The sequence below is a fragment of the Oncorhynchus keta genome, chromosome 20 (genome assembly GCF_023373465.1).
Source record: "Oncorhynchus keta strain PuntledgeMale-10-30-2019 chromosome 20, Oket_V2, whole genome shotgun sequence".
Taxonomy (NCBI): Eukaryota; Metazoa; Chordata; class Actinopteri; order Salmoniformes; family Salmonidae; genus Oncorhynchus; species Oncorhynchus keta.
Genome location: NC_068440.1, coordinates 17,914,910 through 18,034,909, shown reverse-complemented (window position 1 = coordinate 18,034,909; position 120,000 = coordinate 17,914,910). Strand labels below are relative to the sequence as shown.

The window sequence follows — 120,000 nt, the reverse complement described above, 5'->3', positions numbered from 1 at the left end:
AGAATTACTTTCTAAAATGTGTCCAAAAGATCCCAATTGTGGTGAGTTGACCATTTTATTCCTTTGTTAACCTGAAATATATGCCTAATATATGGGCACTATGAAGTAGGACTATTTTGTGTGTGTGTGACTTGGTGTGTTTTACACCTGATTACTTGTTCTGTTCCCCGGCCTTTTATCCTATTGTTACCTCACGTTTAGTCTGCAGTGTCTACCAGGGGGAATTGTCTCATTGATTGGGATAGCATTGGTAGCCTGTAAACGTCTTATTTTTCTAGATTGTCTTTTCATCCTCCCTATCGCAATTGAGATGGTGAGAAATAGTCAGATTTGTAGAAGTGACACTTCACTCAACTTTTTGGATTCCTTTCAAGGTTATTCTATCTGGTTTTATAATATAATATAATAATAATATATGCCATTTAGCGGACGCTTTTATCCAAAGCGACTTACAGTCATGTGTGCATATATTCTACGTATGGGTGGTCCCGGGAATCGAACCCACTACCCTGGCGTTACAAGCGCCATGCTCTACCAACTGAGCTACAGAACTTTAAACTTACCAATATTGAGAGGGCACTACAAAGTTATAACAACGCACCAGTAATAATGTGCCATAGCCTTGTAGCCTATGAGAACAGGCCCTCCCCCTCTCACACAAGGCAACACAACCCCTCTGTTGACGTGCATATTCATTATCTGTATCCGTCAGCGATTCTGAGGGAATTCGATGGAAACCTATTTCACCGTCTTTCACAGACCGTGCACCCCCAACACGAATAACAAGCAAGTTATGGTGAATTATAAGAGCAACATTCACGGGAGGGTTGTGTGGAACTAGTATCTCAACCGATAGGTGTTTATTTATTTCCTTTGTTTACAGCGTGTAGTCGATAGTAAATCCTAAACACGTATGACAGTATCAAAATATGTTAGCTCAAAATTGTTTCAAACGAAATGACAAAGGGGAATGCATGTAGCCTGCCTATCCTGGATATTTCTACAAGATCAGCTACTTTAGATAAGATCTTCTATTTTTTCCTGCTCACTGCTACATGTATTTTCCTGATATTAACCTATTCTTTGGTTTATAGATTATTTTAATGTGACTTTTTTAGTGTATTCATGTGTGAATGCAACAAACAGACACAGAACAGCTGGATTTAGATGTCCTTGGTTTTTGATGGTGTGGAATGTGGAAGGGCAAGGTTTAATTTGAATGGTTTCCGTGAAACCATGCACCTGAGTGACTCATTATCCGCATATTCAAATGCTCCAGGCACTGTGGGGGTTGTGGCTCTCTCCTGTCCCGGAAGTGGAGGGGGTCGCACGGGGTGTGAGTCCCCCAAGGCCCCGCTGCTAACATCTAGGTGGTCTTCGCCGCTGATTGGTCGCTCGGCGAATTTGGGCCCTATCACCGTGGAATGTCTAATTTATCAGCCAGAAGATTGCAATTGAGCATCACGTGGTGGCCTGGATCGAAAAGGTGGGGGTTAATATTAGAGGTATAGGAGGGTCAGAGTGGGCTCCCTTCCATATTGTGCAAGAGACCAGGAGAAGGAAAATACACTATTTTCCAAAGAGGGATTACCGAAAAACGTGCACGGATGTTGACGATTCAACCAGAGTTTATTGCCTGATTCTTCTGGAGTTGTAGGAGGGCCAGGAACCCCCCAAACCATGGCAGAAGGTACATGCAATGGTTCCACAGGTTCTTTGAAGATCTTTGAGGGGATTCGATGGAAAGATCTCTTTATGAGAAGAGACAAAAAGAGGGCGGGTTGGGTTTCCTTGTATTGTCTTTCAGATTTGGGGATTCTTTTGAGAAATGATTCCCAGCAGTTTTACACCACCGGTTGTCAGGGCGAAAGTATCTCCAACACTCTTTGTTTGTTTCCATTTCTGTTATGTTCCTCTTCTGCGCCTTTGTTAAACTGTATTCGGGAAAGTGGTATTGTGTAGAGTGAAGGAGGGTTGAAGGTGGACAGGGCAGGGCAGGGGGATTGGGGAGAGGAGGACACGGTAACCCTGGATTAAAATATACCCGGGAAAGGGATGGTCTCTTTTTCTGAACAGCAGTTTACAGGTAGATCGGTCATTAGTGTTTAGATTAGGAACGTTTTCCGAAAGCAACAGCACACGTTTGCCTGAGAATGTTGTTGTAATGATTTATTCTTCGATTTGGGACCTACAATCTATTTTCATGGAAGAATGGTTTTCAGTGCTGCGTTGACATTTTGGGATAAATTATGACTATAGGTGATGCATTTTGCTTTATACTTTTCATTGGTAACTGAATCTTCAAGTTTAATATTTTCTATATTTTTTTCTTCAACTATTCAAAAATATTGTGTTATCGGTTTTCGTTGCTCCCCATGGGAAGAAAATGCAAACTTTTATTAGGCTACATTATCAGAGTCAATCTCTTACGTGCTTGGGAATTATTTAGGCATGTATAGTGTAAATCAACACGTTAGAAGCTATACTATTGTAATGGTAGATACATTCAAAACGTGTACATTCATTCAAATGATTCATTTGACGTTATTATTTCGATTAGCTTATATTTATTACGCATATTATTATTTATAAGAATGCATCATTATTATCGTATTTTTATATATAATTAGGCTAGTATGCTTAGACCTATTATTATTATCACCATTAGCGTATTGTTTCCATTTCAAAACAACTTGAAAAAGAGTCCGTTTAATATCTTAGTTTAAAAAAAGTGTATTCCTATGGATAATATATCGACATTGTTTCGAATAGCAACATTGTTTACACCCATGTGTTCCAAGCTTGCTGCGCTGCTCTCGAGTTCTTTACCATTACGCAACCCATTAAATGCCTTTTTCATGTCGAACCAAAGAACTGACGCTGAAAAACATCCGAGTAAGAGCCTCCCCAACTCGTTTTCCTGTCACAATTGTTGACAAGACATGCCATATTTCAAACATCTATATTTTCTAAACTGACTGAGTGACATTATTTTATCTCGAAAGGGGGCTGTGCAAAGACGGAAGAGGAGGAAGCCACGGGCTCAGAGGAGGATCTGGGTTCGTCTCGTGGCAGCGGCGTGTGTAAATGGTTCAACGTCCGGATGGGTTTCGGGTTCCTGTCGATGACCAACCGAGATGGGACACCGCTCGAGGAGACTGTCGATGTATTCGTTCATCAGGTGAGGTCTGCTGTGGGACTAGGACTCGAAGAGTGTGGTGTTGATGTTTGTCAAGGCCTGTCTCGAGCTCCAAACAGGTCCGAATGGTTCTATTGGCGCGTTTTTGTGCGAGTGCATGTCTTATTTATCAACAATGTAAATATCCCACTTTTGTGATGTTTTCGTTAAGGTAGGTCATTATTATTTACCTGCCTTGGTTTAGCGTTTTTAGGCATTTGAATTTATCGATCATGCAATTATATAGGCCTATCACTCATTGTTTATAGTGCTTGAAAACCACTTTGCTGCACTCATACAAAACGAATTTATAGCTTGTATGTTTTCATAGCTTGGGCAAGAGGCAATAGGATTTAAAAAATCTCTTTTAAACATTTGACAACATTGTCTTGAAATTGTCAGCTGATTCACGTTTTAGAAATTAAAATATGTAGGCCTATTTCTCAGCAGTGCATGTGGTTTATAATGTTATTCTTACAGGCTGAACAACTCTTATTAGGCCTACATTAGTTTATTACTCAGTTAAAACGTATTGTGTAGCTAATATTACCAAATCGAAACAAGCATGAAAAATAAAATAATGTAGCTTTAAAACTAAAAACAAGATTTAGTTTATTTTATGTTCAGATGATATGCCATCAATGCTATAACTGGAATCAGAGGCCCATCATCTTTGTAGTTTGCATGAGAAAGTTAATGTTGTTGTAAAGAAGTGACATGTAAAAGAACCTCTCTAAAGTAAGATATAAGCCAGCCAAGAACAAAAGATTTTGGTTAATTGATCAGTTGTTACATCTGATTAGGCTTCTGATTAGGTGTTGCAAGCAGGGTAATGGTAGCCTTTAGGGAAATTGATTATCATATTGCCCTAAAACTAGCTAATGAATGAAACATTTACAGACAAAAATATAACATTTTCATAATAATAGATTGTTTGTATTTGGTGTTTCAATAAACCTACCAGAAAATAAAATGAATTGAATGTGAATATTGGTTTTGAAATACAAAAGGATGGGTTCAATATAAAAAATCTATTGGCACATTTTTACCTAACAATCTTTTAGAGTTTTACAAAGGCAGATAATGAATGACAATAAATGTTGGGGAATAAGTGTTATGTAAAATGTTGGAATTGGGAGTAATGTAAAACCAAATTAGTAAAACCAGAGGGGAAATCTAGTTTGTTTCAAATGGAATGGAACGCGAAGCATCCTGAAAGACAGCCTAATGACTCCAGGATTGTTTTGTCAAATTAACCTGGAGATTATCAACATGCCCGAGAATCAATCAATCAAATGTATTTATAAGGCCCTTTTTACATCAGCTAATGTCACAAAGTGCAGAAACCCAGACTAAAACCCCAAACAGCAAGCAATGCAGATGTAGAAGCATGGTAGCTAGGAAAAAACTCCCTGGAAAGGCAGGAACCTAGGAAGAAACCTAGAGAGGAACCAGGCTCTAAGGGGTGGCCAGTCCTCTTCTGGCTGTGCTAGGTGGAGATTATAACAGTACATGGCCAAGATGTTCAAACATTCATAGATGACCAGCAGGGTCAAATAATAATAATCACAGTGGTTGTAGAGGGTGCAACAGGTCAGCACCTCAGGAGTAAATGTCAGTTGGCTTTTCATAGCCGATCATTCAGTGTTAGAGACAGCAGGTGCGGTAGAGAGAGAGTTATGAGTACCATCATGTCCGAGGCTGTCTTCTCCACCGTCCTTCCTGAGTTAAGGTAGAGGTCTGAGGGACTTCAAAGTAGAGTTTGGGCATAACATTTAAAATATGCTAAACAGGGGAGATTGATTGACAATAGGGATTTGGTCCGAAAGTGCTAATATTGGCAATTGGACTTAAAAAAAAGAGTAGACAGAGAGACAGGGGTTAGTCGAAGCAGAGATAACAAGGCTCATTCCTCTCGGTCCCCAACGAACCCTGCTTCCTGTTATAAAGTCCTTCAAACGTCAGGGGAGTTGGCATCTCATGTGACAGCCCACCCACCCCAGACTAGCCATACCCTGACTCCCACCCAGACCCTCTGCCCGTAGCCCCAACCCAACCACCTTCCCCAGCCATCCACCATCAGCTCTCCACACTCTGTAAACCTGGATGCTAAAGACCAAAGTCCTCTCCTCAAATTTCTCTGCTCCATGTTCCTGTAAACTGCTTAATCAAAGGAAGAAAAATGAGTGATTCACCCATAAAAAGGTTATCAAACACCCCCATTACCAGTCCCCTAATCCACCTCTGCCCTCATACAGGCCTGGAGGGACTGCTGGACAATGGCTGCTATTGTCAACGTAACAGAGAGGAAATCCTGCTGGCTGTGATCTTGTACTATCTGTGAATGAAGAGTGGGTGGTGGGGAAGTTGTGTGTGTGTGTGTGTGTGTGTGTGTGTGTGTGTGTGTGTGTGTGTGTGTGTGTGTGTGTGTGTGTGTGTGTGTGTGTGTGTGTGTGTGTGTGTGGCGGTGGGGGGGTTATGAGTGTGTGTGTGTGGATAATATTGTGTATTTGTGTGTGAGAGAGAATGAGATTGACAGAAACGGAGAGAGAAAGAGAGAGCTTTAGAGCTGTGTTCATTCACAAGAAAGCAGTCAAGGGAGGGAGAGTTGGGGTGGGGGTGATTGAAGGAGGAGAGGTCAGCGGGGTCAGGGGATAGTTCCGGCCCGTTCACCTCCTGAAGGGGAAGGAATGCTGAAGTTTGTCAGGCCATCATGACTTGGATTCCTTTCCCACCATTATCACTTCAAACCCCCCAGAAGAGACCTCACAGTCTGGGTTAAGACTGATGCTATGCAAGGGCCATAAACTGCCCCTCCACATCACAGCCCTCTCACCATCATCATAAAATTCTGCTCCACAACATTTTAAGATGGGCTTTAAAAAAAATATATGAGCATAGTATAATCTGGTAAACCAGCCCAGTATCATAGAATAGACGTCATATAGTAAATGTAAATTCGGGACACTCAAATTAGGATAATATGTTACTTTTGGTATGGTTACAGACGGCAGAAGGTTGATTAAGGCAAAAACAGAGCATTACGCATGATTCTTTATGTAAATCCGAGAAAATCCATTTAGTATGATATGTTATGTATTCATTTTTGGATGTTCAGCATACAATTCGTATTGTTATGAATTTGCAAAACATACAATACCGTACGAATTCTTAAAATGTATGATACGTCCATGAATTCCAACTTTTTGTGGCTAACGCTAACATTTGCAAGCTGGCTAACGTTAGCTAGGTTAGGGTTTAAGGTTATACACCCCAACGTATAGCAACCCAAAGGTTGCGTGTTTGAAATTTCATCACGGACAACTTTAGTATTTTAGCTAATTAGCAACTTTTCAACTACTTACTACTTTTTAAGTAGCCTGTCAGCCTGTTAGCTAACCCTTCCCCTAACCCTAACCTTAACTCTTTTAGTTAATTCTTCCCCTAATCCTTAACCCTTTAACCTAACTCCTAACCTTATCCTCTAATCCAGCTAACGTTAGCCAGCTAGCTAATGTTAGCCACAACAAATTGGACTTCTTAGCATATCATACATTTAGCTAATTCTTAAAATATTGTACTTTTGGAAAATCATAATATATTGTACATTTTGCAAATTCGTAAAATATCATACGAATTGTAATTCGTAACATGTCATACAAAATGGCTGATGGACATCCACAAATTAATATATACCAGATGAAATTTAACATATCATACTAAAGAGAGTGTCTCAGATATACAGTGCCTTCGGAAAGTATTCAGGCTCCTTGACTTTTTTTCTTTTTTTTTTAGATTACAGCCATTCTAAAATGGATGAAATTGTATTTTTCCCTCATCAATCTACACACAATACCCAATAATGACAAAGCAAAAACAGGTTTCAGAAATGTTTTTGTAATTTATTTAAAAAAAAACGGAAATATTACATTTACATAAGTATTCGGACCCTTTCCTCAGTACTTTGTTGAAGCACCTTTGGCAGAGATTACAGCCTTGAGTCTTCTTGGCTATGATGCTACAAGCTTGGCACACCTGTATTTGGGGAGTTTCTCCCATTCTTCTCTGCAGATGAGGAGCAACGCTACACAGCTATTTTCAGGTCTCTCCAGAGATGTTCGATCGGGTTGAAGTCCTGGCTCTGGCTGGGCCACTCAAAGACATTCAGAGACTTGTCGTGCGTGATGCCACTCCTGCGTTTTCTTGGTTGTCTGCTTAGGGTCGTTGTCCTGTTGGAAGGTGAACCTTCGCCCCAGTCTGAGGTCCTGAGCGCTCTGGAGCAGGTTTTCATCAAGGATCTCTCTGTACTTTGCTTCGTCCATCTTTGCCTCAAACCTGACTAGTCTCCCAGTCCCTGCCGCTGAAAAACATGTATGTAAAGAATAATACGAACCAGGTTGGGGAAACAGATCAGGGTTACTTTCTGTGTCTCTGGTAGGTCTTGAACAAGGCATGATTCTTCACCTTGAGCTCAATGGTATGAAATTAGTGTCATACCTACCGCTGTTCAGGCAGCTGCACATGAGACAAAGCACATGAGGACGATAGAACTAGGTGGCCACGAAATCCAAGCTTCTTTTTCCAGAGGCCCTGGACTAAGGTTGACAATGGCAAGGAAATGTCTTTCTCAAGGTGGACACATACATTCTTGAACCCATTATTTATGTGCCTTTTGGGCAGCTATCCCAAGAATGCACACCTTTCCCCTCCTCCCTTCTTTTCCCAACATCCTTAGCAGTGGTCAGTCTGGGACTTGACCAGATAAAGTTATTTTGGAGAGTCTATTGGCTGTTCTGTGTGGTGGTGGAGAGGAAGGGGAGGGGGAGCTTGGAGCTTGGAATGCTGTGACTAGCTTGGGGGAGGGGGTAACGTTGTCCACGCAGACACACACACACAAACACACACACACATTCTGAAGTGGGAAGGGTGTAGTGAGCAAGCAGTTATTGTTGTTTTAATAGGGCTGTCAATGGGACTGGAATCTGGAGGGTTGGGGGTTGGCCCCTGAGAAAGTGCGAGAGTGCATGGATGTTTCCATTGATGTATTAAAACCTATGCAGAACGTTAATGTATGCATGTAGGATCCCAATTAAGGAACAGCTCTTAGCTGTAAGCACACCAGAAGACAACATGTGAAGGGGACCAGCTATATGCACAAACAATGGCAGAGTCAAATTAATTTAAACTCTTTTTGTCTCTGCTTCCTGACCAGGCTGGGAATTGGGCTGGGGAACAAATGCACCCTTGTAGACACAGGAAGGGCATCATATCTGGCATTAGAACTGTTTTCCACAGTTCTTCACAGGCTTAGAACCATTTTAATATCTTCTCAACAGTTCCCTGGCCAAATAACCTTTCTCCAACTCTGACTACTCATTCCCCATTCCCTCACAGGGTAACGCTTCCGCTCTACCCTCACCTAGAACAGTTCTCATGCTGTTCTAAACTATTCCACAGACCCCACTCATGCTCCCTCTCCCCTACACAGAGCAAGCTGCACATGGAGGGCTTCCGTAGCCTGAAGGAGGGCGAGGCGGTGGAGTTTACCTTCAAGAAGTCGTCTAAAGGCCTAGAGTCTGTCACGGTGACGGGGCCAGGGGGAGCACAGTGTGTGGGCTGTGAGAAGACACCTAAGGGGCAACAGAAACGACGCTCCAAGGGGGACAGGTGAGACAGTTCAATCAATATCTTTAAATGGCACATAGCCGAACCATGCATCACTTAACATCCCCACTTACTCAAAATAATTCCATGATATGGAAACACTGTAACACTCTGCTTATAGTATTAACTATGAACATCGCTGCAATATTAACAACAAGTTTATCTGTGGCATGGTTGTTAACAAATAATTTGAGGGTGTTGAAAATATCTGGTGTCATCATCATGAAAGTTGCCAAGTTTACCGTTTTAGCCACAATGGTCTGACATCAAACAGATTTATTTATCCTCTTTGGTGGAAATTCAGGACCTAGTTACGCCAGCATAAACGCAACTTGATTCCCTTTTTATGCATTTCTCTCTCTACGCATATTCTGACCTTAAATTTAAGCATGGGGGAAACATCAACGCCAGCGAGGTACGCGTTTGGGGTGGAGATAAAATAAATGTGGCGGAGGTGTGTCTACAGATTCTGACAAATAATTCCACCACCTTTACATGTGAGGAAACCATGAGTAAGGTCAAGTGTACCTGCCTGTTCCAAGTAGAAAGAGCATCCATATTTTTTGCAATATAAATAACAGCGTTCTCCATACACTGTAATTTAGCCTGCAGGGATTCAATAAAAAGGCAAAGAGTCACGCAAAATGTAACCTTTGTCCTCACTAGAACGGTTTAATCATACAGTATGCCCCGACATTTCCTGTTTCCTTCAATTAGTAGGCTAAAGCCTAAGTTATTATTAGTCACTATCAGTAGGGACGGTAAGTAATAACCATGTATAGCTTATATCAGTGGAGGCTGGTGGGAGGAACTATTGGAGGACCAGCTCATTGTAATGGCTGGAATGGAATGGTATCAAACACATCAAACAAACGGAAATGACATGTTTGACTCAGTTCCAATTTTTTGTCCATATATATATATATAGACAGTGCGACTCCTTATTTATTTGTATAGCTTGCAGTTCATTCACTGTTAGTCACCACCTCCACACAAAATACTTTCTCTGGGTGTGCTCCAGCTATGCTTTTTATTAGCCTATTGAGTCTTATGACCTCAAACACCACATAGATGTGAGTTTATTTAACACTGTCTCTGTCTCTTTCGCCGACTCACAAACATAACAGTGGAATGCAGAAGTAAAAAGGGAAAAGGATCCTATCCATTTAAACTCACTGACTCCCAAACATGAAAGTGGGAATAGGGGATGCAGAAAAGGGAAAAGGATCCTATCCATTTAAACTCACTGACTCCCAAACATGAAAGTGGGAATAGGGGATGCAGAAAAGGGAAAAGGATCCTATCCATTTAAACTCACTGACTCCCAAACATGAAAGTGGGAATAGTAGGGGATGCAGAAAAGGGAAAAGGATCCTATCCATTTAAACTCACTGACTCCCAAACATGAAAGTGGGAATAGGGGATGCAGAAAAGGGAAAAGGATCCATTTAATTGATACCAGATGTAGGTACCCTGAGAGAGGTCATAGGTCATGGCAGCCATGGCAACAGTGGGGTGTGTTGTGTAAATTAGGTGGGGGAAAGGCAGATCCAGAGAGAAAAGGCTAGGGGTCAGGGGTTAGAGGTCAGGGTGCAGTATTGAAACAAAGAGCCCCCTCTGCTCTCCTCTCCCACCCTGGTGCCCACACTGATCAATAATCAACGGCATCCTAGAAGAGGAGAGGGTGTGTGTATGTGTATGGTAGGGGGTTGGGATGCAAAGGGCAGAGGACAGAAGAAGGAGGGAAGTGGTAGTAAGCTTGGGGAGGCTCTGATGCTCCATCTGCGTTGGAGTTAATGCAATCACAAAATTCCCCATTGTTATTATACTCACATCTACTGATTTGAGATTGTGTGAAATGTATGTGTTGAGGCATTGGTTTTAATTCACTATACACCTCCTAAAATTTTCATACACAAGTATGCAGTAAATAAACTGTGCATACATAAGAGGCAGTCATACTAATAATGCTGATACGTTCTCAAGATTTACTTAATCTTATCATAGATGAGATCTGAGGAAATTCAAGAATCTGAAACTATATGTGGGAGAACACTGCACTCTGGTGGAAGAAGGTGTTAACTGTCTGAAATCATTGTATTAGTGCGAGTCCCCTTCTCCCATTGTGTTCTAGATGCTACAACTGTGGAGGACCTGACCACCATGCCAAAGAATGCCAGCTACCTCCTCAGCCCAAGAAGTGCCATTGCTGCCAGAGCATCAGCCACATGGTGGCCAACTGTCCAATCAAAGCACAGCAGTCCTCCCCTGGCTCTCAGGGAATAGCATCATCATTGAGGGATGAGAAAGAGGAGCAGGGCCACGCCCCCTTACTCCCCAGGGAGAGCTCTGATTGATCCATTCAAGGATTCAGCCAATCACAAGGTTTCATTGTAATGCTGCTGTTGGAACTACATCAGGCTGTCTTTATTTATCGAACGAACAGCAAGAAAATTGTTTTTTTATTGATGCGATAGTTGAAATTGAGAGTTAGCTCTGTGTTTTAATGCACAGAGAGACACATCTATCCACCTTCTTTGCAACTCAAATACTTTTAGTAATTCCTTTTTTTTGTCTATGAAGGTATTCGTTCTGCATTAGATAATGAAGTGTCTTAGCTTCACACTGAAACAATCAAAACTCACTGTGTTTACAAACTGCAATAAGCCTTGTATTGTCAGTTTTTACCACTGTACCTATGTGCACTGATTATTTTATTTCCCCTGCTGCAGCTAAATCAGAGCTAGCCTACGTGGATTTTACTGGAGATGATCGTGAGTGTTTTCCCCAAAAGCTTTTGTTAGAAAAAGGTAAAGAAAATACAATCATCCAAGTGAATATACAGAAGTAGATTGTTTCTTGGTCAAAAAGGAGTGTGTCTTTCTGCTTATTGAAATCTTCATTGGGTATTATAAGTCATTGTGCATTTCTTCGGCCAAGTGAATGTTTGAACCCTTTCTGCTGTATGAATGTTGGTACACCATGGATGCCGATAGGACTGTACAATACAGCTTGTCATAAGTGCCATAGCCTGGCCATTTGTCTCATGGGTGGTTGGATGTTGCCTCCTCCCATGCATTTCACAAAGCTTTGACTCAAGGCTAATTGCTAGACCAGCGTTGATTGTATGACAGACTGTGTCTTTCTGTCTGTCCCATAGCTTTTACTTTGGATGTAGACATGGCTTTCTAACATATTCTACATATTAGGGGTGTTCTCATACCCTACCCAATACATTACCTGTTTATCATTGTCTCATTGTACTTGGAAACTATTTAGAAAAAATGTGCTTTCTTGGATGGGTGTTTTTTCTTCAATGACATATGTTCATGATTGAGTGAAATGATAAAGGGACTCAAGTGTTGAATAAGATGGTTCTAAGTGTAGTCTTCATTCCTCTTTTACAGAGGTGACTGGAATACTTTACACCACTTAAATGGATATAGATATTGTTTTCTTTTTATATTTATTATTTATTCATTGTCTTAATTCTCTAAGCCTCTAATTGATCCAGTATTACAATTTCTAGCTCATTTCTGTTTAAACTGAAACTGGCTTTGGTTGTGGGCTCTTTAGAGCTTCATGGTCATATTTAGGGGCTTTGTTTTCAGTTGACTTCATAATATGTTGTGCGTAAACCATTGCAACAATACTCTGCACTAATCATGTATGGAGTATGAGTATGGGCATTTCTTAAAGATACTTAATAACTCATTGATCCTTATGATTGTAGCTAGGGTTTAGTTTCTCTGAAATCCTCATGTTGAACTCAGGGAAACCCATTTAAAGAGGAGCTACTTTGGAAGGAGGGGTAAAGTGTATTATGTGTGTACCTATAGCCTATAGGCTGGGTTGCCGGAAAACCCATGCAGAACATTGATTGCCAAAAGAGCCAAAAGGGCAATGCACTATTTACACGTTGCTATGACGTTACAGTAGTACAGCTAGCTATATTTAATGTTATATCCTAGTTTTGCTCTCTTTTTCTGATTGAATTGGTGATCAAGTTGTAAGACAGCGTAGGTATTAGAGAATAATGATATTTCCTTAGACACCCTGAGTTACTTCTCTGGTCTCTCTCTGGAGGTGGCATAAGACCAGTCTGAAGCACCAAACCATCTACCTCCCCACTTTCAGTGGTTATTGTAAATATACAGCTTCGTCACAATATTAATATAATGTTGTTTAGTCCCGTGTTTACTTTGCATGGTAGTCAGTCAGTAGTTAGAATAGAGTAGACTTGCCTCTCCATGTAGGAACTACAGAATGGGCCCCTTTGTAGACAAAGCATTTTGATGACCAGGGTTGGACTGGCCGGTCCATTTTTAGCCCAGTGGGCCTGTCTAACTTGGGTTTTTTGGGCAAAATTACCATTATCCAGTGATTTTTTTTACCTTTATTTAACTAGGCAAGTCAGTTAAGAACAAATTCTTATTTTCAATGACGGCCTAGGAACAGTGGGTTAACTGCCTGTTCAGGGGCAGAACGACAGATTTGTACCTTGTCAGCTCGGGGGTTTGAACTTGCAACCTTCCGGTTACTAGTCCAACACTCTAACCACTAGGCTACGCTGCCGCCTTGAGCGAATAAATAGGCCGGAGTGGGGGTTCAAGAAAATTAATGACCTTGTCTATGACCTTTTAAGAGCTTGTGTTGATGGGTAATGACATTTGCCATTTGATGTCACACAGTCATATGGGTTTGAGCCTAGTATTTTATCCCTTAATTTATTTAGGCTGTAAAGTCCAGACAATGGGTTTAATCTTTTTATTTTATTTAGAGTGGGTCATGTTTTTTATATTACAATGTTCTTACTATATGAAAACAAGACAGAAATGCCTTGTCAAGAATCTATACAAGTCTACCTCAGGATGTTTTTGAAAATGGACAATGACAGAGTTTTTTAAAATCAAGATGAAATTGTCCATGAATTTTGTGAGATTTTTTTGAATTTTTCCTTTTATGTGAATGATTTATTTGTTTCAGTTTGCAATGCGATGTGTTCTACCTCCCACAGAAATGCTGTTGAATGATTGTTTACTGCTTTTATTTTTTGTGATTAAGCATTGTCTGCACCAATACATCACAGACATTCTTGAATTATTCTCTGCATTGATATTATTTTGTGTATGTATAACATGATAATACTGAACTCAAAGCAAGAGGGGTATATTACTCTGCATGTAGGTGACAACAGTGCCTCTTGAACAAATCACCTTATCTATACTTACCAGGACAGGCAAACGCCCTAACAACTTCAAGCAGCCTCAATAAACCTCTGACATCTCTGTTGTGTTTCTGCAGACGTGTGACACTAGGCCTAAAGCATCAAATATAAACATATTCAGCATAGGCTGTGGGAAAAAACAGTATTTACTGTCAGAAACACATTTGTTAAATTTTGTGACAAATCTGCCACTGATCTTTTGATACATTGTAATGAGTTTGTGTAAGTTATGCTTTTGCATATGTTTATTTCTTATATGAGTTGAAAGTATGGTTAAAAAATATTCTGAATCATTCCTCACAAAATGAATACCCACCTCTTTCCCTCATCTATTCTTTCTTGTCACTATCTCAATTAGGCCTATATGTCAGTCTTCAATGCAGAGGTAATACACAGTGCCTTCAGAAAGTATTCACATCCGTTCACTGTTTCAGCATTTTGTGTTACAGCGGATTATATTTAGATGTTGCATTACTGGCCTACACAAAATACCCCATAATGTCAAAGTGGAATTATGTTTTTAGAAATGTTGGAAATCAAAAGCTGAAATGTATTGAGTCAATAAGTATTCAAACCCTTTCTTATGGAAATCATAAATAAGTTCAGGAGTAAAAATGTGCTTAACAAGTTGCAAGGACTCACTCTGTGTGCAATAATAGTGTTTAACATCATTTTTGAATGACTACCTCATCTCTGTACCCAACACATACAATTATTGCACAGTGAATTTCAAACACAGATTCAAACACAATGACCAGGAAGGTTTTCTAATGTCTCTCAAAGAATGGCTGCTATTGGTAGATTGGTTTTAAAGAAACAGACATTGAATATCCCTTTGAGCATGCTGAAGCTATTAATTACACTTTGGATGGTGTATCAATACACTCAGTCACTACAAAGATACAGGCGTCCTTCCTAACTAAGTTTCCGGAGAGGAAGGAAACCGCTCAGGAATTTCACCATGAGGCCAATGGTGACTTTAAAACAGTTACACGGTTTAATGGCTATGATAGGAGAAAACTGAGGATGGATCAACAACATTGTGGTTACTCCCCAATACTAACCTAAATGACAGAGTGAAAATAAGGAAGCCTGTACAGAATAAAAATATTCCAAAACATGCATCCTGTTTGCATTAAGGCACTAAAGTAAAACTGCAAAGAATGTGGCAAAGAAATACACTTTTAGTCCTGAATACAAAGCATTTTGTTTTGGGGCAATCCAACACATCACTGTGTCCCACTCTTAATATTTTTAAGCATGGTGGTGGCTACATCATGTTATGGGTATGCTTGTCATCTGCAATGACTAGGGAGTTTTGGGGGGATAAAAAGAAACGGAATAGAGCTAAGCACAGGCATAATCCTAGAGGAATACCTGGTTCAGTCTGCTTTCCAACAGACACTGGGAGAAAAATGTATCTTTCAGCAGGATAATAATCTAAAATACAAGGCCAAATATACACTGGAATTGCTTACCAAGACAATATTGAATGTTCCTGAGTGGCTTAGTTACAGTTTGGACTTAAATCGGCTTGAAATTCTATAGCAAGACTCGAAAATGGCTGTCTAGCAATGAAAACAACCAATATGTCAGAGCTTGAAGAATTTTCCAAATTATAAATTGCAAATATTGTACAATTCAGGAGTGCAAAGCTCTTAAGAGACTTAACCAGAAAGATTCACAGCTGTAATTGATAAATGTGCAAAGAAATTCTAAAACCATGTTTTCACTTTGTCATTATGCGGTATTGTGTGTAGATGGGTGAGATTAAAAAAATATATTTAAGCAATTTTGAATTCAGGCTTTAACTCAAAATGTGAATAAGACAATGGGTATGAATACTTCCTGAAAGCACTGTATGATGCACAAAACAAACTATAGGCCTCATATTGTGTGTTACTTGATTTCTCTGCTCTGCAGTTTATTAGACCAAAGAATGTAGCTATGTTGACTGTTATCACCAACCACAGTATGTGGTATAGTAGGCCTATAGCTCACTTTGACAAATCATGTATCAAGCTGTATTACAAACTGAGTTGCGAACCAGACATAGTAGTGTTAACACATGCATCATTGACTAGCCTGTTAATAAAAATATATCAATATGATACACAGTGGTGGGTCTCTTTTTAGCCCTATGTCACATCATCTTTTTGTTATTCTTTAACTTAGGCAGCAGTTTCTGACACACTGAACATGTGATGCATTGTTGGGCCTATAATTGATGAATGGGTTGGTAGTCTAGTGCCTAGAGACTTTAAAGTTGTTTTACCAAGTAACAAAACAACTTTTCAAGAGACAATGTTTATAATAACCGATTTATGAATACTTTGTTGCGACATTGTGCTCGTCTCTTCCAGTATGGTGCTGTCCCTTTTAAGAGCATGTTCCAAACAGGTACTGTGATAGGGGAGTTACATGTTCTGCAAACCGTTTTGATTAAGATATAATTCATAATCTAGTTCTTATTGATACTGCCTACTGTATAAAATTATGGTTGAGATAAAGGTCTCTTTCAGTGTGTCATTTCATTCAAGATCATTGACTTAGTCGCCTGTGTTGTGTCAAATATAATCTTACATCCTGCATGGTATCACTTTGGCGCAAACTAAATGTGGCATTCAGCGGGGTTTCCGGGAAAAACAATAAAATTTTACAAACATTAAATGTCACGATACCTTAAGAATTAAGTTATTGCCATAGATTTGTATTCAAAATGTTTCAATAAATATTAAAATGATTTTACTTAAACATTTTTTAAACTAGGCAAGTCAGTTAAGAACAAATTATTATTTTACAATGAAGGCCTACCCCGGCCAAACCCTACCCTAACCCTAATCCTCATTTTACTGGTGTAATTAAGCTTTTCGGTAGAATATGGGAGGGAGTTGCAAGGGCAAGAATCCATGGGCATGGTCTGACACAGGAAGTTGGTGGCACCTTAATTGGGGAAGACGGGCTCGTGGTAACGGTTGGAGCGGAATCAGTGGAATGGTATCAAATACATCAAACACATGGTTTCATTTTTTTTTATCCATTCCATGCGCTCTGTTCCAGTCATTATTATAAGCCGTCCTCCCCTCAGCAGCCTCCACTAATTTAAAGCTATGCAATGAACGGGGGAACACTTATTTCCCCTTTCAGCTAGCTGGAAGCTTGCACAAAAGGCTCAACAAAAAAAGTGAAAGGAAGGGGGCAGTATTTCCCACGGCTGCTGCTGTAGAGCACCCTGGCTGTGTTGTTTTGGGAGCGAGCAAGCGGGCGCGCGCTGTTGACGGGGTACTTGAGCTGCAGGTTTGCGATCTCTCATCACGGACCTTGTTTTGTCTGCCAGAGAAAGTCAACAACAAATGAATCGTTGAGGGAAGACGAAAACAGGTAAATGTGTAGCTTGCTAGAGTTATAGTTAGCTACTTTGTTTCCTTTCCTCGTCTTCAGAAGAAGCCAGCTCTTTTGTCTGCCCGTGCGACATGGTGCTTGGTCGTGTGCGCAGGTGTGTGGGACTGCGTTACGTTAGCTAGCCGAATTGTGCGGAGCCAGAACAAGCTGGCGCAGAAGGACAATAAAGGTGTCGAGCTAACTAGTTAGGTAGTTTACTTTACGTAAGACCGGGTCATCCCCCGGGTTCACGTTTAGGTTTTTGCCCAATCTGATTCAAAATAACAAACTCATCAGGCCGTCATTGTAAATAATAATTTGTTTTCTTAACTGACTTGCCTAGTTAACAACAAAAAATCACCAGGCTTTGATTTATTTAATGTAACGCCAGGGCAAAAACCTGCAGCTAGCGGGCGGGGGACCCAGGACCGAGTTTGGGGAAACCCTGACATAAGGTACTGAACTAGCTAGCTAACTTGTCTACATTCCCCTGTGGCAACATAGTAATATATCATTTACATGTATATAGCTAGCTAACGGTAGTTATGATTCTAACAAACTATTCATGTATTTTTAGCCAGCAGTTTCTTCCTTTGCTTGCTAGCTAGCTAACGTTAACTAAAAACAGTTTCGCTTCCGTGTTTAGCTAGCAAGCTAATTCTAGAGTTTAGCTAATTACACTGAACTTACTCTTTGATAATGTTTATTCATTCTTGCATATTTGGGCAGTAGGCTGACATGTCAGGAAATGGCATAGCTAACTTTAACTTTCCCCTCAAATGCTGTAGCTGTCAGCAATGCGTTTAGTGCGCAAATAACAGGTCAAATCTGTGAGGGGGAAATGTTGATTTGTTTACATGTCGCATGCTTTGGCCTCTGAGGTGTTCACATTTCCACATTTGCTCTCTTGCGGGTAGTCTAATAGGTAATCTTTTGGAGCCTACCATTACTCGTTAAGGTCCAAGGACTTTATGTGATATCGTCAGAGGTAGACTGGCTCAGGCAGCCAAAAACTCAATCTAAACGTGAATTGATTCCTAAATTGCGATACGGTTCAACACTGAACAAAAATATAAACGCAACATGTAAAGTGTTGGTCCGATGTTTCATGAGTTTTAAATAAAATATCCCAGAAATGTACAATATAAACAAAAAGCTTAAGCTCAAATTTGGTGCACAAATTTGTTTACATTCCTGTGAGTGAGCATGTATCCTTTGACCTGACTTTCACCTGACAGGTGTGGCATAACAAGAAGCTGATTACACAGCATGGTCATTACACAGATGCACCTTGTGCTGGGGACAGCAATAGGCCACTTTAAAATGTGCAGTTTTGTCACACAACACAATGTCACAGATGTCTCAAGTTTAGGGAGTGTGCAATTGGCATGCTGACTGCAAGAATGTCCGCAAGAGCTGTTGCCAGAGAATGTAATGTTAATTTCTCTACCATGAGCTGCCTCCAATGTTGTTTTAGAGGAGTATTACTGTCTGTAATGAAGCCTTTTGTGAGGGAAACACTCATTCTGATTGGTTTAGCCGGGCTCCCCATGGTTGCATCCCTGTCCAGTGATGCGAAATCTATAGATTTATGGCCTAATGAACATATTTCCTTATGAATTGTGAATTATGACTCAGTAAAATCTTTGAAATTGTTGAATTGGTGTTTTTGTTCAGTATAGAAACATAAAGCTTGTTATTTTTAGTATCACATCAAATAATTTCACAAATGCAAAATATACATTTACTGTACACTGTTTTAACTGGGTTTATCATCAACAGTATTTTTCAGTGATCAAACGTTTCTTGTGGCCGCCTTTTGTTACACACAGGTGTTCTGGGCATGCTAGATAGCTAATTGTCACCCTAACCCTCTATGGCCGGGTGGGCACCCTAACCCTCTATGGCCGGGTGGGCACCCTAACCCTCTATGGCCGGGTGGGCACCCTAACCCTCTATGGCCGGGTGGGCACCCTAACCCTCTGGCCGGGTGGGCACCCTAACCCTCTATGGCCGGGTGGGCACCCTAACCCTCTATGGCCGGGTGGGCACCCTAACCCTCTGGCCGGGTGGGCACCCTAACCCTCTATGGCCGGGTGGGCACCCTAACCCTCTATGGCCGGGTGGGCACCCTAACCCTCTATGGCCGGGTGGGCACCCTAACCCTCTATGGCCGGGTGGGCACCCTAACCCTCTATGGCCGGGTGGGCACCCTAACCCTCTATGGCCGGGTGGGCACCCTAACCCTCTGGCCGGGTGGGCACCCTAACCCTCTGGCCGGGTGGGCACCCTAACCCTCTGGCCGGGTGGGCACCCTAACCCTCTGGCCGGGTGGGCACCCTAACCCTCTGGCCGGGTGGGCACCCTAACCCTCTATGGCCGGGTGGGCACCCTAACCCTCTATGGCCGGGTGGGCACCCTAACCCTCTATGGCCGGGTGGGCACCCTAACCCTCTATGGCCGGGTGGGCACCCTAGCCCTCTATGGCCGGGTGGGCACCCTAGCCCTCTATGGCCGGGTGGGCACCCTAGCCCTCTATGGCCGGGTGGGCACCCTAGCCCTCTATGGCCGGGTGGGCACCCTAGCCCTCTATGGCCGGGTGGGCACCCTAGCCCTCTATGGCCGGGTGGGCACCCTAGCCCTCTATGGCCGGGTGGGCACCCTAGCCCTCTATGGCCGGGTATCAATGAGAACTGTTGTAATAAGTATGATTTCTTGCTGATATGGAAGATAACGTCTTTATGCTTCCGAGTGTTAGCTCTCTTAACAAAACTCCCCAGTACAGAATACGCCTTCCTTCAATGACTCTTATGTGTAACTTAATGGACTGGGAGTCATGATCAAGTGCTATCTTGCGGATAGAAAGCCAACTGTCCTAATTTTACTTGCTAAAACTTAAACACTGTTAAACAACATTTTTGTCATCCATCTGACAGTGTGTCACTTGGCTAGTTCATTTTCCTGAGATAAAACTAATCAGACTACATCTAGACTAGGCCTATAGCTGGGTTTTGATGTGGTCAGGAGCAGGGGGCTGTCATGTCAACTCACAGATATGTTTTTCTTAATTTAGTATGACGGATAAACTCACCTTGTTGGGATATTATTCAGTAACTGAGGGTCATCAAGGTTACATTCTCAGTTTGTTCTGCTGACCACCTAGCTCACAAACAACAATCAGTGGTACCCCATTAACCCCCCCCACACACAGTGAGGAAGAGGATGGTGAGCAGCCAGCCGAAGTATGAGCTGATCCAGGAGGTAGGACGTGGCAGCTACGGCGTGGTGTACGAGGCGCTGGTGAAACGCACCGGGGCCCGGATGGCCGTGAAGAAGATCCGCTGCCACAGCCCAGAGAATGTAGAGCTGGCCCTCAGGGAATTCTGGGCCCTGAGCAGTATCCAGAGCCAGCACCCCAACGTCATCCACCTGGAGGAGTGTGTCCTGCAGAGAGATGACCTGGCTCAGAGGATGAGCCACGGGTCCAGCTCCCCACTGTACCTAGAGGTAATACATTTTATATGGATGGATAGCTAGAAAGATTTATAAATAACAGGCTTGCTGTAGTAAAATGCAGATAGACCTGTCCAGAGGATGAACCACAGATCCAGCTCCCTGCTATACCTGAATGTATTGATAATAGACTTAAAACAAAATGTACAGATACCACCTTTTACACATGAAGCACAGGGATTCACAATGAGTACAAACAATAGATGAGTAAATAATTAAAATGTAATACATTAGAACTGTAGTAAAAGCAATGTATTGCATCAAATGTATAGAAAGTGGAGGAGGCAAAAACAACTGGGGGAGATGGGAGGGCTACTATGGTTCAGGTTTCCCTTTGTCAATGTGACAGGGTTGTTCATATGAAAGGACTCTTCTAGCGGACAGGAGAGGGTTATATATGATGTCTTCAAATAGGCTCCAGGAGGGTAGGCTTGGGCGGTATCTAGTATACTGGAGTATTTTGAAATAGCCACGGGCTAAAATAAATGTTTTTATACCTCAAACTATTTTTTTGAAGTTGAAGTACGTTTGAATATTTGTTGGTACTTTTTAAGAAAATGCCTGCATCAACTTGTGCAATATGTCACCTGTCACATACTTTTCCATTATGAAACTTACCGGTAGTCCCCAGTCATGTGGTGTTTGTTTACAAGCACATAAAGATGAGAGACTGGAGCCTTGTGAGTCACTCACTGTTGTTCAGCACGGGTCAGGTGATTTAGTTGCAGTATGGTATTCACAACTGTTTATCTGCTAGATATCTTAACTGTCTAAAATGTGCTAAAATGCTCTGCAGTTGTGAGTTTTGTTTGCTAATTTAGTTGCTAGTTAAGTGGTTAGCTTGCTCGAAAATCAGGCTTCGCTTGGTAACAGCAGAGAATGCCCCACCTGGATGAAGAGCCTTGGATATCCCGGTATGGCACAATGTAAGTATGAGAATCTGGATACCCCCAAGCCTACAAGTGGGTTTATGTGTCGGTTTTAAGGATGGGCCTAGTTTTTGAATCCCCCCACCAAATATCGAACTTTATGTAGCCTACTTAACATATCAGATATTTATGAGTAAGGTTAGGCCCTAGTTCAAATGCATTGTAAGCACATGGAAGAGTACAAATTCAGACCAGAGGAATCACATCTTGAGCATATCTGTTGAAAGACCACAGCCACAGAAGAACCTCACACATGGATCTGTGCTGGCAGGGCGGAACTTACCATTCAACCTCAAGGTTCTGTCTCGCATATGCTGAGAAGCAACTTGGCAGCTGAAGAGGATGTGGTCAGAGCAGAGGTGAAGGAATCTGTTTATGTTGATGGGTAGAATGTTAGTGGAGAAGCTTCTTTTTGAATTCCTAAACTCAATTCACCAAAGGGCAATTATAGAAGTGGTAGAAAACACAACACCAGGATAGCCTAAATACATTTACCATAACACAACTTAATGTAACAAACATACCATAACGATTGAATTATGTAGAACAAGACAGGACCGATGCACACACTCCGTAGATCCCAATGTTGGCTATAGGATGATGTATGGGACATTGAGCACAGTCACGCTACTTGATAAAGGGAGTGTTGGATTGTTTTCCCTTCTGGCTGTTCTACATATTGTTGCCAGCCACAAGTGGCAGAGTACACTGCTGTACCGACGGACACAGAGGTGACCGAAATGGGTAGTCCAGGGTTTGCTAGTAATTCAAGGCGTTAGCTAGTGTGGTCCTTCTGTAGCTCAGTTGGTAGAGCATGGCGCTTGTAACGCCAGGGTAGTGGGTTCGATTCCCGGGACCACCCATACGTAGAATGTATGCACACATGACTGTAAGTCGCTTTGGATAAAAGCGTCTGCTAAATGGCTTATTATTATTATTATTGTTGCTTCCAGTGTTTTGGCCTCTCATTCAGCCTGTTGCATGCCTCTACAGAGTGTTCATACTGTGACTAGTTAGCTCAGAAGACTGTTCTGTTTAGCTAGTCATCCTTGTGGCTCTGTGTTGTCAGGTGGTGCCTTGAACACTGGTTTTTAAGGGGGTATCTCATGTCCTCATTGAGCACTGTGTTTTAAAGGGACTCCTCTCCCCAGTCAACCTGTCTAGTCTGTTACCAACAACATGTTCCTCCCTCTTGGCTTACTGAGGGTTTAAAGGGCCTGGCAACAACTGATTGTAGCCTCTCAGCGGCACGTGGGCCATTGTCACACTCACATACATTGTCCGACCCGCTCTACGAGCTTGTTAAACACTGCAGCATGTTGGGCTTGGCCGCTTTCCCAGAATCCTTTGTTCCGAACGAGTCTTCTTTTCTTGTTCTACTGCTGCTTATAGAGGGAGAACATTTTGATAATGGGACAGGATTACCATGTGGGGGAGGAACCATCATTATAATAGATCAGAGGCCAGGGACTGTATTATCTGACTGGCAATGATGGTGAATTATTTAAATCTATTAAGTTACGGATGGCTTGGCTCACTGACCAATTTTGTGTACAGACTGGTTTTCCCTAAGTGGCAGGACTGACAATGTGTTGTTTTGTACCATAAAGATTGTCAGGCATTTGATTCGTCTGTAATTCAAAACCCAAATAGTTGTGCTGCTGGTGTGTGCATGTCAAAAACCTGCAGCACATTTTCTATGGGAGAGGATCGGTTTTAAGATCTGGTCAGCTGTCAAAAGGAGACGTGTGCTTGATTAACCCAGTTCCCAACAGCAGAAGTCTTTCTAAGATCAGAGGAGTCACAATGAGTTTAGATTAAAAAAAAAAAAACACAAGGAGCCAGCGAGACAGAAAAAACGACAACACACACACCCCTCCATTTGACGGCTCACAGAGGAGGCTGGCAGTCACGCTGTGAATTCAAAGCCAATGGCACGAGACAAGGCAGTTTTTTGCTTGTTTGTTAAATCCCCCCCCCCCTCAAGGAATTTAATAGAAGTGTTTTTCTTGGCTTATCAATAATCAGGACTGCCACTGTGTTTTAGATTACATAATCAATTTCCCTGTTTCCCTGTCAGGTAGGTACCGCTGCTAGAAATAGCATTTTGTTCTGTTTTCATAGTAATTTTCCTCCAGTTAGCATTTCCTCTGAAACGTGATGGGAATTGACACAGAGAGCCCGTCGGCTTGCTCCCAGCAGCCTTTTTGAACAATTTCTTTTTGATCTGTTCAGCAGTCAGTTCAGCGTTCATCTTATTGGTGACATTTTCTGAAGCGAGCCAAGTGTTCCAGAATACAGAGCATTACAGTCATTGGTTAGAGCATGGTGCTGGCAACCCCACGGGTTTGGGCAAAATTCCTGCATGGGCACATACTGAATGCCTGTATATACAGTGTCTGTTTTGGATTGTCTGGCTGTCTGCTGAATTACTATATGATGTACTATTAATACTAATGGCCTTTCTGTTCTATCTCCAGCTGGTGGAGACATCTCTGAAGGGAGAGATAACCTTCGACCCGTGCTGTGCCTACTATCTGTGGTTCGTCATGGACTTCTGTGACGGAGGAGATATGAACGCTTACTTGCTGTCCCGTAAACCCAGCCGCAAGACCAACACCAGCTTCATGCTGCAGTTAGGAAGTGCCCTGGCCTTCCTGCACCGAAACCAGATCATCCACCGAGATCTGAAGCCTGACAACATCCTCATCTCCCAGGGAAGGACCTTTGCGGGAACCCCCGAGCCCACACTGAAGGTGGCAGACTTCGGGCTGTCAAAGGTCTGCTCCACTTCGGGCCTCAACCCTGAGGAACCAGCCTCCGTCAACAAGTGTTTCCTCTCCACAGCGTGCGGCACGGACTTCTACATGGCTCCAGAGGTGTGGGAGGGCCACTACACGGCTAAAGCAGACATCTTTGCCCTGGGTATCATCATCTGGGCCATGGTGGAGCGGATCACGTTCGTTGACGTGGAAACCCAGAAGGAGCTCCTGGGAAGCTACGTGCAGCAGGGGGAGGAGATCGTGCCCCTTGGGGAGGCGCTCCTGGAGAACCCCAAGATGGAGCTGCTGATCCCGGCCAGGATGAAGAGCATGAACGCGGGCATGAAACAGCTGATCCGGGAGATGCTGTCGTTCAACCCTCAGGAGAGACCTGACGCCTTTGAACTGGAGCTCCGACTGGTCAGGATCGCCTGCAGGGAGCTCGACTGGGACACGTGATAATTGATGTGGATAGGAGGAGAGCGGACCATGGGACTAGTAGTCACAACATCAAGCACTTGTATCTAGTCCTAATTCACCACTGTTAGCTCTGGTGGTTGAGGCCACACAATGGGAGGCTTTAAAAAATAAAAAATAAATGTTTTAAGAGAACAATTCAAACGTTGCAAAGATTTTGGCTTTGCAGTTGGATATTGGTTTAGATGTAGGACTACTGGTAAACCTAGCTCAACGGGTTGATAGCCAGGCTGTAAAAATGTTTGTTTTGAATGTTAACAGAGCAAGGCTGTCCATAAGCACATTCAGCTGTTTGTCTCTCAGAAGGAGAGGTGTTGCTAGCCACCCCAGTGGTTTAGGCTAACCTGTTAACTTTAACTCTATCTCTCTTTAGTTGTTTGCCTACAAATTTCACCCCAGTCTCGGTGCTAATAATCGTACTTCGGATGCAATTTATGAAACGGGGAGACCGCATCCCGTGTAGATATGATGCAATTAAATTCCAATTTAGACACGCCTCAGTGATCGTAAACTGTGCACGGCTGGTTTTAACAGTATTCTGTGACCACACCCTGCTCCTCCCCATCAACACACACACACACACTTCCCACTGCTCAGGTAAAATCGAAGATATACTGTTGGTTGCGATTTGTAGACAACCAGCTGTTTGAAGAGACATATCACACAGGACAGTTCTGAGCTGGCCCTGAGCCAACTATGGGATCAGGCTAAGTCTTGGTATGCCAGCCCAGCCCAGACATAACCTAGTATAACCCCCAGCCCAGACATAACCTAGCATAACCCCCAGCCCAGACATAACCTAGCATAACCACCAGCCCAGACATAACCCCCAGCCCAGACATAACCTAGCATAACCACCAGCCCAGACATAACCTAGCATAACCACCAGCCCAGACATAACCTAGCATAACCCCCAGCCCAGACATAACCTAGCATAACCCCAGCCCAGACATAACCTAGCATAACCCCCAGCCCAGACATAACCTAGCATAACCCCCAGCCCAGACATAACCTAGCATAACCCCCAGCCCAGACATAACCTAGCATAATCCCCAGCCCAGACATAACCTAGCATAACCCCCAGCCCAGACATAACCTAGCATAACCCCCAGCCCAGACATAACCTAGCATAACCCCCAGCCCAGACATAACCTAGCATAACCCCCAGCCCAGACATAACCTAGCATAACCCCCAGCCCAGACATAACCTAGCATAACCCCAGCCCAGACATAACCTAGCATAACCCCCAGCCCAGACATAACCTAGCATAACCCCCAGCCCAGACATAACCTAGCATAACCCCCAGCCCAGACATAACCTAGCATAACCCCCAGCCCAGACATAACCTAGCATAACCCCCAGCCCAGACATAACCTACTATAACCCCCAGCCCAGACATAACCTACTATAACCCCCAGCCCAGACATAACCTACTATAACTCCCAGCCCAGACATAACCTACTATAACTCCCAGCCCAGACATAACCTACTATAACCCCCAGCCCAGACATAACCTAGCATAACGCCCAGCCCAGACATAACCTAGCATAACGCCCAGCCCAGACATAACCTAGCATAACGCCCAGCCCAGACATAACCTAGCATAACCTCAGTCAGCCAGTGTCATAATTGTCCTGGAATGTGTCATGATTGCCCCATAATGAAAATAATTTTGAGGAATGGAGTGATTGGAATGTAATTAACTTGAGTCACCATAATTTAAAGTCCAGAGATAGCAAGCTGCTTATTCAAAACACATAAAGGAATGTGTTGTTGCCCCAAACTAACGTTGATGTATTTAACTGAAGAGCCAATGTTCTGCTTGTATTATTAAAATATAGTGCTTTAATTTAGACTTAAATTCTCACAACTGAAGGCCAGCGGAGTTCCAAATGAAACCTGTGTGAACAGAATGGTTAGGGGTATGACTTCACTGGCAATCACTTGGTGAAAAAATGCACTTTTATTTAGTTATTTTCCTTTTCATAACTTACCATGCTATTATCTATCACCTTGAGAAACAGTGTTTACTTGGGGCCTGGGAAGATATATTGTCAAACAGCAAACAAGAAGTCTCTCTTACACACACACACCGGTGTATTGTCAGCACACAGAACGTCTACTTATGCATGCAATGCCTCTCCCCTTCAGAGAGGAGATGGAGGCAGCCACAGCACACAGTTGTCCCTGAGCCCAGAGGATCTATTTAAAAAAATACAATTTTGTGTTTTAACCTGATCTCCTCTCACTGTCAATTTTCACCTGGGTTTCCCCAGGACAGACACACACCTCTGTTTCCCCTGGGTCCTGCTGGATTTAACGGTAATCCCTTTCTCCACGTTTCCTTCCGACAGACTCCTACTAAGCCTATTACGTTTGGTGTAGGTGGCAGAGGTAAAGGAAGGCACTCTGGGGACCCAGGCCTATTGCCTTGCAGGTCATAATTTGTGCGCTTCTAACAGTTGTGAAAATGAAAAAATTATCAATATCTGAAAAATTTTGGTTTTAGTGTGTCATTCAAACCGTGGCATAAGTTTTAAAATATATTTCATACGAGCAGACTGTCGCCAACATTAACCTGCATTATTGCCTTTTTTAAATGTCTTTCATTGCCAAAATCCTCTTGTCTTTCATGATATTAACATACTTTATGCCTTATTTTAATATCTCCACACACTAGCACCTAGCACTACATTGTGTGATTGTTGTGGTGGCCAGGCACATTTTGACCCGAGTTTTGGCTATTGGGTTTTTATCTCTGCTGTTTTACCCCCTTCAATATTAGCACTGATTGCCCCTTTAATAACATGTCTAAAGCACAATCAGCAGTTGCTATATTTAACAAAAATATAAACTTAACAATTTCAATGATTTTACTGAGATACAGTTCATAAAAAAATAAAATCCAGTCAATTAAAATACATTGATTAGGCCCTAGTTTATGAATTTCACATGACTGAGCAGGGGTGCAGCCATAGGCTTGGGAGCCAGGCTGAACCAATCAGAAGGAGTTTTTGCCCCACAAAAGGGCATTATTACAGACAGAAATCCTTCTCAGTTTCATCAGCCAGTGGGCTGTCTCAGATGATCCCGCAGGTGAAGAAGCCAGACGTGGAGGTTCTGGGCTGGCGTGGTTACACGTGGTCTGCGGTTGTGAGGTCGGTTGGAGGTACTGCCAAATGATCTAAAATGACGTTGGAGGCAGCTTATGGTAGAAAAATGAACATTCAATTTTCTGGCAACAGCTCTGGTGGCATTCCTGCAGTCAGCATGTCAATTGCACACTCCCTCAAAATTGAGACAACTGTGGCACTGTGTTGTGACGAAACCACATTTTAGTGGCCTTTTATTGTCCCCAGCACAAGGTGCATCTGTGTAATGACCATGCTGTTTAATCAACTTCTTGATATGCCACACCTGTTGGGTGGATCAATTATTTTGTCAAAGGAGAAATGCTCACTAACAGGGATGTGCACACAATTTGAGAGAAATAAGGTTTTTGTGCATATGGAACATTTCTGGGATATTTTTTCTGCTCATAAAACATGGGACCAACACTTTACATGCTGCGTTTTATATTTTTGTTCAGTATACATCAATTTTTGGACTTTTAATGATATGTACTCATTGATTCATGAATATACACTGTATAAAACAATAGGAACACCTTCCTAATATTGAGTTGCATCCCCTTTTGCTCTCAGAACAGCCTCAATTCATCTGGGCATGGACTCCACAAGGTGTTGAAAGCATTCCACAGGGATGCTGGCCAATGTTGTTTCCAATGGTTCCCACAGTTGTGTCAAGTTGGCTGGATGTCCTTTTGGGTGTGAAAAACCCAGCCAGCATTGCAGTTCTTGACACTCACTGGTGCGCCCTCCACATACAACCATACCCCGCTCAAAGGCACTTAAATATTTTGTATTGCCCGTTCACCCTCTGAGTGGCACACATAAACCAGTGGAGGCTGCTGAGGGGAGGACGGCTCATAATATCTGGAAAGGAGCGAACAGAATGGCATCAAACACATGGAACCCAAGTGTTTCATGTATTTGATACTATTCCACTCCATCCATGACTATGATGCTGTCCTCCCCAATTAAGGTATGAACCTCCTGTGATATTCTCAATTGTCTTAAATCCTTCTTTAACCTGTCTCCCCTTCATCTACACTGATTGAAGTGGATTTAACAAGTGACATCAATAACAGATCATAGCTTTCACCTAGTCAGTCTGTCGTGGAAAGAGCAGATGTTCCTAATGTTTTGTACACCTTGTGTATATGAGCTACTACAGAGGCTGAAGGAGGAGTTTATGGACATGTGACTGTGAATTATTACGAGCGCCTTGACATTGTTTGAGTTGTATGTTTGCTGTGATGGTTGATCCTTTTTCAACAGTTACTTCAGCTTCCCATATGTTCTGTCATTGATACAGAAGTGGTTTTAGAGTTGGATACTGTGTTGGTGTGCTAGTGGTGATAATTATGTCTTCATTGGCCCAACTTTGGTTGGTCATTGATGTGTTTGTGTGTGTATTGATCGTGTACACACACAACTGGGGTCACCTACTCAAAAACGTCTTTGCTGCTTCTGATGAACTTGATAAGGAGATAAAAATAGCTCGTTGCCTGAAATATAATCCTACCAGACTCAGATGTCACCTTTGGTGAAATCTGCATCCAAAATGGCACCCTATTGCCCATATAATGCACTACTTTGGACCAGAGGCCCTGGTCCAAAGTAGTGATGTGATATATATGGTGCCATTGGGAACACAAATCGTAAGTGCCCTATTCAGAACAGGACCCATTGCAACGACAAACCTCATCAGTTGAAGATAAACACCATGCATCATCAGTGTACATTATAACCAGGTGTATGAGGGGCTCAAACTTTTCTATGAACAATATTTCCTTTGTATGTCGTAAGATATTTTGAAGAGATTCAGTGAAATGTATCAACAAATGCTGTAAAATGTCATTCATTGTTGAATTGATGGCGTTCTAATTAAATAAAAAAAATAAAACATGGATTAAAAAATATATATTTGATTTCATATCATAGTAAATGTTTTAGTGAGAATGAACTTGTCTGCAAGTTTTCAGTTTATTTAGCTGCTGATTGAGTGGGAGATGCCCTTTGTTGATTGCTGAGGTTATATGGTTGCTACACTTTGGTCTCTGATTGGTTAATTGGATAATTGGCTAACGTTTTTTTTGCTAGTGAGCTGAAATGTGGTGATCTGTCAAGTGTTGCACCTTTCAGTCTTATGGGATAGTTGTAATGATCAAATCTAACTAAAATCCCTCTTCCAACTACAAGTGGGGTCAAGGTGAGTTTTGAAGGGACCTGCAACTAAGATGTCACACATGAATTTAACTAGCATTTTAAAGTTTTAGTTACTCATTGTACCTGCTTTCAGTAGATGTGTTGTGCAGTTCAATGTGTTTTTACAAAGTATACAACAGGGGCTCATATATGGGAAGTGGATACAGGTACAATCAGTCCACAGGTGGATTTACCACCTTCCAGTCAGGACAGAAGACAACCAAGGTGTTTCTTTTAACCCCTATGTCGTCACAACGTAACCCATAACTGAACAAGGACAATGTTGTCTTGGAATGCATTGAACTAGCATTCTTATATTTATAAAATGGACAAGCTTCAGTGGACCAAAATATGACGCTTTCATTGCCCTGCTGTGACAGTGGTCAGTACTTCAGATGATGCCGTGCACTGTGTCCCAACTGCTGTCTGCCACGGCTGTCGGGGAAGTCTTCAGAGTTGGTGACATTGAGGTCAACCAGGTGAGTGTTTCTGTTCCACCAGGTGAGGGTCCCTGTTGGTAGAGAAACCTAGAGCTTGTTCCCAGTAGGTCCTGTATCATGTTTATCCACTTTATTCACCGCAAACCAGAAAAACACTTCTGGCAGCGCCGCATTGATTCAACATCTACACCTGTCCTTGTATTTGTTTTCTGGATGAAGGTATCTGTGCTGGGTATCGTCAGGAGAACGGTTCCCTCAGTAAACAATGTCTTGTACTCCGTGGACGACATGACTGGACCACCATTAGGTGTGAAGCTCTGGGTGAACACTGCAGTAAGTGGATAGGTCCTTCTGTAGCTCAGTTGGTAGAGCATGGCGCTTGTAACGCCAGGGTAGTGGGTTCGATCCCCGGGACCAACCATACGTAGAATGTATGCACACATGACTGTAAGTCGCTTTGGATAAAAGCGTCTGCTAAATGGCATATATTATTATATTATTATTATTTAATTATAGGTCTTCGTCCAGAAATGTTTAAAATTAACTAGGTCGGGGAGAAATAGGGCATTGGCAACTTTTTAAAAGCATTTTTAGTTTCTCCTATAGCAGATAATATACTGAATCCTTACAGGATCCTGGTGTGGACAGTACTTTTGTGTCGCCAGGGACTTATGTCAAGGTCTCTGGAAGCCTGCGTATCATTCAGGTAAATGTATTTGGTTTAGTACTTTAAGTCTAGTATTTCTCTACATGAGTATGGTACATTTCTGTACCCCTTCATATACTTCCTGCCAGGGCCAAAGATCATTGGTGGCTTTCAACCTCTGTTGCCTTGAGGACCTGAATGAGATCACCTCTCACATGCTGGAGGTAGTGCAGGCCCACATGCAGCACAACAGGAACCTTTGTGGTGGTGGTAATCCTGGAGATGGAGATGCATCAACCTACGGGCTGAGTGCCAGTCAGAGCCAGGTCAGTTCTCTAGTCCTGCAGCACATGTAACGCCTAGACCCTAGCTTCTAATGCCTGACTCGGATTATAGGGCTGAACCGTATTATGTTGGTTTAGATATTTTCTTTTCACATTGTCCTTTTGTCACGAGAGTTTTCAATCCCAATGATAATAACAATAGCTTTGGCCAATCCCCAAGGTTTGTAAGACCATGGGTTTAATAATTATTAGTCTAAGACTGAGCTTATGCGAAAGGCTAGTACAGTTTATTCGGAGAACGTTCTAAAGTCAAGAATACAAAAACATCAATTTTATAGCTGCGCACATAATTCCACACAAACAGTATGTATCCTACGCACATACATACACACAAACAGTAGGTGAGTTTTATCCTTCTCCATAGTTCTCACCACTGTGTATCACTACCCAGTCGACAGTTCCATTCCCCCGAAATTAGGGAGACCTTGAGAAGTACTCCCTGTCCTCTCCCAAGTCTCTGAGGCCTAGCCAGGTCGGTCCAAACACAGTTTTAATTGTACTTCGATATTTTACTAGGCACACACGCACACAAACAAGTTAAAATCCTAAACTACGCCTTGCTCAGACAGTCTGTGTTTTTCCACTATACAGATACATTGTTTAACCTAATTCAGACAAACTACACACATCAGATTCTAATCAATTTTATACAGTTAAAATAATTCCACTCTGAAACCTTATCATTCTCTTTCAACATTTTAAATTATTTTATCACCTTTCCAGCACAGTTCCAGCAACTAGTGCAACTGCGAAGCCAGCACCGCTAAGCATAGCTAGGTTTGTCTAAGTAGTGTGAAAAGGGTTTGTGTCTTGGGACAGGGGGTAGGGGTTGTTTCTGGTCTCAGTTTACAGTTTTGAAAGCAACGTGACAATGGATTTGTCTGTGTAATAATAACTATATATTAGGCCTTCTATGATATCATGGTGGTCCGCAAACAATTGTTTAAGTGCATGCTGCCACCTACTGTGGTGGGCTGTACGATAAATCATGATCTGCCCAATTCTGTACTACCATGAAAATAAAATTCAAAATAAATAAATCCTTAACTTCTACCACACCCTCCCCAACCCCATTAAACTTTATCATGCTGAAACACTCCACCCTTAGGATTGTTCAGCATGTCAAAATAACCATTTTAACAGTAACATATTACCACCAATATTTCTTGCCGTCTCCACAATAACCTTCAACCTGGCATTTCTGCTTTCCTCAACCCGAGTCGTATTGATAACCTTACCAATAAAAGCTATGAAGTCAAATTCATTATCAAAGTCCTTTGACAAAGCACATTCACGAGCACAAGATTTCTGAACTGGGCCTCCACACTGCCAGGACCATTAGAAGCACCAGCCCAGACAGTAGGTCCACTTACTACAGGTATGTCCATGTAAGATTCATCAGTCCACACTGTAGTTCTATCAATCTATTTTATGGCCTCTACACAATACATCATGACTGATCCTATATCTCTGAGCCTCTCTAGCCTCTCTCTGTACCTGGCATCTACCAAATGCTGCGCGGGACCCTCTGCACACATTAACAACAGTCACCCACGAAGCATCTTTACCCATCGCTCCACAAAAGCCGTGGCCCTTGCAGAGCAAGGGGAACCACTACTTACTTCAAGGTCTCAGAGCAAGTGATGTCACCGATTTGAAACACTATTTAGCGTGCACCACCGCTAACTAGCTAGCCGTTACACTGAGTTGGAATAGGTGTTGTCGTGCCCTCTTCACGACTGTCTTGGTGTGTTTGGAACATTCTAGTTTGGCATGTAGGTTAAGGCTACATTTACACAGACAGTCCAATTCTGATATTTATTTCACAATCAGATCAGTTCTGAAAAAGATCTGATGTGTAATGTGATTTGGTCAAAAGACCAATGGCTTTATTTCTCCTCCTGTAAGGTGTTGAACCTGATCCGGAGTTGCTCAGACTCCAAGCCCAGGGGCATCAGTCTAGAGGAGCTAGACATTAAGCTGGGGTACCTCAGCATGACTGCCATCAGGTAACAGATACTCTTTTTTTGGGGGGTTCAGTAGGGAGAACTTTAAAAATAAATCTTAGTGAAAAGAGACTCTGGTCTAATGCTCCATTTCCCATTTACTCCATGCAGCCAGACCTTGGAGTTTCTTATCAGAGAAGGCCACATCTTCTCCACCATCGACGACAAGCATTTCAGGTCCACTACTGGCTAGGCCCCCAAACTCAACTCTGGACCTTGAAGCCAGTCCACTGCATGTTTTCATTGTTCCCCTCTAATCAGTTACTGATTAGGTGTGAGTGCAATTACCAGGTAGAACAGAACCAGCAGGTTGCGGACCTCATAGGGTAAGAGTTGTTACCCCTGGGCTAGAGAATGTCTTCTGTTGTTTAAGGTCATCTTACATCAATGGCTATAGGAAGTTTTTAAATAAAAGACAGAACATTTTGGTTTATCAACATGCATGTCTGTTACTTTTTATGATTTGTTATTTATATTATTTACTCTCAAATATGGTGACTCTGTGGCCTAATTTTATTTTATATAGTTTTGTTTTGAGGTCCTCTGGTATGTGACAGCTGATGTACAGTGTAAAATGTTGATTGGATAAATTATTGTTTGGTGAAATGTCATTATGCAATGAAAATAATGAATAGTCAAAATTGTATTGTCTTGATTTGCCAAACAACAAAATATGTTGAAACGAACCTCCACAATCGTGGGAAACTTGTTATAAATCTACCCCAAACAATTTGATCTCCAACGTATATAGCATATTTAAACCAGGGGAATTAAAGTAGGTTTATCTTTCATAATAAACTACGATTCCCAGCTTTCTACAGACTTCCCTGTAGTCCTCACATTCCCAGCATTCACTACTAGTGCACGGTGTAAGATGGCAGCAAACCCAAGCACAAACACACCTCTTTTTGACTGCCCGTCATGGTAAGACCAGCGACGATGTCTAATGCATAATTTTGACTGTCCAAAATCAAAAGCATGCAGTAGAGTGTTGTAAGGTCCATGTCGGTGAAGTTGATTAGATTGTCGCATCGAAATAGGATGTAGTTTGCTTGCGAGAAACATGAGCTAACTAGCTAGCTATCTGGTTAACTTCGCTATGATATTGGAGTGCTCAGTCACAGTAGTATGCTAGCTGTTTGAATGCTCTAACGTTAGCTTGTCAGTGAAATCCAGCAGCAGGGTTTGCTAAAGCTGTATGGTGTGCCAGAATGCTTACTGTTATGCAGCATTTGCAAGCGTGTTCCTTTCTCAAGACAAGAATAACAGTATTGCTTGTGCAGTTCACACATGCAAAACATTTGAAGAAATGGTATTGCAAATCCGTAGTCTTGATCAACTAGTTATGCAGCAAGGCGGCAAAACAGCCTCCATTTGAATAAAAGCATAATTACAACATGCAATTGACATTCACTTTGTTTTGTCAGGGCAGGGAAACCTCCCCCTGGACTCCATCTAGATGTGGTGAAGGGAGACAAGCTAGTAGAGGTAAGTCTACTATGTCTGACCCTGTAAAACACCACATTTCACTGCACCTATCATACTACTATGTCTGACCCTGTAAAACACCACATTTCACTGCACCTATCCGGTGTATGTTACAGAACTGTTTCTATAGAAAACCATTGCAATACCAGTACCTTAGATAGGCAACTCTGTTGACATTTTTTTCTCATTTGGTAGAAGCTAATCATTGATGAAAAGAAATACTACTTGTTTGGGCGGAACCCAGACTTGTGTGACTTCACGATAGACCACCAGTCGTGTTCTCGTATCCACTCAGCCCTGGTCTACCACAGACACCTCAAGAGGGTTTTCCTGATCGACCTCAACAGCAGTGAGTATCTAGTACTGCTTAGTATCCTGCAGTATTTCTTTGTTGTCTGGCAGTCAGTTGTCAAGGTTTTGTTTCAGTGTAAATGTTCAAGAAAGAGAACCGTAGCTTGCTGGCCCCTGGTACAAAAAGGATTGGGTCATGCCATGTCATTGTAGATGCCAAATAGAAGATATGTGAACTTCAACATGAAGTTAAATTTTGAAAGGACAATCCATGTTACTCTGTCCCCCTAGCACATGGTACATTCCTGGGTCATATCCGTCTGGAGCCCCACAAGCCCCAGCAGGTGCCCATCGACTCCACCATGTCGTTCGGGGCATCCACACGGGTCTACACCCTGAGAGAGAAGCCCCAGACTCAGACTAACACCATACCTGGAGGGGAGGTGAAGGCAGGGGAGGACGAGGAGCTCAAAGGACTGCTGGGTCTACCTGAGGAGGAGACTGAGCTGGAGGTGTGTGTTTGTGTGGGGCAGGGGACTGCTTGAGTTCTTGTGACATATATTTGTTTTGTTCAAGCAGCTAATGTAGAATTTTCTGGTTTCTCCATCTGTTTGATGAACCTGACTGCATCCATCCTCTTGTTTCACCTGTTCCAGAACCTGACAGAGTTCAACACGGCCCACAACAAGCGTATCTCCACCCTGACCATTGAGGATGGCAATCTGGACATTGTGAGGCCCAAGAGGAAGAGGAGGAGTAGCAGGGTCTCCTTCAGTGAGGAGGAGGTCATCATCAACCCAGGTGTGTTAGTTAGGGTTGATGACCCACGTGCCCGTAGACACACAAGCTTGCACACAGACATGCAAGAACACACACCCGTGGACAAATGCAGATGCGTGCGTGCGCACACATTTCAAAATGTAATCCTGTGTGTCTTCTTGTTTTTACAGAGGACGTCGACCCATCAGTAGGGCGCTTCAGGAACATGGTACAGACTGCTGTTGTCCCAATCAAGGTAAACTTCTTCACGTCTATCTCTTACTTTATGCTGCGGATGATTCTTGAGAAAAATGGCAAAAGTTGTGTTGACCAAGGTTGTTGTTGTTATAATAATGAAAACAAATCAAGAAAAAAACGATTTAGTGAACAAAATCAAATCAAAACTGTTTAAAAAACAAAAACTATACCGAAAACAATATCTTTGACTCCAAAACAAACTTAAATAAAAACCATCATGAATTATGTTTTTTTTAACATTCTTTTTCTTAACCATTACATTTTTGCCCAATGTTTTAAAGCTACTGAAGCTGGTGTGTAAATGCAGCTAGCTTTTGATTTATTTCTGCCTCTTAACTTATTCACGATTCGTTCATGATTATCCCAAATTATGGTAGCATCCACATTAATGTAGAGGTTAAAACCTCTTAAGGATCTGCCTCTTTTTTACATTTTCTCCTAAAATGACATACCCAAATCTAACTGCCTGTAACTCAGGACCTGAAGCAAGGATATGCATATTCTTGATACCATTTGAAAGGAAACACTGAAGTTTGTGGAAATGTGAAATAAATTTAGGAGAATATAACACATTAGATCTGGTAAAAGATAAAACAAAGAAAAAAACATGTATTTTTTTGTATCATCTTTTATATGCAAGAGAAAGGCCATAACGTATTATTCCAGCCCAGGCGCAATGTAGATTTTGGCAGCTAGATGTCAGCAGTGTATGCGCAACGTTTTGGACTGATCCAATGAACCATTGCATTTATGTTCCCAATTTTGTTTCAAGACTGTCCAAATGTGCCGATTTTGGTTTGTTAATAATTTTTCATAACTGTGCACTCCCCTCAAACAATAGCATGATATTATTTCACTGTAATAGCTACTGTAAATTGGACAGTGCAGTTAGACATATTAAATTCTTGTTAATCTATGTCCTGGGTAATTTTCTTGTTACTTACAACCCCATGCTAATCACATTAGCCTACGTTAGCTCAACCGTCCTGCGGGGGACCCACCGATCATGTAGACGTTTTAAGAAACATTATATTCTTATTTACAATAAAAGTGACTCAAATTACACAATACATTATTTACCATTAATTTCTATTGGGCACAACTTAATCTGAAACACGACCTCTACATTCTTTTGGGGGACTACTTTAATACACAAGTGTATTTGTCCAAATACTTTTACACCTTCAAATGGGGGGACGAGATGCATAAATTGAATTAATTTCTAAATGGTAAAACAGATACCGTATGTATGAAAAAACACTCCAATAAAAGGGTAATTCTGGACTGTCGCCTCATATGGAACATTTGATCTAAAATGCTGGAGTATAGAGCCAAATTAAACGTTTTTCTTCACTGTCCAAATAAATACATAGGTAGCTGACTCAATTCTTTTGAACATATTTTTTTGCACCAGTTTCGGTGCTTTTCCTTTTAAATCCAAGTCTCATTGAGATTGACTTAATAATTTAAACCTAACCTTTCCTATGACCTTACCCATCACCTTATTTATTACTGCCCCCCACTTGAAAGAAATGACATGCTCAAAAACACCCAAAAAAACTATATAGCACATGTCTCCAAGCCTCCTTCTGTTCCTAATTCTAAAACTGAATCAAAATAATATAAAAACTAAATATTTGTATACAACTAAAACTAAATAAAAACTGAACTAACTGACACTAAACTAATAGAAATATAAAAACACAACTATAATTACCTTCGTGTTGATCCATCTCCAATCAATTCATGCTAAAAGTTGATGTTGACAAATTGAGGTCAATCAATCACATTTTATTTATAAATCCATTTTCAGACTATTTGTCAGAGAGTACTTCACAGTGCTTTACAGTTGACGCTACTATATTGCCATCTTCAATCTTCTCATTCCCCCCTAAACCCTGCTACCCAATCAGAAGAGGAAGATGGAGGGTCACGCTACACTAGGTCTGGAGGACTCTGTGGCCAGACGCATGCAGAACTTCCCTTTCAGTGGAGGGCTCTATGGAGACCTCCCACCCACCATTGGAGAGGCCGGCTCCCTCCCCGCCATGGCCCAGGGTGGAGCTACTATCCTGGGGGGCCTGCCGCTGGTCTTCCCTAACCCTGCTCCCGAGGTGGACGTCTCCCCCACCTCAGCCTCAGCACAGCCCTTCGTCACCCCCAGCCCTGCTGTTATCCTCGCCCCCGGACCCTACACCACCGAGGCTCTCAACGAACCACGCAAGAAGAAATATGCCAAGGAGGCGTGGCCAGGGAAGAAGCCCACCCCTTCTCTTCTAATATAGGTCATTTTCAAAATGGCAACCTATTTCCCTTAGTGCACTACTGGCTAAAGGTAATGCACTATATAGGATACCATTTCAAATTTGCACATAGCACCTCCCTGGACAATATAATGGGAGGGGTTAGTATTAGTTAGGAGAGTGGTCACATCTCTGGACAACCAATCAATCAAGACTTCCTGTACTATACAAGCTGTGACAAAGGGATATAGGGATCCCTGATATAGGGAAATGTTTGTGAGAATAATAATATATTATTTTGGTTTGGATGTTTTTTTTTGTCTGCTTCATACGTATATTGTTTTATTTTTATTGCTCAACTCACTTAAACTGACAAAGTAATGTCTGACTGACCTCAGATTAGCGTATTGTAACTAACACAGATTGGTCCATTTGAACCATTGTTTTACAGCTTTATTTATTCATTATTTTAAACAAAATGAAACATTGCTCTGTTGCAGAAAAATGTCTTATAAACTCGCTATTCACTCTCTGACTGTTTGATTCACAGTATGATTTTGCCTTTGTGGATATTTTTAGTGCTGTTGGTTTCACTGAAAAGCATGTTTCTGTCAATACAGAGGGTAACATTAACCAGACAAGGCCTGCTAGATGTTTTAATAATCCACTCAGACAAGGCTATGAACTGTGGGTACAGAAAGAAAAGAAACTATGAAGAAACAGCAGTTTTTGTGTGTGAGACAGTTGTATTATAATTTTTTGCTATTTTTATATGAGAATTGGGGGGTTGGTTGAAATGGAACCCATTATTGTCAGATATGTATGAAATTCAGTTTAGAAAATAAATAAAGTTTAAACAAAGTGACATGCAGGTTATTAGAATTCATATCTTTGATATTTGTATAATAAACAGTAATAATCCATACTCCTCTCTCTCCACTGTGTGAGATGATGGTGGGAGAGGAGGATTAGTTTAGTCCCTAGAGAAATCTCCCACTGGGTCTCTGCTGTTGCTTTCATGTCGCCTTTTTACTTCACATGATGCCATCTACTGAGGAAGCTCCTGGGATGGCTAAGGGATTGTTCAGCTAAATGAATGTGATTGTCTGTTCTGGGAACATGTCAAATGTGTCCGTTACTTCCTCAAGGTGATGAGTTTGACGTAGGTCTCATCTAATTTAAACCTCAAATTTCATCCATTGTTTTTTGTTTGAGTATTACTTGTGGGTTTGTTAAAGCAAACATTGTTTGAAAAGGAATCTGTCCTCAAAACCATTCTGAGGTTTTACAGGAGTAAAATTAAGAAATAAATTGTTGTAATCCCATTGATGGCAGTGATTAGCAATCATTGCTACTTGCTGCATCACGAAGGGTATTTATCCTTCATAATATCTATTTGATGCACAAGCTGCAGACAATGTTAAAAAAATCTACAGTGTGGCTCATTTTGAATGGCTGTATTTCCATGGTCAATGCCATGTCCGGTTCAATCAACATATGTGGCTCATTTGAAATGGTTGTGTTCTTATAGTTGTTCTCTTTTCCACCAGAGGGCAACATGTGTACTGTGCTCTGCTCTCTTTGTGGAATCGAGAAACAACCCAGGATGTCTACCTCAGTGGATCACTAAACTCATACTCGTTGTGTCACAAATGTTCTCCATCTAGGAATGAAAATTAAACCATTATTAGGAAGACATCCATATTGGAGATACTGATATTGTTAGTATTCTGTATAAATGAATAGGTAATAGCAGACACAGGGTTCATGATTAACATTGTGAATAGGACTGATCATTGTTGATTTTGAACGAACCGTGATAACGGCCAATCAAAGACTCATCCTGTCCCAATTTCGAGGGCCAGTAGTAAAGCTGTCCGTGTTTTGCCTTTTGGCTGGTGCTATATATTTTAGTAACATCTTAATGCTTGTGATAGTCTGCTGTAAGGGAATGTTGTCAATACCATAGTCAGGCTGTGCTCAATGAGGTGATCTTACTTAGAGAAACTCTGTGGAGTGGGTTTGGAAAGAGAATATGCAGCTGCACAATTTCACCTGTAGGGGTCTCTGGGGCTCTTTTGCTGGCCCTGCTTTGCTGTCTGTTTTTTTATGTCTCAAATGGCACCCTATTCCCTTTATAGTGTACTACTTTCAACCAGAGCTCTATGCACTAGATAGGGAATAGGGTGTCATTTGGGTTGCTATCTGTCTCCCCAGTGCAGATAAACCACCAGCAACTCCTTAATCAAATTTGCATGAGTGCGCTCAGGTTGCCATGGCAATAATTATCAGCGCTGCCTAATTAACTTTCTCAATTGCTTAATGAGATACGACCCTCTGAACTCTTTTTTCTTCTTTCTAATCCATGTTTTCTTTTTTTATTCTCTCCATCTTCCCTTCTCTCTCGCCTCAGTGTTAACCTGTGACCACTGAGATAATATAAATAAATTCTGCCTCACATGGTTTAACACAAGAGTGTATACGGCAGAGAACAATAAAATATATTTCCTGATAGTTTCACACATGGAATGCTAAATATACTACCTGTAATACTGGTATATTATCCATCAGTATATATTATTATATTGAGTATGCAACTCACATGTTGTGATGTAGTGGCCCCTGAAGGCTTCAGGGGCCACAGGTGACCTGCTGAGACAGTTGAGTGAAGGAGGGGTGGAGAGAGCCCGCCGGCCCTGATCACCCCAATCGCCTGTCGCACACAGTGAAGCGGAACTCTCAAGACGTTAGAGAGACAGGGGGGAGACAGGGAGGAAACCACTTGGTGACATCCTCACAAAGCCTCCTACCCCTCTGTCACCTTGTCACACCCAATGTTCTACACCTCTACATTCCTACCAGGCCTCTGTTGTTCTGATTCAATTCTCTTCTCCCCTGGAGTGTGCACTTGCTCATTCAAGTATTCAAGTATTGTTCAAGTATTGGATTGGTATAGGCATGTGGTGGAGGTAGAATCCAATATATTTCCACCAGTCCATTTCTGAGGTCACAATGTGGGGTAGTGAATGAATGCTCACTTCTGCAGGCTCTCGTGTAGTTGTGCCTTGGTCCCTGGGAGTGACTTCATCATGCAGTAAGTGTGTTCCCTACTCCACCCTGTAGACAGAGCTGTGTTGGTCAGTCAGCCAGCTCAAGGACTTTCCTTCAGTGTACAGTAAGCTAGGCAGTCCAGCCAGATCCATTATGGGATCACTGCTAGGGCAGCAGACCACAGCGGCCACACCAGTTCATGGGAACTCCTGCTCCATTTTTCATAGGAGGGATATTTCAATGTCTACAGCCGGGTTGGGCCAAGTTCAGTTTAATGAATTTAAATGATTCATGAGTTGAAAATGGTCCATTGTTTAATATGAGCATTTTTTTGATTCATGAATTGACTGAATTGGTAACTGAATGGACCCCTGGTCCACAGGACTGGGTCATTTAATTTACACATTTACTGTGTATATAACACATAGTTGCTTTGCCTTTAGGGCAAACCCTGTGATTTCAGTGTGAAATAAATAGAGGTTATTCTCTATTTCCCTTCTAACCTGAATCGTCTGTTTTTATCTAGTGGTTACATCCAGTTATGTATGGCTCTGGTTACATCCAGTTATGTATGGCTCTGGTTACATCCAGTTATGTATGGCTCTGGTTACATCCAGTTATGTATGGCTCTGGTTACATCCAGTTATGTATGGCTCTGGTTACATCCAGTTATGTATGGCTCTGGTTACATCCAGTTATGTATGGCTCTGGTTACATCCAGTTATGTATGGCTCTGGTTACATCCAGTTATGTATGGCTCTGGTTACATCCAGTTATGTATGGCTCTGGTTACATCCAGTTATGTATGGCTCTGGTTACATCCAGTTATGTATGGCTCTGGTTACATCCAGTTATGTATGGCCCTGGTTACATCCAGTTATGTATGGCTCTGGTTACATCCAGTTATGCATGGCTCTGGTTACATCCAGTTATGTATGGCTCTGGTTACATCCAGTTATGTATGGCTCTGGTTACATCCAGTTATGTATGGCTCTGGTTACATCCAGTTATGTATGGCTCTGGTTACATCCAGTTATGTATGGCTCTGGTTACATCCAGTTATGTATGGCTCTGGTTACATCCAGTTATGTATGGCCCTGGTTACATCCAGTTATGTATGGCTCTGGTTACATCCAGTTATGCATGGCTCTGGTTACATCCAGTTATGTATGGCTCTGGTCACATCCAGTTATGTATGGCTCTGGTCACATCCAGTTATGTATGGCTCTGATTACATCCAGTTATGTATGGCTCTGGTTACATCCAGTTATGTATGGCCCTGGTTACATCCAGTTATGTATGGCTCTGGTTACATCCAGTTATGTATGGCTCTGGTTACATCCAGTTATGTATGGCTCTGGTTACATCCAGTTATGTATGGCTCTGGTTACATCCAGTTATGTATGGCTCTGGTTACATCCAGTTATGTATGGCTCTGGTTACATCCAGTTATGTATGGCTCTGGTTACATCCAGTTATGTATGGCTCTGGTTACATCCAGTTATGTATGGCTCTGGTTACATCCAGTTATGTATGGCTCTGGTTACATCCAGTTATGTATGGCCCTGGTTACATCCAGTTATGTATGGCTCTGGTTACATCCAGTTATGCATGGCTCTGGTTACATCCAGTTATGCATGGCTCTGGTTACATCCAGTTATGTATGGCTCTGGTTACATCCAGTTATGTATGGCTCTGGTTACATCCAATTATGTATGGCTCTGGTTACATCCAGTTATGTATGGCTCTGGTTACATCCAGTTATGTATGGCTCTGGTTACATCCAGTTATGTATGGCTCTGGTTACATCCAGTTATGTATGGCCCTGGTTACATCCAGTTATGTATGGCTCTGGTTACATCCAGTTATGCATGGCTCTGGTTACATCCAGTTATGTATGGCTCTGGTCACATCCAGTTATGTATGGCTCTGGTCACATCCAGTTATGTATGGCTCTGATTACATCCAGTTATGTATGGCTCTGGTTACATCCAGTTATGTATGGCTCTGGTTACATCCAGTTATGTATGGCTCTGGTTACATCCAGTTATGTATGGCTCTGGTTACATCCAGTTATGTATGGCTCTGGTTACATCCAGTTATGTATGGCTCTGATTACATCCAGTTATGTATGGCTCTGGTTACATCCAGCTATGTATGGCTCTGGTTACATCCAGTTATGTATGGCTCTGGTTACATCCAGTTATGTATGGCTCTGGTTACATTCAGTTATGTATGGCTCTGGTTACATTCAGTTATGTATGGCTCTGGTTACATTCAGTTATGTATGGCTCTGGTTACATCCAGTTATGTATGGCTCTGGTTACATTCAGTTATGTATGGCTCTGGTTGCATCCATCTGACTGCTGTCATTGTTTAATTGTGCCATTTCCTTTCTGTTTCCTTACAGCCAGAGGAGGAAAGTGACGGGGAAGATTATCTTCGTTGCACCTCTGCCTACACTGCATCACTGTGTATTTTCTCTCTCTCTGTGAGTGGATTTCATGGTTTGAAGGTGCAATCTGAAACAGGATTAGCGTTACAGTAGGTGTGGGAGTGTTAGCTAAACCTCTCTTATGCAGGTGTGGCAGAGGGAAGACTGTCTGTCGCACACACACACACACATACACACACACACACACGGCACAATGAACACAGGGATTCTTAAAGCGGGACAGAAGTTGACAAAGTGTTTTGGTAAAAAGCTGGGGGATGGGTCTGGAGAAATGTAACCACACTCAAATTCATAGACAAGAGGTATGGATGCCAGGACTGAGCATCCATGATATCAAAATTATCATTTTATCCATGTTCTGAAAAACAAGCTTACATTTTGGGGTCTGATGGGGTATGACAGTTGAACTAAGCTCATGAGGCATGTATAAGTTATATTCTTCAAAAATCAATGGGTACACATTGTTTATACAGTACATCCAAAAATGAATATTGCCACTGCAGATTTAAAAATATTGTTAATACCACATTGGTATTCATCAAAGCTTAGGGAGGCAGGGCCCATTCTGCGTTATGGTTTGGTTTTCAACTAGAAAAAGACAAAGAATCCAAAGCAGAAAGTGTTAGTCAAACCAGCCCACTACTGCCAGTGCCACATGAGAGTAAAATAAAATGCAGCCTTTTTGTCTTTGGGAAAGTCTACTAAAAAGTGAGAGAAGTAGAGTTGAGTGGCCTGGTCCCAGATTTATTCGTGCTAACTAACTGCTATGGTCATTGTCACACCAATGAGACACATCCTGGGATGGCCATGGGCTGTGTACTGGCTACAGACACCCAGACTTTCCACACACACATGCATACACACATCCACACACGCACGCACGCACTCACACACCACACACACAACCCCCAAGTGTCTTCACTGACATTTTCAACCTTTCCCTGACCCCGTCTGTAATATCTAAATGTTTCAAGTAGACCACCCACCATAGTTCCTGTGCCCAAGAACGCCAAGGTAACCTGCCTAAATGACTACCGACCCATAGCACTCACATCTGTAGCCATGACATGCTTTGAAAGGCTGATCCATGGCTCACTTCAATGCCATCATCCCAGAAACACTGGACCCACTTCAATTTGGATACCGCTCCAACAGATGACACAATCTCTATTGCACTCACACCGCCCTTTCCCATTTTGACAAAAGGAACACCTATGTGAGAATGCTGTTCATCGAATGCTGTTCAGCGTTCAACACCATAGTGCCTTCCAAGCTCATCACTAAGCTAAGGACCCTGGGACTGAACACCTCCCGCTGCAACTGGATCCTGGACTTCCTGACTGGCAGCCCCCAGGTGGTGAGGGTGTGCAACTACACATCCGCCTCCATCATTAAGTTTGCTGACGACACGCCAGTGGTAGGCTTGATCACCGATGACGATGAGACAGCCTATAGGAAGATCAGAGACTTGCCAAGGTGCTGCCAGGACAAGAACCTCTGTCAATGTAAGCAAGACAAAGGAGCTGATTGTGGACTACAGGAAAAGGAGTGCCAAGGACACCCCCATTCACATTGACGAGGCTGTAATGGAGTGGGTCAAGAGTTTGAAGTTCCTTGGTGTCCACATCACTAAGGACTTATCGTGTTCCAGACACACCAACACAGTCGTGAAGAGGGCACGACAATGCCTACTCCAGGAGACTGAAAAGATTTGGCATGGGACCTCAGATCCTCAAAAGGTTCGACAGCTGCACCATCGAGAGCATTCTGACTGCAACTGCTCGACAACCCTGGTGGGATAATAATGTTGATCTGAAGGTGCTACAGAGGATAATGCGTACGGCCCAGTAAATCACTGGGGCCGAGCTTCCTGCCATCCAGGACCTCTATACCAGGTGGTGTCAGAGGAAGGCCCTAAAAATTGTCAAAGACTCCAAGTCATAGACTGTTCTCTCTGCTACCGCACGGCAAGCGATACCAGAGCACCAAGTCTGGTACCAAAAGGCTCCTTAACAGCTTCCCGCTGAGCAGTTACTCAAATGGCTACCCGGACTATTTGCATTGATCCCATTATTTAATTATTATTAGTTATATTTTTTTGACACAGGCTCGATGTACACACACATATTCACATTCCTTCACACTCTTCACATACGCTGCTACTACTCTCTGTTTATTATCTATGCATAGCATCTTTGCCCCTACCTTCATGTACATATTATCTCAAATACCGGTATCCCCTGTATATCGCCTCGTTATTGTTACTTTATTGTGTTACTATTTTTCATTTATTTTATCTAGCTAATTTTTCTTACCTAAAAAACAAACAAATACTCTGCATTGTTGGTTATGGGTTTGTAAGTAAGCATTTCATGGTAAGGTCTAAACCTGTTGTATTCGCCGCACATTTTTTATTTTTTATTTGACACTATGAAACAACACCCACAGCTCTTCTTATGTAACAGCACAAGGTCGTAGAGGAGGGGTTGCTAGACAGAGGGAACATCATTGATGAACAAAAAGAGAGGCAGAAAGTGAGATTGAGAGAGAGAGGGGAAGACAGGGAGGGAGATGACTGCTGTTAAGGGGCTTTAGAGCAAAGATTGGGCTCACATTTGAGGACCTAAACAGTACAGAGCCAGAATGCAGTCTGGCTCTCAAAGTCAAATCCGGAAGGGTTTTTAAAAAGGAGAGGACAACAGGACAACCACCCTGATTTTTATGGCAAATATTGAGTGGTCCAGACTGTGTCCCATGACCTATAATTATTGTTATGTTCAGTGAACATCCCTCACCTTTTGTACAGTGTTAGTCTACTCTTCTGACATGCCTAATTAGAGCTGTAGTCAGTCAGTCTGGCGTTGTTGCTCAACACAAGGGTGGGAGTGACATCATCACCCTGTCCCAGTAAACACATCAGTAGTAACCTTGGCTGACTAGCTGTCTTAGGTAGGTAGGTTACACTATGAAAAAAATCCTGTTGTTTTAACGGTAACTTACTGGCAGCCAGTTACCTGTAAGTTACTGTAAAAAAAAAAACTTTACAGTAATCTGCTGTTAAACTAAAGTTTCTTTGGAATTTACAGTGACATAATATACCTTTATTATAGTAATGAACATGAAAACAATAATAATAATGTACATTAGGTTAGAGTAAATTCCAAAGAAACTTTGATTTAACTGTACATTACTGTAAACTTTACAGTAATGTGCTGTTAAACTAAATATCCTTTGAAATTATGGTAACATAGTGTACTTTAAGAAAAAAAGTAATTTACAGGTAACTGGCTGCCAGGAAGTTACCACAAAAACAACAGGATATTTTTTACAGTGCAACCTTTCTACCTAAGCCAGCTCGTCAGCCAGGATTACTACTGGCAGTTGATTGGTTCAAAGATCTTCTCATACTGATTTATCTCCTTTTGTTGTTATTGTTGTTGTTGTCTGACTCTGGAGCTGGAGCTTCCTTGGTTGTTTGTCAGTGCCAATGCCCAACAGCTTAGTTTGCTACGGGCCACACCAGATCAGTACACACATCGACTCAACTCAGCTCCACTCAACTGAGCTGGCAGTGGCTCAGTGTTTGCATTCCATAGGATAGGAGTCACACCGCATTCCGGTTACAACTTCACTGCGGTGCATAAAAATATCCTCTCCAGACCGCAGGGCAGGGGCCATGTGTTTTGAATTACCCCTTTGTTTCTCATTTACAGCATCTCTCCCTCATTTATCCCCCTCTCTCTCTTTCTTTCCCCATCCCCTCCTCTTCTCGCTCTCTCCTCCCCTCCTTTTTTGTTCTCCCTCTCCTTCACTCTCTTGCACTCTACTCTTCCTCCTCTTCTCGCCCTTCCCTTCTCTCACACACACCCTCTCCCTTCCTCCCTCCCTCCTTCCCCTCTCTCCCTCTTGCTCCACTCTCTCCCCCTCCTTTCATTGCCCCCCCCCACTCTCTCTCTCTTTCCCTCTGTCACCCTCTCCTTCCCTCCTCTTCTCCCACCCCTCTCTCTTTCACATCTCATGTTGTGATAGACCCGTTTAGTCACCATGAAAGCATTCCACTGTAGGAGCATTTGAGGATATGGTTTCCCCTGACAACCAAGCTGTCAATAGTGGGGGTAACATCACCACCCACCACTGGGGAATTTTCCATTGAAAAAGGGTAATGGGGTTATAGAATATATTATAGAATAGAGTATAGTAGAATATATTATAGTAGAATATAATTCAATCAAGTAGAATAGAAAATAATAAAATAGAACATAATATAATATAGTAGCAAATAATATAACTTCATATCAAACTTCAGGTGCATAACAGTCAAATAACCCTTCATTTGATAGAATAACAGTCAATGCATATGTAGAGAGACACTATTAGTTGGAAGGAGATCAGTATGGATACCCCACAACTTGAACCCAATGAGGGTTCAGCCCGCGGGCGCCAAATGAGTGTGACATTCACAATGGTCGCTTCCGCCTTTCTCTGCTGGAGGAAAACACCCGTACGGAGAAAGGATGGTATGAAATGAAACCGCGAGACAATTATTATTTCAAAGGGTATGTAATTGAGACTTTTCTGACTTTCTTGTCTGACTGCAATGCATAGGGAATCTGCGTAGGGAATATGGTAGACGTCCATGCATAAATTAATAAATATTTATTTGTAGCATTAATTAACCCGGTAATAATGACATATTATAATCATTCAATACAGTGTTGGCAGTTCATGTAACTGAACTGACATGCACAATACGGCATAGTCACTTAAATAACTTTACCTTTATGTACCTCAACTAACCGGTGCCCCCTGTATATAGTCTCGCTATTGTTATTTTACTGCTGCTCTTTAATTATTTGGTACTTTTATTTATTATTCTTATCCGTATTTTTGTAAACTGCATTGTTGGTTAGGGGCTCGTGAGTAAGCATTTCACTGTAAGGTCTACTACACATGTTGTATTCGGCGCATGTGACTAATACCGTTTGATTTGATTTGATTAAGAGGTTTATAAATGCAGCACTCTTGAGGTGAATATGTCTTGCTTATCCCAGTCTATCTCATCAACAGGTAAACATCTGACCACTGACTGACGATCACATGCAGCACATGGAAAAGCATCACAAATCGGATGGCTAAAGCACACCACGTCAACTGCTCTTTTATTTAAGCATTCTTGTTTATTCCCAAAGCAATAAACATCAATGAAACAATGCAATCACATTTATCAAGGTATTTTATGAACTGTGAATAAATATTATCTATATGGGATATCAATGTGAAACGATGTTGTATACAGAACAAAATGGATATTCCCTTTCGCTAAACCTGTAATAGAGGGAGTGAGTTGATCCAAGTCTCATATAAATATGTGTAAGCAGCACACATTTATTCAACGCTACAGTTTAGTCGCTTGATAATCAAGCCTCACTGACGGATACACACTGGTGTACCAATGTGGAAGGAATAGGGTTGGGTAATAATCAACAAATCTGACGAAATAAGGGAGGTTAATTGCATGTAATGCACTTATGGCGGGGCGTCTTCGTCGCGTGAGAGAAGGAAGACAAACATAGCATGCACCATGAGCCGATACTTTTTTCGTCTGGAATTCTGCGGGTTGTAAATGATTCATAGAGCAGGCTTATTTTTAAGCGGAGTAATTGCGCCCAGCTCGCACAGTTAGTCCGTGTGTTACTATAAGCTATGAGTGTGTGTGTAGTTTTCGGGTGAGCGCTTGCGTGTGAGTGAAAGCCGGTCACCAATCTGCAGAGGAGACGGAGAGGAGATTCCAGACGAGAGAAACAGTGAGCGTGAGCAGACTTCGTGAAAGAAAGTCAAATTAATTTGGCTTTAATTTTGGGGTTTTATCGAATATATCGTCCAGCCCTGCCAGTCCAACGGTTGGTCAAGGGAATCAACTGTTGCTGCGGCTGAATGGTTTTTAAAGGGACATTAGGCTAATCACAATTTACCAAATCCGTGTTGCTGACTCTGAATCTGGACATGGGTTTGAGAATGCATTTTTAACCATCACCTGGACCTGGTTTATTTATCGTGCTGCGCGCACCCGGCGGCCGGATGCATGTTGTTCATGGTCTGTTCTGATACTGCATAGAGAATACATGCTCTTCCAGAATGATCCTACTCCACGCCTCTCCTGGCTTTTTGATATTGGTTTATCATATTTTTCTATCAGTCAGTAGCAGTTGCTTGTAGGCAAGTAGACACATTTGGGCTATTTGAACAATTCCAAAGGCAGTTGGAGGATAATAGTGGATTTTTTGTTTCTTTGTGACCTTGCCTTTTCGGCGTTAATCCAAGAGGATAGATGCTAATGATGGAGAATAACGGCATGGACGCGCATCAGGTTGGAATCAATCCTGAATACGAGCCGGAGAGCCGGCCGCGGTCATGCACTTGGCCGCTGCCGAAGTGTCCGGAGGATTTCCCTCGGGGAGTGGATGAAGCAAATCGAGGTCTGCCCCTGGCATCTGTCAAACTGGAGCAGCTTCAGTACAACGTGTCGGCATGCCGCGGTGGAGCAGCCGAGGGAAGAGGTGGCGCACCCGCGGAGCTCAAACATCCAGCCGGCGCCCCGGTCCCCATCGCAGCCGGCGCTCCTACATGCATGTCTGGGGCTGCCCTCGACGTGGCCGGCCAGCTGCGCAAAGCCAAGTCATCCCGGAGGAACGCGTGGGGAAACCAGTCGTACGCGGACCTCATCACGCGTGCCATTGAGAGTGCCCCTGAGAAGAGACTCACTCTGTCGCAGGTTTACGATTGGATGGTGCGCTTTGTCCCTTATTTCAAGGATAAAGGCGACAGCAATAGTTCAGCTGGATGGAAGGTACAGTAACATAGCCTACTTGAAATTCCTAATAATTAGCCTCTATATGATGATGGTGTGTGTTGATAGGGGGTAGCCTATATGTCAGTCTTTCCATAAAATCAATTTTAGATCTTGATCACTTAATTTGGGTTGTGCATCTTAACCACACATGGTTGTTCAGTCTTCAGCCATAAAAATGGACAGCTCTCAACTGATGGTTAAAGCAAATGACTTGTTCCAGGTTAACGATGTATGGTTTTCGCATTTCCCCACATTCTCCATGCTACTCTCCAGTCAGTCAGTTTGTAGAAAGGGGCGGTGAGATGGGACAGGGAGGCGGAGAGAGGTTACTGGGTTCATCCTATTTTACAGTCTATAGGCTATGCATAGCAAAGCAGAACAGATCAGTACCAACATAAACGCTTTGTTTGTGCTATGGTGGAAAATACTGTTTGCGCACTTCACTGTGACGTGTCCACGTCATGATTTTATTATAAAGAGATTATCTGACTGTAGAAGTGACTGCGTGACGCCATGTTCCGTTCGAACTCAACGTTGTTTCATCTCTGGCTCCCAAGCCATATGTAGAGGAGAGGAATAACGAGTCACGCTGGGCACAGAAAGTCAGGAGTGTGTCCGGGTCAATTCTGTTCCTTGTGTTCACGCACGAGCCACTCCGCTTGGCTAGACTTTGTTAACCCTCAACGAACAAGAGCTATACCCGTCCACTTCTATTCATTGCGCGCATGGTAAAATTAGGCAAGTGCTATGCAATTTGATAATACTCCACAAAATAGGAAAATAGAGATGATCCTTTAAATTAAAATCTAGACGAGAGTATGTGTAATCTACTTTAGTTTACCGCACATTTTGTGGGGGGATTATATTGGCAAAATTATTGTGGACTGGATTATTTATTCGATAGGCCTATTTGTTCAAGTCATATAGGCCTAGTTCCGACCTCTCCAAGCCCTAATATAGATTTGAATATTTGATTAATCCCTCAATAAGGGACTATCAAAACGATCAATTCTACACAGATTGCACTCATCTATTTTATCAGGGCTTTAGGTCATGTAGTTTAGCTTTGGTTTTCTTTAGGGTGTGTTTTGAGTCAACCACCTGGTGTAATACACCCCTCCTCTTCCTAACTATCACTTTGTTCTGGTTTTCTGGGAATCAAACACACACACAGTATTGTACAACTAACCTTGTGGTACACAATTCAGTCCCTTTCAAAATCCTATTTTACATAATCTCTAGTCTTTTTATTTATTTAACTAGGCAAGACAATTAAGAACAAATTCTTATTTACAATGACAGCCTACCAGGGAACTGTGGGTTAACTACCTTGTTCAGAACAACAGATTTTTACGGATTTCTTGTCAGCTCAGGGATTCAACCCAACAACCTTTTGGTTACTGGCCAGCGCTTTAACCACTAGGCTACCTGCCACCTCAACCTTAACCCTAACATTAACCTGAAAACCTAACCCTAAAACTAACCCAAAGCCTAACCCTAAAACTAACCCAAAATCTAATTCTAACCCTAACAAATAATTAAAGAGCAGCAGTAAAATAACAATAGCGAGGCTATATACAGGGGGTACGGATACAGAGTCAGTGCTTAGGGGCACTGGTTGGTCGAGGTAATTGAGGTCATATGTACATGTAGGTAGAGTTCTTAAAGTGATTAGATAATAAACAGAGAGTAGTAGCAGCGTAAAAGAGGGGTAGTGGGGAGGGCAATGCAAATAGTCTGGGTAGCCATTTGATTAGATATTCAGGAGTCTTATTGCCTTGGGGTAGAAGCTATTTAGAAGCCACTTGGACCTAGACTTGACGCTCCGGTACCGCTTACCGTGCGGTAACAGTGAGGACAGTCTATGACTAGGGTGTCTGGAGTCTTTGAGAATTTTTAGGGCCTTCTTCTGACACCCCCTGGTATAGAGGTTCTGGATGGAAGGAAACTCGGCCCTAGTGATGTACTGGGCCGTACCCACAACCCTTTGTAGTGCCTTGCGGTCGGAGTCTGAGCAGTTGCCATACCAGGCAGTGATGCAACCAACCACCATGCTCTCGATGGTGCAGCTGTATACCTTTTGAGGATCTTAGGACCCATGCCAAATCTTTTCAGTCTCCTGAGGAGCAATAGGTTTTGTCGTGCTCTCTTCACGACTGTCTTTTTGTGACTGGACCATGTTAGTTTCTTGGTGATGTGGAAACCAAGGACCTTGAAACTCTCAACCTGCTCCACTACAGCCATGTCGATGAGAATGGGGGCGTGCTTGTTCCACCTTTTCCTGTAGTCCACAATCATCACCTTTATCTTGATCACGTTGAGGGAGAGGTTGTTGTCCTGTTACCTACCCTTACCACCTGGGGGGCGGCCCAACAAGAAGTCCAGAATCCAGTTGCAGAAGGAGGTGTTTAGTTCCAGGGTCATTAGTTTAGTGATGAGCTTTGAGGGCACTATGGATTCGAACACTGAGCTGTAGTCAATGAATAGCATTCTCACATAGGTATTGCTTTTGTCCAGATGGGAAATGGCAGTGTGGAGTGTAATAGAGATTGCATCATCTGTTGTAGTGGTATCCAAATTGGAGTGGGTTTAGGGTTTTTGGGATGATGGTGTTGATGTGAGCCATGAACGGCCTTTCAAAGCACTTCATGGCTACAGACATGAGTTCTTAGTGTTCTTGGGCACAGGGACTAGGGTGGTCTGCTTGAAACACGTTGGTATTACAGACTCAGACAGGGAGAGGTTGAAAATGTCAATGAAGACACTTGCCAGTTGGTCAGCGAATGCTCGGAGTACACGTCCTGCTAATCCATCTGGCCCTGCGGCCTTGTGAATGACCTGTTTAAAGGTCTTACTCACATCGGCTATGGGGAGCCTGATCACACAGTCGTCCGGAACAGCTGATGCTCTCATGCATGTTTCAGTGTTACTTGCCTCGAAGCAAGCATAGTTTAGCTCGTCTGGCAGGTTTGTGTCAATGGGCAGCTCTCAGCTGTGTTTCACTTTGTAGTCTGTAATAGTTTGCAAGCCCTGCCACATCCAAAGAGCGTCGGAGCCGGTGTAGTACGATTCAATCATAGTCCTGTATTGACGCTTTGCCTGTTTGATGGTTCATCGGACGGCAAAGCGGGATTTCTTATAAGCTTCCAGGTTAGAGTCCCGCTCCTTGAAAGCGGCAGCTCTACCCTTTAGCTCAGTGCGGATGTTGCCTGTAATCCATGGTTTCTGGTTGGGGTATGTACGTACAGTCACTGTGGGGACGACGTCATCAATGCACTTATTGATGAAGCCAGTGACTGATATGGTGTCCTCCTCAATGCCATCTGAAGAATCCCGGAACAAACTCCAGTCTGTGCTAGCAAAACCGTCCTGTAGTTTAGCATCTGCTTCATCTGACCACTTTTTTATTGATCAAGTTACTTGTGCTTCCTGCTTTAGTTATTGCTTGTAAGCAGGAATCAGTAGGATAGAATTATGGTCAGATTTGCCAAATTAAGGGCGAGGGAGAACTTTGTATGCGTGTATGTGGAGTAAAGGTGGTCTAGAGTTCACTCTGCTTGCACATTTAACATGCCGTTAGAAATGAGGTAAAATGGATTTAAGTTCCCTGCATTAAAGTCCCCGGCCACCAGGAGCGCCGCCTCTGGATGAGCTTTTTCCTGTTTGGTTATGGCCTTAAACAGCTCTTTGAGTGCGTTCTTCGTGCCACCATCGGTTTGTGGTGGTAAATAGACAGCTACGAAGAATATAGATGTAAACTCTCTTGGTCGATATTGTGGTCTACAGCTTATCATGAGATCCTCTACCTCAGGCTAGCAAAACCTCAAGATTCCTTAGATATCGTGCACCAGCTGTTGTTTTTCAAATATACATAGACCCTCACCCCTTGTCTTACCAGAGGCTGCTGTTCTATCCTGCCGGTACAGTGTGCAACCTGCCAGCTGTCTGTTAATCATGTCATCGTTCAGCAACGACTGGGTGAAACATAAGATATTACAATTTTTAATGTCCTGTTGGTAGGATATATGTGCTTGTAGTTCATCCACTTTATTATCCTGCGATTGTACGTTGGCCAATAGTACCGATGGCAAAGGCAGATTTGCCATTCATCTCCGGATCCTTACAAGGTACCCTGATCTCCTTCATGCGATAACTCAGTCTTTTCTCCTGCGAATGACGGGGATGATGGCCTCGTCGGGTGTCTGAAGTAAATCCCTCTCGTAGAAACTCATCAAAGAAAAATGATTAGTCCAGTTTCAGGTGAGTAATCGCTGTTCTAATGTCCAGAAGCTCTTTTCAGTGATAAAAGACGGTAGCAGCAATATTTGATTTGATGTACAAAGTAAGTTACTAACAATGCAAAAAACCAAACAAAATAGCACGGTTGGTTAAGAGACCATAAAACGGCAGCCATCCCCTCCGGCGCCGTTACACACACACACACACACACACACACACACACACACACACACACACACACACACACACACACACACACACACACACACACACACACACACACACACACACACACACACACACACACACACACACACACACACAGACACGCACAGACACGCACGTTTTCTCATCCCGCCTTCCCTGGCATCTCTCTCATTCAATATACGACAATCATAACATTCTGAGAAAGACAGCGGTATTAAGAGAAATAATTAATATAAATGAAATCACCATTTAATTTAGGTGTAAGTAAGTTCAGTGGATAGGAGTACTCCTATTGTTAGGGTTAGGTTTTAAATAGGATTTAAAATAGGCTTAATTCTCCAGGCCCTGTGAGTCTGTGTGTGTATGTGTACGTGTGTGTGCTGCCCAGGGATGCATAGCTGTATGCCAGCTCAGATTCCTCCGCAGGGCTTTGTGTGTAACAAGGGCTTTGATTGGCTGGTTTGGCATTGATCTGATAGGCTGGGAGGGCAAAAACAACTTGATTCAATCTTAATAACAGTTTTAAAAACAGGCATGCACATGATGGGCTGTAACAGTTGGCAATGGGTTTAATACGATTTTAAGCACATAAAAACGCACACTCGCACAGAAATAAACACACATTCAGATGTGAAAAAAACACACACACACACACACACACACACACACACACACACACACACACACACACACACACTGTACATTAAACATTATCATCCACATCACTAAGTTGTTGATGAGATGAATAAGAGAAGAAACGTAGATGGATGGGGGGGATGATCAAATCAGATACAGTGGTAGCTGCTGGTTATTAAAAACAGTCTGTAATAACGGTTGTGAAATGGGTCGTTCCGCTATTTCGGTGCCTTTTGAGAAGTGTAACTTGGTCCCCCCAAAAATTTGATTTCACCAAATTTGTACTTTATGTCATAAAGAGCATATGATCAACTTTAGAAAAAAAAAGTTGAGAGGTTAAATAAAATAAAAGACTATAGTACGTGCCTATTAAGTACCAAATAATGTAACAAGGTTGACCGTAACAGGGTTGACAATTTCATCTTAAATCAACCTTAAACCAGCCCCTAGCAGAGCAGAATGGAGAAGAACCCATACGGAAAAGTAACATGGCCTTATATATCATATTTAAACATGACATACATTTTAAAATATCTGATCACATATTTTCTATAGCTTATATAAACCTCACACCCCCATAACATAAATAATAATATGGATATGTATTTTCATTGTGCAAAATACATATACATTTTTTGCTTTGAAAAGAGAGGCAGAGTATTGGTGGTTACCCACTGGGCACACACTGGTTGAATCAACGTTGTTTCCACGTCATTTCAATGAATTGTTGTCTGTGCCCAGTGGGTAGCTAGCTTGGGAGATGGTGAAACCTACGGTACAGGCTTAAGCCTGATTCACACAATAGGGCCTAACCGAGCTGTACTGGCCTGGTTTTACAGACACCATAGCTGCTGGAACCATGTTGAAAAAAGGACTATGTGAAAAGAAAATATCAGAGCCAGCGTAGTACAGTTTGCTTTGGCCCTGTAGTGTGGATCTAATGGGTTGAGCAAGCCCTGGAGTGTGGATCTATTGGGTTGAGCAGGCCCTGTAGTGTGGATCTAATGGGTTGAGCAGGCCCTGTAGTGTGGATCTAATGGGTTGAGCAGGCCCTGTACTGTGGATCTAATGGGTTGAGCAGGCCCTGTAGTGTGGATCTAATGGGTTGAGCAGGCCCTGTAGTGTGGATCTAATGGGTTGAGCAGGCCCTGTAGTGTGGATCTAATGGGTTGAGCAGGCCCTGTAGTGTGGATCTAATGCTTTGAGCAGGGCCTGATCAACTCATTAGATCCACACTGCATTAGATCCATTAGATCCACATGGGTTGAGCAGGCCCTGTAGTGTGGATCTAATGGGTTGAGCAGGCCCTGTAGTGTGGATCTAATGGGTTGAGCAAGCCCTGTAGTGTGGATCTAATGGGTTGAGCAGGCCCTGTAGTGTGGATCTAAGGGGTTGAGCAGGCCCTGTACTGTGGATCTAATGGGTTGAGCAGGCCCTGTAGTGTGGATCTAATGGGTTGAGCAGGCCCTGTAGTGTGGATCTAATGGGTTGAGCAGACCCTGTAGTGTGGATCTAATGGGTTGAGCAGGCCCTGTAGTGTGGATCTAATGCTTTGAGCAGGGCCTGATCAACTCATTAGATCCACACTGCATTAGATCCATTAGATCCACATGGGTTGAGCAGGCCCTGTAGTGTGGATCTAATGGGTTGAGCAGGCCCTGTAGTGTGGATCTAATGGGTTGAGCAAGCCCTGTAGTGTGGATCTAATGGGTTGAGCAGGCCCTGTAGTGTGGATCTAAGGGGTTGAGCAGGGCCTGATCAACTCTTTAGATCCACACTACAGGGCCTGCTCAACCCATTAGATCCACACTACATTAGATCCATTAAATCCACACGGGTTGAGCAGGCCCTGTAGTGTGGATCTAATGGATTGAGCAGGCCCTGTAGTGTGGATCTAATGGGTTGAGCAGGCCCTGTAGTGTGGATCTAACGGGTTGAGCAGGCCCTATAGTGTGGATCTAAGGGGTTGAGCAGGCCCTGTAGTGTGAATGATGCCTTAGAGAGGTTCCCTGTGCTGTGCCAGCCAGGCTGGTTGGCGTGGGTTCAACAGAAAGCTCTCTGCATCACTTCCATGTTATTGTTATTATCACAGACACAGCAGAAGGAGAGAGAGCTCTCGAGTTGGCGGGCTTGGCACAGAGTCCACCACGGGGGACAGAGGGATGAATGGAGGGATGGAGGAAGGAGGAGTGGGGGGTTCTTGTCTGAGAACGGGACTCTAGAGATCCATCCTATAGTAAAGCATCACCTCATAAGTATTTTGAATGGAGGGAAATGGATGGAGAAGAAAAAGAGGAGGGAAGACAAGTGTTGGAAGGTATACACATATTTAACATATGTTATTGGTTACATACACATATTTAACATATGTTATTGGTTACATACACATATTTAACATATGTTATTGGTTACATACACATATTTAACATATGTTATTGGTTACATACACATATTTAACATATGTTATTGGTTACATACACATATTTAACATATGTTATTGGTTACATACACATATTTAACATATGTTATTGGTTACATACACATATTTAACATATGTTATTGGTTACATAAACATATTTAACATATGTTATTGGTTACATACACATATTTAACATATGTTATTGGTTACATACACATATTTAACATATGTTATTGGTTACATACACATATTTAACATATGTTATTGGTTACATACACATACTTAACATATGTTATTGGTTACATACACATATTTAACATATATTTTTGGTTACATACACATATTTAACATATATTTTTGGTTACATACACATATTTAACATATGTTTTTGGTTACATACACATATTTAACATATGTTATTGGTTACATACACATATTTAACATATATTTTTAGTTAAATACACATATTTAACATATGTTATTGGTTACATACACATATTTAACATATGTTATTGGTTACATACACATATTTAACATATGTTATTGGTTACATACACATATTTAACATATGTTATTGGTTACATACACATATTTAACATTTAACATATTTAAACCTGTTTCAGTCTTCCAGAGATTTGAGACTGGGATGGAGGTTCACCTTCCAGCAGGACAATGATCCTAAGCATACTGCTAAAGCAACACTCAAGTGGTTTAAGGGGAAACATTTAAAAATCCTCGAATGGCTTAGTCTAAGCCAAGACCTCAATCCAATTGAGAATCTGTGGTATGACTTAAAGATTGCTGTGCACCAGCAGAACACATCCAACTTGAAGGAACTGGTGAATACTTATGTAGGCTCATGTTTTCTGTTTTTTGGGGGTCTTATTTCTTGTTTGTTTCACAGTAAAAATATTGTGAAAATAGAAAAATAGAAGAAATATTTGCATTTTCAAAGTGGTAGGCATGTTGTGTAAATCAAAAGATACAAAGCATAAAATAATCAATTTTAATTCCAGGTTGTAAGGCTACAAAATAGGAAAAATACCAAGGAGGGTGAATACTTTCGCAAGCCACCGTAGTTTAATAGGATGGCATTGACTAGAATACAGTATATACATACAGTATGAAATGGGTAAAACAGTATGTAAACATTATTAAAGTGACCATGGTTCCATGTGTATGTACACAGGGCAGCACCCTCTAAGGTGCAGGGTTGATTAACCTGGTGGTAGCCAGCTAGTGACCGTGACTAAATTCAGGGCAGGGTACTGGGTGGAGGCCGGCTAGTGACCGTGACTCGGTTCAGGGCAGCGTACTGGGTGGAGGCCGGCTAGCGACAGTGAGTAAGTTCAGGGCAGGGTACTGGGTGTAGGCCGGCTAGTGATGGCTATTTAACAGTCTGATGGCCTCGGGTGACTGAGGTCGTTGATGATCTTCTTGGCCATCCTGTGACACCGGGTGGTGTAGATGTCATGAAGGGCAGGCAGTGATGCGTTGGGCCAGTGCAGTGCAGGTGCCTTACCGGGCAGTGAAGCAGCCTGATAGGATGCTGTCAATGGCATGTCTGTAAAAGTTTGTGAGGGACTTTGGGGCCAAGCCAAATTCAACCTCAGCCTCCTCAGCCTCCAGTTTGCATGGGTGTACCATTTCAGATTGTGAGTGATGTGTACGCAGAGAACCTTGAAGCTTTTCACCTTCTCCACTGTGGCCCCATCCATGTGGATGGAGGCGTTCTCCCTCTGCTGTGTCCTGAAGTCCACGACCAGCTCCTTCATTTTGTTGACGTTGAGGGAGAGGCTATTTTCCTGTAACCACGCCGCCAGGGCCTCCCTGTAGGCTGTCTCGTCGTTGTTGGTAATCAGGCCTACCACTGTTGTTTAGTCTGTAAACTTGATGACTGAGTTGGAGGCGTGTGTGGCCACACAGTCATGGGTAAACAGGTAGTACAGGAGGGGGCTGAGCACGCACCCTTGTGGGGCCCCTGTGTTGAGGATCAGCATAGTGAAGGTGTTTTTGCCTACCTTCACCACCTGGGGGCGACCCGTCAGGAAGTCCAGGACCCAGTTGCACAGGACGGGGTTCAGACCCAGGACCCCAAGCTTAGTGATGAGCTTGGGGGGTACTATGGTGTTGACGGCAGAGTTGTAGTCAATGAACAGATATGATCCTTAACCAAATTCACTAAATAGCACTGCTAGTAGCTTTATATTTTTTCTTAAAGGATTTAATCCCTTTCTACCTGGTTTTAGTTGTTTAGTTGTTTCACTTCAGACTGGAGTATTTATTTATGAGAAGGGAAAAAAAGAGAAGGGAAGAGACTAAGTGTTGGAACAACGGAAAGAAAGGTTTTTTTTTTGTGTTTGTGTGTGTGTGTGTGTGTGTGTGTGTGTGTGTGTGTGTGTGTGTGTGTGTGTGTGTGTGTGTGTGTGTGTGTGTGTGTGTGTGTGTGTGTGTGTGTGTGTGTGTGTAAATGTAAGTGCATGCATGTCTGTGTGTGTGTGGATTGCCACTAGTTGTAGACAGTACAGGATTTGATCCAGATGATCCCTTTGTCCCCTATGTTGATTAAGAGTTGATCTACTATAAAAGCTTCAGGACATTGGAGTTGGATAGAGGGAGAAGAACAGTAAGGGATTTAATCAAGGAAACATCATTCCAAACCTTTTCATTGTCAATAATTCAATTTAGCCCGTATTCATGATGAATAATGGTAAGAAACTGACTGGTTTGAGACCACAAAATCAACCAATAGTCTTATTGAGAAAAAGATACTGAAGAAATATATAAAAGCAACATGCAACCAGTTCAACAGTTTTACTGAATTACAGTTCATATAAGGAAATCAGTCCATTTAAATAAATTCATTAGGCCCGAATCTATGGATTTCATGTGACTGGGCAGGGGCGCAGCCATGAGTGGGCCACAAAAGAGCATTATTACAGACAGAAATATTCCTCAGTTTCATCAGATGTCCGGGTGTCTGGTCTCAGACGATCCAGCAGGTGAAGAAGCAGGATGTGGAGGTCCTGGGCTGGCGTGGTTACATGTGGTCTGCAGTTGTGAGGCCAGTGGGACATACTGCCAAATTCTCTAAAACGATGTTGGAGGCAGCTCATGGTAGAGAAATTAACATTAAATTCTCTGCCAACAGCTCTGCTGGACATTCCTGCAGTCAGAATGCCAATTGCACACTCCTTCAAAACCTGAGACATCTGTGGTATTGTGTTGTGTGACAAAACTGCTCATTTTAGAGTGGCCTTTTATTTTCCCCAGCATAAGATGCACCTGTGTAATGGACCATGCTGTTTAATCAGCTTCTTGATATGCCACACCTGTCAGGTGGATGGATTATCTTGACAATGGAGAAATGTGAGAGAAATAAGCTTTTTGTGCATATGAAACATTTCTGGGATCTTTTATTTCAGCTCATAAAACATTGGAACAACACTTCACATGTTGATTTACATTTTTGTTCTGTGTAGTTCAGAGATTAAATGATTAGTTTAGTGGTTTCACCTCAGACTGGAGTTTTTTTAATTGGAAAAATACTCCAGCTCAGAATCACTGCTTTACAGTGAATCATCTGTATAGACCATGTTGGTGCACTCAACGATCTCAGTGGTCACACTCAAACCAGATATAATAAGATGCTGGGTGCCATAAAGAGGATGTTGAGCAAGCCATGGAACCATAGAACGGAAATTCCACTGTGAAAATCGAGTCCAGACACAAACACACACTACACACTACACACTACACACACACACACACACACACACACACACACACACACACACACACACACACACACACACACACACACACACACACACACACACACACACACACACACACACACACACACACACACACACACACACACACACAGGCAGGGTGGGCCGATCTTGGAATTTGTGACTGTGTGTGATAAAATGTGCTGGGTCCATGCAGCACACACACAGCCTGCCTCGACGTGGTGTTCTCTCAGGGGAAAGTTTTTCCAGTGTCTTATAGAACTACAGTTGAAGAGTTTATAGTGGATTATTTTGTTTATAGTATAGTCTTTTGTTAATACATGTATCTAGGTAAACAATGAACCATAATCCCAACTCATGAAGTTACTACACTGCATGAATCTGCAGGTAGCTAACCAACCAGGTTCATTGTTAGCTAGCTAACATTAGGTTATAACTAGCAAAGCAAATGCCTCTGAGATATTAATAATAAGATCATACATGTAATGTTAACTAGCTAGCCAGCCAGCTAACGTTAACTAGCTAGCTAACTGTACACTATAACTTGAAATGAAAATGACATTCTGTCAACTAGAGATGTGTAACATTTGAAAATGTAGCTAGCTAGACTATTTAACCCGTATACATCATTGAGGGACCCTTCTCCCTGTCACAGATGCCATGGTGTTTTTGTCATCTCCTTAGCTATCATACTCTAACTCCACTGATTTCAAAACGCAGTCCTCCAGAAAGTGGAGAGCAACACTTAAGCTTTTCTACTACGTGATATATTTAAAAAGCTGCATTAGACAGGATGACCTACACATACTGACGTGCTCAAATAAACAGAAGTGTGCTATATGGCAGACCAATCCGAACTCATTTCTCGGCATGTCCAGCCCACTCACTATCTCAGCCAATCATGGCTGGCGGGAAGGTTGCTGACTTTTTCTGTAGCTAAACCAACTAGGATCTTAATTTAACAATTTTATTTATGTTTTTAAGGCACATGAAAGTTCACATGTTCCAGAAGGCATTTCTGCCCAAAAACGCATTTTGATTTAAAAAAAGTTTACATTCAAATGGCTCTCCTGTAAAGTAGTGACCTGAGACATACGCCTAGTTTCCTGAAACGAGTCACTTTTTTAAAATCAGAAATGATTGCTTATGTGTACCTTCATGTGTGTGTATAATATTACTGTTCTCAGATTTCTAATTAATAGATTTTAGATGTGTGTGATTTTTTTGTTGTTGTTGCGTAACGCTATATATCCATTATTTAGCTGGAATTGAATGTTAGTAAACTGTATATTTGACTGTGATATGTGGTTGACTCACCTAGCTATCTTAAGATGAATGCCCTAACTGACTATAAGTTGCTCTGGATAAGAGCATCTGCTAAATTATTAAAATGTCAATTGTAAATGTTTTACATACAGATCTCATATTACTTACTGTATTTAATTTGTCACAAATGTATCATTTGTGCAGTTCTTTATTAAGCCTGCAATATGTAACTTTTTGGGGCGACCCAACCAATTTCACATAGAAATATGTGTTATAGATCTGTAATTCTTATTGAAGCATATCTAAGATGTGATAGTTTTATGTGCGCTGTCTATACTTCCAGTTCTTAAGTTTTGTTTTTGCATCTTTTATTTTCGGTTTTGTACACCAGCTTCTAACAGCTGATGGAACATCGGTTTAGATGGTACAATGATTCTCTACACTAAACTTGCTTGTTTTGTCACATAAACTGAAATTAGGTGAACTACTTTAATTTTTGCAACCTGGAAATGGTGGAGCGATTTCTGCATAGTGCATATTTAAGTATGTAGCTATTTGTTACATTTGGCTGTATAAAACCTGTAACGTCTGCTTCCAACTCCCACTCTCAAACACGTAGACCCCCTGAACGCACCTCACTTTCCAGCCCACTTTCCAGCTCACACTCTCAAACACGTAGACCCCCTGAACGCAGCTCACTTTCCAGCCCACTTTCCAGCTCACACTCTCAAACACATAGATCCCCTGAACGCAGCTCACTTTCCAGCCCACTTTCCAGCCCACTTTCCAGCTCACACTCTCAAACACATAGATCCCCTAAACGCAGCTCACTTTCCAGCCCACTTTCCAGCCCACTTTCCAGCTCACACTCTCAAACACATAGATCCCCTGAATGCAGCTCACTCTCCAGATCCCAGTCACCCGAATTCTGATCACCTATTCACACACCTGTATGTCATTATCACACACTATTTAGTTCAGTTCTTTGCACCCCATCATTGTGAGGTATTGTTTGTTTTGTGACACACTTCTATTCGAAGCGCTGGGTTTCACCGTAATTAATCGTCCTGTGTATGATAGTTTTGGCTGCCTCACTTACGACGCCTTTTGCCTATTCCCTGCCTGTACTTTAGCCTATCGGATTTCCTGTTATCAACCTATTGCCTGATCTCCCGGACAACATTACTAGCCGTTTCCCTGCCTGTACTGTTGCCTTTTGGACCCCCTGTGTATGACCTTCTGCCTGCCCCTGGACCCAGCTACCTGACTCCTCCTGTGGTCCTTTACAAATAAAAAGCTGCTGCGCCCTGCGCTTGAATCCAGCTCTCTGTCTCCCATCGTGTCCAATACAAAACCTAGCAGTATTACTTATTTCTCTGAGACTGAGGCGGAGCATTTCGTAAAAAATATGATTATTTGTCTCTCTGAAATGAAACCAAGTGGTAGATATTAAACAAATACGTGTGTCATTGAACATCTTTACATTTTAGTAATTTAGTCATCATTCACTCTTATCCAGAGTGACTTACAGTAGTCCATACATATTCATACTTTTTGCATACTGGTCCACCGTGGAACTGAACCCACAAGCGTCATCCTCTACCAACTGAGCCAAACAGGACAACCCAATGCCAGGATTAGATAGTGAAAAAACACACCAATCTCGTTCATAATTTATTAAAACAATAAAAGCTAATTTAACAACATTTCTGAAATGGATATATAGTGTTTTTGAATCAAACTCTTCAGTTGTTCCAGTATCTTGTATGGCTGATTTGGGTTGGTGGGAATTGTAGGCCAGTCAAACCTGCATCATGGACAGCTGTATGGCTGATTTGGGTTGGTGGGAATTGTAGGCCAGTCAAATCTGCATCATGGACAACTGTATGGCTGATTTGGGTTGGTGGGAATTGTAGGCCAGTCAAATCTGCATCATGGACAACTGTATGGCTGATTTGGGTTGGTGGGAATTGTAGGCCAGTCAAATCTGCATCATGGACAACTGTATGGCTGATTTGGGTTGGTGGGAATTGTAGGCCAGTCAATCCTGCATCATGGACAACTGTATGGCTGATTTGGGTTGGTGGGAATTGTAGGCCAGTCAAATCTGCATCATGGACAACTGTATGGCTGATTTGGGTTGGTGGGAATTGTAGGCCAGTCAAACCTGCATCATGGACAACTATATGGCTGATTTGGGTTGGTGGGAATTGTAGGCCAGTCAATCCTGCATCATGGACAACTTTATGGCTGATTTGGGTTGGTGGGAATTGTAGGCTAGTCAAACCTGCATCATGGACAACTGTATGGCTGATTTGGGTTGGTGGGAATTGTAGGCCAGTCAATCCTGCATCATGGACAACTTTATGGCTGATTTGGGTTGGTGGGAATTGTAGGCTAGTCAAACCTGCATCATGGACAACTGTATGGCTGATTTGGGTTGGTGGGAATTGTAGGCCAGTCAATCCTGCATCATGGACAACTTTATGGCTGATTTGGGTTGGTGGGAATTGTAGGCTAGTCAAACCTGCATCATGGACAACTGTATGGCTGATTTGGGTTGGTGGGAATTGTAGGCCAGTCAAACCTGCATCATGGACAACTGTATGGCTGATTTGGGTTGGTGAGAAATGTAGGCCAGTCAAATCCGCATCATGGACAACTAGAGAACTCCTGCATTTCTATTACTGTCTGTGTTTTGCTAAGTGTTTTACACTGTGGTGTGTTTCAATGGTTTCAGGACTTGCTCATGTGTTTCTGTGAATGCATGTAAGTGTGTATTCCCATCTGCACATACAAACGACTTCCTCCATGCATCTCGATCCACTGTATCTCCTCTCTCAGCAGAGCAGATTCAGGTATTTGAGATTAGACTCATCTTAGTGGTAGCAGGTGAACAACCTATTTCTGGTGCAGTAGAGAGCCTGCGGGTATTAGAGCATATCGACTGAGAGGCTGAGGCATGTGCTTAGAGGTACTTACATTTTTAATCAGATCTTCATAAGGGCTTTCTCCCTTCGGAGGCCCTGGCTAACTAAGACTGACGGGAAGTAAGCAGTAGAGGACAGCAGCACTGTGTATGTGTGTGTCTGTGTGTGCGTGCGCGTGTGCGCTTGTATGTGTGTCTGTGTGTGCGTGCGCGTGCGCGCTTGTATGTGTGTCTGTGTGTGCGTGCGCGTGCGCGCTTGTATGTGTGTCTGTGTGTGCGTGCGCGTGCGCGCTTGTATGTGTGTCTGTGTGTGCATGCGCGTGCTCGCTTGTATGTGTGTCTGTGTGTGCGTGTGCGTGCGCGTCTGTATGTGTGTCTGTGTGTGCGTGCGCGTGCGCGCTTGTATGTGTGTGTGTGTGTGTGTGCGTGCTCGTGCTTGTCTGTCTGTCTGTGTGTGTGTGTGTGTGTGTGTGTGTGTGTGTGTGTGTGTGTGTGTGTGTGTGTGTGTGTGTGTGTGTGTGTGTGTGTGTGTGTGTGTGTGTGTGTGTGTGTGTGTATGTGTGTATGTGTGTGTGCGTGCTCGTGCTTGTCTGTGTGTGTGTGTGTGTGTGCGTGCGCGTGCTTGTCTGTGTGTGTGCGTGCGATTGTATGTGGGTGGTTAATGCTGCTCGCTAGAGGGAAGTTGGATGGCTCAGCTCTCCTGGATGTTGCAGTTGGACTACCCAGAGGCATTCTCTCTTGCTACTACAGTACCTTCTGGCTATTAAACCTCTGACCTGGGGCCACCGTACCGTACTAACCACTTAACTGCCCAAGGAGCTGTTTGACCTCTCTTCCTGTTCTCTAGCTGCTCTTTACCTGCATCCCTTTAGAACATCTGTTGGGTTGTACATCTAGGTTGTCTGAACAGGGTCTCTATAAGCGGATACTGTGGTCAGGATGGAGGAATCACAAGGCAATTCATCCAATGCTTTGATGACTGTTGTTTGTTGACATGTTTCATCGCTAAATGGTACCCTGATGACAAAATGAATTCATGTCGCTGACAAGTACGACGTTGTGAGAGCAAAATAATGGTGAGATTGTCGAGAAGAAAAACGGGACACATTACCAGAACACTTAACTCTTTTATGCCATTATTAGTCACTGTTCATGTTAATTATTCTCAATGAAGTAGCCTCGTGTTCAAGTGATGTTCTGCATCAATCAGGATACTCTCTCGTTGTCAAAGCCTACTGTTTATCCTCTTACTGATTCATTCCAGGGTTGTAATGCCACTTTGATTAGCAGTGATGGGAGAAAGAAAACCTCAATGATTGGAATTGTTTAAATAAATGATGTGCTTGTGTTAAATAGAGAAACGTGTTTGACCCCAGTCTACGTCACCATGATTAAAATTGTTGAATGTATTGACAATTTAAAAAAAGCCATGTACAGCCAAGAACAGGAAGTATTACAGCCAAGTACATGCAGTACATACTTTAAAATGTAGTACGATGCTAACATGATGACAGGTGAGGACAGGACACAGTATGCACAGTATGCAGTTGGTACATCAGATTCATTTAGCTGATCACTGCAGATCAGAATGAAAGACCCATGTTAGCATGTTAGCATACGTACTCGTCGAGATGAAGACTGCCAAATATCTAATAATACCTAGTCACGACTATTAAAACAAACCAACAAACAGATGGCTATTACACAATTAAATAGACTCTGTATGCTATTAAGGACAGTACATATGAATATACCTTATTTTAATTTAGGATGATGGTTGAATCCAACACAAATTAATGCAAAATAAGTAATTCAAGGCGCAATCTCTCATGTATCATTTAATAGTTTTTGGTTTGGCTGAACAGATTAACATTAATAACAATTCATTGATATTAATATATTAAGATACTATGTGGAGTTTTAATGAGTGTGTGTGCTTTTCAGGTTAGAAAGGTGTGGTGCACAAGGCAGACAGAGGTCATGAGCACAAGACAGCAACTCAAACTGTATTTTTGTGGTAGTTTGAGTAAAATAGGTCAGGATTCAGAGCTCGCAGAGCCTTTATCATTCTGCACATGTGATGGCTGAAAGACAACTGATAGCCTTGAATGAACCAAACCTCTCTCTGTCTTTCTCCCTCTCTCTGTCTTTCTCCCCTGTCTTTCTCTCTCTTGATCATTCTCTCTCTACCTTTCTCCCTCTCTCTCAGTCTCTCGCTCTTTCTCCCTTGCTCTTTCTCTCTCTCCCTCTCTCTCAGTCTCTCGCTCTTTCTCCCTTGCTCTTTCTCTCTCTCTCTCTCTCTCTGTCTCTCGCTCTTTCTCCCTTGCTCTTTCTCCCTCTCTCTCTCCCTCTCTCTCGGTCTCGCTCTTTCTCCCTTGCTCTTTCTCTCTCTCTCTCCCTCTCTCTCGGTCTCTCGCTCTTTCTCCCTTGCTCTTTCTCTCCCTCTCTCTCCCTCTCTCTCGGTCTCTCGCTCTTTCTCCCTTGCTCTTTCTCCCTCCCTCTCTCTCGGTCTCTCGCTCTTTCTCCCTTGCTCTTTCTCTCTCTCTCGGTCTCTCGCTCTTTCTCCCTTGCTCTTTCTCTCCCTCTCTCTCCCTCTCTCTCGGTCTCTCGCTCTTTCTCCCTTGCTCTTTCTCTCTCCCTCTCCCTCTCTCTCGGTCTCTCGCTCTTTCTCCCTTGCTCTTTCTCTCCCTCTCTCTCCCTCTCTCTCAGTCTCTCGCTCTTTCTCCCTTGCTCTTTCTCCCTCTCTCTCGGTCTCTCGCTCTTTCTCCCTTGCTCTTTCTCCCTCTCTCTCTCCCTCTCTCTTTTTCTCACTCTTACTCTCTTTTTGGACTGCCCCTTTTCACTCTACTTCTGTAGCCGGAAGACTGAAAATAAGTTATCATGTCAGTTTCACAGTTTCCTCTAAATTGCTTGTTAATTAATACAACGTGGGAACATGGTTGTATAAACCTGTTTGTCTGTGAAACAAGCCCACAAAGATGCATTCTAATCAACATAGCTCCGCTATCTTCCTCTTCTCTGTCTCTCTTAACTGTCTGTCTCTCTCTCTTTTTCTAACTCTCCTTTTCTCCTTTCCTCCCCTCTCCTCAACTGTTAGTGACTGATTTATAAGCCCACCTTAAGTCTGACTTCATCAAATCCTTGATACCGTTAGCCATATACTCAGTCTCTGATGACGGCCGTGGTGGTCGATTTAATGGAGGCATTAATCTGTCTCTTTAATGGTGTTGTTGAGTGGAAGGTGGCCACCATAAGACGACACACTAAAAGATGAGTTACAGGGACCAAGAGATGGAATAAGAGAAGGGAAAATACAAAGGAGGGAGCTAGGATGCTGAGGAGGGGAGTGGCATTATGAGAGGAGGAGGAGGAGGCTATTCTAGTATAATGGTGGCATGATCTGAACAAGTATTTAAAAGCATTTTTCATATATATTTTGTTAAGAAGAATGCATAGAACATCCAGAATATATAGTGAGGTGGAAGACAGAACCAAAGAGTACCCAATAAATAAAGAAGGAATAGTGGACAAAAGAGAAAGACAGGGAGTAGACAGATAGAAGAGAGAGGATTCATTGCTTTGATTGTGACGTGTGACAGAGCTGTGTGACAGAGCTGTGTGACAGAGCTGTGTGACAGAGCTGTGTGGCAGAGCTGTGTGACAGACCTGTCTGTGTAATGTTCTCAAGAGGGATATAAAGAGGCTCTGTGCCTCTTCCTTAGTCCTCTGCTCTGTCACCTTGCTCACGCTCTCTCCCTCTGCCTTTCCTTCTATCTCTCTTTCCCTGATTCCCTCTCTCTCTCTAGCTCTATCTCTCCACCCCCCTCTCGCTCTCTTTCCCTACCTCCCCTTTCTCTCTCCGTCTCTCTCTGTCTCTCTCTCTCGCTCGCTCAATCTCTCTCGCTCACTCGCTCTCTCTCGCTCCCTCGCTCTTTCACTCGCTCTCTCGCTCGCTCTCCCTACCTTCCCTTCCCGTCTCCTCTGTCTCTCTTCATCTCTCTCTCTCTCGCTCACCCTCTCACTAGTTCTCTCTCTCTCTCTCTCTCTCTCTCTCTCTCTCTCTCTCTCTCTCTCTCTCTCTCTCTCTCTCTTCCTCTCTCTCTCTGTGTCTCTCTCTACTAATGATGTGTTCCGCCTGCCTCTGCCTGCCTGACTAATGTCCACTGACAGCCCCACTCAGGCGGAAAGGCTGTGACCGCCCCTACACACACACACACACACACACACACACACACACACACACACACACACACACACACACACACACACACACACACACACACACACACACACACACACACACACACACACACACACACACACACACACACACACACACACACACACACACATACACACACACACACACGTTTATCCTACATATTTAAATTCATGTGATGCACACACATAGTCACATACCGAGTGCATGCCAACTCACTTCACCACCCAAGCATTGCACTGATAGATCTACAATAGACAAATCTCACCCAATCTTTCACATGTAAACAGAGATGTATACAGCAGATGACACATGCAAACATATTTTCACATACATGGCAGCACTGGTCTTCTCACACAACATCCCATATACACACACTTGTCTAATAATAAATACAATAGGATAATTTTAATTTAACCTTCATTTAACCTTTAAGAAATATTAGGAGAAAGATGAACATACTACAGAACCCAGAGCTTTGTCGAAAACCTCTCAGAGTATTTCTCACAACTTTAAGTCTGGTTACTCACACACACACGCACGCACGCACGCACGCACGCACGCACGCACGCACGCACGCACGCACGCACACACACACACACACACACACACACACACACACACACACACACACACACACACACACACACACACACACACACACACACACGCACACACGCACACACACACACACACACATACACTGTCCCGCGTGTCTCACCAGTGTCTCGGTGTCATCTCGCCAGGGGAAGAGAGGTTAAGAAGGAGGTCAGTGAGCAATGCTCTCACACAGGGCTACACCTCTGGGTTCCCCCATGGTCCCAGTACACACCACACACACACACACAATCCCACGGTCACACTCCCTCAGCTGATGGTTCCAGCCCACCCATTATTCAGTGTTACGCAAGACCTCGGTGGCCTCTCTCTGTCTCTATCTCCGTCTCTCTCTCTCTCCATCTCTGTCTCTATCTCTGTCTCCCGCTTGCTGTTTCTCTCTCTCTCTGGGGTACTGTACTGCTCTGTAGCTGTGAAAGTAGAACAACCGTTTGTAGACTTTGTGAGCAGTATGTGTGATATATACAGTTGGGAATGAAGCTGGAATGGATTTTATAACAGTATAACTAGATCAGTAGATTTTTTTGGTTGAAACAGAAACTCACATTTTTAATGAATGGAGGATACATTTCCATTTTACTTTATGGAGGATTGTATAAATTATTAGAAGCCTATCAGTGATACTACAGATATAGGATCTTAATTTGATCACCCTGTTGTTGCAAACTTGTAGTGTATAATTGAGGTTTAAAAATGTTTCTAAAATGTGTCCTTTCCACTTTAAAATTGGAGACTTGATTTGCCCAAACTAGAAATGTATCAACCCCAACAAAAATGTTCATTAATCCACACAATAATTCACATTTCCTGTTGCTGCAGCATTATTTTCCTGCTGTGAGAAACTGGTCAAATTAAGATAGGAGATCTGTATCCAGCTTATATTACTTTCAGTGACATTCTAAGGAATAGGAATATGACAGATATAACTTCTATAGCCTTTAACTAAGTTCTCTCGTCTACCCTTTGAATAGACTTGAACATTCATCTATACTCCACCCCTCTGTTACCAGTGACCCCCCAAATGACACACACACACACACACACACACACACACACACACACACACACACACACACACACACACACACACACACACACACACACACACACACACACACACACACACACACACACACACACACGCACACAAACATTCCAGCATCTCCATTAGCAATTCATGAGGCTGGTCTCATTAGACGTTCAGTTTTACCATGGGTTTGTGTGTGTGTGTGTGTGATTCTCTGAAGTATATGGCTGGAGCAACTTATTAATATTTCATAGTCTCCCATTGAGGAGCTAAAAACTAGTCGACCCGCTTCCGCTACAAAGTGACTGCTCTTCTTCTTCTTCTTCTTCTCTTTTCACCTCTTTTCTCATTAGACTCTGTATGTCTCCTCTCCTCCCATTCCCTCTCTCTCATTTTCTCTCTTCAGCTCTCTCTCCATCTCTCTTCCATTCTCTCTCTCCATCTCTCTCTCCTCAGCTGCCCCCCTCTCTCACACGGTGCCGCCACTCAGACCCTAACTCAAACTGACTTAATTGGGATGTCTTTGTTCCAGGAACTGTGGGCATCCCTTCCTCTTCCCATTCCCCTTCTCCTCGGATCCTTACCAGAGAGAGAGATTGACAAAGAGAGAGAGAGAAGTGGGTAGAGGTAGAGAATGGGTAGAGGTAGAGATGAAGGGGAGTAGGAGAGGAGGAGAAGAGAAGAGGAGGAGCTGGGTTGGGAGAGAGAGAGAGAGAGAGAAAGAGAGAGAGAGAGAGAACCCCAAGTGAACCTCACACTCTCCCAGTGCCATGCTGAGGTGTGGGGGTTGGGGGCTGTTGTCTGTGTGTGTGTATCGGGGTGGGGGAGCCGAGGGTTAAAGGGTTGGGGACAGGGGATGTCTGATTGTCAGCCTTGCAGACAGGAGCTCTGCCCCTGAAACAAACTCATGCATGAATAAGTCAATAAAGGCAGTCTGTGTGTCTGAACGAGTGGAATGAACAGACGAGAATCAGATCGGGAGAGGGGGATGAGAGGAGGGGACCATGGCAGGAGGGTAGAGGAGGGGAGAGTCTGTGAGAACGAGACAAACGCCACATTCCCTGGAAATGAGAAACAACCAGAAAGAAGAAGAGAAAGAGAGGGAGATCTTTTATGGGTTTGGTACAGTGTGTGAGCATGTTTGTGTGTGTTTGCATGTGTGCATGCAATGCTGAGTGTATGTGTGTGCTTTAGTGCGTACATGTTTGGGTATGCGTGGCGGTGGTGGTGTTAGGATGGTAAGAAGACTTAAAGAAATAAGTTTGCCTATTGTAGTCTCTGTTGTAGTCTCTATTTCAGTCTATTATAGTCTCTGTTGTAGTCTCTTGTGGTGTATTATAGTCTCTATTGTAGTCTAGTGTAGTCTCTATTTTAGTCAATATTGCAGTCTAGTATAGTATCTATCAGAGGTGGGATCAAGTCATTGTTTTACAAGTCACAAGTAAGTCTCAAGTCTTACCACTCAAGTCCCAAGCCAAGTCCTAAGTCAAGACAGGCAAGTCCGAGTCAAGTCTCAAGTCAAGACCGTCAAGTATCAAGTCAAGTCTCAAGTCCTAAACTTTGAGTTTCGAGTCCGAAACAAGTCATAATGTGCTCTTCACCAAATGTAATACCATTTTATATTTTTAACAAGACTAATAGTTAGTATATTACATTTACGTAAATCATGAAGGCGTTTATAAATATCTACATATTATTACTTTCCAAATAAACGTTATATTTCCATGGAAATACATGGGTAGCCATGAGAAAGACCCCCCAATAGTGATCGACTATCGAGGATCGCTATGTGGCGCAATTGGGCGATGTAGGCTTGTACACAATCACCCAACCTTAACACACACACTCTCTCTCTGTGGTTACAGTAGGCTAACGTATGTCAATGGTTTCAGGAACAGCAGTAACATCAGGCAGGATTTAGACTACCAACTGCCTAGCCAGTTGTTGCTCAATCTGGGTGCAACGATCACATTCCCGCACTGACTGACTGTGTGGAGGCTCATTGACTTAACGTTACATTAGCCTACATGCTACAATAGTACAGTTATAAATATATAGCTGTCGGCTATATTAGCCACGACTTACCGTTCTTTGTGCAGCTTCAAATGTTGAACAAAGTTGGAAATAGTTGCGACTCCGTCTATAATTTTCTTCCCGCATGTTTTGCAAGTATCTGAAAATAAAACGTTCGGGGATCATCTTTCCAAGGGCTCCTTCTGAATCCACTCCTCAACGTTCCTCTGCACTGCCACACACAACTTTCTCTCAGCTGACACAATTTAATTGGCTGCTGTCTGATTCAAATTGTAATCCGTTAAATGATGGCCCACTCCAGGGTGCGCTGAACACTTTTTTTTAATGGCATCATTTTTAAATATTTGGAATTGGGGAGGGTATCAAGTCAGGTCGAGTCATAAGGCTCAAGTCCAAGTCAAGTCACGAGTCATTGGTGTTAAAGTCGAGTTGCAAGTCATCATATTTGTGACATGAGTCTGACTCGAGTCCAAGTCACGTAACTTGAGTCCACACCTCTGGTATCTATTGTAGTCTTTATAGTAATCTACTATAGTCTATGTTGTAGTCTCTATTGTAGTCTAGTGTAGTCTCTATTGTAGTCTCTATTGTAGTGTCCATTTTAGTCTCTATTGTAGTCTCTATTTTTAAATGTACGTAAATTGTAAAGTATTTAGTCTGTAATGTATTTGGCGGCAGGTAGCCTAGTGGGCGACAGGTAGCCTAGTGGGCGGCAGGTAGCCTAGTGGGCGGCAGGTAGCCTAGTGGGCGGCAGGTAGCCTAGTGGGCGACAGGTAGCCTAGTGGGCGACAGGTAGCCTAGTGGGCGGCAGGTAGCCTAGTGGGCGACAGGTAGCCTAGTGGGCGGCAGGTAGCCTAGTGGGCGGCAGGTAGCCTAGTGGGCGGCAGGTAGCCTAGTGGGCGACAGGTAGCCTAGTGGGCGAAAGGTAGCCTTGTGGGCGGCAGGTAGCCTAGTGGGCGGCAGGTAGCCTAGTGGGCGGCAGGTAGCCTAGTGGGCGGAAGGTAGCCTAGTGGGCGACAGGTAGACTAGTGGGCGGCAGGTAGCCTAGTGGGCGGCAGGTAGCCTAGTGGGCGGCAGGTAGACTAGTGGGCGACAGGTAGCCTAGTGGGCGACAGGTAGCCTAGTGGGCGACAGGTAGCCTAGTGGGCGACAGGTAGCCTAGTGGGCGACAGGTAGCCTAGTGGGCGGCAGGTAGACTAATGGGCGGCAGGTAGCCTAGTGGGCGACAGGTAGCCTAGTGGGCGACAGGTAGACTAGTGGGCGACAGGTAGCATGGTGGGCAACAGGTAGCATGGTGGGCAACAGGTAGCCTAGTGGGCGGCAGGTAGCCTAGTGGGCGGCAGGTAGCCTAGTGGGCGACAGGTAGACTAGTGGGCAACAGGTAGCCTAGTGGGCGGCAGGTAGCCTAGTGGGCGACAGGTAGACTAGTGGGCGACAGGTAGCCTTGTGGGCGGCAGGTAGCCTTGTGGGCGGCAGGTAGCCTAGTGGGCGACAGGTAGCCTTGTGGGCGGCAGGTAGCCTAGTGGGCGGCAGGTAGCCTAGTGGGCGGCAGGTAGCCTAGTGGGCGACAGGTAGCCTTGTGGGCGGCAGGTAGCCTAGTGGGCGGCAGGTAGCCTAGTGGGCGGCAGGTAGCCTAGTGGGCGGCAGGTAGCCTAGTGGGCGACAGGTAGACTAGTGGGCGGCAGGTAGCCTAGTGGGCGACAGGTAGCCTAGTGGGCGACAGGTAGCCTTGTGGGCGGCAGGTAGCCTAGTGGGCGGCAGGTAGCCTAGTGGGCGGCAGGTAGCCTAGTGGGCGGCAGGTAGCCTAGTGGGCGACAGGTAGACTAGTGGGCGGCAGGTAGCCTAGTGGGCGGCAGGTAGCCTAGTGGGCGGCAGGTAGCCTAGTGGGCGACAGGTAGCCTTGTGGGCGGCAGGTAGCCTAGTGGGCGGCAGGTAGCCTAGTGGGCGGCAGGTAGCCTAGTGGGCGGCAGGTAGCCTAGTGGGCGACAGGTAGACTAGTGGGCGGCAGGTAGCCTAGTGGGCGGCAGGTAGCCTAGTGGGCGGCAGGTAGACTAGTGGGCGACAGGTAGCCTAGTGGGCGACAGGTAGCCTAGTGGGCGACAGGTAGCCTAGTGGGCGACAGGTAGCCTAGTGGGCGACAGGTAGCCTAGTGGGCGGCAGGTAGACTAGTGGGCGGCAGGTAGCCTAGTGGGCGACAGGTAGCCTAGTGGGCGACAGGTAGACTAGTGGGCGACAGGTAGCATGGTGGGCAACAGGTAGCATGGTGGGCAACAGGTAGCCTAGTGGGCGGCAGGTAGCCTAGTGGGCGGCAGGTAGCCTAGTGGGCGACAGGTAGACTAGTGGGCGGCAGGTAGCCTAGTGGGCGACAGGTAGACTAGTGGGCGACAGGTAGCATGGTGGGCAACAGGTAGCATGGTGGGCAACAGGTAGCCTAGTGGGCGGCAGGTAGCCTAGTGGGCGACAGGTAGCCTAGTGGGCGGCAGGTAGCCTAGTGGGCGGCAGGTAGCCTAGTGGGCGACAGGTAGCCTAGTGGGCGACAGGTAGACTAGTGGGCGACAGGTAGCATGGTGGGCAACAGGTAGCATGGTGGGCAACAGGTAGCCTAGTGGGCGGCAGGTAGCCTAGTGGGCGACAGGTAGACTAGTGGGCGGCAGGTAGCCTAGTGGGCGGCAGGTAGCCTAGTGGGCGACAGGTAGACTAGTGGGCGGCAGGTAGCCTAGTGGGCGACAGGTAGCCTAGTGGGCGGCAGGTAGCCTAGTGGCCGACAGGTAGACTAGTGGGCGGCAGGTAGCCTAGTGGCCGACAGGTAGACTAGTGGGCGGCAGGTAGCCTAGTGGCCGACAGGTAGACTAGTGGGCGGCAGGTAGCCTAGTGGCCGACAGGTAGACTAGTGGGCGGCAGGTAGCCTAGTGGGCGGCAGGTAGCCTAGTGGGTGACAGGTAGCCTAGTGGGCGGCAGGTAGCCTAGTGGCCGACAGGTAGCCTAGTGGGCGGCAGGTAGCCTAGTGGGCGACAGGTAGACTAGTGGGCGGCAGGTAGCCTAGTGGGCAACAGGTAGCCTAGTGGGCGGCAGGTAGCCTAGTGGCCGACAGGTAGACTAGTGGTTAGAGCGTTGGGCCAGTAACTGAAAGGTTGCTAGATTGAATCCCTGAGCTGACAAGGTAAAAATCTGTTGTTCTGCTTCTGAACAAGGCAGTTAACATTTACATTACATTTAAGTCATTTAGCAGACGCTCTTATCCAGAGCGACTTACAAATTGGTGCATACACCTTATGACAACCAGTGGAACAGCCACTTGCATCTAAATCTTGTTGGGGAGGGGGGGGGAGAAGGATTACCTACCCTTACTTACCCTATCCTAGGTATTCCTTGAAGAGGTGGGGTTTCAGGTGTCTCCGGAAGGTGGTGATTGACTCCGCTGTCCTGGCGTCGTGAGGGAGTTTGTTCCACCATTGGGGGGCCAGAGCAGCGAACAGTTTTGACTGGGCTGAGCGGGAACTGTACTTCCTCAGTGGTAGGGAGGCGAGCAGGCCAGAGGTGGATGAACGCAGTGCCCTTGTTTGGGTGTAGGGCCTGATCAGAGCCTGGAGGTACTGAGGTGCCGTTCCCCTCACAGCTCCGTGGCGAGCACCATGGTCTTGTAGCGGATGCGAGCTTCAACTGGAAGCCAGTGGAGAGAGCGGAGGAGCGGGGTGACGTGAGAGAACTTGGGAAGGTTGAACACCAGACGGGCTGCGGCGTTCTGGATGAGTTGTAGGGGTTTAATGGCACAGGCAGGGAGCCCAGCCAACAGCGAGTTGCAGTAATCAAGACGGGAGATGACAAGTGCCTGGATTAGGACCTGCGCCGCTTCCTGTGTGAGGCAGGGTCGTACTCTGCGGATGTTGTAGAGCATGAACCTACAGGAACGGGACACCGCCTTGATGTTAGTTGAGAACGTCAGGGTGTTGTCCAGGATCACGCCAAGGTTCTTAGCGCTCTGGGAGGAGGACACAATGGAGTTGTCAACCGTGATGGCGAGATCATGGAACGGGCAGTCCTTCCCCGGGAGGAAGAGGAGCTCCGTCTTGCTGAGGTTCAGCTTGAGGTGGTGATCCGTCATCCACACTGATATGTCTGCCAGACATGCAGAGATGCGATTCGCCGCCTGGTCATCAGAAGGGGGAAAGGAGAAGATTAATTGTGTGTCGTCTGCATAGCAATGATAGGAGAGACCATGTGAGGTTATGACAGAGCCAAGTGACTTGGTGTATAGCGAGAATAAGAGAGGGCCTAGAACAGAGCCCTGGGGGACACCAGTGGTGAGAGCGCGTGGTGAGGAGACAGATTCTCGCCACGCCACCTGGTAGGAGCGACCTGTCAGGTAGGACGCAATCCAAGCGTGGGCCGCGCCGGAGATGCCCAACTCGGAGAGGGTGGAGAGGAGGATCTGATGGTTCACAGTATCGAAGGCAGCCGATAGGTCTAGAAGGATGAGAGCAGAGGAGAGAGAGTTAGCTTTAGCAGTGCGGAGCGCCTCCGTGATACAGAGAAGAGCAGTCTCAGTTGAATGACTAGTCTTGAAACCTGACTGATTTGGATCAAGAAGGTCATTTAACCCACTGTTCCTAGGCCATCATTGTAAATAAGAATTTGTTCTTAACTGACTTGCCTAGTTAAATTTAAAAAATTGCATTAGACCCCTGTAAGATTAGCTGTCTCCATTGGCATTGGCTAATGGGGATCCTAATAAATCAAATCAAATGTATTGTAGTCTCTATTGTAATCTATTGTAATCTGTATTGTAGTTCCCATTGTAGTCTCTATTGTAGTCTATTATAATCTCTATTGTAATATATTATAGTCTCTATTGTAATATATTGCAGTCTCTATTGTAGCTTCTATTGTAGTATTTTGTAGTCTCTATTTTAGTCTATTGTAGTCTCTATTGTAGCCTAGTGGGCGGCAGGTAGACTAGTGGTTAGAGCGTTGGGCCAGTAACCGAAAGGTTGCTAGATCGAATCTCCGAGCTGACAAGGTAAAGATCTGTCGTTCTGCCCCTGAACACCGTCCTTGTAAATAAGAATATGTTCTTAACTGACTTGCCTAGTTAAATAAAAGTCTATTGTAGTCTCAATCTCATTGTCTTCTGCAGGAATGAATTTTTTAAAACGCATTGTCTGCCTCCTGTTGTGAGTCGTAAGCAGTGAGAAGAATAATTGAATGAGAGACACAGTGAAAGAAGAGCAAGAGAGGATGGAAACAATAATGTCTTATTTCAGCCCAATAAGGCTAATTTGAATGTTGAGAAAAGAGAGGAGTTCTCGCTCTCTTCGCATTACATGACCCTTTCCATGTAACCCTCCACCTGCCCCCCCATGCCTTTCCAATCAGTTTAACCCTCTTCTCCCTCTCTTCACCCCCCTCTCTTTCTCTTTATCTCTTCTGCCTCCCTTATTCCTTTGTTTATTACACCACTCAGACTCGACAAGGCAGAGTTTTTTTCCCTGACGGATGTGTACTGTGTTATGTAAGTCCTCCTCCAAAGCTCTGTCAGATCTAGGTTCACCCCAGGACATGTCAATGTGTTTGTGTGGTACTGGAACTGGTTGTGGTGGACTCGGCAGCCATGTTGATCACCAGCTGACAGAGGAACACAACTCTGGGTCTTTTTCTAAAGGCTCTTTCAGTGTCTCCCTCTTTTTCACCTCATCAATTTTCACTTCGGCGTTATTTATTTCAGCCCCCCGACAACCTCGTTCCTGCAGCCATCTTCACAGCTCTCTCTTTCAACATCTTAAACCATAACCACCCCCAGCCTCTCTCTCTCTTTACTTTATTCTCTACTCTTTATTCCTCCCTCTGTATTCCCTCCTTTCTTTCTCTCCATCTACTATTGGTCAGGTCTCATGGGGGAAGATAGTTGGCAGGAAGCAGGCTTGCTACCATGGCAACAGGAACCCTCCCTCTCCCACAGGTCTCCTTAGCAACTGGTAGCTTGGCATTGTAGTAATGAGCAGACCCAGTGTGCCAGGCTAACAGAGCACGAGAGGAGTGTGTTTGTGTGTGTATGTGTGTTTGTTTGTGTGTATGTGTCCGTGTGTCTGTGTGTGTGTCTGTGTGTTTCTGATTGCTTTATTAACAATATATGACTAACAAGAGCAGTGTGAGAAATACCAAATAGCTGAGCCTCTCCAAGGTGTGAGAGTGTGAATTTGACATTTGCAAACCATTTTCAAGGAAGATTAAATTCTTGACACATTTTAATGCGTTTCATTGAGTTGACAGTCTGAAGAAGAACAATACATTTGATCCATTTAGTTTTGAAGTAGAGAGCTATTTGTATGCGCTGAAATAACATCATCTCTCTTTCTGTGGGTGGAGTTATCGTGTTTGAGTTTATGAAGCAGTGCCTTTGTGTTGTGCCTCGTTGTAGAGATCAGGTTTCTCCTCTCAGAGACATTGGGAACAATTAGCCTGTGACATGGTTGATGATTGATTGTGTACACAGCAAACACCCAGGATTGGGAGGAAGGGTAAAATGATAAGACAATGATATGACATTCTTTGGGCGTAATGTTTTACCAAAGCCCATTGGCAGATGGTACCTTCGATCAACGGATTTCTTTCTTTTTGAAAGTGACCGTTACTAAGACATAATATAAGATGAGGGTCTCCTGGAAAGGGAAAAGCATTCTGGAGCTGTCCATTTGGTATTTTGTTACATCGATTTTTTGGAGTCATCTGTACTGGTAGCCACGTTTTTATAGATGTTTGTATTCCTCAACCATTGCATCAGCTGAAACGTGTTAACCTCAATTTGAACATAGATCTGATGGTATAGAGTAGTGAAGTAATAGTCTCTCCAGAGACACAGTGCCAGGTGTCTCTGTCTTTAGCTGTGATGACGAGGCCTGTTTCTCAGCTCTCCTTCTCAGGTGTTATGGAGCTGTGCTCTCCCAAAGGTTTCTCCTCGCCTCACCTGGCCTCAGCTCTCTCTGACGGAACCGTGCTCTCCCAAAGGTTTCTCCTCGCCTCACCTGGCCTCAGCTCTCTCTGACGGAACCGTGCTCTCCCAAAGGTTTCTCCTCGCCTCACCTGGCCTCAGCTCTCTCTGACGGAACCGTGCTCTCCCAAAGGTTTCTCCTCGCCTCACCTGGCCTCAGCTCTCTCTGACGGAACCGTGCTCTCCCAAAGGTTTCTCCTCGCCTCACCTGGCCTCAGCTCTCTCTGACGGAACCGTGCTCTCCCAAAGGTTTCTCCTCGCCTCACCTGGCCTCAGCTCTCTCTGACGGAGCCGTGCTCTCCCAAAGGTTTCTCCTCGCCTCACCTGGCCTCAGCTCTCTCTGACGGAACCGTGCTCTCCCAAAGGTTTCTCCTCGCCTCACCTGGCCTCAGCTCTCTCTGACGGAACCGTGCTCTCCCAAAGGTGTTTCTCCTCCTTCCACCTGGCATGGTGTGGTAGTAGTGGGTGGGAAGAGGCCTGGCTCTAAACCTGCTATTGTCACTCAGAGCCCAGAGCTGGTCGTTGTGCTCTAAGGACTGGGCAGCACAGCGCTACAGTACAGCGCTACAGTTCAGCGCTACAGCACAGCGCTACAGCACAGCGCTACAGCACAGCGCTACAGCACAGCGCTACAGTACAGCGCTACAGCACAGCGCTACAGCACAGCGCTACAGTGCAGCGCTACAGTAGCTGGCACGCAGGGAGGATTTTCCGATCCCCTACCCCGCTTTCAGATGGTCCTTAATCTGCCCAGCTCTATTTTTATATTCCCTCCTCCTCTCCCTCCCACCCCCGAGCTCTCCTTCTATATGTCCACTCCGTTCCTCCTTATGTCCATCCCTCTATCTCCATCCATTCCTCCTCTCTCAGAACAGTTTTAGGCTGGTACTGTAGCTCCAATTAGTAGAGGGTCCGGTGGGGATTAGGCTCGCTGTCTGCCCGTAAGGCATCCAGGCCCACTCAGCCATCCATGCTCCCTTCCTGCTTACCTCTTCCAGATCTCTCTCAGGTTAGCATCTGAGCTCCCTCCCTCTCGCCCTTCCTCCTTCCCTCCCCTCCTCCCTCCTCCCCAGAGCGCTACAGCAGCTCCACAGGGAGCAGAGCAGGGGGAGTGAAAGGCCTGCTGTCGCCTGAGGGGCTGAGGAGCGTAGGTAGGGCTGAGGCATGACTCCGGCCCCTCTGCTGCCTGCTACACTGAGGAGGACAAGATGACTGGTACTGTACTTCTCTTAGAGGCGGATCTCTTCACCACTGCTTAATCAGCCAAAACCTTAATACTGTTGGAACAGTTACAACTTCTACTGCTGCTATTATCAAGACTAATCCGACTATTACTATTGATACCTGTACCACTACAACTACTACTACTACTATTATTATTACTGCTACTACTACTGCTACTACTATTACTACTACTACTACTGTCTATTTCCACTACTACTATTACTACTACTGTCTGCTACTACTTCTATCACTACTACTACCTCTATTACTACTTATATTACTACTACTATTACTACTACAACTACTACTACTACTACTTATGTCTACTACCACAACTACTACTGCTACTACTAATAATGCCTACTACTAATGTCTACTGCTACTACTACTACTACTACTACTACCTTCTGCCATTACTACTATCACTACTAATGTCTACTAGTACTACCACTAGTACTACTGCTATGATTATACTTTATACTACTACTTCTACTACTACTGCTGTCTACTACTACTACTACTACTACTACTACTGTCTATTACTACTAATACTACTACTACTACTACTACTACTACTACTACTACTACTACTGTCTATTACTACTACTACTACCACTACTACTACTACTAATATGACTACTACTACAACTACTACTACTGTCTACTAATACTACTACTGCTACTACTACTAATACTACTAATACTATTACTACCACTACTACTTTATCTCTACTGTGATAGCACCACTACAGCAAGTACAGCACATTCCCACAACTGCCATTATCATTACCACAGCCCTCCCACTCAAACCATAACCCTTGTATCTTTCAAACAACCTTGTATACTGCTGCTTGTGTTGATCTATTATTATTTCCCTTCAATCCACCAGAGCATTGTATCTCTCTTTATTCCCCTCCCCCAGCTACACCTTCTCCTTCTCTTCCCCCTCTCCTTCTCTTCTCCTTCTGTTCTCCTTCTGTTCTCCCTCTCCTTCTCCTCTCCTTCTGTTCTCCTTCTGTTCTCCTTCTCCTTCTCCTCTCCTTCTGTTCTCCTTCTGTTCTCCTTCTCATCTCCTTCTGTTCTCCTTCTGTTCTCCTTCTCCTCTCCTTCTGTTCTCCTTCTGTTCTCCTTCTCCTCTCCTTCTGTTCTCCTTCTGTTCTCCTTCTCCTTCTCCTCTCCTTCTGTTCTCCTTCTGTTCTCCTTCTCCTCTCCTTCTGTTCTCCTTCTGTTCTCCTTCTCATCTCCTTCCGTTCTCCTTCTGTTCTCCTTCTCCTCTCCTTCTGTTCTCCTTCTGTTCTCCTTCTCCTTCTCCTCTCCTTCTGTTGTCCTTCTGTTCTCCTTCTCCTCTCCTTCTGTTCTCCTTCTCATCTCCTTCTGTTCTCCTTCTGTTCTCCTTCTCCTCTCCTTCTGTTCTCCTTCTGTTCTCCTTCTCCTTCTCCTCTCCTTCTGTTCTCCTTCTGTTCTCCTTCTCCTTCTCCTCTCCTTCTGTTCTCCTTCTGTTCTCCTTCTCCTCTCCTTCTGTTCTCCTTCTGTTCTCCTTCTCCTTCTCCTCTCCTTCTGTTCTCCCTCTCCTTCTCTTCTCCTTCTCTTCTCCCTCTCCTTCTCGGCTCCTTCTCTTCTTCCTCTCCTTCTCTCCTTCCCTTCTCCTTCTCTTCTTCCTCTCCTTCTCTTCTTCCTCTCCCTCTCCTTCTCCTCTCCTTCTGTTCTCCCTCTCCTTCTCTTCTCCTTCTCTTATCCCTCTCCTTCTCTTCTCCTTCTCTTCTTCCTCTCCTTCTCTCCTTCCCTTCTCCTTCTCCTCTCCTTCTGTTCTCCCTCTCCTTCTCTTCTCCTTCTCTTATCCCTCTCCTTCTCTTCTCCTTCTCGTCTCCCTCTCCTTCCCTTCTCCTTCTGTTCTTACTCTCCTTCTCTTCTCCTTCTCTTATCCCTCTCCTTCTCTTCCCCTTCTCGTCTCCCTCTCCTTCCCTTCTCCTTCTCTTCTTCCTCTCCTTCTCTTCTCCTTCTTCCTCTCCTTCCCTTCTCCTTCTCCTCTCCTTCTGTTCTCCCTCTCCTTCTCTTCTCCTTCTCTTATCCCTCTCCTTATCTTCTCCTTCTCGTCTCCCTCTCCTTCCCTTCTCCTTCTCTTCTTCCTCTCCTTCTCTTCTTCCTCTCCCTCTCCTTCTCTTCTCCTTCTCCTTCTCGTCTCCCTCTCCTTCTCTTCTCCCTCTCCTTCCCTTCTTCCTATCCTTCTCTCCTTCTCTTCTTCCTCTCCTTCTCTCCTTCCCTTCTCCTTCTCTTCTTCCTCTCCTTCTCTTCTTCCTCTCCCTCTCCTTCTCTTCTCCCTCTCCTTCCCTTCTTCCTATCCTTCTCTCCTTCTCTTCTTCCTCTCCTTCTCTCCTTCCCTTCTCCTTCTCTTCTTCCTCTCCTTCTCTTCTTCCTCTCCCTCTCCTTCTCTTCTCCTTCTCCTTCTCCTTCTCTTCTCCCTCTCCTTCCCTTCTTCCTATCCTTCTCTCCTTCTCTTCTTCCTCTCCTTCTCTCCTTCCCTTCTCCTTCTCTTCTTCCTCTCCTTCTCTTCTTCCTCTCCCTCTCCTTCTCTTCTCCTTCTCCTTCCCTTCTTCCTATCCTTCTCTCCTTCTCTTCTTCCTATCCTTCTCTCCTTCTCTTCTTCCTCTCCTTCTCTTCTTCCCTTCTTCCTCTCCTTCTCTCCTTCCCTTCTTCCTCTCCTTCTCTCCTTCTCTCCTTCTCTCCTTCTCTTCTTCCCTTTTCCTTCTCTTCTTCCTCTCCTTCCCTTTTCCTTCTCTCCTTCTCTCCTTCCCTTTTCCTTCTCTTCTTCCCTTTTCCTTCTCTTCTTCCTCTCCTTCCCTTCTTCCTATCCTTCTCTCCTTCTCTTCTTCCTCTCCTTCTCTCCTTCCCTTCTCCTTCTCTTCTTCCTCTCCTTCTCTTCTTCCTCTCCCTCTCCTTCTCTTCTCCTTCTCCTTCTCTTCTCCCTCTCCTTCCCTTCTTCCTATCCTTCTCTCCTTCTCTTCTTCCTCTCCTTCTCTCCTTCCCTTCTCCTTCTCTTCTTCCTCTCCTTCTCTTCTTCCTCTCCCTCTCCTTCTCTTCTCCTTCTCCTTCCCTTCTTCCTATCCTTCTCTCCTTCTCTTCTTCCTATCCTTCTCTCCTTCTCTTCTCCTTCTCCTTCCCTTCTTCCTATCCTTCTCTCCTTCTCTTCTTCCTATCCTTCTCTTCTTCCTCTCCCTCTCCTTCTCTTCTCCTTCTCCTTCCCTTCTTCCTATCCTTCTCTCCTTCTCTTCTTCCTATCCTTCTCTCCTTCTCTTCTTCCTCTCCTTCTCTTCTTCCTCTCCCTCTCCTTCTCTTCTCCTTCTCCTTCCCTTCTTCCTATCCTTCTCTCCTTCTCTTCTTCCTCTCCTTCTCTTCTTCCTCTCCCTCTCCTTCTCTTCTCCTTCTCCTTCCCTTCTTCCTATCCTTCTCTCCTTCTCTTCTTCCTCTCCTTCTCTTCTTCCTCTCCCTCTCCTTCTCTTCTCCTTCTCCTTCCCTTCTTCCTATCCTTCTCTCCTTCTCTTCTTCCTATCCTTCTCTCCTTCTCTTCTCCTTCTCCTTCCCTTCTTCCTATCCTTCTCTCCTTCTCTTCTTCCTATCCTTCTCTTCTTCCTCTCCCTCTCCTTCTCTTCTCCTTCTCCTTCCCTTCTTCCTATCCTTCTCTCCTTCTCTTCTTCCTATCCTTCTCTCCTTCTCTTCTTCCTCTCCTTCTCTTCTTCCTCTCCCTCTCCTTCTCTTCTCCTTCTCCTTCCCTTCTTCCTATCCTTCTCTCCTTCTCTTCTTCCTCTCCTTCTCTTCTTCCTCTCCCTCTCCTTCTCTTCTCCTTCTCCTTCCCTTCTTCCTATCCTTCTCTCCTTCTCTTCTTCCTCTCCTTCTCTTCTTCCTCTCCCTCTCCTTCTCTTCTCCTTCTCCTTCCCTTCTTCCTATCCTTCTCTCCTTCTCTTCTTCCTATCCTTCTCTTCTTCCTCTCCTTCTCTTCTTCCTCTCCCTCTCCTTCTCTTCTCCTTCTCCTTCCCTTCTTCCTATCCTTCTCTCCTTCTCTTCTTCTTATCCTTCTCTCCTTCTCTTCTTCCTCTCCTTCTCTTCTTCCCTTCTTCCTCTCCTTCTCTCCTTCCCTTCTTCCTCTCCTTCTCTCCTTCTCTCCTTCTCTCCTTCTCTCCTTCTCTCCTTCCCTTTTCCTTCTCTTCTTCCCTTTTCCTTCTCTTCTTCCTCTCCTTCTCTCCTTCCCTTCTTCCTATCCTTCTCTCCTTCTCTTCTTCCTCTCCTTTTCTCCTTCCCTTCTCCTTCTCTTCTTCCTCTCCTTCTCTCCTTCCCTTCTCCTTTTCTCCTTCCCTTCTCTCCTTCCCTTCTCCTTCTCTCCTTCCCTTCTCCTTCTTTTCTTCCTCTCCTTCTCTCCTTCCCTTCTCCTTCTCTTCTTCCTCTCCTTCTCTTCTCCCTCTCCTGCTCTTCCTCTCCTTCTCTTCTCCATCTCCTTCCATTAATCTGTGAGCCTCCCAGTCCTTTATTCCCCTTCAAAGAGACAACCGCCGCCCGTGACATCAGTCACAGGAAGTGAATCTTTAGCGTTGACTAATTCCCATCGATCGCCTCCAGACAGGCTTAGCAGAAGAGAGGCAGGCAAGAGAAGAGAGCCATTCCCGCACAGCCCAGTCTGGCTCCTGCTCTCTCTCTCTCCCCCCGCCTACAGAAAGAAAGAAATCCTCTCTCTCCACAATGAACAGATGCAGTCGTCAGCAGCTTTTATCTTCTCCCTCCACTTTTCCACTCCTCCACTCCTCCTCTCCTCCTCTGCTGCTCATTATCAAATAAATGCTACGAATAGAATAGAAAGACACTACCCATTGACAGCACTGACCGTGCATAAGGACACACACACACACACACGCACACGCACACACACACACACACACACACACACACACACACACACACACACACACACACACACACACACACACACACACACACACACACACACACACACACACAGACAGGGCCGACTGCATAATGATTGTTAACTGTGAGAAATGTATGAATAAATAACGTCTGGAGCACGGTGGAAAATCAACTGCTTTTCTCTAGTGTCTAGTCCGACTATATACAGTTGAAGTCTGGAGTTTACATACACCTAGGTTGGAGTCATTAAAACTCTACACAAATTTATTGTTAACAAACTATAGTTTTGGCAAGTCGGTTAGGACATCTACTTTGTGAATGACGAAGTGATTGAAGTAATTTTTCCAACAATTGTTTTCAGACAAATGATTTCACTTTTAATTCACTGTATCACAATTCCAGTGGGTCAGAAGTTTACATACACTAACTTGACTGTGCCTTTAAACAGCTTGGAAAATTCCAGCAAATTATGTCATGGCTTTAGAAGCTTCTGATAGGCTAAATTAAATCATTTGAGTCAATTGGACGTGTACCTGTGGATGTATTTCAAGGCCTATCTTCAAACTACTTGCCTCAGTGCCTCTCTGTCTCCTCGAGATGAATGTACTTTGTGAAAAGTGCAAATCAATCCCAGAACAACAGCAACGGACCTTGTAAATGCTGGAGCAAACAGGTACAAAAGTATCTATATTCACAGTGAAACGAGTCCTATATCGACATAACCTGAAAGGCCGCTCAGTAAGGAAGAAGCCACTGCTCCAAAACTGCCATAAAAAAAGCGAGACTGTGGTTTGCAACTGCACACGGGGACAAATATCGTACTTTTTGGAGAAATGTCCTCTGGTCTGATGAAACAAAAATAGAATTGTTTGGCCATAATTACCATCATTATGTTTGGAGGAAAAGGGGATGGCTTGCAAGCCGAAGAACACCATCCCAACCGTGAAGCTTGGGGGTGGCAGCATCATGTTGTGGGGGTGGCAGCATCATGTTGTGGGGGTACTTTGCTGCAGGAGGGACTGGTGCACTTCACAAAATAGATGGCATCATGAGGTAGGAAAATTATGTGGATATATTGAAGCAACATCTCAAGACATCAGTCAGGAAGTTCAAGCTTGGTCGCGAATGGGTCTTCCAAATGGACAATGACCCCAAGCATACTTCCAAAGTTGTGGCAAAATGGCTTAAGGACAACAAAGTCAAGGTATTGGAGTGGACATCACAACGCCCTGACCTCAATCATATAGAAAATGTATGGTCAGAACTGAAAAGCATGTGCGAGCAAGGAGGCCTACAAACCTGACTCAGTTACACCAGCTCTGTCAGAAGGAATGGGCCAAAATTCACCCAATTTATTGTGGAAGGCTACCTGAAACGTTTGACCCAAGTTAAACGAGTTAAAGGTAATGCTACCAAATACTAATTCAGTGTATGTAAACTTCTCACCCACTGGGAATGTGATGAAAGAAAGAAAAACTGAAAAAAATAATTCTCTCTACTATTATTCTGACATTTCACATTCTTAAAATAAAGTGGTGATCCTAACTGTCCTAAGACAGGGAATTGTTACTCGGATTGAATGTCAGGAATTGTGAAAAACTGAGTTGAAATGTATTTGGCTAAGGTGTATGTAAACTTCCAACTCAACTGTAACTCTGAAGAATGCTCATTTAGAACAATCCCCTGGAACACCCAGGATTAGTATGGACTATTCGTATTCCGTGTAAACCACATCTAATTGAACACCATCCACATGCACAGTATGTAAAACAGAACACTTTGAATTCTAGAAAGCTCCGGAATGCGGAGCCTTAAAATGTGAAAGCAAAAAAAAAGATCACTATATGATGTTACAATGAATTCTCTAAAGAACCTGCCCGTTCCACAGAGTTCTCCACTGAGGATAGAGCTGTAAGAGCTAGAATTTTAAAAAGTCCACTCAGTGAGAAGCAGAAGGGAGAGGTGCAGAAGCCCAACAACCTGTTCCACTCTTGGACATTTACAGACCTTTGGCAGGGAGTGTAAATCAACATGGCTTCCTTGTGGTTTTCAGTTCAGCCTGCACTACAGTACTCTCTGATGAATAGCTAGTTCCTCTGTGTCAAATGTTTATAGCTAGTACCACAATCAAGCAGGTGCAGGGTATGTAGAATATCATGAATAAAACAAGGAAAACACCATTTAAAGAAGACACGGGTCCAGATGATGCTTGATTAAAACTTATCAACAGCTCTTCAAAACACAATATACTATAAGAGCTGTTTCTTTCTTGTACCGAATGAGCTTAGAGTGATTTACGTCCCAATCAAACCTTATTATTGGAAGGTACTGTCAGTGTGGCAGAGGGACTATCTGTCTGTCCGGGATCAGTCTGTCTGGGATCAGTCTGTCTGGAATCTGTCTGTCTGGGATCAGTCTGTCCGGGATCAGTCTGTCTGCAGTGAAAAAATCTCAGGGATTAAGGAGACTCTTCATCTACTACTACTACTACTGCTACTACTACTACTACTACTACTACTACTACTACTACTACTACTACTACCTCTACTACTATAACCACTACTACTACTACTACTATTACTACTATAACCTCTACTACTACTACTACTACTACTACCTCTACTACTATTACTACCTCTACTACTACTACTACTACCTCTACTACTACTACTACTACTACTACCACTACTACTACTACCTCTACTACTACTACTACCTCTACTACTACTACTACTATTACTACTACTACTACCTCTACTACTACTACTACTACTACTACTACTACCACTACTACTACTACTACTACTACCACTACTACTACTACTACTACCTCTACTACTACTACTACTACTACTACTACACTACTACTACTACCTCTACTACTACTACTACTACTACGACTACTACCTCTACTACTACTACTACTACTACTACTACCTCTACTACGACTACTGCCTCTACTACTACTACTACTACTACTACTACTACTACTACTACTACTACTACTACCTCTACTACTACTACTACTACTACTACACTACTACTACTACCTCTACTACTACTACTACTACTACGACTACTACCTCTACTACTACTACTACTACTACTACCTCTACTACTACTACTACTACTACGACTACTACCTCTACTACTACTACTACTACTACTACCTCTACTACTACTACTACTACTACTACCTCTACTACGACTACTGCCTCTACTACTACCTCTACTACTACTACCACTACTACTACTACTACTATCTCTACTACTACTACTACTACCTCTACTACTACTACTACTACTACCTCTACTACTACTACTACTACTACTACTACTACTACTATTACTACCTCTACTACTACTACTACTACTACTACCTCTACTACTACTACTACTACTACTACTACCACTACTACTACTACTACTACTACCACTACTACTACTACTACTACCTCTACTACTACTACTACTACTACCTCTACTACTACTACTACTACTACTACTACTACCTCTACTACTACTACTACTACTACTACTACTACTACTATTACTACCTCTACTACTACTACTACTACTACTACTACCTCTACTACTAATACTACTACTACTACTACTACTACTACTACTACCTCTACTACTACTACTACTACTACTACTACCTCTACTACTACTACTACTACCTCTACTACTACTACTACTACTACCTCTACTACTACTACTACTACTACTACCTCTACTACTACTACTACTACTACCACTACTACTACTACCTCTACTACTACTACTACTACTACTACTACTACTACTACCTCTACTACTACTACTACTACCTCTACTACTACTACTACTACCTCTACTACTACTACTACTACCTCTACTACTACTACTACTACTACCTCTACTACTACTACTACTACTACTACTACTACTACTACTACCTCTACTACTACTACCTCTACTACTACTACTACTACCTCTACTACTACTACTACTACTACTACTACTACTACTACCTCTACTACTACTACTACTACTACTACTACTACTACTACTACTACTACTACTACTACTACTACTACTACCTCTACTACTACTACCTCTACTACTACTACTACTACTACTACTACTACTACTACTACTACTACTACTTCTACTACTACCACTACTACTACTACTACTACTACTACTACTACTACTACTACTACTACTACTACTACCTCTACTACTACTACCTCTACTACTACTACTACTACTACTACCTCTACTACTACTACCTCTACTACTACTACTACTACTACCTCTACTACTACCTCTACTACTACTACTACTACTACTACTACTACTACTACTACTACCTCTACTACTACTACTACTACTACCTCTACTACTACCTCGACTACTACTACTACTACTACTACTACTACTACCACTACTACTACTACTACTACTACTACTACTACTACTACTACTACTACCTCTACTACTACTACCTCTACTACTACTACTACTACCTCTACTACTACTACCTCTACTACTACTACTACCTCTACTACTACTACCTCTACTACTACTACTACTACTACCTCTACTACTACCTCTACTACTACTACTACTACTACTACTACTACTACCACTACTACTACTACTACTACTACTACTACTACTACTACTACTACCTCTACTACTACCTCTACTACTACTACTACTACCTCTACTACTACTACCTCTACTACTACTACTACTACCTCTACTACTACTACTACTACTACCTCTACTACTACCTCTACTACTACTACTACTACTACTACTACCACTACTACTACTACTACTACTACTACTACTACTACTACTACCTCTACTACTACTACTACTACTACTACTACCTCTACTACTACTACCTCTACTACTACTACTACTACTACTACTACTACTACTACTACCTCTACTACTACTACTACTACTACTACTACTACCTCTACTACTACTACTACTACTACTACTACTACTACTACTACTACTACTACCTCTACTACTACTACTACTACTACTACTACTACTACTACCTCTACTACTACTACCTCTACTACTACTACTACTACTACTACTACCACTACTACTACTACTACTACTACTACTACTACTACTACCTCTACTACTACTACCTCTACTACTACTACTACTACTACTACTACTACTACTACTACCTCTACTACTACTACTACTACTACTACTACCTCTACTACTACTACTACCTCTACTACTACTACTACTACTACTACTACTACTACTACCTCTACTACTACTACCTCTACTACTACTACTACTACTACTACTACTACCTCTACTACTACTACTACTACTAATACTACTACTACTACTACTACTACTACTACTACTACTACTACTACTACTACTACTACTACTACTACTACTACTACCTCTACTACTACTACTACTACTACTACTACCTCTACTACTACTACTACTACTACTACTACCTCTACTACTACTACTACTACTACCTCTACTACTACTACTACTACTACTACTACTACTACTACTACCTCTACTACTACTACTACCTCTACTACTACTACTACTACTACCTCTACTACTACTGTTTAACCAGGCATTAAAGAGACTCTTCATCAAGGCTTCTTAAGACCTTATTGTGGGATCAGGGTCAATGTCCAATAAATAGGATTGAGCTGATTGGCCAGAGATCTCTGGTGTCTCACGGCATTGCATTCTCTCCACGAACAACTGTAGCCCGGTCAGTGACCATAGAGTAAAAGATTTCAAGGCAGCACAAACAGATCTGGGACCAGGCTAGAACAGTGGTTATATGTTTCTGCAGTGGACTCCCCACCAGAATCAGGACTGATAACATTGAGATGTGGTATGTCTGTTAAGATATGGCCGTATACTGATTTAAAACCAATGGAAGTTGTGTACTGCTGAACCCTAGCAGTGGAAAACATGTTTTCCTCAGAGAAGAGGTATCAACAGGACAGATCAAGCTACCCATATGTTCAGCCAGGCCGGTCAAGCAGCCTACGCTTGTTTTTTGTTCCCAGGGGTTTACCAATAAAACCCTTTCACCAATTTTGTCACATATCAACGTCATAGTCACTGTTTCCACTCAAAATCGTCATGATCCTACTGATCGACCAATCCGTGTCCTGTCGCTGTGGTGTCGTGGTGAGCCCCAGCTAAGGAGTAGCCCAGATTAAAGCAGGATTAGCCTGGGATTACCCTGGATTACCCAAACTGGATATGGATTACGTATGACTGACAGTTTTGGAGAGTGGTGGGGAGTAGTGTGCGTGTATTGAGGGAGAGTGTGTGTGTGTAGAGGGAGAAAGAGGGAGGGAGGGAGAACGTTCCACTACAATAGTGAAGGTGTAAATTTGGCAGTAGAACATTTTAACAGTATATTTGACCTCTCAGCTTCCCTATCAAATCTAAAAATGGTCCTTCTGTAGCTCAGTTGGTAGAGCATGGCGCTTGTAACGCCAGGGTAGTGGGTTCGATCCCCGGGACCACCCATACACATGGTGTAGAATGTATGCACACATGACTGTAAGTCGCTTTGGATAAAAGCGTCTGCTAAATGGCATATATTATTATATATTATATATTATATTATATTATTATTATATTATTATATATTATTATTATTATTATTATATATAAAAATTTCAAATAGAAAACCGAAGAAAATGAACAACAATGACAAATGGTTTGATGAAGAATGCAAAAATCTAAGAATAAATTGAGAAACCTGTCCAACCAAAAACATAGAGACCCGGAAAACCTGAGTCTACGCCTTCACTATGGTGAATCACTAAAACAATACAGAAATACACTACGGAAAAAGAAGGAACAGCACGTCAGAAATCAGCTCAATGTAATTGAAGAATCCATAGACTCTAACCACTTCTGGGAAAATTGGAAAACACTAAACAAACAACAACGCAAAGAATTATCTATCCTAAATGAGGATGTATGGGTAAACCACTTCTCCAATCTTTTTGGCTCTATAACAAAGAATAAAGAGCAAAAACATATACATGATCAAATACAAATCTTAGAATCAACTATTAAAGACTACCAGAACCCACTGGATTCTCCACTTACCTTGAACGAGTTACAGGACAAAATAAAAACCCTCCAACCCAAAAAGGCCTGTGGTGTTGATGGTATCCTTAATGAAATTATCAAATATATAGACAACATATTCCAATTGGCTATACTAATACTCTTTAACATCATCCTAAACTCTGGCATCTTCCCCAATATTTGGAACCAAGGACTGATCACCCCAATCCACAAATGTGGAGACAAATTTGACCCCAATAACTATCGTGGAATATGTGTCAACAGTAACCTTGGGAAAATCCTCTGCATTATCATTAACAGCAGACTCGTACATTTCCTCAATGAAAACAATGTACTGAGCAAATGTAAAATTGGCTTTTTACCAAATTACCGCACAATAGACCATGTATTCACCCTGCACACCCTAATTGACAACCAAACAAACCAAAACAAAGGCAAAGTCTTATCATGCTTGGTTGATTTCAAAAAAGACTTCGACTCAATTTGGCATGAGGGTCTGCTATACAAATTGATGGAAAGTGGTGTTGGGGGTAAAACATACGACATTATAAAATCCATGTACACACAAAACAAGTGTGCGGTTAAAATGGGCATAAAACACACACATTTCTTCACACAGGGTCGTGGGGTGAGACAGGGATGCAGTTTAAGCCCCACCCTCTTCAACATATATATCAACGAATTGGCACGGGCACTAGAAAGTCTGCAGCACCCGGCCTCACCCTACTAGAATCCAAAATCAAATGTCTACTGTTTGCTGATCATCTGGTGCTTCTGTCACCAACCAAGGAGGGCCTACAGCAGTGCCTAGATCTTCTGCACAGATTCTGTCAGACCTGGGCCCTGACAGTAAATCTCAGTAAGACCAGAATAATGGTGTTCCAAAAAAGGTCCAGTCGCCAGGACCACAAATACAAATTCCATATAGACACTGTTGCCCTAGAGCACACAAAAAACGATACATACCTTGGCCAAAACATCAGCGCCACAGGTAACTTCCACAAAGCTGTGAACGAGCTGAGAGACAAGGCAAGAAGGGCATTCTATGCCATTAAAAGGAACATAAATTTCAACATACCAATTAGGATCTGGCTAAAAATACTTGAATCAATCATAGAGCCCATTACCCTATACGGTTGTGAGGTCTGGGGTCCACTCACCAACCAAGACTTCACAAAATGGGACAAACACCAAATTGAGACTCTGCATGCAGAATTCTGTAGAAATATCCTCTGTGTCCAACGTAGAACACCAAATAATGCATGCAGAGCAGAATTAGGCCGATACCCACTAATTATCAAAATCCAGAAAATAGCTGTTAAATTCTACAACCACCTAGATTCCAAGAATACATGATGAGATGTTACTATCCTTTGTGCAAGCACTTCCAAGAGTTCATGAACAGTGAGCCTGGTGAAATTTGGGTAGCGCATCGTCAGTAGTGTACCTTTGGTTCCTATGGTGTTTCGGCCTTTCACACTATACACCCTCCCCAAAGGCGGCCAGCGACAGGGTGATCAATCCTACGCTTGCGTCCCATTCCCAATTAGTCATAGGAGTTGCCTTGTTGTTGATAGCCAACATCCCATGGGACTATGCATGGCAGGGGCGTCCTCCTCCCTGAGTCAAGCATTGTTGACCGCATACCTCCTGGCCCTCTCACTTCGGGGCCCAGCTGGGGTCTTTCCTCTTCATCCAGAGCCACTGACTGCTGCCTTCTGCCGCCTCCGATACAGATTTGATTGCCGAACGCTGGCTCTGGCCCTTAATTTCCAGGTCTCTAAACAGTCTGGTTGTAGATGTTGCCACAAAACCTCTGCAGCCCACCTCCACTGGTCGGACTTCTGTGATCCAGCCATGATGCCGTGCTTCGGCAGCTAGATCGGCATAGCGCAGATGTTTTCGCTCATAAGCCTCATCTACTGAGTCCTCACAGGGTACTGTGAGCTCAATGATGAAGACCTTCTTGAGCGAACGGGACCAGAGCACCATGTCAGGTCTTAGGGGGGTGGTTGCGATCTCCGGAGGAAACACAAGTTGCCGGCCAATGTCAGCTAGCATTTTCCAGTCGCGGACCAAGCACAGCTGGTCTCGCTCTAATGGTGTAGAGCCGCTCTTCGGTGGTTTAGCCCCTTCGCGGACAAAGGTCGTCCGTAAGGGGTGTGATGCTGCTGGGGGTGGTAGGGAGTTGGTGGCAGCTCGTTTGTCCTCCAGGGCGGACGCAAGGTTTTTAAGGACTTGGTTGTGACGCCAAGTGTCGCGTCCTTGGGTGAGGCTTGTTTTACACCCTGTGAGAATGAGCCTGAGGTTGGCTGGCATGGAACAGAGGGCACAGTCCGGATCTTCAACATACCATTGGTGAAGATTAACTGGTGTTGGAAGGAAGTCATGTGTTGCTCTGATGGAAAAGCTCAACCTCCTCGCTTCCATGGCCCACAGATCCTTCCAGCTGATCTTCCTCTTCTCCACACTGTCCCATCGAGTCCACTGTCCCTGTTTGGCAAGAGAGACTGCCTTGGCCCACCTTGCAGCCTCCTCCTGATGGCGTACTTCCTGCACTACCATCTTCCGCCGCTCTGGTGCAGTGGCCTTACTCCAAGCAGCACGGCTAGTTAGCAAAAGGCCTCCTCTCCCTTGCTGAACATGACCCACAATGTCAGCATGTCTGAGGGCTGCTGTTGCCTCCTGGACTGCTTTTCCTGGCCTCCATTTGCGCCCAGTTGCCAAGGTCGGCGCGTTGTTGCTCACCACTGGGTCTTGAGATTCATTCAGTGTCATCTGGAGCCTGGTTTTTTGCACACTTGAATTCCTCTGTTAGACTGGTGAGGGGCAGCTTGAGGACACCATCTCCATAGAGGCCTATGGTGGTAAGGCATCGAGCCACTTCTTTAAGTAGCCTGTGACTCCTCTTTCCATCTTCTCCACTGTTGAGATTGGAACCTCACACACTGCTAGGGGCCACAACACCCGGAGTAGGAGACCAAACTGCAGACACCAGGCCTTTAACTTTCCAGGTAGCTGGGTGTTGTCGATGGACTGTAGGCTACTACTGATGTCTTTACGCAGCTGTTGCACCTGGTCTTTGTCCTTCAGGCTTGCATCATACCACCTTCCAAGGCTTTTTACCGGCTGCTCAGACACTGTTGGGATTTGGTCATCTCCGATGAAGAACTTCAGGTCAGAGAGTACTCCCTTCACAATCGAGATGCTGCGTGACTTGGATGGTTTAATCTTCATACGGGCCCAGCTGATGTTCTCTTCGAGTTTTCTGAGCAGTCTCCTGGTGCATGGGACAGTGGTGGTCAATGTTGTAATATCATCCATGTAGGCTCTGAGTGGAGGGAGGCGGAAACCAGAGTCGACTCGCTGTCCACCAGCAACCCATTTTGAGGATCTGATGATAACCTCCATTGCCATTATGAATGCCAGGGGAGAAATGGTACATCCCGTCATTATACCTACATTCAGGCACTGCCATGAGGTGGTAAACTCTGAGGTGGTGAAACAGAACTGCAGATCCTGGAAGTACGACTTCACCAGGGTTGTGATGGTGTCCGGCATGTGGAAAAATCTGAAGGCAGACCACAGGAGTTCATGGGGCACAGAGCCAAATGCATTGGCGAGGTCGAGGAAGACTACATGGAGGTCCCTTTTCTCCACCTTGGCCATTTGGATCTGGTGCCAGATCATGCTGGAATGTTCCAAGCAGCCAAAGAACCCTGATATTCTTCCCTTCTGTACAGATGTATCGAGTAACGCATTCCTTTGCAGGTACTCGGACATCCTCTGGGCAATGACCCTAAAGAAGATTTTACCCTCGACATTCAGTAAGGAGATTGGGCGGAATTGACTGATGTTCACTGCATCCTTCTCCTTAGGGATCAGGACCCCGCCTGCCCCACGCCACACTTTGGGTATTATCTTATTTTGCCAAGCTCATAAGCCTCCAGAGGAACCTCAGGACGTCTGGTGTGTTCTTATACACTTTGTATGGGACTCCATTTGGCCCTGGAGCTGATGCTGTTCTTGCCCGTCGAACTGTGTTTTCCACCTCTTTCTATGTCGGAGGGCTGGTCTCAATATGATGTACCGGGGGTTCAATGGGTGGGATATCTGATGGGATGGCCAGATGTTCATGTCGCTTTGGGTAAAAGTTTGTTGTTCTCAGGTGCTCCTCTAGGTCTTTCTTTGTTGTTTTTAGAGCTCCACTTTTTTCCTTCGTGAAGAGACTTTTAAGGAACTTGAAGGGATCTTTATAGAATCGAGTTCTAGTTTGTTCTTTCTTCCTTCTGCATTTCCGTAGGTTCTCTGCTCTACGGAGGGATGCCAACCGGGTTTTGATGTCAGCCTGAAGTGCCTCTATGCCCTCCTTTTCCACTTCTGAGGCCTTCTTCCACTGTTTCTTAAGCTGTCTCCTTTCTTGAACGAGGCGCTTGATTTCTTGTTGCCTCCTGGAAACTGGTGGGGTTGGAACCTTTCTCCCACCTTTTGCCTCTTCCACTCCAAATCTTTCTGTCCCGTAATCATAGATGATGTCCTCCATCCTCTCCAACTTCTTCTCCACTGTGCCTCAAAGTTTCTCGAGGGTCAAGGTAAGGCGCCAGGCCACTTCACATATGGTCTGTGCCCTGGTAGTCTCCTCTCGACTGCAGGTCTGGGAGGCTGGGTGAGTTCCACTCCTGTTGTAGGTTCCACCTCAGTTGCTACTTTGGTGCTTGAGTTTACGTCCTCCATGACAGTGGTACCTAAAAGGAAGCGATTCCCAAACCTTCCATAACAAAGCCATCACCTACAGAGAGATGAACCTGGAGAAGATTCCCCTAAGCAAGCTGGTCCTGGGGCTCTGTTCACAAACACAAATACATCCCACAGAGCCCCAGGACAGCAGCACAATTAGACCCAACCAAATCATGAGAAAACAAAAAGATAATTACTTGACATATTGGAAAGAATTAACAAAAAAACAGAGCAAACTAGAATGCTATTTGGCCCTAAACAGAGAGTACACAATGGCAGAATACCTGACCACTGTAACTGACCCAAACTTAAGGAAAGCTTTGACTATGTACAGACTTAGTGAGCATAGTCTTGCTATTGAGAAAGGCCGCCGTAGGCAGACATTCTCAAGAGAAGACAGGCTATGTGCTCACTGCCCACAACATGAGGTGGAAACTGAGCTGCACTTCCTAACCTCCTGCCCAATGTATGACCATATTAGAGAGACATATTTCCCTCAGATTACACAGAACCACAAAGAATTCGAAAACAAATCCAATTTTGATAAACTCCCATATCTACTGGGTGAAATTCCACAGTGTGCCATCACATCAGCAGGATTTGTGACCTGTTGCCACAAGAATAGGGCAACCAGTGAAGAACAAACACCATTGCAAATTCAACCCATATTTATGCTTATTTATTTTCCCTTGTGTACTTTAACCATTTGTACATTGTTACAACACTATATATATATATATATATATATATAATATGACATTTGTAATGTCTTTATTGTTTTGAAACTTCTGTATGTGTAATGTTTACTGTACATTTTTATTGTTTATTTCACTTTTGTATATTATCTACCTCACTTGCTTTGGCAATGTTAACACATGCCAATAAAGCCCCTTGAATTGAATTGAATTGAGACCTCCGAGCGTGGTGAGTCTGGGTCAGACTCAGTTTCTATTTATACTCCAGACTACACGTGAGTTGCAGCAATGTTTGCCATCACACACACACACACACACACACACACACACACACACACACACACACACACACACACACACACACACACACACACACACACACACACACACACACACACACACACACACACACACAGCAGCAGTGCTCGTCACTTACTGTGCTATCTGTCACACTCAATCTCTCCCAGTGTGTGTGTGTGTGTGTGTGTGCGTACGTACGTGCGTGTGTCTGTGAGCGTGTGTTTATATGTGTGTGTGTGCTTGTGTCACACTCAATCTCTCCCAGCCAAGGCTTCTCAGCTTCATGACAGAATATCTTTGTGACAAGTTAACATAGAGACTAGTGTTAATACTGTATGTCAGTGAGACATGACAAGGTGGTTGAACGCCCCAAAAATGTGCATTCTGGTTGTGCAGGACAGTGTTAACCCCAATGGACAAGTGCTTAGCTTTTTTATTTATGTGCAAATCAAACCCCCTTGTAAGGAAAATATAATTGATGTTCTATTCATATATGTTCACTGTAGGTCCCAGTACTCCTAGTAAGGTAACAACAGTGATAGTGTTGGTAGTGGTAATATGTTCTACCACACTTGACTTGCTAATCAGTGAGGCTGACTGTTCCACATAGGTAGCTATAGGTCGCTAGGTAGTGAGGAGTGGTGATTGCTGCTGATTGAGGCTCCCTGGTGGATAGGAACACAAATCTGTCAGATTCAGATAAAAGCCTGTTTGGAGTAGCTGGCTTCCCTGCCTGCAGCATCATCAAACAGCATCTGACTGCCACGCACGCACACACTCACGTACGCTCGCACACACTCACGTACGCTCGCACACACTCACGTACGCTCGCACACACTCACGTACGCTCACACACACTCACACAAGCAACACACTTCATCTCTCTCTGTCTCTCTCTACTCCCTCTCTGGTTAGGTTTACTCTGTTGCCATGGTTACGCCCAGCTGGAGCCCACCTTTGTGTGAGGAACCTGTCAGGGCTTCTCTCTCAGATCACCTGATGTGGGTCGATCTCGCGTTGGCCTCGCTCACTACACCGTCATTCAATTTGCCTTTGATTAAGTCTAACAATACTCGCTGTATGAAGTGTATACCACCACCGCATCTCTACATCTGTCTGTGTGTGTGTGTGTGTCTGTGGAAATGCATCTGGCTATTACGTCAGTGTATGCTCATAACTGCTCATGTATTTTGTCAGCTTTGCCTTTTCTGCTGAGGACCCCTCTGAGGGTCGGAAAGGACATACAGTGCCTTGTGTAAGTCTACACACCCCTTGCACAGTCTTCAAATGTTACTGCCTTGCTACAATATATCCATGGGGTGTCCGGCATTGCCATCAGCTGTTGAGGAAATGCTTCCTTTGAAATCAATGAAAGCTGCTTCAATGCCTGTGTTGAGCTCGCATTGCGTCTCGTCCAATGGCAGCTTCCAAGGTTAAATTCTCGATGGCTGACTTGCGCGTTCATTCTATCTTGTGAATTTAAATAATGAGAAATAAAGTTTATTTTGGTTGCATATGGCCTTGACTATACACCACTGGTTATTGTACTAAGATGTATGAAGTCAAGAATCTACTACTACTAGCTAACTAGCTACATTGACTAGCTAGGTTCCCAATGTAAACAAAAGCAACTTGTGAAATTGGAGGATAATTTAGTACAACCACTACCAACAATTTAATGAGCACTGGACCAAAGCTATTGTACTTACACATAAACAATGAATATGGAACAGTATGAAAACTAGAATATAGACCTCTTCCCCTCTCCTCTCCGCTCTTCCCCTCTCCTCTCCTCTCTTCCCCTCTCCTCTCAGCTCTTCCCCTCTCCTCTCCGCTCTTCCCCTCTCCTCTCCGCTCTTCTCATCTCCTCTCCGCTCTTCCCCTCTCATCTCCGCTCTTCCCGTCTCCGCTCTTCCCCTCTCCTCTCCGCTCTTCCCCTCTCATCTCCGCTCTTCCCCTCTCATCTCCGCTCTTCCCCTCTCCTCTCCGCTCTTCCCCTCTCCTCTCCGCTCTTCCCCTCTCATCTCCGCTCTTCCCCTCTCCTCTCCGCTCTTCCCCTCTCCTCTCCGCTCTTCCCCTCTCCTCTCCGCTCTTCCCCTCTCATCTCCGCCCTTCCCCTCTCCTCTCCGCTCTTCTCATCTCCTCTCTTCCCCTCTCCCTTCCGATCTTCCCCTCTCCTCCCCGCTCTTCCCCTCTCCTCTCCGCTCTTCCCTTCTCCTCTCCGCTCTTCCCCTCTCCTCTCCGCACTTCCCCTCTCCTCTCCGCTCTTCCCTTCTCCTCTCCGCTCTTCCCCTCTCCTCTCCACTCTTCCCCTCTCCTCTCCACTCTTCCCCTCTCCTCTCCGCTCTTCCCCTCTCCTCTCCGCTCTTCCCCTCTCCTCTCCACTCTTCCCCTCTCCTCTCCACTCTTCCCCTCTCCTCTCCGCTCTTCCCCTCTCATCTCCACTCTTCCCCTCTCATCTCCGCTCTTCCCCTCTTCTCTCCGCTCTTCCCCTCTCCTCTCCGCTCTTCCCCTCTCCTCTCCGCTCTTCCCCTCTCATCTCCACCCTTCCCCTCCCATCTCCGCTCTTCCCCTCTCCTCTCCGCTCTTCCCCTCTCATCTCCGCTCTTCCCCTCTCCTCTCCGCTCTTCCCCTCTCATCTCTGCGCTTCCCCTCTCCTCTCTTCCCCTCTCCTCTCCGCTCTTCCCCTCTCATCTCTGCTCTTCCCCTCTCCGCTCTTCCCCACTCATCTCCGCTCTTCCCCTCTCATCTCTGCTCTTCCCCTCTCCGCTCTTCCCCTCTCCTCTCTGCTCTTCCCCTCTCATCTCTACTCTTCCCCTCTCATCTCTACTCTTCCCCTCTCCTCTCCGCTCTTCCCCTCTCATCTCTACTCTTCCCCTCTCCTCTCTGCTCTTCCCCTCTCATCTCTACTCTTCCCCTCTCCTCTCTGCTCTTCCCCTCTCATCTCTACTCTTCCCCTCTCCTCTCTGCTCTTCCCCTCTCATCTCTACTCTTCCCCTCTCATCTCTGCCCTTCCCCTCTCCTCTCCGCTCTTCCCCTCTCCTCTCCGCTCTTCCCCTCTCCGCTCTTCCCTTCTCATCTCCACTCTTCCCCTCTCCTCTCCGCTCTTCCCCTCTCATCTCCACTCTTCCCCTTTCATCTCCACTCTTCCCCTCTCCTCTCCACTCTTCCCCTCTCCTCTCCGCGCTTCCCCTCTCCTCTCCGCTCTTCCCCTCTCCTCTCCACTCTTCCCCTCTCCTCTCCACTCTTCCCCTCTCCTCTCCGCTCTTCCCCTCTCATCTCCACTCTTCCCGTCTCCTCTCCGCTCTTCCCCTCTCATCTCCACTCTTCCCCTCTCCTCTCCGCTCTTCCCCTCTCCTCGCTTCCCTTCTCCTCTCCGCTCTTCCCCTCTCCTCTCCGCTCTTCCCCTCTCCTCTCCACTCTTCCCCTCTCCTCTCCGCTCTTCCCCTCTCATCTCCGCTCTTCCCCTCTCCTCTCCACTCTTCCCCTCTCCTCTCCGCTCTTCCCCTCTCATCTCCTCTCTTCCCTTCTCCTCTCCGCTCTTCCCGTCTCCTCTCCGCTCTTCCCCTCTCATCTCCACTCTTCCCCTCTCCTCTCCGCTCTTCCCCTCTCCTCTCCGCTCTTCCCCTCTCCTCTCCACTCTTCCCCTCTCCTCTCCGCTCTTCCCCTCTCATCTCCGCTCTTCCCCTCTCCTCTCCACTCTTCCCCTCTCCTCTCCGCTCTTCCCCTCTCATCTCCTCTCTTCCCTTCTCCTCTCCGCTCTTCCCCTCTCCTCTCCGCTCTTCCCCTCTCCTCTCCACTCTTCCCCTCTCCTCTCCGCTCTTCCCCTCTTCTCTCAAGCAACGCAATGTGTATAGTGGAACTGAAGAGTTAAAATCACATCTTAAAATGGATTACATTTGTTCCTACTGATGTACACAACCTATTCCATAGTTCCAAAGTGAAAGAAAAATGATAGAATATTATCCAAATTAAGAAATAACAAAAATCCAACCCAGAGATTAATACTTGGTGGAAGCACCTTTGTCAGCCATTAGAGCTGTGAAACACTTGGAATAAGATTCTATCAACTTGCACAATTCAGAAGACAGATGCAGCGTTTCCACAAACTTTTATTTGGGCTCTGCTCCTTTCCCCAGTCCCTGCCGGTGACAAGCATACCCATAACATGATGATTTCCCCAGTCCCTGCCGGTGACAAGCATACCCATAACATGATTTCCCCAGTCCCTGCCGGTGACAAGCATACCCATAACATGATGCTTTCCCCAGTCCCTGCCGGTGACAAGCATACCCATAACATGATGCTTTCCCCAGTCCCTGCCGGTGACAAGCATACCCATAACATGATGATTTCCCCAGTCCCTGCCGGTGACAAGCATACCCATAACATGATTTCCCCAGTCCCTGCCGGTGACAAGCATACCCATAACATGATGATTTCCCCAATCCCTGCCGGTGACAAGCATAGCCATAACATGATTTCCCCAGTCCCTGCCGGTGACAAGCATACCCATAACATGATTTCCCCAGTCCCTGCCGGTGACAAGCATACCCATAACATGATGATTTCCCCAGTCCCTGCCGGTGACAAGCATACCCATAACATGATGATTTCCCCAGTCCCTGCCGGTGACAAGTATACCCATAACATGATTTCCCCAGTCCCTGCCGGTGACAAGCATACCCATAACATGATGATTTCCCCAGTCCCTGCCGGTGACAAGCATACCCATAACATGATGATTTCCCCAGTCCCTGACGGTGACAAGCATACCCATAACATGATGATTTCCCCAGTCCCTGACGGTGACAAGCATACCCATAACATGATGATTTTCCCCCAGTCCCTGCCGGTGACAAGCATACCCATAACATGATGATTTCCCCAGTCCCTGACGGTGACAAGCATACCCATAACAAGATGATTTCCCCAGTCCCTGACGGTGACAAGCATACCCATAACATGATGATTTTCCCCCAGTCCCTGCCGGTGACAAGCATACCCATAACATGATGCTGCCGCCACAATACTTGAAAATACAAAGGGATCAACAACACTGTATTCATTCCACATTACTGACCTGTATGATGAAGTGAAAAGAATAAAGCCTGTTTTCAAAAATCCACTCCAAATGACCCATTCGGTTTTCAGCAAGGCTGTCAACTAATACTGCAAGACACAGCACAGCAAAGAAATGCACTTTTTAGCCTCAATGAAAGGCTTGAGTTAAATCCAGTACAGTTAAATCCAGTACAGTTAAATCCAGTACAGTTAAATCCAGTACAACAAAACACAAAGTATCATGTTATGGATATGCCGGTCACTGGGGAGTTTGCTAAATAAATAGAAAATAGAACATAGAATAGAAAGGAGCAAAGCCCAGGTAAAAAGTGACAGGAAAATCTGCCTCAGTCTTCTGAAACGCTAAGCCTGAGATAGATGTGTATTTTTTCGGGGGACAAATATATATATATTTGTTACGTCAAAGACACACTAGAATGGCTCTCCAATAGATGTTGTGTGTTCCTGAGTGGTCCAGCCTTACATCTGCTTGAAAATCAGAGACAATGTTTGAATGTTGCTGTCCATCAATGACTCCCACCCAAATGCATCGAGCTTGAGCAATTTTGACAAAAACTATTGATAACTGTTTCCCCAAGAGTTGTGCAAAGTTGGAAGAATCTCATTCCAAATGAGTCACAGCTGTAATGGCTGGGTGTGAAGATGTACACAATCAAGACATCATTTAAAAAAAAAACATTTTTTAAATTAATTTGGAAATGTTTCTGTATTTTTTCTTTAACTTTGAAAATGTGGAGTAGGTTGTGTACATCTTTAAGAACAAATCTAATGTGTTCTCTTTTGAAATGTAATTTTAAAGCAGCAAAATGTGAAGACTGTGCAAGGGGTGTGTCGGCTTTCACTGGTGACTGTAAATACCTATCTCTTATCCCATTTCCAATCCTCTGTAAAAAGACTGGAGTCAAGGCAGCATGTTGTCAGTGGTGGATTGGTGGATGGGGTAAATTATAGGTAGGACCCAGCATTGATTTGCAACCCACTTAGCTGCTGCATCTTCCTGGAGATGCTTTGTGAGATCGGCAGGAAACTATTATCTTTTGTTCAGGTGTTTTGCTTTTCACACAATACCAACCATGGACAAAAAAACGAAGAGACGTAGCTAATCTGTTTAGTCGGAAGGGAGTCCAATTTGGCAAGGTCCCACTGTTAGAAACCCTCGTTTAGGGTTAGGAGGGGAACATATACACTGACAGACACTATATGGATTCCACAGGGAGGTGGGTGGTAAGGAGACTCTTGAATATAGATTTGCATTACATTTGTTTCTGGGTATTTGGTTGCTGTTCCATGTGAATGGGCTGGATGGGGAATGGAAATTGTGTCACCAGAGAGGTGACGAGAAAATAGATACAATTGGTGGATGGATATATATACTGTAGGTGGAGAGAATGAGAGATGGCGCAATCAGGAAACCGCGGGGAGAGAGAAGAATCGTAAAGGAGAGCAGCAAAATAGGACAGGAGACAGAGGAGAGAATGATTGAGAGAATGAAGATAGAGAATAGGATGAGATGAGGAGACATGTTAGCTACATGTTAGCTACAAACCAGGTGGGGAAATAGATAGAATGATAGAAGAGAGGAGAAAAGATGCAGACAGTAAGGGAAACATGAGAACATTAGATGAGAGAGAAAGGGACACAGGGGATACATTAAAGTATATGGCAATGATAAAGATCAATCACACATACAGTAGGCTACTTAACTTGGCCAGCTGAAGAACATGGCAATGATATGAGCATGACAGTGATGCTTGGCCACAGATACAGTAAAGTACTACGCTTGGCTAGCTCAGACGATCTCTACTCCCGCTAAGCTTCTCCTGCAGGCTGGTTTAGATCTCATCAGGGCCTGTATTCAAAAAACATCTCAGAGTAGGATTACTGCTGATATCCAGGTTGGCTTCAACTTCAAATACTGCTATAGAGCTGTAGATTAGCTACATAGCAGACACTCAGACGAAACCCAGATTTTAAGACATATAGGGTCTGTTCCAATATGCACACTAGCATGCCACTTGAGTGATGAAGTAAGTAGTAAGTAAGTATGGATATTGGAACACAGCCGTAGGGAAGCATCACGTCTTACTTTACATACTGTATCTCTTCCTAGTAGATCTAGCCCCTTATTAAATGAGGTTACCCAGAGGCAGACATAATATCCACACAGCTACAGTTATTATCACAGCCCATGTTGCTGGTTCTGGACTCCTTCTTTCTTTCTTCCTTTCTTTCTTTCTTTCTTTCTTTCTTTCTTTCTTTCTTTCTTTCTTTCTTTCTTTCTTTCTTTCTTTCCTTCTTTCTTTCTTTCTCTCTCTCTCTCTCTCTCTCTCTCTCTCTCTCTCTCTCTCTCTCTCTCTCTCTCTCTCTCTCTCTCTCTCTCTCTCTCTCTTTCTCTCTCTTTCTCTCTCTCTCTCTCTTTCTCTTTCTCTCTCCCTCCATCTCCCTTTCTCTCTCCCTCCATCTCCCTTTCTCTCTCTCTCTCTCTCTCTCTCTCTCTCTCTCTCTCTCTCTCTCTCTCTCTCTCTCTCTCTCTCTCTCTCTCTCTCTCTCTCTCTCTCTCTCTCTCTCACTCTCCCTCTCCCTCTCCCTCCATCTCCCTTTCTCTTAACCATAATATTCACACAGCTATAATCACTGCCCCTGGTACTGTTTATAGGATCATGGTTTATAAGGAGGTTAAACAGGCATGACTCTCTGTCTCCTCCCTCTATCTCTCCTTTCTCCTTTCTCCTCCTCTTTCTCTCTCTCTCTCCCCCCCGTTTTGGTACTCTTCCAGATCTACATTATCTGCCAAATGACTCTGCCAAATCTCCCTCTCCCGTCTCCTTCTCTCTCCTTCAGCCTCCTGGCTAGATCTCAGGGTTTCATATTTGGAGGCCTTGCGATCAATACAGCGTGTTGGTGATTGGGTTGCCACGCGTGATACATTTCTGTAACCTTGGTGATGGTTTGGTGTGGAGTCTCTGGCTGAAACCCTCCCTGTATTTTGGCTCAGTGAGAGAAAGGAAAAGGAGAGGAGAGAGGGCAGAGGAGAGAAGAGGATGGGATGGGGAGGAGGATGGGGAGGAGAGAGGAAAGGAAGTAAAAGGAGATGAGAGGAGAGGAGTGGAATGAGAGGAGTGTAGAGGAGAGGAGTGGAGTGGAGTGGAGTAGAGAGGAGAGGAGGGAAGAGCTACTGATTGGCTATAGCTCTGAGACACTTCGCTGCTCCCTGCGCTCCTTATTCTGTCCTCCATCCCTCTCTTTTTACTTCTCGCTCAGGTGAAATAGTTTGGTGGTGATTTCAAATGATTGTGTGTTTTAAAAATGTGATAATTTCACCCTAAATGTTCTCTTGGGTGTTAATGTTTATCTCCCCTCTCTTTCTCCCTCTCTCTTTCCCCTGCTCTCCCTGTCTCTCCCTCTCTTTCCTTCCCATCTATATCTACTCCAGAACTCCATCCGCCACAACCTGTCCCTCCACACTCGGTTCATCCGTGTCCAAAATGAGGGGACAGGGAAGAGTTCCTGGTGGATGCTGAACCCAGAGGGGGGGAAGATGGGTAAGGGACCCCGGCGACGCGCTGCTTCCATCGACTGCCCCAACGGCACCAAGATCCTGAAGAGTAAAGGACGAGCCAGGGGGAAGAGGACTGGAGCTGGAGCTGGGAGTGGAGCTGTTGGTCGGGGCAGGCGGCAGGGTTATGGTCTGGGTCAGGGGGCTCGGCCGGGGATGCATCAGGGGTCTCCAGAGCATGGTAGTCCTGCAGGGAAGGGAGGAGTAGGGGTGGGAGGAGAGGAGTACGATGCCTGGACGGATCTCCACTCCCGGACCTCCTCCTCAGCATCGACGCTCAGCGGCTGCCTGTCTCCCATCCTGGCCGAGGCTGAGCCAGATGAGCCAGAGGAGGGAGGTCTGTCCTGCTCCACTTCCCCACGTCTCTATCCCAGCCCTACTTCCACTCGCTCCCCTGCCCTGGGCACTGGGGGGCACTGCCCTGGAACCTCAATGGAGCTACCCCAACTCACTGACCTGACTGGAGCTATCAGCCTGGATGAAGGCTACCCCCACCCCCAGAACCACCCTCAGACCCAGCCTCGTAATGGCTACCCCAGCCCCTACGGCTCCAGCCCCAAGGAGGAAGGCTCCTACTGTGGCCCCGTCTATGGGCAGCCATCCCTGGGCATGCTGCGGCTCCACGCCCCCATGCCCATGCAGACCATCCAGGAGAACAAGCCAGCCAGCTTCCAGCGCCCCCTGAGGGCCTACTCAGAGAACAATGCCCTGCAGAGCCTGCTGACCGGAGGGCCTGGAGGTCCTCAGTACTGCAGTAAGGACATGGTCACACTGGGAGGGCAAGGAGGGGAGTCACACACGCTCCTGACCCAGGTAACCAATCAGAGTCGCAGCAGTCACAATCATAGCCATAGCAACCATAATCATAATAACCATGAGCACGGACACAATCCAGGCCCACACAATGGTCACGGCTCAGTTCATGACCAGAACCCCAGCGGTCATCATCAGAATGGTCACCACAATCACGGTCACCCCAACCTGGACTACAACCATAGCCACAAACATCACCTCAGCCCAGGAACTGACTACAACCATAGTCACAGCCACAAACTGAACCCAAGCCATGACCACACTCCCGGTCCAATCAGGGTCACCACCACGGTCACCTCCAGGGTGGACCTAGACCTCCAGCCGTCCAGGCTCTTTCTCCTAGAGTCAACACAGATATCCTGCAGCCCTACAGCCTCAAAACCCCCACCCCAACCCCTAGCCACTATGGCCCCCTCACCCCCCATCTCCCCACCACCAATCCCCCGTCCCTGCCCCCCAACCCCGCCTCAGTTCTTGACATACCCCAGGACCCCTGCCTCCGCCTGGCCTCCGCCCCGGCCCCTCACCCCCACCCCCGCCACCAGCCATACCCCGGTACCACCTACCACCAGGGTATAACCATGACCGACTCCTGGCATGGCTACTACCACCACACCCTCCACCCCTCCCAGAACTACCATGGACACCTCCACCACAGCACTCACCAACCCAACCGCATGGCTCCAGACCTGGATGTAAACGTAGACATTCTCCCCAGCAGCCTAGACTGTGACGTGGAGTCCATCCTCCTCAATGACTTTATGGACACAGAGGGGATGGGGATGGACTTCAACTTTGACGGCTCCCTGTCTCAAGGAGTGGGCATGGGCATGAGCATAGCGGCTTTCGCCGGAGCGCCCCAGGGACATCACAGTCAGAACTGGGTGCCTGGGTGAAGGGGATTGGGAAGCCCAAGGGCCAATCAGGACACAGCAGAAAGGCTTTCACCCACAAGGCTGAGCTGCAGGGGTCAGAGGTCAGGGATCAGGGTCAGAACGTACCCTTGGACTGACTGACTGATTGACTGTGATGCTTAATGCTACAAGACAAAAGAACTGAATATGTATTGTCATGTTGTTTCCTGAGGGTCCCTTTACAATCTCTATTCTCTCTCTTCCTCTCTCTCCCTGTTCCTTATTTCCTTTCTCTGATCCTCTCTCTGTGCTCTCTCTCATTCCCTCTGCACCCGTTCTCTCTACTCCCTCTCCCCCTCTATCTCCGTGTGCCTCCGGTCGCTCCTGTGATGGAGTAGCACCACAGCACCCTGCCAGCTCTGTGTTATACCCCTGGTTCATGTTCTTCAGTTGGTCTGCTATACTGTATCACGCACTTTACATCCATCGCTTTCAAAACAGATGCAGTATAACAAAGACCACTTTATTATCCATCTCTTCTTATAAAAAAGAGAGAGGCGGTATCTTACTTGAGAACAGGATCAAAGAACTACATAATAAATAGGTTCAGTGGGTTGAGGTGCTTGTATTTCATATGGGTTGGAAGGTAGGGAGGTCGGGGAATGGCTGGATGGAGGGAGGGATGAAGGAAGAGGGGGTTGGCTTCACCAGGGTCAGGGCGAGTTCTCCTTCTTCCTCAAGGATGGAAGGATGAAAGGATGGAGGAATGGAGGGATGGATTGAGGATTGGGGGTCAGGAGTTCTCCTTCTCCCTGGTGGTGTCGCCCACCATAGATGGATGGAGGGGTGGACGAATAGAGGATAGATAGAGGATAGAGGGATGAGGATAAGCGTTGTTGGTTGGTTGCTATGTCCCCCAGTGTGGTCCAGGAGGACAGCCATCCATCAGACAGCCTCCATTTAAATGCACACAGCTAGGGCCTCCATTTAAATGCACACAGCTAGGGCCTCCATTTAAATGCACAATCCCCTCTTTAATCTCTTTAAGCTACGTTGATGCATCACTATTGCAAATTTAATACGCCACTCTGTTTCTCCCCCCTTCCATTCACCTCCATCTGGACACGCACACACACATGCGCGCGCACACACACACACACACACACACACACACACACACACACACACACACACACACACACACACACACACACACACACACACACACACACACACACACACACACACACACGCTCCATTCACCTCCGGACACACTGGTTTAATGTGTTTTGGCCAAAGTGATGATGTTAAAGTAACTGTGTACTAAATAGCGGAGGAAGGAGAAATGGAGTAATGGGGAGAGGAAAGGAGAAATGGAGCAATGGGGAGAGGAAAGGAGAAATGGAGCAATGGGGAGAGGAAAGGAGAAATGGAGCAATGGGGAGAGGAAAGGAGACACAGGGCAATGGGGAGAGGAAAGGAGACATGGAGCAATGGAGCAATGGGGAGAGGAAAGGAGACATGGAGCAATGGGGAGAGGAAAGGAGAAATGGAGCAATGGGGAGAGGAAAGGAGAAATGGAGCAATGGGGAGAGGAAAGGAGAAATGGAGCAATGGGGAGAGGAAAGGAGACATGGAGCAATGGGGAGAGGAAAGGAGAAATGGAGCAATGGGGAGAGGAAAGGAGACACAGGGCAATGGGGAGAGGAAAGGAGACTTGGAGCAATGGAGCAATGGGGAGAGGAAAGGAGACATGGAGCAATGGGGAGAGGAAAGGAGACATGGAGCAATGGGGAGAGGAAAGGAGACATGGAGCAATGGGGAAAGGAAAGGAGACATGGAGCAATGGGGAGAGGAAAGGAGAAATGGAGCAATGGGGAGAGGAAAGGAGAAATGGAGCAAGGGGGAGAGGAAAGGAGACACAGGGCAATGGGGAGAGGAAAGGACACATGGAGCAATGGAGCAATGGGGAGAGGAAAGGAGACATGGAGCAATGGGGAGAGGAAAGGAGACATGGAGCAATGGGGAGAGGAAAGGAGACATGGAGCAATGGGGAAAGGAAAGGAGACATGGAGCAATGGGGAGAGGAAAGGAGACATGGAGCAATGGGGAGAGGAAAGGAGACATGGAGCAATGGGGAGAGGAAAGGAGAAATGGAGCAATGGGGAGAGGAAAGGAGCCATGGAGCAATGGGGAGAGGAAAGGAGACATGGAGCAATGGGGAGAGGAAAGGAGACATGGAGCAATGGGGAGAGGAAAGGAGACATGGAGCAATGGGGAGAGGAAAGGAGAAATTGAGCAATGGGGAGAGGAAAGGAGACATGGAGCAATGGGGAGAGGAAATGAGAAATGGAGCAATGGGGAGAGGAAAGAAGAAATGGAGCAGTGGGGAGAGGAAAGGAGACATGGAGCAATGGGGAGAGGAAAGGAGAAATGGAGCAGTGGGGAGAGGAAAGGAGACATGGAGCAATGGGGAGAGGAAAGGAGACATGGAGCAATGGGGAGAGGAAAGGAGAAATGGAGCAATGGGGAGAGGAAAGGAGACATGGAGCAATGGGGAGAGGAAAGGAGAAATGGAGCAATGGGGAGAGGAAAGGAGACATAGAGCAATGGGGAGAGGAAATGAGAAATGGAGCAATGGGGAGAGGAAAGGAGACATGGAGCAATGGGGAGAGGAAAGGAGAAATGGAGCAATGGGGAGAGGAAAGGAGACATAGAGCAATGGGGAGAGGAAAGGAGACATGGAGCAATGGGGAGAGGAAAGGAGAAATGGAGCAATGGGGAGAGGAAAGGAGACATGGAGCAATGGGGAGAGGAAAGGAGAAATGGAGCAATGGGGAGAGGAAAGGAGACATAGAGCAATGGGGAGAGGAAAGGAGAAATGGAGTAATGGGGAGAGGAAAGGAGAAATGGAGCAATGGGGAGAGGAAAGGAGAAATGGTAATATTCCCTCTGTGCCTCTTCCTCTCCATTTGGTGGATTTATGTAGCTCTCCTCTAATTTGAAATAAGGAGCTTTCTCCCTGCCTGCTCTGCTTCCTGAAGAGGATTCTCATTCAACCCCAGCCTGGCTGCTTCCTCTAGCTGACCAACCACACAACACAACAGTTTACTCAATCTAGGGGCCGTCCTAAATGTGTCCCTGTCCCCTACACCCTGAGTGTACAACACATTAGGAACTCTTTCAAACCACACCGGTTTGAGTGTGTCAAGAACTGCAACGCTGCTCTGTTTTCACACTCAACAGTTTCCTGTGTGTTTCAAGAATGGTTCACCACCCAAAGGACATTCAGCCAACTTGACACAACTGTAGAAAGCAATGGAGTCAACATGGCCAGCATCCATGTGGAATGCTTATGATACACCTTGTAGAGTCCATGCCCAGATGAATTGAGGCTGTTCTGAGGGCAAAAGGGGGTGCAACTCAATATTAGGAAGGCTTGATGTCCTCAGTCCTTATACCTCAGTACAGCCCCTCTTGTCCTATCCTCCGTTCCACCTCTCACACACAGTAGGGTAAAGCCTGGAATGTTTTACACTAGTGAATTGGCACACTGATTAACACATTCAACAAGATAACAATTATTTAGTGCTATCTCCCCTTCACAGAAACTCTCCTCCTATCCTCCCCCTCCCTCTCTCTCTCTCTCTCTCTGTCTCTCTCCCTCTTTCTCTCTCCCTGTCACATTCCTTCATTCCCTCCATCCCATTCACCACCCCCCCTCTGTATCTCTCTTTCTCTCCCTCTCTCTCATCCTATCACATACTCTCATCCAGAGGTTAGACAGAGGGGAAACAACATTAATTCCCTGGCTAAAGAGATAAATGATTTATGATTTATTTATGCAAGTGTTGGTGTTTTCTCATCTCATCTCCCTGGCACCAAGTCATAATTCTCTCTCTTCAGAAAGCACAAGGGAGATTTTAGAGAGGTTTTGTGCGTCCAGTAACAGGGGGAAAAGCCAGGCTATTAGTGCTTGAACAACAAGGTCCTCCTGGTCCCAGTTCACATTGTATTAACGGTACAAAGAACATAGGAATTGGCTGGCTGTACAGCACAAACAGATCTGGGATCAGACCAGTCCTCTGCCACTCCACCCTTCAGATTCCTACAGTATCTGTTGTCTCTAGTCGAGCTTTACTTTGCTGTTGTCTGTTTTCTTGTGGTTGTCCTGTTCTGTGATCGTCAGTGAGGTCCTTTGTCTTGATAGGGTGCTTTGTGTTTGCAGCATTTTTATTCCAGGGGGGGTCCTGTCCTAGCACCAGAGAGAGAGAGAGAGAGAGAGAGAGAGAGAGAGAGAGAGAGAGAGAGAGAGAGAGAGACCAGTCTTCACTCGCATCCAGTTATTTTTAGGGGAGAGGCTAGAAAGGAGGTAAAGGGACAAGGAGATAAAGGTAGAGAGACCAGGGAGGTTAGAAGGGAGAGAGAGGAGTAAGAGAGAGAGGCAGACTGTGAGACAGTGATATTTTCCAGCCGAGTAGCTTCCTGTAGAACTGGCCTTTTGAATCAGGCCAAATGTCAAGTGCTACTCTGCCGGCACCAACACGCTCAGATCAGATAACTATCCCTCTGCCCTGATCAAAGAGGAACAACGACGGGTATCTTCACAGGGTTTTCTCTTCCGTTCGTTGTTCCTTTCTTTCTTTTTGACTTGAGATGGCATATTTTTGTAACCCGACTGTAATTTCGTGTCTGGCCCCAGCGTGCGTGTGTGTGTGTGTGTGTGTGTGTGTGTGTGTGTGTGTGTGTGTGTGTGTGAAGCACACATGATGATGTACAGAATTGATGATGGAAATCCCTTGCCCTGTAATATCACTTGTCCTGGTCTCCTTCCAACCAGGTCACCCCTGATACAAGTCACTATTCGACGTCCATCCATGTCTGAGGACGTCTGGAGATGACATGGAAACCGGCCTCTAGGGGCAACAGTGAGAGCTGGTACCTTCAACTAGGTTTTGGTTGTGAATGAGGATGGTGGATGGTTTTAAGCATCTGCCTCTGATTCCAAAGGTTGCAAATTCAAATCCACTGTTAGAAAGTTGTTTTCGACATTTTTGTGTTAAGCTTTCCCCAAACCTTATCCCTAACCTTAACCATTCGGCGTTCATGCCTAACCTTATCCCTAACCTTATCCCTAACCGTAAAAATGCCTAAAATGATCTTTTAAACACTTCCAAACTTAACATTTGCAACAACTTCCAAATTTGTCGTTTGAGAAACATGGATGAACGTCTAATTCTGTTGTGAGACTGTGAGAGCTAGTTGCTCCTTCATGCGCGGTGAGGTACAACATACATACGTACATACATACATACATACATAATATATACAGGTTATATTTATTGGTTGAGAAGATGGGTTCTGTGCTGTGGCCCTTTGACTCCCTCAGTCCCTCATTATCTTTATTACAGAGACATGATGATGCTTCTATTACAATCTGATTCTGTACATAATCTATATTGGAGAAAAAATTGTATTATCATTTTTTGGGACAAGCAAAACATCAATTTCTTTTCTAAAATGATGTGTCTGATCATCTGTGACTATAAAATAAAACAAAAGAGAACATAGACTTGTTTTGTTCCTGTTTATTTGTGTGTGCAGATGTGCACGTGTAAGCCTGCCTGTGTGTGTGCGCGTGTGTACATGCATGCATGAGTGTGTCTCAGCTCATTCATTCAGTTGTGTGTGTGTGTGTTCCTTCATAGACACACTGCTGTGCATTAGATGAGCCAGCCAACCCCGGCAGTACACCCCCTGTCATTATTACCATACTATAGCTGTAACTCCTGACACATCACAGCAGCAAAGTGGGGTCTCTTGGTGTGGATGTGGGGGTGAGTCGGTAGGGGGCAAGAGAAATGGAGGGATATGTGAGTGGGTGGGAGTGAAATGGCTATCAGAGGTGACTTTCAGTGGGATAAACTCTCATAAGATCCATAAACACAAACACACACACACATAAACATATTAGCTCACGAACATAATAAAAAACAGACCAAATGAGTCGTGTGTGTGGTGCACGCTAGCAGGTGCGTTGTGTGTGTGTGTACCAGCCATGAACTGGTGTGAAAGTGCTGACGCTCAGAGAGACATATTCTTGGAGCTGAGAGATCCCCTGCAGGCCTAGTAACCTTGAGCTCCATCCCCCAGCCACGGTAAACCAAGTCAGGCATACCAGACAGACAGTGTGTCCCCGGCCACAGCCCCATCCACATACACACACAGCCCCACTGGAGCCCAGCAGGGGGCCCTAGCCTCTGGCCTGACTACAACCTGCCCTGAGACCCCCCAGTGTGTGAGCGTGCTACTGGCCTAACCTGTCCACTGCGTGATAAGAGAGAGAGTGAAATAAAGAGGAAGAGAAAGAGGAAGAGAGAGAGAGAAAGAGAGAGAGAGTGGGATAGAGAGAGAGAGAGAGAGAGAGAGACCAGTCTTCACTCGCTCCATTCATCTATATTTCACAGCATTGTCAATTAGTGTCTAAGTGTGGTTGGAGAGAGATATAGAGCAAGAGAGAGAAAGAGAGACTGATAGAAAGAGACAGAAAAGGAGACATGTCTCTGTGGGCTGTCTGCTACAGGTCACCGTGTCCTGGTGATGTCCTCTCTCTGTTCCCTTTCTACCCAAGCCAGTGGAATCCTGCCTGGGCAGATCTGAGGCAGGGAGGAGGTCCTAATACCGGAGAGGGGAGTCCTATATCTGGACGACAATACTGTCTGGGTAGGGGTAGAGGAGGACAGGGAGACTGGGGGAGGATAAAGGGAGAGCAGAGACAGGGGGGACTCTGGAGTGTCAAAGGATAGAGAATAGAGGAGGGGGAGACTGGAGCATCAAAGGATAGAGAATAGAGGAGGGGGAGACTGGAGCATCAAAGGATAGAGAATAGAGGAGGGGGAGACTGGAGCATCAAAGGATAGAGAATAGAGGAGGGGGAGACTGGAGCATCAAAGGATAGAGAATAGAGGAGGGGGAGACTGGAGCATCAAAGGATAGAGAATAGAGGAGGGGGAGACTGGAGCATCAAAGGATAGAGAATAGAGGAGGGGGAGACTGGAGCATCAAAGGATAGAGAATAGAGGAGGGGGAGACTGGAGTATCAGAGGATATAGCATAGAGGAGGGACTTCCCTGCAGTTTCGAACAGCTGTGATCTGCAGTCGCCTGGTTCTCCAGGGGAACCAGTCTGCAGAGAGGAGACATGAGGCCCCAGGCATAACCCCAGGCTATTCACAGCAGCCATATGCCCAGCTAAGGAGGAGTACAGACTATGGATGAGGACCTATGTTACCGTATGACTGGGAATCAGAGACCAGAGAGGGACTGAGGAGTGTTGTGTTATGTGATTAGGGTTAGGAAGCAGAGAGGGAATGAGAAGGCTACTGTTGTGTTGTCAGTGACCAGCCCAGGCCAGGTCAAACCGAGGCTATATTAGAGATGCCCCCCCCCCCGAGCACCAAGACATACAACTATGATGTCAAACATCTCCATGGTCCGATAGACCCGACCGTACATGAAAGCAGAACCAGCTACTGTAGCTGCAGGGGAAACGAAACGCCAAGCAAAGTGACGGGTAGAGTAGGAAATGAATGAACGTTCTGAAGCAGAGCTGTACCTGCCTCTGGGAGAAGGAAGGATAGAAGGGAGGAGAGGGGCTCATTGAAGTTGTGGGTCTGCCTCTCCGTGACCAGCCAGCCAGACAGGCGGGCAGGTGGTGGACCTGTGGCAGTGAGATGCATATGAACGTGTAATGAGATTGCCTTGCATAGAATCTCTCTCTCTTCCAGGCGAGCTGGACCAGGCTGGTGAGGCAGAGTGTGGTATTATGTCACTGACACCTGGGGAATAGCAGAGCAGAGTGGCCTGGTGAACGATACAGAGCCGGAGGACAAGCAGTGTGTGTGTGTGTGTGTGTGTGTGTGTGTGTGTGTGTGTGTGTGTGTGTGTGTGTGTGTGTGTGTGTGTGTTCAAGTCTAGGGTGTAGTGGTGGGACAGGAAGACATTAGGTTTTGAGGCACAGTCCCGGGAAATGCTTGCATTCACCTGCTATATGGTGGCATGGGGAAACTTTTCTCGTGGTAGCAGGGTGTGTTGAGGGTGCAGGGTGTGTTGAGGGTGCAGGGTGTGTTGAGGGTGCAGGGTGTGTTGAGGGTGCAGGGTGTGTTGAGGGTGCAGGGTGTGTTGAGGGTGCAGGGTGTGTTGAGGGTGCAGGGTGTGTTGAGGGTGCAGGGTGTGTTGAGGGTGCAGGGTGTGTTGAGGGTGCAGGGTGTGTTGAGGGTGCAGGGTGTGTTGAGGGTGCAGGGTGTGTTGAGGGTGCAGGGTGTGTTGAGGGTGCAGGGTGTGTTGAGGGTGCAGGGTGTGTTGAGGGTGCAGGGTGTGTTGAGGGTGCAGGGTGTGTTGAGGGTGCAGGGTGTGTTGAGGTGCAGGGTGCGTTGAGGTGCAGGGTGCGTTGAGGGTGCAGGGTGCGTTGAGGGTGCAGGGTGCGTTGAGGGTGCAGGGTGTGTTGAGGGTGCAGGGTGTGTTGAGGGTGCAGGGTGTGTTGAGGGTGCAGGGTGTGTTGAGGGTGCAGGGTGTGTTGAGGGTGCAGGGTGTGTTGAGGGTGCAGGGTGTGTTGAGGGTGCAGGGTGTGTTGAGGGTGCAGGGTGTGTTGAGGGTGCAGGGTGTGTTGAGGGTGCAGGGTGTGTTGAGGGTGCAGGGTGTGTTGAGGGTGCAGGGTGTGTTGAGGGTGCAGGGTGTGTTGAGGGTGCAGGGTGCGTTGAGGGTGCAGGGTGCGTTGAGGGTGCAGGGTGCGTTGAGGGTGCAGGGTGCGTTGAGGGTGCAGGGTGCGTTGAGGGTGCAGGGTGCGTTGAGGGTGCAGGGTGCGTTGAGGTGCAGGGTGCGTTGAGGGTGCAGGGTGCGTTGAGGTGCAGGGTGTGTTGAGGGTGCAGGGTGTGTTGAGGGTGCAGGGTGCGTTGAGGGTGCAGGGTGCGTTGAGGTGCAGGGTGCGTTGAGGTGCAGGGTGCGTTGAGGTGCAGGGTGTGTTGAGGGTGCAGGGTGTGTTGAGGGTGCAGGGTGTGTTGAGGGTGCAGGGTGTG

The 120,000-nt window shown here is 44.8% G+C and overlaps 5 protein-coding genes and 1 long non-coding RNA gene across 35 annotated transcripts in view; 5 read left to right on the top strand and 1 right to left on the bottom strand.

The window, feature by feature from the left end:
* Nucleotides 1-16,149, top strand: part of LOC118398966 (protein lin-28 homolog A-like) — a 16,673-nt gene extending 524 nt beyond the window's left edge. The window contains exons 2-4 of the mRNA XM_052471854.1: nucleotides 3,006-3,181; nucleotides 8,667-8,845; nucleotides 10,977-16,149. Coding sequence (XP_052327814.1) covers nucleotides 3,006-3,181; nucleotides 8,667-8,845; nucleotides 10,977-11,199 — 578 coding nt within the window. The 3' untranslated portion in view covers nucleotides 11,200-16,149. The remainder of the gene's footprint in view (nucleotides 1-3,005; nucleotides 3,182-8,666; nucleotides 8,846-10,976) is intronic.
* Nucleotides 16,150-17,250: 1,101 nt separating this feature from the next.
* LOC118399490 (serine/threonine-protein kinase pdik1l) lies at nucleotides 17,251-25,253 on the top strand. 2 transcript variants are annotated; one of them, XM_035795611.2, is made up of 3 exons: nucleotides 17,251-17,450; nucleotides 20,662-20,957; nucleotides 24,373-25,253. In XM_035795611.2, exons 2-3 carry the CDS (start codon nucleotides 20,673-20,675, stop codon nucleotides 25,111-25,113), a joined length of 1,026 nt encoding a protein of 341 aa, XP_035651504.1. In that variant the 5' UTR covers nucleotides 17,251-17,450; nucleotides 20,662-20,672; the 3' UTR covers nucleotides 25,114-25,253. The 2 variants fall into 2 exon arrangements, with proteins under 2 accessions (XP_035651504.1, XP_035651506.1); XM_035795613.2 differs by lacking the exon at nucleotides 17,251-17,450 and adding an exon at nucleotides 17,685-17,905.
* A 595-nt stretch (nucleotides 25,254-25,848) lies between these two features.
* On the bottom strand, nucleotides 25,849-26,876 carry LOC127909877 (uncharacterized). 27 transcript variants are annotated; one of them, XR_008072674.1, is made up of 5 exons: nucleotides 26,731-26,873; nucleotides 26,535-26,646; nucleotides 26,395-26,478; nucleotides 26,200-26,339; nucleotides 25,849-26,060 (listed from the first exon to the last, which is right to left on the bottom strand). It is a non-coding gene; the product is annotated as an uncharacterized LOC127909877 (long non-coding RNA). The 27 variants fall into 27 exon arrangements; XR_008072694.1 differs by having other exon boundaries at nucleotides 26,395-26,450; XR_008072695.1 differs by having other exon boundaries at nucleotides 26,395-26,450; nucleotides 26,619-26,646.
* Nucleotides 26,877-30,335: 3,459 nt separating this feature from the next.
* Nucleotides 30,336-34,539, top strand: LOC118399489 (replication protein A 32 kDa subunit-like). 2 transcript variants are annotated; one of them, XM_035795610.2, is made up of 7 exons: nucleotides 30,336-30,466; nucleotides 30,843-30,941; nucleotides 31,122-31,235; nucleotides 31,534-31,608; nucleotides 31,698-31,874; nucleotides 33,801-33,901; nucleotides 34,010-34,539. In XM_035795610.2, the coding sequence occupies exons 2-7, from the start codon at nucleotides 30,858-30,860 to the stop codon at nucleotides 34,089-34,091; spliced, it is 633 nt and encodes a 210-aa protein (XP_035651503.1). In that variant the 5' UTR covers nucleotides 30,336-30,466; nucleotides 30,843-30,857; the 3' UTR covers nucleotides 34,092-34,539. The 2 variants fall into 2 exon arrangements, with proteins under 2 accessions (XP_035651503.1, XP_035651502.1); XM_035795609.2 differs by lacking the exon at nucleotides 30,336-30,466 and adding an exon at nucleotides 30,481-30,687.
* On the top strand, nucleotides 34,081-39,802 carry LOC118399488 (nuclear inhibitor of protein phosphatase 1-like). 2 transcript variants are annotated; one of them, XM_035795607.2, is made up of 7 exons: nucleotides 34,081-34,224; nucleotides 35,326-35,386; nucleotides 35,582-35,735; nucleotides 35,969-36,189; nucleotides 36,334-36,478; nucleotides 36,628-36,692; nucleotides 38,608-39,802. In XM_035795607.2, the coding sequence occupies exons 1-7, from the start codon at nucleotides 34,133-34,135 to the stop codon at nucleotides 38,977-38,979; spliced, it is 1,110 nt and encodes a 369-aa protein (XP_035651500.1). In that variant the 5' UTR covers nucleotides 34,081-34,132; the 3' UTR covers nucleotides 38,980-39,802. The 2 variants fall into 2 exon arrangements, with proteins under 2 accessions (XP_035651500.1, XP_035651501.1); XM_035795608.2 differs by lacking the exon at nucleotides 34,081-34,224 and adding an exon at nucleotides 34,690-34,822.
* A 9,973-nt stretch (nucleotides 39,803-49,775) lies between these two features.
* On the top strand, nucleotides 49,776-110,969 carry LOC118399487 (forkhead box protein O6). Its single transcript, XM_035795606.2, is given in 3 exon segments — nucleotides 49,776-51,290; nucleotides 109,138-110,358; nucleotides 110,361-110,969. Coding segments are annotated over 3 exon segments (2,349 nt in total). The 5' UTR covers nucleotides 49,776-50,771.
* Nucleotides 110,970-120,000: the final 9,031 nt, after the last annotated feature.

What these genes read in the sequence shown, in the direction of transcription:
- LOC118399490 (XM_035795611.2), top strand. Translation starts at nt 20,673, where the DNA reads ATGGTGAGCAGCCAGCCGAAGTATGAGCTGATCCAGGAGGTAGGACGT. An exon ending in GCTCCCCACTGTACCTAGAG is followed by an intron (nt 20,958 to 24,372) that starts GTAATACATTTT and finishes TTCTATCTCCAG; the next exon opens with CTGGTGGAGACATCTCTGAA.
- LOC118399488 (XM_035795607.2), top strand. Translation starts at nt 34,133, where the DNA reads ATGTTTTCATTGTTCCCCTCTAATCAGTTACTGATTAGGTGTGAGTGC. An exon ending in CAGGTTGCGGACCTCATAGG is followed by an intron (nt 34,225 to 35,325) that starts GTAAGAGTTGTT and finishes TTGTTTTGTCAG; the next exon opens with GGCAGGGAAACCTCCCCCTG. An exon ending in AGGAGGAGACTGAGCTGGAG is followed by an intron (nt 36,190 to 36,333) that starts GTGTGTGTTTGT and finishes CACCTGTTCCAG; the next exon opens with AACCTGACAGAGTTCAACAC.
- LOC118399489 (XM_035795609.2), top strand. Translation starts at nt 30,577, where the DNA reads ATGTGTTTTTACAAAGTATACAACAGGGGCTCATATATGGGAAGTGGA. An exon ending in AGCTCTGGGTGAACACTGCA is followed by an intron (nt 31,236 to 31,533) that starts GTAAGTGGATAG and finishes GAATCCTTACAG; the next exon opens with GATCCTGGTGTGGACAGTAC. An exon ending in TGAGTGCCAGTCAGAGCCAG is followed by an intron (nt 31,875 to 33,800) that starts GTCAGTTCTCTA and finishes TCCTCCTGTAAG; the next exon opens with GTGTTGAACCTGATCCGGAG.